General features: G+C 38.0%; 6 protein-coding genes and 1 long non-coding RNA gene across 13 annotated transcripts; 2 read left to right on the forward strand and 5 right to left on the reverse strand.

The window, feature by feature from the left end:
* Positions 1-1,547: 1,547 nt before the first annotated feature.
* LOC143877960 (peroxisomal (S)-2-hydroxyacid oxidase GLO4-like) lies at positions 1,548-9,304 on the forward strand. The gene is made up of 12 exons (XM_077380312.1): positions 1,548-1,756; positions 4,146-4,294; positions 4,382-4,506; positions 4,604-4,650; positions 4,726-4,803; positions 4,904-5,028; positions 5,134-5,191; positions 6,807-6,869; positions 7,599-7,668; positions 7,831-7,931; positions 8,477-8,581; positions 8,881-9,304. Exons 2-12 carry the CDS (start codon positions 4,152-4,154, stop codon positions 9,058-9,060), a joined length of 1,095 nt encoding a protein of 364 aa, XP_077236427.1. The 5' UTR covers positions 1,548-1,756; positions 4,146-4,151; the 3' UTR covers positions 9,061-9,304.
* A 2,035-nt stretch (positions 9,305-11,339) lies between these two features.
* LOC143877961 (uncharacterized) lies at positions 11,340-23,304 on the reverse strand. Of its 2 annotated transcripts, none has more exons than XM_077380313.1 (8): positions 23,050-23,304; positions 20,235-20,540; positions 17,412-17,505; positions 14,429-14,547; positions 14,202-14,348; positions 11,976-12,068; positions 11,789-11,878; positions 11,340-11,681 (listed from the first exon to the last, which is right to left on the reverse strand). In XM_077380313.1, the coding sequence occupies exons 2-7, from the start codon at positions 20,538-20,540 to the stop codon at positions 11,822-11,824; spliced, it is 816 nt and encodes a 271-aa protein (XP_077236428.1). In that variant the 5' UTR covers positions 23,050-23,304; the 3' UTR covers positions 11,340-11,681; positions 11,789-11,821. The 2 variants fall into 2 exon arrangements, with proteins under 2 accessions (XP_077236428.1, XP_077236429.1); XM_077380314.1 differs by lacking the exon at positions 23,050-23,304 and adding an exon at positions 22,919-22,935.
* Positions 23,305-24,732: 1,428 nt separating this feature from the next.
* LOC143877962 (nuclear receptor coactivator) lies at positions 24,733-39,655 on the reverse strand. Its single transcript, XM_077380315.1, has 12 exons — positions 39,223-39,655; positions 36,284-36,362; positions 36,140-36,204; positions 35,770-35,850; positions 30,783-30,863; positions 29,779-29,940; positions 29,613-29,702; positions 28,011-29,491; positions 27,677-27,903; positions 27,444-27,592; positions 27,306-27,344; positions 24,733-27,205 (listed from the first exon to the last, which is right to left on the reverse strand). Exons 1-12 carry the CDS (start codon positions 39,376-39,378, stop codon positions 25,754-25,756), a joined length of 4,062 nt encoding a protein of 1,353 aa, XP_077236430.1. The 5' UTR covers positions 39,379-39,655; the 3' UTR covers positions 24,733-25,753.
* Positions 39,656-42,076: 2,421 nt separating this feature from the next.
* LOC143877963 (nuclear pore complex protein) lies at positions 42,077-68,695 on the reverse strand. 2 transcript variants are annotated; one of them, XM_077380316.1, is made up of 25 exons: positions 68,312-68,695; positions 66,258-66,637; positions 64,515-64,584; positions 63,246-63,361; positions 62,531-62,562; positions 62,308-62,433; positions 60,128-60,286; positions 58,378-58,470; positions 58,121-58,288; positions 57,760-57,858; positions 55,426-55,658; positions 54,987-55,044; positions 54,636-54,724; positions 54,394-54,525; positions 53,297-53,419; positions 52,934-53,035; positions 52,656-52,847; positions 52,291-52,465; positions 51,984-52,140; positions 49,121-49,323; positions 45,632-45,773; positions 45,402-45,562; positions 44,045-44,161; positions 43,795-43,897; positions 42,077-42,310 (listed from the first exon to the last, which is right to left on the reverse strand). In XM_077380316.1, exons 1-24 carry the CDS (start codon positions 68,389-68,391, stop codon positions 43,820-43,822), a joined length of 3,285 nt encoding a protein of 1,094 aa, XP_077236431.1. In that variant the 5' UTR covers positions 68,392-68,695; the 3' UTR covers positions 42,077-42,310; positions 43,795-43,819. The 2 variants fall into 2 exon arrangements, with proteins under 2 accessions (XP_077236431.1, XP_077236432.1); XM_077380317.1 differs by having other exon boundaries at positions 52,934-53,032; positions 68,312-68,694.
* A 1,271-nt stretch (positions 68,696-69,966) lies between these two features.
* Positions 69,967-77,601, reverse strand: LOC143877964 (20 kDa chaperonin, chloroplastic-like). 2 transcript variants are annotated; one of them, XM_077380321.1, is made up of 6 exons: positions 77,469-77,601; positions 77,028-77,201; positions 73,816-73,995; positions 73,134-73,289; positions 71,840-71,917; positions 69,967-70,291 (listed from the first exon to the last, which is right to left on the reverse strand). In XM_077380321.1, exons 2-6 carry the CDS (start codon positions 77,193-77,195, stop codon positions 70,118-70,120), a joined length of 756 nt encoding a protein of 251 aa, XP_077236436.1. In that variant the 5' UTR covers positions 77,196-77,201; positions 77,469-77,601; the 3' UTR covers positions 69,967-70,117. The 2 variants fall into 2 exon arrangements, with proteins under 2 accessions (XP_077236436.1, XP_077236433.1); XM_077380318.1 differs by having other exon boundaries at positions 77,388-77,548.
* A 1,991-nt stretch (positions 77,602-79,592) lies between these two features.
* LOC143877965 (DNA N(6)-methyladenine demethylase ALKBH1C-like) lies at positions 79,593-102,235 on the forward strand. 4 transcript variants are annotated; one of them, XM_077380324.1, is made up of 5 exons: positions 79,593-79,780; positions 83,075-83,272; positions 87,095-87,418; positions 94,587-94,866; positions 101,815-102,235. In XM_077380324.1, exons 1-4 carry the CDS (start codon positions 79,685-79,687, stop codon positions 94,863-94,865), a joined length of 897 nt encoding a protein of 298 aa, XP_077236439.1. In that variant the 5' UTR covers positions 79,593-79,684; the 3' UTR covers position 94,866; positions 101,815-102,235. The 4 variants fall into 4 exon arrangements, with proteins under 4 accessions (XP_077236439.1, XP_077236438.1, XP_077236440.1 ...); XM_077380323.1 differs by having other exon boundaries at positions 101,828-102,234; XM_077380325.1 differs by lacking the exon at positions 101,815-102,235 and adding an exon at positions 101,457-101,599.
* A 2,812-nt stretch (positions 102,236-105,047) lies between these two features.
* On the reverse strand, positions 105,048-108,878 carry LOC143876843 (uncharacterized). Its single transcript, XR_013250484.1, has 2 exons — positions 108,509-108,878; positions 105,048-105,517 (listed from the first exon to the last, which is right to left on the reverse strand). It is a non-coding gene; the product is annotated as an uncharacterized LOC143876843 (long non-coding RNA).
* Between the last annotated feature and the right edge of the window lie 1,065 nt (positions 108,879-109,943).

Raw genomic sequence — 109,943 nt, forward strand, 5'->3', positions numbered from 1 at the left:
TCATGAAAGCTTTCTCGGGCCTTATTGGCTGCACATATTCAAATGGAGATGAGGTACGTGCTCTACGTATCGGTGTCCAAGCATCTCTATCAGATTTGGTTGGGAGATTATGAGTGGAACTTGGAAGGTGACTAAGCTAACTTCATACCATGGATAGTACATCGCATCCCAAGGACTTGGAGGCTAGCCCATTTTGGATGTAATATTTAAGATTTATGTAGTGGCGTGGATGTTTTATTATCTCATGTATTAGAGAGACCAACAATGTCGCAGATTCATCTGTGAAAGTTGGTGTCGAGAGGGCTATTCTCACTTTACAGCAATCTTTGCCCATTCTGTAATTCTGCTTAAATTGTTTTATAATGATTTTTTGTTTTCCTTTCAAAATAGAAGATATATAGATATAATCCTGCTTACATTCTACCCATGGGATTGGGGGGCACATTGTTGTTGATCCGGGTCATCCAATTGATGTCTCTTTGATGAACCATTTCTCATAATCCTAGATTGGATGTTCCTCAAGTTCCAATAAGATAGCCTGCTTGTGAATGGCCAAGGTAACACAAAATGATCCACGGAAAAGAGCCACAGAGATCAACTAAAAGTGCAGTGATTGGAGGGTTAAACTCTAATTATTACAATTATGTGGGCTATGGTGCATCCAAGGAAGTGGCCCATCAATCAGAATGTCCACCAGATTAATGGGCAGGCTCATCAATCGGAATGTCCAGATTAATGGGCATGCACATCAATTGGATGATCTGGATGGGATATGCACCAAGCTTTTCTTGGACAGCCTTGTTAGTTTAAGATTATGCAAACCGATTGTGAGTTAATTGGTTTTGGACTCACAATCCAGTATCATAATCATAAGGCCATGTTCGTTTTAAGATCAAAACAACTGATTGTAAGTGCCAAACTTATTATTGGACTCAAATTTAAACGTAATTTTAAGTCCCACACTGCCATGTGGATCTTAGAATCAATTGTGGCAATCCTAACTATCTCTTCTAAGGTCCCACATGGCCCCAACCAAATAGCAAAAATGGGTATATGTTATTTGAGAAAAGTGTTTCTGCGCAAGTGCGCAATGATCCCTGCGCACAAGTGGCTTAAAAAGCTACCCATTGGTTGCTTTTTCTGGACCCCGCAAAGGTGGACCCGCCATACGAACCAATATGCTATTTTATTTATTTATTTATTTATTTATTTGAGAAATGGAGCGCAAGATAAGTGCACATGCACAAGAAGACAAGCAAGAGCCTTAATTGGGTTAAATCTAACAGTCCCGGTTAAATCCTACACTGAATAAAATGACAAAAAATATGAAATTTTTTATTATTATCCATGAATTAATCCCTCGTAATTGAGAGCGACAAATGCCAGCTGGAAGCCCAACTGATACGGTGTCGGCTGAGACCCTCAACCATTTATCCAAAGCCCACTAATGGCATGAGTATGATGGCATTTGTGTGAAAATTTGACCCTTACATAAGGCTATTTTTGTCATTTCGATTTTCTTTTGTTCTTTCCACAGCTTTTCAAAGGACGGGAAAAATGAGCAACGGTCCAATTTCTATGATAGAACAGTAAGGAAGTTCATAGTTAACAATAATTTACTTTAAGTCAAAAAACAGACGCATCTGTAAGATCAATATCTCTGACCAAGGTTTTACAGTCTCCAATCCCATCTCCCTTACGTTTATTTTCCTTTTCAAAGCTCTCTCTCTCTCTCTCTCTCTCTCTCTCTCTTCTGGTGAGTTTCTGATCCTTATTCTTGTCAAGAAAAGATTCCCAATCTTGTGCTTTTATGGTTCTGTAATGTTTCAATTTTCAGTTTGATGACTTCAGGTTGCTAGATCTATATCCATGCTTACCACTGAAAGTCTAAATTTTCTCCAATTTTTTTGGTCGGTTTGGTTTGTCTTTAAGCCTTACAGCATATGCAATTTCTCATTTCCTTGTTTGGCAATTGTCTATGTTACGGATAACACCTACTTTAGAGTGTCTAGGATATTTTGCAAAACCGATTTCATTTAATAACCTTAAATCATTGCATGGGTGGCACTTCTTTCGGGAGAAAAATAGGGGCTGTAAAACTTGTTTTGGGAAATCGCCTAGACTCTCTCTCTCTCTAATTCATGTTAAAGTATAGTTGGAGCTCTAATAATTAATATTGAGGGTTTGCTAGGCAATTTTGCATAAAGCCATTTCATGGGTCCCCTTTTTAGGAGAGAACATCCACCTCATATGAATTAAATGAATAAGACAAAAACCGTTACCAGGTGGCTGTTCTCTACTGAAAAAGTGAGCCGTGAAATGACTTTCTGCAAAATTGCATAGCAAGTCCCTTAAAATTGCTGGTGACAACATATTTTTATAATATGGAAGAGAGTATTGAATATTGAGATAGTGTTGTCCATGACGCCACCCCTTAGCCCTAGTCACGTGTCACTTCTTTCATCCAACTCATTGTCCTTGACCTACCTATTTTTTTGGTGCACCGAGTTTTATCCCTCTCTGTCTACCAAGAAGAAAACCTGGCCACCTCCTATTACCATTGTTAGGAGGGTAAACCTACCTGCATCTGCCATTGGTGCATGCCTTAAATAGTAGCTATATTAAGTTGTGTTGGGTTGATTCAACTCAGTTGAGTGCGAAAAATATGTGCGACCCAGAAGCAGCCCGTCTACCTCTCGACCGGCCCGCTATTTAAATGAGTTTGGTCGGGTTCAAATAAGCTTGTTTTGACCGCTTTGTATAAGGGGTTTTAGGGTTTATTTTCGCATTCTAGTTTTAGAAGAGGGTTGAGAGCTCATAAAGGGTGAGAAGGGTGTACAAGCGTTTTAGGGTGGGCTTCGTGAGAGATACCAATTTTCTCTTGTAATCTCCAATACCTATAGTGGATATTCTTGTTGCCTGCCATGGATGAAGGCTTTACACCGAACCACATAAATCTTTGTGTCTTCGTGTGTTCGCTTGTGTTTGTCTGCTTCGTTTTGCTTTGCCATTGAAATTACAGGTTGCTATTAAGGGGGTTTTTCACAATAACTTGAGGTGCATCTCTGAAATAGTAGCTATATTAAGTTGAGGTGTATGCCTAAAAGAGTAAATCTAGATTCCATGAGGATGGATCCATTAAACTAACCTTTGAGGATATGCCCATTGAGGCCTAATCTTTTTAGGCGGTGGTCCATAGTGACCCATTCACATCTCATGATGATTGGAACACAAATTGGCAAACTCTGCTTATATTTTGTGGCATTTTATTATTATAATCGAACATATGTTGATTTACAATCCACATATGTTTATGGGGCATATTAAAGTATATGAGACAAAGAAAACCATATCAATCTTGTTAGATTGACTAGGCGCTAGATGAGGCAACTAGACTAGATGATGTAACTAGGCTAGATTAGGATCTTTCCATCTATCTCCTTGTCTCTGTCTTTATTCTTATCTCTTTCTATCTCAACACTTTGAGTGCTTTGTATATAAGGTCGCATTACGGTCCATTGTAAGACATCAAGAATTATTCAATCAATATCATTTCATTACCTTCTTCAAGATCTCTCAATTTATACTTGATACAAGCATGATGTTTGATATTCTCATTTTATATCATCACCTGGTGCAATGCTGATAATACAAAACTTCTCCAAGGCAAGTTGGTTTGTATCTTGTTCGATATCATGATGTCGGCGTCTCCTGGATACAAGACAAGATATTTATATCAGCTGATATAAACCACAGAGCACATAAATTAGACAAGAAATGTTAATTTTTTTTGGTCATCAGCTGATAAAATTTCAACTTTTGAGATGAAACCATTGTAATTTATCAACCTATGTTTTCTTTGAAAAGATTCTGATATGTAAGCCACCAAGATACTGCGATACTGCTGCTTTCTCGGATTTACCAGCCAGGATTTTCCTTTAAAATAAAATCAGAATAATTAAATAAAATCTGGTATGACAAATTTATTACTGTCTTCCAGTGGCCAATATAGCATATATAATAGCAACTTAAAATATTCGCTGCTGCAAACACATAATCTAATCCTATTCTTAGTTGTAGTAGAACTTTGGACAAATATGCATAACAACATATATATGCCAAGAGTTTAATGCTTCATTTTCCAGGTAGAGATGGCTGTAGATCCAGTTAATGTGAGCGAGTTTCAAGAATTGGCCAGGCAAAATCTTCCAAAGATGTACTATGATTTCTTCAGTGGAGGAGCAGAGGACCAGTATACCTTGAAGGATAATATCAAAGCATTTCAAAGAATCACGTACCATTTTACTCATTGATTTGATTATTTAGTTAATATCTGGAATTGGATCTACCATTTTACCCATTAGTTCATATGGATTCTCAGGTTTCAGCCAAAGATTCTTGTAGATGTGAACAATATAAATGTGTCGACAACTATACTAGGGTATAAAATTTCGGCACCCATCATGATTGCCCCAACATCACTGCATAAGTTTGCACACCCTGAAGGTTTGTACTATGTAGTAATTGAAGAGTTCCGACTTTTGAATTAGATGAATTTCACGTGTAACACTGAGTCCTAATTACAGTTTTATGTTTCTGTTAGGAGAAGTAGCAACAGCCAGAGCTGCGGCATCATGTAACACAATCATGGTACATCATGAAAGGAATTATTATGTACTTATTGCTTAATTTATGTCTAAACTGTTCGAGCCATTTTGTTTTCAGGTGCTATCCTTTAGTTCCACCTGCACCATTGAGGAGGTTGCCTCGAGTTGTGATGCTATTCGCTTCTTTCAGTTATATGTATGCGCTTCTTTCAGAAGTTTGTGCAATTAGTGTTTTTTGTTTTTCCCGTATAAATTCATAGCACGTTCAGTGGCTATCTGCGCCCCTATATGCATAGGTCTACAAAAGACGAGATGTTTCTGCTAAGTTAGTAGAAAGAGCTGAGAGGAATGGATTTAAGGCTATTGTTCTTACAGCTGACACCCCTAGAATTGGTCGAAGGGAAGCAGACATAAAGAACAAGTAAGAATCCTTTACATTTTTGTTCTTAACATCATATTGTTTTAGTCTTATAATTTTCCTATTGATTTATCAGTCAAAATTCACATTGCATGTTTCCTTGTGCAGAATGGTTGCACCTAAATTGAAGAACCTCGAAGGTCTCTTATCAGTGGATGTTGACTCTGTGAGTAGAAATTCATACTCTTCAGTATGTTTACGCTTTTAACTGTAAAAACTATGCAAGCTGAATCCCTCATGTTATTTGCTTCAATAAATGATTTCTTGTTTAATTTCTGTTGGTGCCAAAGAATGCTCCTTCTCGATTCTGATGTTAGTAGGGCTCTGGAGATGACAATGCTGAATAGTCAAGTTGTGTTTTTATTTCTGGCAAAGAATGCTCCTTCTCGATTCTGATGTTAGTAGAGCTCTGGAGATAACAATGCCGAATAGTCAAGTTGTGTTTTTATTTCTGCTACAAATACTTTATTGAACCAGAAAGGAATTTTTTATTAAAACTGAAAAAACAAACAAGTTTACCAAGGGCAGAGCTTAGCCCCACATTCTTGTCTCTTCTTCAAAGAGAATATGATTTATCCATATAAAGCAAACAATCTCGGTTTAGGGTGGCTAGCGATTTAGTTTATAGAGTAAGTAAACTGAGTGTTTCTTGTCAATCTTTGTACGTAGGGAAATCCCCATGCATGACGTTATTCATTTGTCTCTTAGTGCTTTATAGTTATCTTCTAAAAAAATTGTTTGAACACTAAGTTCTTTATTTCTTGTTTCCTTTTTTCTGTTTCAGTTACTGATTCATAGATGTTTGCACATCTTGCATCTTTTTTTGTCTTGGAATTTTAATCCAATTAATTATGCTATTTTATCTCCTGAATATAAGATTAGTAATCTTTACAATATGGTATGGAGAGCAAACAGGGAACAACTACTGCCCTACAGATTTCTATTACTTTGTGCCCTTTCTCTACCCATCATTTTTTTTAAAAGACCAACAACCCAAGTTGGTTTGATTTGAAACCCCTATAATAATGGAAAATTGATTATCTTTTTGACTTATTTGTGTTAATATATAATGTACTTTCCAATTCAAGTCATCACCTTGTCATAAGGCTCATAATGGCCTCTATTGATTGACTCAATATGATCATGCTATGACTCTGTGGTGATATCCAAACCATTAACATTTCACGTACATGAATAAGTAATTTTCAAGGATGTTCTTCTAAAAAGCCTCTGTAGTTTGTTAAACAAAATCCATATTTTCCATACGCATTTCCTGAGAGATCTTGTTTTGGTCTCTGATATCCAGTAAAAATTATTAGAATACTATCCAAGTTCTTATCAACTGATTTTCTTGCTGGTTTTTTTACCCATGCTGGTTGAGTTTTCGAGTCCGCAGATCGATCAAATCAATATCCGAAAAGGAATGGTGGTGTAGGATGTTCCCGATCAAAGGAGTTATTCGCCTGGTGCTCAGCCTGGGAGTGATAGAGATTGAATAAAGGACAGGAGTCTGCTTCGCGCCTTTATCGTCGATGGACTGATTTTCTTGCTGGTTTTTTTCCCCATGCTGGTTGAGTCTTTTGATCATCGACTATTCATCTCACATCTGTACTAAATTTTCTTTTCTTCATTGTTAAGAACTTGTCTTTGTTGACAGTCAAGGCTGAAGACTAGTAGTAATCACAATATGTGTTTTTTATACTGAACAAATATTAAATTTGAAAAGAAACTATGACTTTAAATTGTTGTTACTTGTCATTTCATTTCATTATTCTTTGCAGGAAGGGGGATCTAAACTAGAAGCTTTTGTGTCACAGACCATGGATCCTTCTCTGAGTTGGAAGGTTAATGAATAATGTTTGTTTATCCTAAATACAAATTAGGTTGAAGAGAACCATTTTTTATTTACCAATTACACACATCAAGGCCCTGTTCGTTTTGGATTTTGAGAATTGAATTTCAGTCCAATAATCAGTTTTGGACTCAAAATCAATTATCAAAATCCAAAACGAACAGGTTCTAAGAGCCTCTTTGGATGCCACCAAAATTGGTCCTTATTTGCAAATAAGATTGTTCTAATGTAACATTATTTGCAAATGGGACATTAAGGTCTCTTTGGAGAAATCACTTCTAAAACAGTTACGTTATAACCATTATTTGCAAATAGTCATTTTTAACAAAAAAGATGAATATAAGATTATATGCAAATAATTTTGAGGTATCCAGAGAGGCCCTAACTTATCTTCTAGGTTGTTCTTTCTGTTTCTTTTTTGTATAAAGTGAACTAAAACTAAAACCCAAGGAATTCTTGGATAGATTAACCTCTTCGGTCACACTTCGTTTCTTTCTTTCTCTATTACATCATAGCTTAGGTGGGGATTTTTATTTTAAACCAATGTGTTATGTTCATGTTTTATGATCCCCGACTTGTACCTTTGTCCTGAAATTTAGTATTTAAACAAGATGAGTTACCAGACTCAGTGTTTGGTTTCTCCACTGGAAAAATCTTTTTTTCTTCCTTTTTTTTTGTGTGTGGTTTTTTCTGGTTTATAACTGTATTGTAATGGTTGCAGGACATAGGATGGTTGAAATCTATAACGAACTTGCCGATTCTGATCAAGGGTGTGCTCACTGCAGAAGATGGTAAGTTGATGGTATCTGCTATTCCAAAATTCGTTGTTTTTCTTTTCACAGTAAAAATGTATAACAGTAGAAAAGGAAATCTCACTGTCTCTTTACAAATGAATTACATCTTTCTTTCATAGTCTAGTTGGCATGTCTGATAGTTGCACTCATCATTGACAGCTAAAAAGGCAGTGGAAGTAGGTTTTGATGGGATAATTGTATCCAACCACGGCGCTCGTCAGCTTGACTATACACCAGCTACAATTTCTGTTCTTGAAGAGGTGATGCTTTGCTCCAACTAGTTAAAAAGTTATTAGCTTTTCTTTACCAGGAAAAAAACAGGAAATAAATGATCATCAGATTTTAAAGTTATTTTTCTTAATTTCTAGTTCCCTTTACTTGTACTCTTGATCAAACACAAAAGTGAAGAAAAAGTATTGGCTATGCACTGACAGAAGTGAGACTCTCGGATCACAAAAATTAGCTATATAATCTTTCTGTCTCCTCTTTGCATGGGCCTCTTTGGGTACCTCTAAAAATTATTTGTATATAACCTTACGTGCAAATGGCTTTGAAGTTAAATATGATTATTTGCAAACAATGGTTACGATAGTTTTAGAACTGTAACATCAAAGAGGTCTCAGTGTCCCATTTTCCAGTAAGATTAACAAAAAATAATTTCATTTGCAACTAAGGACTGATTTTGGTGGCATCTAAAGAGGCACCGAGTTTTATATTTCCATACGTGTTATTTGAATTTCTATAACTATGTCAAATTCACAGGTAGTTCATTCTTCCATCTCTATAATCATGTTCCAATTTACAGGTGGTTCAAGCTGTGGGAGGAAAAGTACCTGTCCTCTTAGACGGAGGAGTCCGGCGGGGCACTGATGTTTTCAAAGCCTTAGCTCTTGGTGCCCAAGCTGTTTTGGTAGGCTATTTATTACTAAAATAACTGAATTAATTTTAGAATGAACTTGACTCCCTGAGAATAACGGGCTGAAATGGGAGAATCAGAATTGCCCGAAGCAACTCCGCCAAGCTTCGGAAAAACGGGCGAAAATCTGATTCTCCCACGCTATTTTGATGGGATTTGGATAATTGGGTTTGCATAACACTTTTTTTTTTTTTTGAAAGAATTATGGCAGAGAATGGTTGGCGAGCACAATCTAAGTTTTAAATTATATGATCCTCGTCATTGTGTTTTCCTACTTTTAATTTCTTATGTAGGTTGGAAGGCCTGTGATCTATGGCTTGGCAGCAAAGGGAGAATCCGGAGTGAGGAGGACTATAGAAATGCTGAAGGATGAACTTGAGCTTACCATGGCTCTTAATGGCTGCTGTTGCATTAAGGATATTACCAGGAGCCATGTCCGGACAGAGCGAGATAGATTGAAATCTTTGCTATGAAACTGTTGATGGAGACTGATAAGAATTCTACAGATTCAGTGGTGTTTACTCCATTGATTCCTCATCCAAAACACAAACTTATTATCAAAGAAATCAGACAATGGCAACAAGATATTGGATGATATGTAACGGTTCCTGTGGATCACATAATTGGAGAATCTAGTGCTATCAGTATCCCTTGTAATTACTAAAGCTATTTGTGTTGAGTTTCTGCTAAAATATGAATTGGATTGGTAAGGTGCCAGGCGAGCATAGTGTTTCAAAATGCGGCCAAAGCAAATCCCAGTTGACTCAGCACGGTATGATTAGTACTCAATTGACGTGGGTGAATACTCAGATGACGCGGCTGATTATTGAGTTGATGTGGTCATGCTCGGGATAGTCAAAGGAGTTTTGATTGAATTTTTATGGAAAAATGCTGGATAAAATGCAGCCAAGGTAAAAGGGAGTCTACTCGGGGTGAGTTGAGGATGGTGCGGCGCAGTTATGAAACTATGAAATGCTCAACCGAAGGAGCATAAAAACAACAGAAAACTTATACCCACACCTCTAATCAACAATGGGTTTTCCTTCTTTCTAAAGCTGATTGTTACCACTAGGCATGGCTACAAAGTTTGGATTCCAGAGGATTTCGGCATGGCAAATGTTTGAAAAAATTCCAGAAATGGTTGGGAAGGTTTAGGAGAAAATGCATGTGTGAAACAACCAATTACTCCAAAAGCTTAAGCCGTTGGAGATGGCGTTATTTAATCTTTTATACTTTAACACTCCCTCTCACGTGTGGCCCCTCTTTTTTGGGTTGGCCGTTACATGTGAATTTTTAATACCAAGGAGTTTTGAACCTCTTGCTCAGATACCATGTGAAACTACCTGTTATTCCAAAAGCTTATGCTGTTGGAGATGGCATTATTTAATCTTTTATACTATAACAGCATGCTTCTTTTTATTTACTATATAAACTTAAAATGTGAAATAACAAAAATAATGTAAAGGACCAGATTAGGAGATGGCATTATTTAATCTTTTATACGATCAATGGCCCTGAACTCGTGCAGCCCAAAAAGTAAAGTGGGCCCAAATAAATGGATGATCTAAAACATTGATTTCTTGGTCTCGCCGTGGCCCGTGATCATAGGAAGATCCTAACCCTTATAAGGTCCACAAATGGTCCCCGTTTTTGGGAGATGATGACTTATCCACGGTGGGACCAAAAAATGATTGGTTTAGATAATCCATTTTTGTGGGTCCGGTGCACAATTTGGGATGCACAAGCGCTGCACGCACACTCACCTTATAAGTTATAACCATGGTACTGATTTGGGCTTCATGCGGGAGATTCACCTGACCCAAACCACCTTTCCCTTAAACTTTAATGTGGACAAATAGGGGGGATGATATTAGCACTACATTGTTTAGACGATAAACACATCTCTCTTATCTGTTATAGACGGTTACAATTCCAAACAAATCTCTAACAGCCAATCAGAGAAGTGTTTAATGAAGTATGGAGTGTCAGTATCAAAACTACCTACAGGAAGCAGAGATGGGAATGAGTACACATCCCAAGAAAAGTATTCGAAACGCATCGGGCCTGTTTGGTTGTACATTGGAAGACTTTACTAGTAAAGTGTTGGGTGTCATGCTATGGTTGTAAAAAAGAGTACAAACCCCAGAAGAATACTTTCCCACTATTCTACTTATTACTTCCTTGTCCACTAACTGCCACCCTTTAACTCTACTACTAGAAACCTTTTAAAGTTTAAAGACACAAGTAGGTAAAAATAATGTTGTAAATATATGCATAATAATCTTTTACCACTCGTTCTTCATGTACACAGTAAAATGGGATTAGTTGGCATGAACAAAACAGATGTTTTATTAATAAAGCATGCTTTAAAAACGAAAGTGAATTGAAAACTAAGGAACTTGATAATCAGGGCGTACATTTACCATTAGTTACAGAACTCATCTTTTTTGTAACTTTTTGGTTTTCCTTGATACATTGGTTTAGGCAGATAGAAATCGATTACAAGATAATCCAATATGCCTTGATTAAACTTGAAGGCGAGGAAATACTTTTCCAGGTTTAACATCAACTAATTTCAGGCTTGCAAGCAAAACAACCATCTTTGTAAGTTCACAACTGATCTTCAATATTATATTTTTTATGTTTTAGAATATTTACATGCAAATAATCTAACCATTTTGACGTCTTATTCTTTCATTGGAAATGTCAAGCTAATAACCTCATACACAAATAAAGATGCAACTCAATCAAGAATTGAAATGTGTGCCACTACTCCATAGGGAAGCTTACAACTTTTGTCTGGGACTTTGCATCAAGTAACCACAAAAATAATAATTATGATTCAAAAAAAAGTTAACCACAATAATCATCTTGCTACAAGAATTAACTGCAATGATGCCATACTCTCTCATTGGATGATAAAACATAATACAGACTGGTGCCTTCAATACAAAGGGTCTTTGATGCATGCTAGTGAAGTATCACATGCATGAGTTGGACAATGAGTAGAAACAATATGGGTGTTTGAGAGTTGGGAGATGCAAATCTATACCAGAGAGCGCTTTCCGTGGCTGTGAACGATGAATGGTTTGATCTGGAAGGCACAATATGCAATTTTGGGAATGATAACTTTGGAGACAGTATGGAGACATAGTGATATCCTAATAAAAGAAAGAATTGAGAGAAAGTGAGTAATCAAACCTCAATATGTATTGCAACGTGAGTTCACTTGCTTCAAACTATAGAGTCTGATGTTTGACAATGGTGGTCCTCAATTAAATTCTCAACCCTCTGCAGCATCATTGGTAACAGAGCATGTCTTATAAGCTGGGGAAAAAACATATATAGAAAAGAAAAGAAAAAGAAAAAGAAAATGGTGTTCTTTTACCTTAACAGAACTTTCAACCTCCTTTAATTTCTGCAATACTAGTTCTCCTGCAGAATGGAAAGAATCATGCCTGAGATATCTCGAGGGGGACATCTGCATTTAGAAAAGAAAAGAGGCTTAGCATCCACGATTGTGCCATATATTTACTTCAAGCAGAAGCAAAATTTGGCGTTCTAAAAAAAACTGAAAACATGTCAATCAGTTTGTATTAATTGGCAAGCCAAGTCAAACTTGGAAATCAATCCATCCTGATTTTGGGTTAAGTTTTCGAACACTACTATGGCCGGGGGGGGATGGATTTAAAAGCTTACTTATCAACTTGGCATGCATGTTAGTCATGCTGACTACTCAAAAGGCGGAGGTGTCTGCCCTTCACCACGGTTTGCACACTTTTGTTCGTCAGTTGAATGGTAAGTTGGAGGTAGAGGGAGATTTGTCAAATACGATTTTGTGGACCCATGCTGACAATCCAAGTCTGAAGGCTGGAATATAGAATAATTTGGCTAAATATGGGGTGATGTGAACTAGAGTGGAAAGTGAGTTGGCAAAAGGAAATATAGTTTGTTTTCTGGTGCAGTTGGGGAAACCATGGTTTTAAATTTCAGCCGAAACGTTTCGTTTAGGCCGCGACCGAAAAGAAATTTAAATGAAGTCGGTTCTTTACAAGATTTTGGCTTTTTAGCCTTTTTTACAAAATTTCAAATAGATCCACCGAAATTTTTAAAAAGTCCACGGAAATGTTATAATTCCCATCGAAATTTATGAAATATTCACCGAAATAGCCAAAATTTCCATTGAAATCGCCGAAATTTTACACATTTCGGTCGAAATAAAAAAAAACGAAATCAGTCATTTTTTTACATGATTTCGGCCTGAAACCGAAACCGACACCAAAACCGAAATTTAAAACCTTGGGGGAAACCTCCTTTGTGCTTGTGTTAGTAATCCTTGGAAAGTGTTGTTGAACCTTGTAGTGTAAAGAATGGAAATGAAATTGCCAATATGAGATTATTATTGCTTGGGGAACAGACAACGACAATCAAATCGGCATTATGTAAGATGTTTGTTCACTTTCATGTTGCTAGTTTGGTGTCCTGCTAGTGTGGTGGATAGGCTTGAGAGGCACCATGGAATTTTCCTTCGGAATGATAATGAGGAATGGATGGTCTACTGTCTATCCTCAATCGTGAAGCTAAGCACTATCAAAGCTGCTCTCCATTCCTTGAACCACTACTTGCAGACACTCTCCATTTCCTGCAAGAACATTCCAGAGCTGCTCTGAAACCAAACGGATCCTCCCCACCCCCTCCCCCACTTGTCTCTATTGATTGCCAGATAAAAGATAGTCTGCCACGTCCTCACTTCTCCAAATAGAGTAAGAGGAGCAGAGGCACAGGGAATCGGGTTTCAGTGTATATGAAGAAAATGTTAATGGTAACTCATTACGTTTTACAAGCTTACCAAATTGTATCAATTGACAAAATATCAAAAAGGAGACATCCATGGCTTCTTCGCAATACATGTTCCTTTTATTTATATTATCAAAAGACTATATATCAGTTTTCTATTGGTTGAAAACATGATGAGATTCACCTCCCAACGCCTAAATGAATACATTAAACAATGGGGTTAGATCTTGGTATCTCTCTTAATTTAGGTTTCGTGGTCATTTCTTCATAGCTGATATTTTTCTTCTTATCCTGCCCGTGCATCAGTAGAGTTTTACTTCTACTTCTAGCTGTAATTACAATCGATACAAATTCCATCTTTGGAAGCACGGATTCACAACACATGACTATATAAATAGGCACTCATATGGTGAAAACAGAAAAATAACATGAGAAATTTTTGGAAGATAGGATATAAACATTTGGAAAAACAATAGAATTTGGGTAATCAGACTAAATTCTGGTAGTATATCAACATCTAATAATAGGACAGAACAATATATCTTAGGTGATCAGAATTGTTGATTATCACAATAAAAACGCATATATTGAACTTGAGATGATGCTTTAAATTAAAAAAAAAAAATACTTCGTATCAATTCCAATATCGATTCTTTAAAGAAGCAACTATGGGTATTCTAAATTTTTAGTAACGAAATGCTGATTCTACTGGTAGTCAGTGTCCAATCAGCAATAATAAACAACGCAATATTTTCTTGCTTAGGACACATCATAAGGTAAGAAAAACAATAGGAATAGTGGAGTAAAGCATTCATACTGGCTGAGGAGTCAAGCTTGTTCCAATGTTTTGACGGACCCAAGCTCCAGAAGGATAACCAGACCCGATATTGGGCTGATCCTCACTAGTGTATAGTTGTCGAGCGAAGCTCTCATTCCTCAAATTTGAAAGACGTGTTAGAACAGCCTGTATAATAGCATTATGATTACAGTTGCCCTCAAAAAAATAATATCGTAACAAAATGCAAATGTTTCAATTTGAGGCACCTTCCTAAAATCCCTAGGGTGAGCAAGTCCTTGGATTTGAACATCATCACTTGGTGGCCTTCGGATACCCGCATTTTCAATTCTGACAGAATAGATGCCAAAATGGGACTGAAAATATCCTGACAATAACAATAATGGTTTATTAACAGGTGGCCAAGGTGGTGAGACATGATCCACAATAATGTGTTCCACAAGGACAGTATAATAACACATGCTAGCTGAATATTAAAAATACATGTGAGGAACTGCTCAAAAATGTTTTCATAGACATGCTGAGAACATATAAATGCAAGATCCCCACAGCTTGCATTAGGGGCATGAAGTCTCCTTTCATCAGTCCTTTTGGTTGGCCAATTCAGTTGTGTATTCTTTGGCTTGCAGAGGTATTTGGTATTTGGTATTTGGTTGTCATAAATCATTTTCCATTCGAGGAGTACAATTGAGTTGGATTATTTTGTTGATTTTCTTGGGTTTTGTCAGCCGTGACTATTTTGGTCAGGGCTTTGCTTGTTCTACTTTACTCTTTTAATAAAGTTTTTGCGTTATTTAAATTTTAAAAAGAAACACGTAAGGCTTGGGATATTCTTTTATTTTTTGGAGGTGAAAGCCTCTTGACCAAGCCAAAAGGGGGAGAGAAAAGCCTGACTATAAGGAGTGCAATTTAAAAGGAGTGTAATTTGCAATCAAATGATTACTTTTGAAACTTCACTGAGATTCTAGAAAAAAAAAGAGGCAGAATGCATTTTTGTGGCTTTTAATGGTATAGGAAAAACAGTTGGATCACTCACTTCGTTTATTGTCATGAAGGGCCGTACAACGATTTGTCAAATATAAACTTAGGAGCTCGCATCAACAAAAATGAAGAGAAATCCAGCACTGCCAAATTATTCCAAGGTCAACTCAATGTGGTTCTTCCCTTGTTTTCATTGATACAGTGGCCTAAATTGTTCATTTATGTCTAGGATTGATCTTTAAAGATATGAAAATCATATAGAATAATATTTCAGAAGAGTAGATAAAAATATGCAACTATTTTTGCATATTGATGCATTTGTTTACAAATTGTTTACAAATATAAGGGAATTGTCAGTGTGTTTTCTGATTTATTTCAAAAAGTGATGGCGAGCACGTAAATATATCTTAAGAAGATTTACCAGAATAATTTATAAAACCAGTTGTTCTACAAGAGTTTGATATATCATTCCAAAAAAAAAAAACATGTGTTTGATATCTTCAAGTCGAATGATGCAAATAAATCTATGAATCCACCAAGAGTAGAAAACTTGCTAGAGAAGTAAAGAATAGGAATCCACCAAGAGTATAAAACTTGCTAGAGAATTAAACAATCACATAAAAAATTGATAGATCTTCAGAAACAAAAAATTGCCGCAGAGATAAAACAATAGACATGATCCAAGATCAGTGTAAGGCAAAACCAAAGCCTACAGGGATATCTCGTAATTATTCATTAACCTTTTTATAAGTACATCAAAACTACAAATGTACATGCCCCAAAGCCTTCAATCCTAACCATTGGTATATGATCAGTTTCAGCCCTTAAGTCGACATAAATAAAGCCTATTTTGCATTTAGACTATCCTAGTATAAAAATAGAAAGTATATCACATGATGCTGCCCAAGAAACATAGAACACCAACTTCAAACTATTGAAATTCTGAAACTAGACTCTCTAATTACTAAATTCAATCAAGGACTCTATCCCCTATTACAAGTAACATATCCCAGCCCAAACATAGCACACTCTGAACTTTAAAACTTTCCAAATTACAAAGATTTCAAGTTTGACCAAACAATACTAATCACATTTTCTTTCCACAAGGGCCACCAAAACGTATTTGAAATTTAGCTAAAATTAAAAAAAGAATCACTAATAATCGTCACAAGTCATAATGACTCAGTCTGTAAATTTTCGTGACGACAGTGATCTGTAAGACCCACTAATGTTAGCATATGATGTTTCAATGCCTTCCGGTCTACTTTTTGGATCTCGATCATCCCTATTCTTCACTTGAATTATTGTTGATAAATTATGGGCTTGTTCATGAACTCTTCTTGCACCATTGGACATTGCATCTAAATAGTTATATATAAGCCAAAGCTTAACATTTAAAAATTTCTCTAATTGGGACAATCTAAAAACAAATTCACCAACTGTCAGAGTGGGTGAGCTATTCAAGTCACAAAAAAAGTAACAATTTCTGCAAGAAAACAAAACCAAGGGCATAGACCATCGCTTGAAGATTGGGTCCTTTAAAAGGCAGCAGCAGCAGAACTGATTCTGAAAAGAAAAACAAATCATGGAAATATCATACGAACTGACCAATGGCATCCGACAAAAATTTAACCCTTTGAGCAGCAAAAAACATTTCATTGTCCAGCTCAAAATTGCAAGGAATTTCCTGTGGCAAACTGATTTTTAGTGTTGATGATCTGCTTTCAAAACTGTTAGTTACAGGTTTTGGAAAAAAGATGCCCCGACCTTTCAAGCAGAACAAATCCTGGACAAAGCTACAATAGCTAATGCAAAGCAATATTGCACCATGGCCTGCTGCCTCCACTGTACAGATGACATATGTAACACGAAAATAGAGCCCGTTTATCTGGTAGCTCACCATGTGGATGAGTTATGTCAGAAAAGCAATGATAATAATTGTCCACTCAGAGTATTTTTCCCCATCGAATGTGGTGTGGCTTGTTGTTTCTCTCTCAAACTTTTCCGTCAAAGAACTATTTGGGGACCATTGAGTGGATAGCCAATATCTGATCATCATATTTTTGGGCTATGCTCATGTGGTGGCCCACCAAATCAATGGACTGTAACACAATCATGTGTACAATAGAGATGACGGGAGAGAAAGCAATGTTATACTATGACTTGCACTACCCATGGCATCAGAGATCAAAAGGCATTAAGTGGCATAAACTACAAAGCTTGCAGCGCATTTCACAATTCCTATTTTACCTTGTTCAACTATAATATCTGACACTGCAGGAAGAAGAACATGCTTCTCTTTCTTCAGCACCCCGAAAGAAGGGAAAAGTACAGATCTCGTAACCTGCACTATAACAAAATCAGTCCCAGCAAGATAAACACTACCGAGAACTTACTAAGAGACCAAATGCTAATAAGGTGCTTTGAACCCAACAACTTGATATGGCACCACACAAATGATACTTTCAGGTTCTTTTAATCAATACACATTGAGTCCAAGTGTAAATAGAAATCTTGGCAACTCCAAGCACAAAATTAGTGACGGGCCAAACAAAATTTGTACCCAAATAAAAACACATCATCTTAATTAGAATATGAATCCTGTTGTCTCCAAATGCAAACAGAAATAGTACGAATCTTGATGTTTCCAAATGCAAACGGAAATAGTATAGTCCATTCTAAAAAGGTATCTAATAAGCAACCAAAACTTCTTACCTGAATAAAAAGAAAAAATTGCCAAACTTTCAGAAATTAATATTCAGTTGTATAAAAAAACAAAATGAGGGTAAGAGCATATTATTTAAGCATGAAATGTAAATAAAATTGACTTTATATAAAACGATTGGTTTTCTGATCAGCCGAACCTGGTTGGGCAAGCTGATGCAGTTTGGAACAACATTGATGGCCATTTATTGTGATGAGATGCCAAAGGTCAAGTCCTCGTCAGAGGGTTGTGATGCGGTGATGTTCAGAACAATGAAGAAAAGGGAAAAACAAAAAGGGAATTTGTTGCTGGAATTTGTGATCTATAGCGGGGGTTCATGTCGAGCAACCCGAGGCTGGAAAATGTTATCCACGGGCCATCAGTGATATCACTTGCATGTGAGTATCATAGAAGCACACGCATAGAGCTAGAAATTTGCTGCTTGAGGATAGAACTCATCCCACACAACAACACAACTCAACACACATGAATGGTCTGGGCTGGTCCTGTTGTTGCATGTTTGAAACAAATTTTACATGAATGAAATGGAAATCACACACATAAAACACATTGTGATTGCCCTTTAAAAATGGAGATCTTGGGATTAGAAGAATCCATGAATTTAATCATGCCTTATTAGGTAAGTGGTTATGGAGATTTGGGGTGGAGCAAGATCAATTTTGACTAAAAGTGATGAGTAGCAAGTATGGCCATAAGCTTGGTAATTGGGAGTCGGATGAACATTATAATTTGAGGGGGTGACTGTGTGGCGAGATATTTTGAAAATATATTATGAGCTCAGCAAGGGCATTCGGTTTAAAGTATACTCGGGTGATCGTATTGGATTTTGGCATGATGGAGAGTCGGCTTGCCATCTCTTTATCCACTGCAAATTTGCTAGAGAAGTCTGGGGGTATATTCTACGGAGATTTGGTATTTGCTGGATTTTTCCTTTCTCTATTTCTGATGTCATTTTGTGTTGGGATGTGGTGCCTTGGAAAAAAAATGTAAGATGTTGTGGAAAATTTGCCTCCTTGCTACATGGTGGGTCCTTTCGAAGGAGCGTAATGCAAGGGTTTTTGAGGGGTCGATCGCCTTGCCGGCTATACATTTTGTGTTGGAGGGTGGTGTGCTTCAATGGAGAAAGTCGATCACAGGTGGTTCAAGAGTGGGAAGCTCCACCTATTGGATGGACGAAACTTAATTTTGATGGTTCGAGCTTGGGCAATCCTGGGCCGGCGGGTATTGGTGGTCTTTATCGTGATTTTCGAGGGGATACCATTTGGGCTTATTCGGGGCCGCTGGGATTGTGTGATTCAAATGAGGCGGAAGTCAGGGCGGTCCACCAGGGTATTAAAAGAATCGCGAGAGACCTAATCGACACTACTATTGTGGAGGGGGATTCACTAAATGTGGTTAGGTGGCTCCGTGGGTCTGCGGCGCCACCTTGGAGATTTTGGTCGTTTTTTGACGAAATCTCTGATCTTGTTGAGAGCTCGTCTATTGTCTTCAACCATGTTCGAAAATCTGCAAATTGTGAGGCGGATTCTTTGGCTACAACTGGGGTTGAAAGTTTGGAGTAAGAGAGTTTTGATTTTTTGCCTCCTTGAGGTTAATGTATTTTTCTTCTCTTTATTTCCTTGTAATCCTTTGGGGGGACTTCCTCGGTCTTCCCTTTCTTTTTAATATATTTGACTTACCATTTCAAATATCCCTCAGATTTAGTCTTGTATATTTGTTCTCTTCTCATCTATGATAATAATGAACAAAGAGATTATAGAAAGAAGACGCAAAGGATTCCTCCTTTTGATGTTGATGTATCCTAAGGCCTTTCAAATTAATGTTTAATTTAATTAAAATACTAAAAATGATAAACTGATTAAGCAAGTTAACTGGTTTCTCTCAGTCTCTCGGCACACGGTTGGCTCGTCGTCTCTCACATTCCTAATCTCATGCATGTCATACTAGATTTTTTCTATCATTAATGATCGCATAAAGGTTAACTCAGGGGCTATTTGGATAAACGACAAAAAATTCTTGAAACTTATTTTCCATGGAAATGAGTTTTCCATCACTTGGGAAAATCATTTTCCAAGGAAATATTTTCCAGAATCTAAATATTTCTTTGTTTCGTGGAGAATTTCATTCCTGTTGGACCTTGGAATTTCTTTTTCCATGGAATTTTTTTCCTATATCCAAAGTCCAAGCAGCCCTTAAGAGTACATGAAGAACGGCTATCTAAAGTGAAATATGTATGGGGCTGGCATTAAAGTCTATAAGATTCTAACAAGCAACCACTAATCAAGGAGTAACTATACTAGATCATTGTAACAGAACTAGTAAGAAATTTAAGGGAGTTGATGGCTTACCTTATAAACTATAGCATCAGGTGTGACATAAAGTTTTCTGGACCGAAAATCTTTCCGCAAGATGGATCTCCGAATGGGTAAGTAAAGCAACATAAAAAACCCGATCCCCAAAGCCAAAATCAGAAGTAAAGAATATACAATCCATTGAGCTGTTTGGTACTTTACATAGTTAGCTTCCATCTCTTGGAAGGATGCTGTATATAAAATTGTTCCATCTTCGGTTTCACTATCTTTATGAGAAATGTCATCTACCAACAAGCGTCTTTCCAAGAAATCATTTTCAACATCCCCCTCTGTTGGCCCCATCTGAACCATCAAAATGATGAAAAACCAAATAAAAGATAGGCATATTAAATTTCTCCTCAATCTGTTTTCGGAAAATGCATGCTGATCGTCACAACAATGAGATCGTGCAAGACTCACTATCAGATTCTTTCGGCCAAAAACAAATTTACAAAGAACACCAATCAACATGGAATGCAACCACAAATATTTAAATGTTAATGCCATTATTAATTATAAAGTGGAAGTAAACATCTTTATCTCTATCATTACTTCAGCATTTGCATAGGGTGCTCCATCAGAATCTTAAAGCACGTGAATATATTTGTCTTATTGAGCAATTGGGTTTATTAGAAGAGGTTTATGTATCACTTTTTCAAGAGGATCAAAGACATATATGTCTTATTGAGCAGTTGGGTTTATTAAAGGAGGTTTATGCATCACTTTTTCAGGAGGATAAAAAACTGGGATTAAACTTGCTAAGGGCTTTCACGATGAGGTTCTTTTTCAAGGATCTTATGACGGAAGGAGATACTCATGCCCTTCAGAGTTTTGTTTAGAAGGTTCAGATTGCCCTTGAAGTGCAAGCATTTTGTTGGATGGCAGTATTGGAGAAGGCCACAATCATGACGTATTGAAAACAAATAAATTCTTATTGGAGAATTATGAAACTTACATAAAGAAGACGAAAAAGAATTTAGCAATCACCTTTGCTTGCAGTGCTTAATTGCAAGGACCAATTGGAACATGATGCTTGGATTGCTTGATTCGTTGTATGTGTTTCTACCTTCTTTTAATCTTCTTTTCGATGAACGGAAGTCTTTTCACCGAGAGAGAGAGAGAGAGAGAGAGAGAGGCCATATTCTTTGGACTATAATGTGTTTCGCAGCGGCTTTGATCCATTTGAAGGAGAAATCAAATGGTATTCAAGGACAAAGGATCTTCAATGGGATATCATTTCCAACATTACAACCTTGGTCGTCTCTCGGGTGATTTTGGGTGGAGGCATTTGGGGAGTTCCATAAAAAAAATGAAAGGAGATAATCTATGGAAGGAAGCCTATGGATGAGAAGACTCCAAAATGGATCCCTCTGTCCCTCCCACCACTAAATTAAATTTTGATGCCTACTGGTTGGGTAACCCAGGCCCTGCTGATATACATGAACCATTTGCAGATGGAAAAGATGAAATCGTGAAACCTTTCTCGGGCCCTATTGGCTGCACAGATTCTAATGGAGATGAGGTGCGTGCTCTACGTATTGGTGTCCAAGTATCTCTATCAGATTTGGTTGGGAGATTATGGGTGGAAGGTGACTAAGATAACTTCATATCATGGATAGATCATCGCAGCCCAAGGACTTGGAGGCTAGCCCATTTTGGATATAATATTTAATGTATGTAGTGGCTTGGATGTTTTATTATCTCATGTATTAGAGAGACCAACAATGTCGCAGATTCATCTGTGAAAGTTGGTGTCGAGAGGGCTATTCTCACTTTACAGCAATCTTTGCCCATTTTGTAATTCTGCTTACATTGTTTTATAATGATTTTTTGTTTACCTTTCAAAATAGAAAATATATAGATATAATATATCGTTGTATCTTACATACATGCATAGATTATGTGGTTCACATGCATATATTGTTGTATCTCAAGTACTATGCAGTTCAATTTAGTCATGTCATGTAAATCTAAGGATTCTGAATAACATCAAATGCATACATGATTCAAATATGTGCACAGATTATGTAAGCATGTACATGCAATACGCAATTGACACTTCATGTCCATCACAATAGCTAATAAAATGAAAACCATTTACATGTACAAACAAATATGTATAGGAATACATGTTTGTGCATGAATATATGTCTAAGATTCCTTTTCAGAGTTCAGACTTCAGACATTCATGTGAGTATCAAACAAAATGAATAATCAGACACAAACAAAATGACTTGAAGAGAAAGAGCCCGCATAAAGGCCAAACAAAATTAACTGCAAAATGCTAACTACATTTTCATGTCCTTTGATATTTTTATTTGCCATCCTGTGATTTCCCACAAATTAAGGGCCCGTTTGGATACCTCCAATTTTGTATTTGGATTTGGAATTGAGTTTTGAATACAAAATGAATAGATCCGGCAGCTCATGTAGAGGGAGACAGAGAGGGAAGGGGGTACTTCCTAGTGGAGGGGAGAGGTTGAGGAGCAAAGAGGGTTGAAGGAAACTGCCACATCTGTGGATTTTCAATTTCTTATTTCCACAGCAAATTTAGAAATCTGATTTTTTTCACTGTCAGCTGCTGAATTAGATCGGATCCAAATTACAATGCAAAAAGGGCTGCAAAAGTGAGAAATCCAAATCAAAATCTTCTCGGCATCCAAACGGGCCCAAATACGTACCTATATTCTGATCCTTCAAATTACTAGTTTTGACCTCACAATTTTACAACATTTGGGTGTAAGAAACAGAAATTGGCTTCAGATTTTGGTAATCGCACGAGAATTTAACAGAAGATGGGATAGAAAAAAACCTATATTCTGATCCTTCTCCCTGGATGTAAGATTCGAAAAATCGAATTGCCTTAAGGTTTCAATGCATGTCCGCTCGACGGTTGAAGAACTCGAGAATCAATTCAAGATCTTGAAATTTGATCTCGAAACAGAAAAACGGAGATGAATTGACACAGGGCGATGAGGTTTGAATATCAAAGAGAGGAAAACCGGGGGAAGAAAGCGAAAGGGGAAAGTAGAACGGGTTGTTGCTAACGTGCACCAGTTTTGTGCTGCGTTTAATAGTAGGTAGCAAAAGCTTTTAAGTACAAGTGGGACCGACTTCAGGTCACTTTGGTTGCCAGTAAAATTTAAAACCTAAGAAGTTTGATTGCTTATGAGTAGACCTGGCAAAAGTGACCCGTGCCCGCAGGTTGACCCGGCCCACCCGCAAATTTGCGGGCACGGGTCTAAGTTTTCGTGACCCGTGAAAAATCAACCCGCGGGTGACCCAACCCGCAAAAACTCGGGTCGGGTCGGGTCAACCCGTGGGCACCCGGTATGTTTAAATTTTTGTGAGAATGTTATCGTCACTCAAGCTGTTTGTTTTTTTATGAGGGAACTCCTCACTTTATAAAAAGTACGGTATGTCCGGCACCCTAGGATTATCCAAACCGTCCATTAGATGGGCCGTACCCTAAATAGGTTATGCTCCAAAATTATTTCCATCAGTTGATTCTAACCCTCCGATCTATAGAGGGTTACGATCAACCCTCTAACATCAAGATTGGAGGGATAGGATCATCCTATGGAAATGATTTTTGGAGCATAACCTATTTAGGCTATGGCCCATCTAATGGACGGTTTGGATCATCCTATGGTGTGGGCCATACCATACTTTTAATAAAGTGAGAGTGCCCAGTAGTGTTGTTAACATTTCAATGTGATTTTTATTTTATTATAATTTGCTATCAAGCTTCTCTTTTGGTAATTTCTCGGCAAGTGGGCATTGTGGGTGCACATATACGCTCATCAAAAATGTTGGTAGCAAATGTAAAAAGGTCAAAAAAAGTAATCATTACACCAGAAAAAAAAGTAAAATAGCGAAACTAAAGTGTTAAATGAAAAATTACGTAGAAATCGTGATAGATTGTAAAATTACCAAAAAAAATACAAATAACCTGTAGAATGTTATGACAATTACAGGAAAATTATATGCTGTCAAAACAATAGTGATTACAATCCCATATTTGCGGCATATTTGCGGGTGCCCGCGGGTCACGAGAATTTTGACCCGCAAAAATGCGGGTCATTTGATAACCCGTCCCGTATGACCCGCACCCGCATCACCCGCGGGTTGACCCGGCCCGGCCCACCCGTTTGCCAGGTCTACTTATGAGTATGACATTGACTCCTTGTCTCATCTTTTTCTTTCCTAGGGAATGATGTCCTCTCTCTTTCTCTCTCTTCCCTCTCTTTCCTCCCTTCCCATATTTGGTAATGACACCCCTAAATTGTGGCGGGAATTTTAGAAATTGTAGGAAAAAAAAAACCTAGAAAATCCCGTTGACTTCACTGTTGGGATTAAAAAGCTCCTAGGATAAAATTTTTACTGGCAATCAAACGGAGAATGATCCAAACCGTTCATCTACGAAGGCTTACTATGGATGGGCCATGCATCAAAGATTTTTGTAATGAAGGAAGGGAAAAAGCTGAAATGCAAATAGGCCAAGATCGTATGATCCTTAACTCTATTAGAAAAACAAACTACAGATTGGCAAGCCAAAGGTGATTCTCTGGGCATAGAGGTCACGTCCGATGATATGAAACTTGCCTGCATAGGGAAACCTAGTATGTATATATCCAAAGTCCTTATTTACAGAGACCACTAGCAAATGCACCATCCTCTACTTTTCAAGGATTCTACTAGCCCTCTACATAACAACCTCATATTTGCACTCCTTTTATTTTTAACTTTTCATGAAAAGTTAAACAAAGGTGGTAGAAGCACCGGAAAAGGGGTGGAAATATCATTTCTGTCTTGGAAAACATCTAGAATGTTTAATAGCAGCGCGACAAAAAACACAAGGTATAAATAAAAGAGGTCTCGCTCGGACTTTTTGTACCAGTTCACTTCGCATGAAGAATTGATCCCTTCTTTCCGAGAGATGTTTCCACCTCCATCTCTAGTCTCTACCTTGGCACAAAGCTCTACCTCTTTAGTCATTTGCTGCGCATCAGAGACCTGTTTTGAAAGTGTTTTCCTTTCATTTGTTGGTATTTATCATACAAGAAAACCCAAAAACAGTTACTCTTGGCTGATTTACAAAATAAATATATGCCAGCCCAGGTTATCAATGGGCCTTCCTTGTCATCCTTAAGCTATGGTTTTGATCTTTGTATTCACGATAAATCCGTGGACGGATTTATAGACGGATTTATAGAACATAAAAAACATACATTTCCATTCTAACGAAGCAGTGAACCTTTTGAATCCGCCTTGCGTTCTTCTGTTCATCTTTCTCAAGTGAGAACAGGCTGTTGCTAAATTCTGTTGAAACCATATAGTCCTTAAAAGAAGATTTTGAGTAGCCTTCTCAGCTTCCTTCTTCAACCAACCATACAGTTGGGGCGGAGACTCGACACCACAAGTGCTTGTATTAGCTCAGAAATTATTTCAGAAGACAAACAATCGCCACCATCATTTAAACCGCCTTGATTTTGATCCCAACCTCCTTACGCTGCCTATACTTTATTAATGGAGCTGCCTTTGTTGTGACCTTGTAACTCCATTGGGGAGCTTGAGATGCTATTAACCGACCCGAGAGTCTGTGAACTCAACTGGGGGCTCGCGGGGCCAGTCCCTACATTGTTAGCATTCATCTGTTGGAGTGCCCCTGAGCTCAGCTGTTGTGGGCTCATTGGAGTCTGTTGGCTCAATTGGGGTGAGCTAATCTGTTGTTGTTGGCTCAGTTGCTGCTGAGTTGCCATTGTTGATGGAGAACCCACCTGTGATTGTAAAACAATACCTTGCTGATGCTGTAACGGAGAACTTATTTGTTGTTGTTGCTGCTGCTGCATCTGTTGCTGTTGTTGTAATTGTAGTTGTTGCTGTTGGTTCATGTAAAAATTTGTCCTTGGTGGGCCCATGGATGCCATTGTGGTCCGCTGTTGGAACGAACTCAAGTTAGCCCTGTTCAGAGTATGGCTCAGCATCGAGAGGCCACTATTGCCAACATGCATCTGCCCATTTCCTGACATCCCGCCAATGCTAGATTGACCCGACATTCCCCCTCTGTTCTGTCCCATCCTGAGCTTTGTCATGGCAGCAGCCTGTGCATGTGATAGTGTACCCGGACGAAGTTGCTGAGTTAACAAGTTCGCGATATTGGAAGCCTGGCTCAGGTTCATGGGATTTTGATTTACATTTCCAAAGCCAGATATAGGACCCATGGGTGCCGAGATGCTGGCTCCCATTCCCCGCATGCCCCCCACGCCCACATTGCTCAGGCCACCAAGCCCAACCATGTTGTTGCCCATGTTTCCCATGCCCATGGCGGCCCCAAGACCGATCATCATTTTCCTTTGCAACTGTGGTAGTGGCTGTTGTTGCTGTTGCTGCTGCTGTTGTTGCTGTTGTTGTTGCTGCTGCTGCTGCTGCTGTTGTAAAAACTGGAGTTGTGGATGAGAAGGTTTGTTGACCATGTGATTACCCATCTGTAGGTTTGAATTCTGCGAAATTGCACCGAGGTGAGAGAGAGAATTGGTCGGAAGCAATACAGACGATCTCTGGATCTGGGAGTGCTGATGTGGTTGTTGAATCTGGGATTGTGAATTTTGCTGGTGATGCTGAAGTGATGTTTGGTCCAACTGTTGTGCTCTCGCAGGCATTGCTCCTGCTCCTTCTGGCAAATATCCTTGGGACATGGACATCTGTAGGGTCTGGGCATTTCCAGGAGAGTGTGTCAGTGTGCTAGATAAACTATTCTGGGAGGAGTTCAGGGATGTGATGCTGCTGATAGGTGGAGTCGTGTTATTAGATGGCTGGCCTGAAACATTTTCCTGGTATTGTAGATCAGTTGCCGCAGAATCCAAAGATAAACCGGGAGCAGTCGATGGACCAATAGAGGTAGGGCTCATACGTGTCAGTATGGGTTGGGTTTGATCATCAATGAGTTTATATCCATCACGATTCATCTACATAAATTAAATACATACAAGTTTCATATGTAAAAGTCAGTAAAAAATGAGATGCAGGCAGATTTCTTAAGATCAGACTTCTATTAGAAAAACTTACCAGTGAACAAAACTGAGTAGCAAGCAAATCTGCATAGTGCTGAAAAATATATTCGGGTGAGAAAAGAGTCAGCGAATAAAGATATACTAACTGCTGACTATGATTACAGAAAATGCAACGTAAAGTACAGGAACTCACAGTATTGGGCAATGTTGGGAGATAATCCCGACTGGCAAGAAAATCACTATCATCCAAATTTCCATGCTGCATTGCTACCATGCCATCTGGCCTCCCTAACAGGACTAATCTGTTTCGATACCTAGGAACAACAATAGGAACGCCATTGTCTGTAGAAAAGACAGAACAGTCAGAGAGGTACGGGGGTAGCTGTCAATTAGGAACAGAATAGTTGAGACACGAGCACAACAAACCTTGATAGATATGGTCAGTGTGAATGAAATTCAGGACTCTGCTCTTACAAATATTCATGCTCCCACCTATAAGTGACTTTGACATCGGCATTGGACTTGGTAGCTCTTTGAGGTCCTCATTATTCAAGGAATTAGAGAGACAGAGTGCGACCTTTTGAGTTGAATAGGTTACAGGTTTCATTACAGGGTAATCATCGACCTTATTCCTTTTGCACTTGAGTTGGTATCTGAAAATGCAAACCCATTAAAGCATATGATGAGAGCAGGATAAGACTGGCTGTAGAATGTAACATGCAAAAGCCCTAGCCTGATGATTCTTTGGTTGACATCATACCTTGTAGTCACCATGTCAATCTTCGAAAATCTCTCAAGAATATCTTTATCAGCCATAGGCGGTGTCCCAATTGAAGGGCTGTTTGCATTCAAGGGCACACTCGTATTACTAACACTTGCGGGAGATCCAACTGCACAAATTGCTGGGGTTTTAGAGAGGGAATTTGATCGCTTTTTGACAGCTGTCGGTCCCTGGTACTGTTGTTGCATAGAATCACTAGGACTGGAAGTTACAGAAGGAATTCCACCTGCGGCACCGGAAAGTGTTGTTGCTTTATCCCTCTGTGGCCCAATTGAAGCAGCCGTTGCAACTGCACCAAAGTGGGCGGCACCTAATGATCCACTAGAAATTTCTCCGGATTTTGATGATACAGGAGATTGTACCACAGCTCCAACAGAAACCCGGGGACTCACTGCGGATTTCCGTTTCATGAGTGTCTCGTCCTTCTTCAGATCAAGTGGGCCAAGGCCATGCCAAGGAGATTGTGGGGGGAGATGAGATCTCATAAACATCTGTTGTGGTTGTTGCTGCATGCGCAGCTGCTGCCGATCCAGTTGATTGCTTTCTGTCTCTAATATGTTTGAATCATCTTTACTCTTTTCATGCACTTGCTTGTCTATCTTCTCTATTTCCATCTTATCTTCCTTAATGCCATACCTTATCCCCTGCTGCTCCAAATAACAGGACACCCCTGCCTCCTGATTTGGAGTCCCTTCAGAAAGAGTTTGTCTGGGATCATTTACTACCTGCTGGGGATACTTTTGTCCCCCAACGTTGGCATAATGGATTCCTCTGGCTTCTGATTGCTTCTGTAACAGTGAGTTTTTCCAATTTAAATTGGTTCCATGGATGTTGTCCAGTTGAGACCTTGCTTGCTGTTGTTGAATGGCATCTATAGCTGGTGGTGTCTGCTTTGGTCTCTTAATACCCGACATTGATGTGAATTGGGCATCTTGGCTTTCCCTCTTCAGCTGGAGAGAACCACTATAACTCATAGGTGTGAATTGGGTATCTTGGCTTTCCCTCTTTACCTGAAGAGAACCACTACAACTCATAGTGTCATTGTATGAGTTAATCAAGTCACGCCCAGCAGCCGAACCACAACTAATGTCAACTGCTGGTGCATTTGCATGAGACGTAGAGCCATGGTCATGAATATTTCTTGGGTAGCTGACTACAGGTTGAAACTTATGTTGGGATATCATTGGTAATGCTGGTCTAGAAGCCTCTTGTCCGGATTTTTGGGGTCTTAAGGCTGACCCACTACTTGAGATGACATTTTGAACGGGCATATTCTCACGGACTTGCTGCACTGCTGCATCAACTGATATGGATCCTGAGTCTCCCGACTTGGGGTTTGCATTCTCAGGTAACCTGTCCATGGAGACTTTCTTCCCATGAGTTTGACCGTTAGATGTAACTGTGACCTCTGCCATTTCCTTCAATCTCTTCTTCCTCGCTCCATAGATGCCCAAATTGAGCTGTCAATAAATGTCAGTGCGAATAGTAGTTAATTTGCAAGAATATTTTCCAGAAAGAAAGTTCTCTCAGGAGTAACGAAAGTTCTCTCAGGAGTTCATTGAGCATGCATAGATTTAGTACCTTATTGGAAACACACAGTCTCTCCATCATTGGAGTAGGATCTAGACAAAGCTGTGGCTGCAGGGCTTTTAATATTCGGGACTCAACCTCCTACAACATAGAATCATAATAAATAAATTAGCTCACATTCTCGAGACAAGATAGGTAGCCTGTCCTGCATACTGACCATTAGATCACTGTAAGTCCAAGAATCATCCGAGATTAAAGGCATATCCTTGACAACATTTTCCAGTGACATTCGAAGATGCACTTTATTGACAAAAGCAAAGTCATCTACAGCAGAATTTGTAGTTCCTAGTTCAGGCATGCACTTCCTATAATCCCGCACCTGCATAAAAATTTACTCATTGAACAAGAGCACAATAAAGTAAACTTATTCAAGGAGATGATTAGGGATCAAAAAAATGTTTGGATATCTTGTGATCTAAGCAAGGCATGCTCCTATGCAGACGTATGGCATTGTCTCATGAAGTGTTTAAAAACTCAGACTTGGATGAGAACTCGACCAAGGTAAAAAGGAGTAGACATGGATGAGAATGATTTTGTGACTAGTAACGTTCAGTCATCCAAAAAGAAAAAACCAAAAAATAATGTTTGATCTTTATTATTAAACTAAAATCATAAATATTATTTTCTTGTGTCATAGCATCAACTTGAAAAAACCAATAGTTACTGATTGAATTTCATAGAAAAACTATTAAAATAATGTTTTTAACAGATAATTTCAACCTGATAGTAACTTATCAGCCTGCCAAAAAGCAAATAGATGAGGCTGACAATTGAAACATTAACATAAACTTTGTCAGAACTCATGGGTTTTGTGAAACAACCAGTTACACCAAAAGCTTAAGCTGTTGGAGAAGGCGTTATTTATTTTTTTATACTTTAACAGGTTTCAATCTTTGCAAACTTTGTCAATGAAATTGCGATTAGACATGTGCATTTTAGGCCCCCAAATTAAGGAAGGCCTGATTAAGAGGAAACAAATTATTGTTTGGAAGTCAGCTTCCCACAATATACAGGGAGTTGAGATCTCTTGCACCAGTATAGCCCATACAAAATTAAATTGGAAAGCAAGAGAAATGAAAATTAGAAGGTAAAATGTGAATGCTAGACAAAGATGCAGTTCCAATCATGGTTACTAAACTTGATTGTGTACCAATAACTCACCTCACACACAAGCGTCCCGTCAAAATACTTGCAAGGTATATCATCCAGAATATCTCCAGGCAACCGACCTGATTCAATTGCCTCCAAGTACATAGAAACAAGTTGTTGACAACAATAAGTAAGACAAATGTGAAACATAACATTAAGGAAACAAGAATCTACTGTTGGGGATTTGACATCTTATTTAAGCAAATAGTGAGAAGCAGAGAGTAAAATACACATATTTTCCTCAAAAAAAAATTTATTTTACATCAAATATAAATAAAAAAACCATTCAAAATTTATATATGAGAAAAGTGTAGCTACACATACTTGTAGCTAACTTAGCTACACCAACGGCTTAAAATACAGTGGGCCCCACATTGTTTGAGTGATGCAAACCATTCATTTGATGGGCCCTCACATAGATAGGGTGTGCCCAAAAAATCAGCTCCATAGGATCATCCCAACCCAACGATTTGTGGAGGCAAAATTGGACGTGTAAAAACCTTCACAAATCTATCAATTTTTGCCTTCACAGTTTGAAGGGTTGGGATGATCCTATGGAGCTGATTTTTTGGGCACACCCTATCAATGTGAGGGCCTATCAAATGAATGGTTTGGATCACCCAAATAATGTGGGCCCACTGTATTTTAAGCCGTCGGTGTAGCTAAGTTAGCTACACGTATGTGTAGCTTCACTTAACTCTTTATATATATATATATATATATATATATATATATATAGAGGTATATGATTGTACGCTCGACCGTATCTAAAGTTAGGTACGGTAGAGTGCCAAATCACATGGGTCCCACATTTTTGGTGGGCATCTAAACCATTCATTTGCAAGGCCCCATCATAGATAGGGTGCATACCAAAAATCAGCTCCATAGGATCATCCTAACCCATCCATTTGGGGAGGCCAAAATGGACAGACAGTGTTTGTCCACAAATCTGCCCATTTTGGCCTCCAGTTTTGGAGGGGTTAGGATGTATCAATGGTGCTGATTTTTGGTATGCACCCTATCTATGATGGGGCCTTGCAAATGAATGGTTTAGATGCCCACCAAAAATGGGGGACCCATGTGATTTGGCACTCTACCGTACCTAACTTTAGGTACGGTCGAGCGTACAATCCTTTTCCTCTCATATATATATATGGAATGGAGTTTCTTCCCAGCAAATGCAATGGTATGATGAAGTTGAAAAGCGTACAAATATCCATAACAAAATTTGTTTCTTCACATTTTTCATACCTCATATGAAATACATGTTAGAAATAATCCATCTAAGATTATGACATTACACATGCTTCACGGAATCAGGCATTGAGACCACAAAATTTCTTGGTCTAGACAAGGTAATCAGTGAGGGCGTTCAGCATTGACATTGACCATTCCACAGTCAATACATGCAATTAAAGACCTTTTTGCATCATTGGCAACTAAGTGCACAGCATATATGAGATCCTCCAAAAATAAACATGAACAAAACGAACACATGCACTGCATCCACATCGATCTGTGAAGTGTAAGCATGCCTCCACATTTCAATATTCCACCAATGCCATCACAGACTAATACATCCAGGTACATCGAATGACATTTGTATCGTCCATTCCTCCATGTTTGAATCCCCAAGTAATTCTAGGGTTTTCCTATGACTCAAGAAGAAAAAAGGAAAATTAGCCTTTCCAGGCTGCCTGTACTCAACTGATGAGTGACCTCTAACACACATTCCCCAAGTCACTGCCTATGATTAAACCGAAAAATATGTAATAAACTGAACCCCTGGGGCTTACTGTGAATACAAGTTGTTTTCAAGGTATAACAAGATCATAGATCTATAGTTTTCATGAAAAGAAGTCCACCAAAAAAGGAAATGTAAAATCTCTCTCTCTCTCTCTCTCTCTCTCTCTCTCTCTCTCTCTCTCTCTATATATATATATATATATATATATACACACACACACACACACACACACACACACACACACACACACACACACACACACACACTAGTAAAAAAAACCCCGTGCGATGCACGGGCCGACAAAGAACTGTACGGACCACATCATAGGTTGATCCAAACCGTCCATGTGATGGACCACAACAGAAATAGGTTGTGCCCGTAAAATCATTTCCATAGGCTGATCCTAGCGTTCCAATCTATAGAGGTTTCCATAATATGTTGTTCCTCTTATGATGCCCGGAATTCATCAATATTTTGAAAGGTGTCCTAAATCCGTAGTATTATGTAATATGTTCACAAGAATCCGTAGTATTATGTAACATACGCACCCAATCCGTAATTGTGCAAAGAAAAAACGCCACCATGTTGACTTTGTGGACAAAATGTATAATACAAAATTCATCAAGAAAGGTAACATAGGTATTGTGAAGGGGGTAGGATTGAAATTATGTCGCTTTAATGGGGGCCTTTGTTAAAAAGCATAAAGGAGGGGTAGGGTTGAAAATATGTGGGTTGAATGGGTGCCTTTGTTAAAAAAAGTCAAAAAAAGTGATGTGTAATTCTATTAGAATTTTGGGAGAAATTCAAATAATTCTCTCCTTTTCTCTTCTGCTATATATATATACACACACACTAGTAAAAAAACCCGTGCAATGCACGGGCCGACAAAGAACTGTACTGACCACATCATAAGTTGATCCAAACCGTCCATGTGATGGAACACAACATCAATAGGTTGTGCCCATAAATTCATTTCCATAGGATGATCCTAGCCCTCCAATCTATAGAGGTTTCCATAATTAAAAAAGCATAAAGGAGGGAGGTAGGATTGAAATTATGTGGCTTTAATGGGTACCTTTGTTAAAAAGCATAAAGGAGGAGGTAGGATTGAAAATAAGTGGGTTGAATAAGTGCCTTTGTTAAAAAAGTCAAAAAAAAAGTGACGTGTAATTCTCATAGAATTTTGGGAGAAATTCAAATAATTCTCCCCTTTTCTCTTATGCTATATATATATATATATATATATATGAGGAAAGGGTTCCTGCGCTCGAGTGCAGAAACAGGGGGGGGGGGGGTCCAAAGCATTCATTTGATGGGCCCTTTCATGGATAGGGTGTCCACCAAAAATCAGCTCCATTGGATCACCATAGGGTGTCCATTTATGGGGCCAAAATGGGTAGATTTGTGGACAAACAATATCTGTCCATTTTTTGCCCCACAAATGGACACCCTAAGATGGTCCAATGGAGCTGATTTTTTGTACACTCCCCATCCATGATGGGGTCTATCAAATGAATGCTTAGGATCACCCCACAATGTGGCCCCACCCCCCTTTCCAGCCCTCGAGCGCAGATAACCTATCTGCGCTCGAGCGCAGGAACCCTTCTCTCTCTCTCTCTCTCTCTCTCTCTCTCTCTCTCTCTCTCTCTCTCTCTCATCACATTGGGGCCTACTTTGTTAGGATGATCCAAAGCATTCATTTGAAAGGCCCTTACATAGATGGGGTGTGTACCAAAAATCAGCTCCATAGGATCATCCTAACCCATCCATTTGTGGAGGTCAAAATGGACAGACATTATTTGTCCACAAATCTGCCCATTTTTGTCCTCCACAAATGGAGGGGTTAGGATGATCCTATGGAGCTGATTTTTGGTACACACCCTATCTATGATAGGGCCTTGCAAATGAATGGTTTGGATCACCACAGAAAATGTGGGACCCATGTGATTGGGGCGCTTAAGCTCACCATAAGTTTGGTGAGCTTAAGCTCACCAACACTTTCCTCATATATATATATATATATATATATATATATAGCAGAAGAGAAAAGGAAAGAATTTTTGAAAAATCTGTGAGAATTACACATCACCTTTTTTTGCTTTTGTTAACAAAGGCACCCATTAAAGGTCCATATTTTCAATCCTACCCCCATCACAATACCTATCTTATCCTTCTTTATGATTTTTTTATAATACATTTTGTCCACAAAGTCAACATATGTGACTTTTTTCTATGCAAAATTACGAATTCGGTGCATATGTTACATAATACTACGGATTTTTGTGAACATATTACATAATACTACGGATTCAAGACACCTTAAAAAATATTGACGAATTCTGGGCACCTTAAGAGAGACAACAATTATGGAGACCTCTATAGATTGGAGGGCTAGGATCAGCCTATGGAAATGATTTTACGGGCACAACCTATTTATGTTGTGTTCCATCACATGGACTGTTTGGATTAACCGATGATATGATCCGTACAGTTCTTTGTCGGCCCATGCATCGCACGGGGTTTTTTACTAGTATACTATATAGCATAAGAGAAAATGAGAGAATTATTTGAATTTCTTCCAAAATTCTAATAGAATTACACATCACTTTTTTTTGCTTTTGTTAACAAAGGCCCCCATTGAAGCCCCATATTTTCAATCCTACCCCCTTCACAATACCTATTTTACCCTTCTTGATGAATTTTTTATTATACATTTTGTCCACAAAGTCAACATGGTAGCGTTTTTTCTTTGCAAAATTACGGATTTGGTGCATATGTTACATAATACTACGGATTTTTGTGAACATATTACATAATATTACGGATTCGGACACCTGTAAAAATATTGACGAATTCCAGGCACCTTACGAGGAACAACAATTATGGAAACCTCTATAGATTGGAGTGCTAGGATCAGCCTATGGAAATGATTTTACGAGCACAACCTATTTATGTTGTGTTCCATCACATGGACGGTTTGGATCAACCGATGATGTGGTCCAAACAGTTCTTTGTCGGGGATGCATGGGGTTCTTTACTAGTATATATATATATATATACATATAGAGAGAGAGAGAGAGAGAGAGAGAGAGAGATAGCATTCAATCATGCAACCTCAATAAGTGACTGGATGGAAAACAGAAGCCCTTGAACAACAATAACTGCAGAAAATTGTGAGACACAACATAAATGGTAACATAGCTCCAGATGCACCATTGTGTTATGTGGAAAGCATAAATACACAGTACTTACAGAAAAAAGAGTCTCTGACATCTTATCATATGGGTGCAACGACTTTGGTACATCTTGTAGCAAAGGTTGAACCTTTCCCTTCTGAAATATCATAAAACTTTTAGTTAGAAAATAACACCATCTTATACCAAAAAGTGTAGCAACAAGGTTTTCACTTTTAATATTATCATATCTTTTCTGTATTGGCAAAGCTATAGTTAGTGTAGACAAACCAAGGACCTCAAGGACTGAGCAGACAAAAACACAGGTGGTGCTTAACCACAAAATGGTCTTGCCCATGGTTTATTACAATACGAATAATTCAGACCAAAAATACAGACTTCAAGAGTGTTAAACTTTTCAAAACTTCAAAGGTTTCTTGATAACAAACCTCAGTCGGTTTTCCAATAGAAAATCCATCTGGGAAGAGGTTCAACATAAAGGACACTTCATGTTCTGCCAAGCAAAGAACATGTGAGATAGCTCAGGAAAAATGGTTAATAGGAAAGGTCACTCATTAATAAATTAACCTCACCTTGTGAAAAACATCCAACAGAGCATTTGGACGGAACCGAGAAACCATCAACATCTTCACCCACCTCAATGATGTCATCCTAGATGAAGGCCAAAGTTAAAGTCATCAGACAACAGAGGAAGAAATTTCATGCCAAGGGGGCAGTGGTAGCTATATGGCCTTTCTACTTGAAAGCTCAAGTAATTTTGAACGAAGAAGCATCCATAAAGCATGGCGCCATGGCATGCACAAGCAACAACATATCAACATACTAGCTGGATAAAGACAAAAGTTGGTCATGTAGTCTCAACCATGGTTTTAAATTTCGGCCAAAATCCGAAATTTCGGATTTTGGTGGAGACCGAAACCGAAATTTGCCGAAATTCCGGATTTTACAGAAATTTCGGAATTTCGAGAATTTCGGACGAAATTTCGAGAAAATGTATATATATATATATATATATATATATATATATATATATATATATATATATATATAGAGAGAGAGAGAGAGAGAGAGAGAGAATAGAGTTCCTAAGGTGTCACCTCATATAGCTTATATGAGGTGGCGCTTAAAAACATAAGGGGCCCACTTTGTTTGGATGATCCAAAGCATTCATTTGATAGGCCCTCACATAGATAGGGTGTGCCCAAAAAATCAACTTCATAGGATCATCCTAACCCTTCCATTTGTGGAGGTTGAAATGAATGGGTATAAACCTCCATAAATCTGCCCATTTTTAACCTCCATAAATGGAAGGGGTAGGATGATCCTATGGACCTGATTTTTTGTAGGCACCATATCCATCTAAGGGCCTTTCAAATGAGTGGTTTGGATCGCCCCAAAAATGTGGGCCCCTTATGTTTTGTGAGCGCCACCTCATATAAGCTATATGAGGTGACACCTTAGGAACTCTATTCTCATATATATATATATATATATATATATATATATATATATAGAGGAAAGTGAAGCTACACCGCCGGTGTAGCTAACTTAGCTACACCGCCGGCTTAAAATACAATGGGCCCACATTGTTTTGGTGATCCAAACCATTCATTTGATTGGCCCTCACATAGATAGGGTGTCTACCAAAAATCAGCTCCATAGGATCATCCCAACCCTTCAAACTGTGGAGGCAAAAATGGACAAATTTGTGAAGGTTTTTACACGTTCATTTTTGCCTCCACAAATCGTAGGGTTAGGATGATCCTATGAAGCTGATTTTTGGTGGACACCCTATCTATGTGAGGGCCAATCAAATGAATGGTTTGGATCACCAAAACAATGTGGGCCCATTGTATTTTAAGCCGGCAGTGTAGCTAAGTTAGCTACACCGGCGGTGTAGCTTCACTTTCCTCATATATATATATATATATATATATATATATATATATATATATATATATATATATATATATATATATATATATTTTATTTTTATTTTTATTTTTTTATTTTTTTTTAAAGAGAGATTACAAAATTTCGGAATTCCGAAATTTATTAAATTATGTTTTTTAATTATTACCAAATTTCGGATGGGGTCCGAAATTGGTACCGAAACCGAAATTTAAAACCTTGGTCTCAACTAAAGTGATCCAAAAGAATTAGGATTTAGGCAACAAAATGTGCATTGAACCCTGATGAATTCCACACGAATACAAGATTATATAATTGAGCATGATTATAAATAATCCCTCTCTAAAGAATGAACTTAGCATTTCTATAAGCTTGATGGAAAATTACTGTGGTACGATCTAGGAGATGCTTCGAATTTAATTTACATGCTATTCATGGGAAAACTCAAAAAAGTTTACTTGCATTCCCCACAATCAGGGTGTAAATGTGAGGGTGTACAGTACAGTAACCTAACATCATCCAGAAATATGTATCCGAAGCTTGAAGTGGAAAACAGGTGGAGAATCCCTCAAAATGATGATCTTTGATGAGCACAAAAATGTTTTTACACTTCTCAAACAAGGCATCAGATCAAATATGCGATCAATTTATAAACTTCACTAAACAACATATTGACCACTAACAACGACGCTGATGTATTTGATGTGATAAAGATGACCTACAATTTATGGTAATCCTGCAGTTCTGTTCCTCCATTGAGATAAATAACAAGGATTCTCAATCCGAAACAAAGATTTCCACTATTCAAGGATTCCGGGTACATCCTGAATTTCATGATGAAAAAGTGCCCAACACGTTCAGGCCGAACAGAATATGACAGTGATTCCCTTTGCCCACCCTTTGAACTTGATGAAAACTCTGGAGAAATTAAAAAACAATTTCAACCAAGAGAAGCCCCATAGTTTATTCTTTATTGCAAGCCTTCTATGGTGCTTACCAACAGCATTGAAAGGAATCAACTTACAAATTTAGTGTCATTGGGTTCATGAGTATATCAGGCAGTTAGATCTTGGTCAACAGTCAACATTTACCTCATACCCACCATGGAACTATAAAAAATTCAAAATAAATGATAATTCAACTAATCTGAGGATGTCTTTGCCCGGTTTTAATGCTTGGGACCTTATTTCTCAATGCTTCTTTTAGTTTTCCACCTAATTAGGGCGTAGCAATATTTGTCTTATGATTGATAAGAAGGTACTAAATGCAAGATATCTTAAAAAGCATGGTCTTTAGTGGGTTTAATTAATCTCAGCCCTTGACAATAAAGTAAAAGGGTGTTTGACAAATTGCATCCCTAATTTCATTACGATCTAGGCATAAAGAAATAAACAAGCGAGTTCAGTGATACTTTCAACTGAAGAGAAAAGAAAAAAGAGAAACCTTTTTCAGTTTCTACATCCTCTATTTTGTGACAAACCCTGAAAATCAAGAAAAAATACAGCATGCCTAGGAATATGTGGGCAGCATAAATCATAAAGAAACTAGAATTCTACATTTCATAATCCAAAGCCATAAAAACAAATACAACAAAAATTACCTCGTGCTTCCGCTTGGAACCGGACGATTCGTGGCCACCAAGAATTCGAGAATTCTCCTTCGAATTCTCAGTGGATCCGTCTATGGAGACGTCTAATTGGGAAGGTTTGGGACAAAACCTAGTTCCAGTCTTGGCGACCTTGAATGAAATCCCCATTTCATTGAAGATTATACTTCCCTTTGATTCACCCGCTCGTAAAGACCCTTGTTGATTTGGACGAATCGAAAGAGTAAAGAAAAAGGAGAGAACAAAATAATTTAGAAACCCTAGAACGAGGTGTTTGATATTTCAGAGAGAGAGAGAGAGAGAGAGAGAGAGAGAGATCTGAAGAAGCTCGTTTTTTCGTATGCTATTGCTATGCAGAGACGAGTTTCTATTTTCCGACAGCAGAAAATCTCCTTAAACCTCCCTCACGCTACTTGCCGACTCAGGCTTTATTATCCACGGGAGGAATGATAGATAAAGAAGCCCTGATCATCCGGGTTCACTCACGTGAGATTAGCGTGATCCAGACCCTTCATTTGGTATGTCCTACATATTTGATCACATGACCGGAAGAGCACAATTATCTAACGATTCCAACCGTCTGATCAATTGCATGTAAATAGACACTTCGGAGAAACACAGCTCTGAAGCTCATAATTAAGTTCTATGGCCCAGGCCTTGTATGGATTGCAAGAATTTTCAGGAAAAGTTTGTCTTATTCATTTAATTCGTCTGGCTAGCTGCCCTCTCATGCAACAGCCCGCCCGCCCGCGAAATGTCTTTGTGATGTTCCCTAGCAAATCCCAAGTTTGGAAAAGCAAAACTTTTTCCAAAATTGGGATTTACTAGTGTCTATAGCAAAAGGCATTTCGCAGGTGGTCTGTCACACATTAGAGGATTACTTTCAGCAGATTTTGTCTTCATCCATTGTGGGGCTGCTCTGACATGCGCAACAGACCATCTGTGAAATGCCTTTTGCTACGCAAGCTAGCAAATCCCTACAAAATTTCAAGTTTTGCCATTGTTTGGTTACATGTGAAAAAAGTGACGAGAACCACAGTTCGACTTTTAATTTATAATGATATCCCTAAACTTTAGTATTTTCCCCTAATTTATGGACACAATAGATATATCATATGAAAAAAGGGAATTGGTAGCGTTCATCTCAAAAGGCATCTTGTCAGACCAGCCAACTCGTGAATGAAGACAACAGCTTTTGTCTCCATTCAAGAGGTGGCTGGTCTGACGTGCAACAGACCACAGACCAGCCGCGAAATGCCTTTTGCAATGGACCCTCGTAAGTCCCATGAAAAAAAAAATGTTCTCAAGAAAAAAATTTCTTACAATCCAAACTTGCATAAGTGGCTGATCACGGAGATAGAAATCTTTTAGATAAGATGTTCCTTGGATTGGCTATCCAGCTTGGATAATTTTATTTTGAATAAACCTCCAGGATTGGCTACCCCGCACGTATAATGTGTTCTCCCCTTCCCTTCTCCTCTCTACCTTCCTTTCAATCCAGAAAATGCTGGCCACACAAGGGAGAGCTATCCCCATGCCAAACAACCCGTGGGGCTGTTCTTCACATCAAGAGCAACCAGCTTGGATTGGCTACCCCGCACGTATAATGTGTTCTCCCCTTCCCTTCTCCTCTCTACCTTCCTTTCAATCCAGAAAATGCTGGCCACACAAGGGAGAGCTATCCCCATGCCAAACAACCCGTGGGGCTGTTCTTCACATCAAGAGCAACCCCAATGGACAGGAGTCCCCTGAGGATTATTCAATTTAAAATGATCCAAACAAGGCAACCAATCCCAAGAACAGCTTATCCAAGGATTTCTATCCTCAATGGGGCTACTCTGTATGTGAAGAAAAAACAGCAGCCTTATCCAAGAATAAGATAAATCTCAGCTTGTTATCCCTACATTAAAATAAGATTATGGAAAAATCAACCCACATGGATCCGGTTTGTAATGACATTATGTGGGTTTGCTCGGGTCTAGGTCTAGCTTCTCATGCACTTCTTGCATAAAGCCCACACAATGCATACTAAGTGCACATTTCTAGGGTCAATTAACCAAAATAATTTGGCTACACATAATCTTATTTTAATGTCACTCGCTTATTTGGTAATGTCACCCACTTTCTTAATCACCTTTTCTTTTGTCTTTTTTGGGATTTGCTAGGGGGTTGATAGCTTTCTGTAAATTATCAGCCTTTAACAACTAATTAGAAGAGTATAGAAAGAAGAAAAAAACTTATCTGCAATTAGCACCTGAAAACTATTCCTTTTTTATATAGGTAAAGATACCGCACTCCCTTGTTTCAATAATAGCTCCCCTCTCTTCATTTTCACTATTCTAATTAGCCGCTAAAAGGTTATTAATCTTCCCAAAGACCATCAGCAGCGAATTAAAAAAGTTTTTAATAGGCCGTATGCATGCAGTGAAAATATTTTCCATGGAGAATGAATTTTTCATTGTCTGGTAAACTCATTTTCCATGGAAAATCGCAAGCCTACTAAACCCTGAATTCTTAATTAATTTACATAATTTTCTTTCCCTAGATCCGATTCACTATGTTTGGCTATCATGAATATATTTTTTTCCATGGAACATTAGTCTAGCAAGTGGTGAGAGGAGGGAGGGTGGGAGAGCGAGACTTGAGAGGGAGTGACCAGAGGGTGAGAAATGTCTCTAACACTCAAGCCTCTCCCTCCGATCCTACTACTACTACTCTACCACTTGGCAAATTAACATTCCATGGAAGAAAAAAAATTCATGGCTGACAAACATGGCCTTGACAACTTCTTTAGGAAAATACAAGCAAGGGTTAGAAATTTAAATGTGAAAAAAATTAACCCCACACATAGACAAAGCTGAGATATATAGCGATGTAAGCATACCTAAAATTATATCCCCACTCCAATACAACTAGAGTTTGAATATTAAGAGATGAAGAGATGTAAACCAAAGCAAACCTCTTTACATTTACAACGCCTACTTTACTTCCCTCAAAATACCACCATCCTTCTTTTGGATCTGAGGAACAACAGGTTAGAAGTATGGATAACTATAAGTGATGCTGTAAAGTCATAAACCTCCTGTTCAAAATACAACGAATAGTTAGATTTAAGGTTTTTTCTCTTTTTATTTCTACAATTACGGACAGTCCATGATCTATTTCATAAATAATAAGTGCAACACCGAATGACATGCCATTCTACCAGTAAAGAGGCATCCATTCTACCAAAACTAAGCATCCTTCAGCATTGCTTTCTTTATTCTTTTTACTTTCCCTCTCTCTCTCTATTTCATTTTATTAATTAAAGGCTTCTTTGGTGACCCCCATAATAGGGCCTAATTATCAAAAAAAGAAAAAGTTACTTTAAGTCATTGCTATTTACATATGGAACATTAATGCCTCTTTAGAAACCCTAGACTATTATGAGAAACCCTTGACAGAATTGCATTTCCACTCCCTTTTGTTTTAACATTTCATTATATTATAAGTCAAAGAGGAGGGGGAAGTGCTGGCAAAGGTGGTGGAAATATAAATTCCCTAATTATATCATCTAAAGAGCTATACCGGTTCTTAGATGATCGATGCCTATATTTTTTTCAAGGAAACATATAAGAAGGAAAAAGTACAAGTGGTATCCTTGTCTAATGATCCAAACCGTTTATTTCTTAGGCCTTGCTAAGTACAAGCGGGACCCACTTGGCTAATGATCCAAACCATTTATTTCTTAGGCCATGCATCAAAATCCACACCCATCGGGATATTTGTGGCACCTAATAATGAGCATTACTTCTTTGTTTCCTCACGTCCACTTAACAGCCACAAATCAAAAGGTTAGAATCATCTGATGGGAGTGGGGTTTCGATTGAGAGAATTTATATGTAGAGGGTGGCCACCATATAATTTCTCCTTCATTCATATCTCATCCATAGTAAAGTCTAACAGACAAGTCGTTTGGAACATTAAACAAGTGGGGTCCCCTTGTACCATAAAGGGCAGTGATAAATCGACTCCCAAATATCTTAAATTGACCCCCTGTGTTCCTCTGTGTTAGAGAGAGAGAGAGAGAGAGGGAGAGGGGAGAGAAAGGCACATGGGGGGTTAATTTAAGATATATGAGGGTCGATTTATCACTCCCCAATATAAAGCCATTATTTGCAAATGAGATCATTTCTTCTCTAATATAGAAGAGATAGGGTTGGTAACTGTTGGTATTATTAATACATTTACATTTAAATTTAGTTAAAATAATTTTACTGTATAGCAATTAATTTGACAAGTATGTCTCATTTCTCATTGTTAATAATATTATGCTACTTTTCCTTTTCATAACAAATTTCCCAAATTTCAATTTTTATAACCAACTTGAAAGGTTTCAACAGAACTAATTTTGGTTGGACATGGCACCTTACTGGTTCAGCCCGACACAATCAGACTCCCCATATTGACAATTTGTAGTGGCTCTTGTTTTTTCAAACACCGCCATAACGATGGAGGGAATACATCTAAATGTTAGAGCAAAACACACATGCACTAATAAAGTTCTAATGAAAAACGGTGTTTTACCTGAAATATTGCATCAACCTGACTTTCAAGAATCATCCACGGATAGCACCTCCTGAAACTCCATTTTGCATATTGAATATTCCCTCTCAAATAACAAAAATTCCTGGCAAAAGAAAGCAGTTTCTACACTGTGAGCAAACATTTGTTTGTACTTTTCTAAACAACAAATGGAAAATAATCAACACTAATAGGCACGAACGGGGTGCCAATTTGTGTGCATGTTAAAAGCCATACTTAATGGATTGAATACCTGCAATTGACGTTGACTAAACAAATGGATCAGCCCAGACTCAGGTGAAGCCACTATTTCGATCAATTCATTGTGGATATTGGATGAATCACCAGAACTCGCAAGTGAAAGAGAAACCTGCAAACATAAGAAGATTTAAGATTATAAATGGCTTTCTGTGCTGCAATCATCACGTGGGTTTAGCACTCATGCATAAGAAACCCTATGCATAAGATACTCTATAAAAGCCACCACGGTTTTATTCGTCCACCTAAACGTTTTACCAATGCCCATTGACAGGGGAAAGAAGAGTATTGTTCCCATTAAGAAACATAGTTGCGAGGATTTTCTTTAGAAGCGATGGCAAACTGAATCACAAATCCATTGTACAGTTGCATGCAGGTGTGGCGATTTGAGACCATTGATCTTGCAGGACACCACAAGACTGTAGGGGAATATTTGATCTCATGCTGAAGGGAGATCCTCTCTTCTTGATCAAGGCCTACTCAATGTTAAAATTTTTGGGGGGAAATGCCCATTCAATTGAGGGTAACGATCATCTACTTGACAATCATCTACACAGATAGGACTGGGCATTCCCATACAGTCCAGTGGTACCCGCGAAGATCAACATTGCCAATCACAAATTACACAACTGAAATATATTGTCCGATATACATATAATATAACAACATTCAATATACACACACAGACACAGATATACATAAAATATCACAAGGAAGATGGATTTTTTTTCTTTGCAATGGCACTTTAAAGTTTTCAACAAGAGTGGAGCAACGCATCTCCAACATACAATGGTCACAAGGGGAAGCAGACGCATATCCAACCACCCCCAAGATTGATTGGCCAAGGCTCAGGAATGCACAGATCGAAGTTCCTAATTGTCTGATCAATGGACTTCCGCCCATTGAATTTGGATCATTGAAAGAATTTGTTTGCTACAAACAGACATTTGCTAGCCTCCAGTTAGACACTTGGGATCATCTGACCACTGCAACTTTGGAACATGGTGCATCCATGGTATGCACAACCGGATGAGTGGTCCTGACCCGACATATTTGACTCTACATAAAAGCAGCTAAAAAGTGCCATCACCAGAGAGAAGGTCCTCTACAGTTACATATAACATGCCTAAAATATTTAATGTGAAATATTCAATAGAAGTATGTAATTAAACAGATATACTTAAAAATAACATTGTGCTGCCACCTTTGTCCACAATCATGACTGAAAGTCACCTTTTACCGGAAGATAGAATAACATCAACTTTTACTATAAGACAGAATAACATCAACTTTTACTATAAGATATGGTAAAATGTGAATGTGAAAAATTTTAGTATCAAAGGAAAACTCACTTGCATACAACGAAGAATGATTTCCGGAAGGCAGCACCTTCGACAGAGGCCACAGACAATATAATTGGTAGGGCTTGTAAGAGAACCATCATTGTCGGAATACCACGCATCCAGTCTGGATATCTCCATTGTAACTCCAGCTTGAAATCGAGGGAGCTCACCTGTTCTAAGGATTCAGTAGAGTAAAATAAAAACAAAAGAACCCATTTTTAACTAGAAATCATATTCACCTTTGAAACCAGCAGCCAAGACAGTGGCAAGAAGACCCCCATCATTCATTTCATGCAGCCCGAGCCCATCACCCTTCACTGCTAAGCAGCGAAGCACAACCTCAACACAATACTTGTCTCTTGCAGAAATAGCGACATTAACCTGCCCATTCACAGCTAAGTTAATCAATGACAGTGAGAGCGGTCTGGAAAAGTCTGTGGTCATGAAAACTAAATATAACACATCTCATATAAAGATTTTGATTGCATAAAAAGGAAGCTTTACGCTGCACAGAAAATGTACCATTTTTATAGATAATGTTTTGTTGCTGAAAACCCCAGATGAAACTACAAGGGTCTAAGAAAATTTACAGTTCTATCTTTGCATTTTAAATTTATACGAAATAAAACATGTACAGGTGGTAAACAGAACAATTATGCATGTGCTAATCTTTTAGTTTAGTTATATTGTGGTAGGCCTCTAACAATAGTATAGATAGAATACTATTGCTTTAGTTGTACTGTTGTAGGCTTCTATCAAAATCATTTTCTCCTCTCAGTAGAAAATAAATTTTTTTTGAAAGATAGGGCTATCAATAATCAGTGGAAAATAAATTAGGGCTATCAATAATCAGTACCACCCCTCTAAACCCTAAAAACATCTTTCCAACCATTTACAAATCAATTAGATCAAAATCTTGGTGATTTGGGTTACAACGAGAAACGGGAAAGCAACGAAGACAAAGAAGTGTGCGAGAAACGAATTGAGAAACGTAAAGGAAACAGATACGAAACATGAGGGAAACGGATATGACACATGAGGGAAATGCACTTGAACGTGCAGGAAACACTTCTAATGCACACAGGAAAACATAATTGTAAGTGTGGGAAACACTCCTAATGCATAGAGCAAATATAACATAAGCAAATCAAATGCAATTCAAAGCAATAGATATGATTTCCATATCATATCAATTACAAAGTATAACATAAGCAAGTTCCCGGTGAAACAAGGGAAAGATATAGGTCATGTTGAAACTTCATGAACAGGACAAGATCAGAAGCTACAAAAGAGAAGATTCGTATGTCAACATATCATGAAGTAGTAACTCTACAATGAGAAGGATTCCGGACTTTAGAAACTTACAACAACAAAACTATCAGTTTATCACTAACTGATGTCTGTTTAGTCTACTACTCAAATCCATTCCTTTTTTTAATTCGCTGCTCACTTCCCTTTTTTGGTGAACTTCTGCAGGTACTTGGAACTTTGAAAGTCATGAAACTACAGTACTCATTAGGGTTAGGATTGCCCGCTTTAAGGGTTTTTGGCATGGTGGCCCATCTAGTATAGAGCCTAGCAAATGAATGGTTTGGATCACTAAATTGGCAAGCCCCACTGATGATTTCGTCATTAATACTTTTCCCTAGTAAATACACATGGACACCATAACATTATATATAAAAAGAAAGGAAAGATATTTAGCCAGGGAGGTTTGGAGTAGGATCCCAGGCAGGTTTGGATGTGTTGGTTTTCTCTTCTTCTCTTCCTGACCTTCTAGAAGGTTGGTCATTGGTTCCTTGGAAAAAGAAAAGAAAGATCCTCTGGAATGTATCTCTCCTTGCAGCTATATGGGTGTTTAGGAAAGAAAGAAACGCTAGAGTCTTCGATGGCGTTTCAAAATCCTCCTATTTCTTATATGTGAAAGTTATTGCTTTAACTATTTCCTGGGTGAAATCACTTCCCTGATTTAAGTTTGTATCTGCTTTTGATCTTTGGAATGGGTAGAGGGAGATATGCTTTAGTGTTGAGCGCCGCCTGAGGTGGTGCAACATTCAAGTGTGGGCAATCCCAATCTAGCTGGCATTGGTGGGAGTTCTTAGGGACGCCGGGGTGAGGTCATCTGGGCCTTTTCTGGATCTATTGGGGTTTCAGAGGCTTCGAAGGCGGAGGTTCGAGCAGTTCACCAGGGCTTTAAAAGTCCGGATAGAGCCTCCCTAGTGCGTGTAATTGTGGAGGGAGACTCCCTCAATGTCATTCGTTGGCTTCAGGGCTCTATCACCCCCCCTTGGAGATTCGCGCAGTTCTTTGACAAGATCCAGGATATTATGGGAGACTCTTCGATTGTTTTCATTCATATTCGCAAGTCAGCCAATTCAGTAGCGGATAGGTTGGCAAGGGTGGGAGTTCTTAAGTCGGGTCTTGAGATGTTCGATTATCTTCACCCTTGACTTTTCCCTCTTTTCTTCTTGTTATATCGCCGGCTTAAAATACAATGGGCCCACATTGTTTTGGTGATCCAAAGAATTCATTTGATTGGCCCTCACATAGATAGGGTGTCCACCAAAAATCAGCTCCATAGGATCATCCCAACCCTACGATTTGTGGAGGCAAAAATGAACGTGTAAAAACCTTCACAAATTTGTCCATTTTTGCCTCCACAGTTGGAAGGGTTGGGATGATCCTATGGAGCTGATTTTTGGTGGACACCCTATCTATGTGAGGGCCAATCAAATGAATTCTTTGGATCACCAAAACAATGTGGGCCCATTGTATTTTAAGCCGGCGGTGTAGCTTCTCTCTCTCTCTCTCTCTCTCTCTCTCTCTCTCTCTCTCTCTCTCTCTCTCTATATATATATATATATATATATATATATATATATATATGAGAAAAGGGTTTCTACGCGCAGATAGGCTTATTTGTGCTCGAGCACAGAAACTGGGGGTGGGGTGGGGCCATTGGGGGATGATCCTAACCAATCCTTTGGAAGGCCCCATCATGGATGGGGGGCCTACCAAAAATCAGCTCCATTGGATCACCAATGGGTGTCCATTTGTGGGGCCAAAAAAGGACAGATACTGTTTGTCCACAAATCTGTCCATTTTGGGCCCCACAAATGGGACACCTAAGGTGATCCAATGGAGCTGATTTTTGGTGGACACCCTGCCCATGAAAGGGCCCATCAAATGAATGCTTTGGAGCCCACCCAAAATGTGGCCCCACCCTGTTTCTGTGCTCAAGCGCAGAAACCATTTCCTCTCTCTCTCTCTCTCTCTCTCTCTCTCTCTCTCTCTCTCTCTCTCTCTCTCTCTCTCTCTCTATATATATATATATATATATATATATATATATATAACACAAATATGCATTTTTGTGTGCGACTCTATATAGACGCACACACATGCACATATGGGCATACACATTCAATTGACATTCATAGATGTCTAACCTATCTCCCAGAAATTTGTGCCAAGTTTACATCTTTTGACTGTATTTGCAAGAAAATTGCTTGGACATTGATTTATTCCGGTTGTTCCAATAGATTATGTTCTTAATATGTACGAGGATGTTATGGTTAAGTTGCACATTAATAGCAAATTCAGCGCCACAAAAGTTATGGTCTAACCATAAATTCCTATTTGATATTAAGAACCTTGCAAATTGCTAGTGATGGTCCAATGATCAAATCATCCAATGTAGGGAAACGTAACAAAGTCAATGAGCATACCATCAACTGGCGTTTTAACACAACTTCTTCACTGACTGAGGAGTAAAGTGCACTTGTCAACGTTGTGCATGACGTAGCATCTGGACACATGCATTTTCCAGAAGGTAGACAGAGCATTGCAGTGGCATGTAATTCTAGAAATAGATTATCTGTCAATTCGTATAAATCAGTTTGATCCGCAGTTAACCATGGGGTTCCACTTCCTACAGAAAGAACAATGCCCCGTTAAAATGTCTGGGAACATCACATGCATCCCAAGATATTATAAAAGAAATAACATATTTACTATAGTAATCATTAGGTGAATGGTGCTGTTAAACTGTCAGGGAACATTAACTGCATGGTTGAATATTATAAAAGAGGGACCATATTTACTCTAGCAATCATTAGGAAATCATCACCACCACTTCCTTTTAGATGCAGAATGATGAAGTGATATCAAATAAAAAATGATACCTGAACACACATGAGCCACTTTTAATAAAGACATGAGAAGATAAATGAAAAATAGTGTAGAGAAATTAAGGGACTTTCCAGAAGTGATTTATAATGTGAATCACATAGAAGCAAACACTGGCAAGGCAGTGCTTCATGACAAACAATGGCAGAATGCAAGCCTCATTAAAAAAAAGGAGAGAAAGAGAGAGAGAGAGAGAACATGCCCAAAGGATTAGAAGGGTCACCAAAATATCCAGTCCTTCACGGAGTACCCAGGTCTTCTTTCAGTCAAGAAGATAGGTAAAGCATTTTCCTAACTGTTAAATCTCAATGTTAGGATGGAACTTGGATTTCTATAATATTGGCTATATGCATATAAGAACCAGTACCAGCACTTTCCCGACATCACACAGATGAACCCAAATCTGTGGAAGGTCGTGGAAACATCTTTCTCCTGCTATATAGGTTGCTCAATATCTGCCGAGCCAACCCGGGCAATCCGACCATCCATCGACTCCTTAGATTTAATACATTTGCATATAAACTGGAAGTATAGATGCTTCATCACAAACACTAGCAGAATTATTTCAGGTTTCCCAAGCCTCATTTTAAAAAAACAAAGAAAGAAAGAACATGCCCCAAGGATTGCAAAGGTCTCCAAAATATTCAGTCCTTCAGGGGGTACCCGGGTCTTCTTCCAGTCCAGAAGATAGGTAAAGCATTTCCCTAACTGTTAATCTCAATGTTACGATGGAACTTGGACTTCTAGAATAATTTTTACAAGAATCAGCACCTCCACCTTCGCAACATAACACCTTAGATTTGATAGATTTGCACATGAATAGGAATTATAAGTCTTTCATGACCCAAGTTAATGTATAATCAACCACAGGTACCACCAGGGGGAAAGCAATATCATGCAAAAAAATGATATACCAGTCGGAAAACGTGCGGTAGGTTGTAGATGGGTCTGTGCAGTCAAGTATCTCCCTGATGGTAAGGTTGAGGGATAAAATGTTAGACTAGCAGTTAAACGGCATACACAGACCTTTGGCATTGACTACTCGGAAAGTTTTTCCTTGTTGGTAAAGCTTAATTCAGTTCGAGCGGTTATATCTATGTCTGCTAATATGGATTAGTTGACACCTGGGTGTTAAAAATGACATCCTAAATGGTGAGTTTCAATCTGGGTTTGTTGCTTGTGGAGAGTAGGAGAAGGTTTGCAGGTTGACAAAAGTTATTTATGGCTTAAAGGGGTCTCGTCAAGCTTAGTTTGCTAAGTTTAACACAATTGTCATAACAAAAGGTTTTTGCAGGAGTCGCACAGATCAATCTGTTTATTTGGGGAGATCTACTATAATTGTCTCGGTGGTGTATGTTTATGACATTATTATTACATGCAATGGTCAAACAGGAATGTGTTTTTTGCAAAACAAGTCTTCTACTTTGCTTTATTTGCAAAATGAGTCTCCTAGATTTACAATTTGCAAATAGTCATTACATTGGAGTAAATTTTGCAAATCCAGTCATGCCATAATTTTGTGACCAAAATACCCATGGTAGATCCATACATGTCAAAAGACAAAATTACCTTATAAAAGACCCAAATAGTGGGTCCTACCAACTCAACTCAAACTGTCCATAGGGTGAGGCCCACCAAAGATTTTTTCAAAATGTACAAGTATTTCTATATTTTGCAAGATTTCGCGGTTTTAGTTATCAAAAAATGTGGTTCAAAGTTCAGTGGCAGGATTGGTGATGAAAATTACATTTTAAATTCTTTTAGTTTATGATTTCAATTAGGGAAATCTTTGTGTCTTTAGGAAAGGGTTCTAGGGTTAAGTTAGGATTACATCAGGAGTAAACTTTGTATTTTAGTATGATTATGTTCCATTTTTAGAGGGTTCGAGTTTTAGTTTGATTTCTACAACTGATGGATGTGTTTACAAACTGAGTACTAGTTGAAAACGAATCTGCTTTTGAGCCTGTCATAGGTATCATTCTGAGTGTTTCTTCTCCTATTCCTTTGTACTACAGTCCAGTGATTATTTTCTTCCATTCAGGGGTGCATTAGAACCAAACTGTGTATTAGTTATTTAAATAAAGGTAGATTAGTATCATTCATAAAAAAAGGTAGATTAGTACTTTCACCTTCTTTTGTAACCATGTTTACCCAAACTCTACATAACAATGCAGTCGATATTGCCAAACTTTTTTTCTCTATGCATAACAAATGAAAACAAATAAAGAACAATTTGCATGCAAAAGAGAATGCACCAATATAAGCTCCAATGCAAACATATGAGCTACAATGGGTGACTGAGATACGTTTCTCTCTGTGAATGTCCGTGTGACAAAGAAAGAATGTCCAGGTAACATCATATTTACATATTATCATCTTCGAAAGCAGGGTTTTAGAACTCACTTAGTAAAAGTGACAGTGATAAATCTAGTGTTTCTCTTGCGGCAGCAATAGCTTTCTCCTGTTCTTCCATAGAAAGATCAACTGGAGGAACATCTGCGTTCTCCAATTCAATTTTCAGCCATTTTCGATATGTCGCATCACAGGAGTAATACTCACACTGCTCATTTAGAACCAACAGAATTACGATCAGAATTACAGTTCCCTATAAGTAAATATTTTCACTCGTAATATTTTTGACATAAAGAATCCTTTCCAGTAAGTGGACCACAGAAAAATATAGCAATCAACAGATTGTAACAAAGCATACCCAGTCTTTGAACTCGTGCACATTCTCAGAAACACCATTCTCCTCAAAAGAAAGAAGAGTATCAGTAGGTCGTTTTAGAGGCTCGGCGAGGAAGCCAAGTAACATGTGTGCTCCAATTGGCATTTTAGGAACCCTCCACATAGATATCAGGGCAAACTCCCTAAATAGTATGTTGCTAAGAAAAAGAAAGAAAAGGATCAGCATTCTTTACTCTTAAGTGACTGAAGACAGAGGTACTCAGATAGATTATCAAAAAAACCAACCAAAAAGAATAATAACACCATGTGCTCAGATAGATTGTCAGTCGTCACAAGGACATGATATAAGATATAGAATGGGAAAAATGAAAGAGGCCAATAAAATACCTATGCAGCAATGCCCTCATTAGAAGTTTGGCAATAATAACCTCAGAATCATTGATAGTAGATGGCGGAGTGAAGCATAGCCACTGTATGACCATAGCTTTCTCAAGACTTTCCAAGCGGTGTTGTTCTGCAACATCAGACGACTTTTCATCGTATTTACCAGGTTTGATTTCTCGGGACCTTGAAAGAATCCTGTTCAAGTAAATAAAAAAGTGGACACAAATGCCTTCTGTCAAGCTTCAAAGTAAGAAAAGGTGCAATTAAAAATAGGAGCAAACCTTTCAATAATGTCTTCAAAACAGCCTTTTGAATCATCCCCAGTAGAGAAAGGTAAGTACTCCATTGCGGTAAGGAAGAGCTTATATTTAACATGCACACTGCTAACAGAAAAAATGCAGAATCAAAAAATGTACACAAAAACTAAAAGCAGAAATCCAGAAAACTGTTCGAAAAAAAAACCCAGAATCTAATAATCGCAAAAAATGATGGGGAATCAGACAACTCCATCTCAGAATAGTTGCTATGATTAAATATTAAATATCTCATGTAGCTATGTACAACTAAAAGAAAATAATACATTCATTTCACTCTGAATAAGGTAAAACATTTCAGTATTAGTAGAAATGAAATTACCAAGTCACCTGCTATTTAGCCTTAGTTCCATCATGTGTACAAAGAGATCAATGCAATGGTGGCGTGCAAGCTGAGAGGCATAAATCCCAACCAACTCCTCGTGCTGCTTGGAAAATAAAAACATGGCATACCTGCAATAAGATTTACCAATAGCAGATGGGTAAGTTACAGACATTCATACTCCACCTAAACCCAAAGAATTCCAACTTAATTGATGAAGCGCATTGGAAAAAAAAAAAGATGATAAAATATGAGCACTGGCGAATTGCAAGAACTCTCTATCAATTAAATTTGTTTATACAACATAAAACCTATGAAGGGCAAGAAGATAAAATGTCTCCAACCCAGAAGGTCACATTCAAAGGTCTAAAATTATAGAGGAACAATAAGAAGTCTCTAGGATAAGGCACTTGGAAATCAAATATACTTCTTGATAACTTGCCCAAAATTTATTGACGAGGTCAGTACACTTAAAATATTCAACAACTTTGCAAAGCCCAACATCTAACTGGAATGACGAAGCTTGCAATCTCCAACTCATAAAGGAAAATTTACTCCAAAGAATGGACGAGAAAAAAAGGAAGAGTACTGAACCCCCCGATAATTTTGCATACCAGGAAAACCCGCAACTCTTCAGCCACCTTTTTTTTTAAAAGGTAACAGATAAACTTTTATTCCAACTCTTCAGCCACCTTAAATACATCATGTGACGTGGGGAGGGGGTATTGCCAACATATCATAACAAGAAAAGAAGGAAATTCTTTTCCCATCGATGGCCACATTTTTTTTTTGCAAATACCAAGCAAATTGGGTAACTTACTCCTTGTGATTTGCAATCCCACAGTTTAGCCTTCACAGTATACAAGATCGACGTTTTATTCAATTATAAGCACTGTACATCTTAAAGGAACATTAATTATTTTCCTTATAAGTTACAAGTTACAACCAATTGCAGAAACCTCATTCTAATCAGATATCAATGACCTCATTGAAGCCTTGTCTTTTCACATCTTCTAAATTTAAGCTTTGAAATAAATTAATCAAAAAAGCAAAACAGTGGGATATCATCATGACACATTTCATGTTGAAAGCAAAAACTACTCACATTTGAAGAATCAGATCACCGACAGTCATAAGTTTCTCTTTGAAAGCATCCTTTACTTCGTCGGCAACTAAATATCTAAGAACAAGCACTAGATGTGCACCAAAGCGGATCATCTGAGGATCACCATGAGGCCTGGAAAAACAGAAAAGAAATGGAGGACTTTGGATGTAGATCAAGGAAATAACAACTTTACACATTCATACTAGATATCTTTCCACCAAAAACACATAATATGTTATTACCTGAAGACATTTTGATCACCATCAGAAGGTGATACCCATGACCATATAAGGTCTAAAAGATGTGCTATATGTCCTATCATGAGGTTCATCTGTCCAGCAATGGTGAGCAAGCGGTAAAATGGTCCAAGCAAGCAAAAAACCAATTAGCAAAAGCCCACATAAGCATGATTAGTAGAAAACAAAAAATATTAGTAGAAAAATCCCATACAGAATAAACATGTATTTTCAACAAGAAAATATTGCAGACAATAAGTAATTCATATCCTTAAAAGTATGTTTCATATCTAGCAAATGAAATACACCTGAGAGCTTAGTAAAATTCCATCCTTATATTGAACCTTAGATTATTACCTCAATTTGCCGATGCTGCTCCCTGCATCCTCGAGACACAGCCTCATGTACCATATCGCTGCACAAAACAAGAACATAAGAAAGGCATCAAACAAAAGGAGTGAAGTAAATAAGAGGGAAGAAAAGGAGGGGGGGCGCAAAAAACTTGTTCTTTAGGCCCTGTTTGGATTGCAGGAATGTGCTGGAAAAGTTTGGAAAGGAAAAATATTTCTAAAAGGTCATATTCCTTCACACGAAAAAAAAGGGATAAATTGAACCAACCCTATTTAAGTTATACGCAGAGGGATCTCCAATTGATGATAATGCCCCTCTAAATTAACTATAATCATGTCGATTCCCTCTAAATTTTGAATAGAAAAATTATTCCCAAGTAAAAGTTTTCTGTCAGAAATATTTTTCTTGCAATCCAAACAGAGCCTTAGTGTTTACATATATATACCCTGAATGAAGTTTCTGTAGAAGAGCAGGAAGGTCTCGCGGCTTCTGGTCAATGACATGGCATGGCCAACCTTCCGGACCCACAGAAGGTTGCAAACTCTGTTCACTTTGTCCAGTCCCATCTATAGCATCACCATAACTTTTTAATTGTTCCAGTCTTCCTTCGTGAAAGCGAGCCAATTCCATGTCTAACTGAACGTCAAGCCATGACTTGGCCATTGCCCAACACGCTGACTAAAAAAGAAAAGTTGGATGTGAGACTGTAGTCAGATAACAATGGAAAGGAAAAAACACTCTTACGCCACCACATACAAATACTAAAAGACACACCGAATTTGCATTCAACCAATAAATTCCATGTTAACCATTTGGTCCATTTCGAAAATAAATAAATTCCATGTTAAAAGCATCAAGTATTATATCAATAACTATCATGCAGGTCTTACTAAAATCGGCGCTTTGCATATTGGCATTTAACCACATTAAGAGAAAGTTGTACAACTGTCACAGAAATGACTTCCTACAAATGCGCAGGGAAAAGAATGGACCCATTGCCATTTTTAAGATCTGAGAGGTCCAATATTCAACTTAAATTTTAAAAGTAAGAGAACCAATGACCAGTTTAACAAGTTACGTCTTATAGACATTCATAAGCAGACCAAAGTAAACTACTGAGCAATTTAGCAAGTCAAAACCAAGCATTACATTTTACAAACATACTAGCTCTCTCTCTCTCTACCACAAAGCGCAAAGGAACGCTCAAGTAAGCCAAAGCAACCAAACATTATTAATGCCAGGAAAGTCAGCTAGTTGTACGTCAGTAATAAGAGGAGAATGAATGTAAAAGTTTAACACAATCTAATGTGTAAAGAAATTAAGAGTGAAAGATGAAAAGAAGAAGAGAAAAGAGAACCCTGAGCAATTTGTGAGTTTTGCATATTTTATTTCATAATGAGTTACAAACAGTGACATAAATTACGCTAATTACAGGATGGCCATTAGTTAAGAAACAGACCAGCATATGCTTAATGTATGTACCATGCTCAAACCATTTGTTATTTCAAACATTTCGCCTCAAACTGTATTATGCATCTGAACATGTTCAGCTGGTCATTTAGAAGGATATGGAGATCACTCATGAGATGTTAGTAAATACAAATGCTAATTGGTCTTTACTTGAAACAAAGGGTAGAGCTGTCTCACCATTTTCTATTCTTTCTCTGATAAAATGGAAATCAATTCCGTGTGTTTTGTTCATGTGTGAAGCATTGGATTTTGAGACAATTTAATTGAACTTTAATTATCATAATATAGCTTTACATGGCCCCTTAAAAGCAAACATATTTCCTAGAGTAATTGCCTTTACCAAAAGATCTTTGCATCAATAGAAGCCATGGCACTATATTCTGTTTCTAAACAAGATCTTACAATTGTGAGTTGCTTCTTACTGCTCCATAAAACTAGACAGACATTCAATACAACATAGTAACCTGCAACAAATCTCCTACCATCAGGATCTTGTCCTCAGTGGCATCTGAAAATCAAGCCAATGTTACTTCTAACTAGGACCAAATAACAGACCAAGGTCCCTATTTTCTTTTTAACTTGTAAATGTTCTTACCTTATTCATGCATTGATGTCATTTTAGCATTAAGATTAGTTTGTTTATTCAGGATATGTTGGTTTTATTACATTTAAACGTTTATTTATTTGTTATATTTGACTGGCCTAGATGTGGGGGATGTACACATCATTAACCAGGGCCCATCGCCCTTACCATCTACCTATGGCTCACCGCTTATAACCAAAGTCCTTACATTATCCGTCTCCCTCCAACCAATTATTGAATACAAGAATTATCCATTAAAGATAAATGTCATGTAGGTCATCATATAAAAAAATAAAAGAAAACATTTTGATACTTATAAATGTCATGTAGGTTACCATAGAAAAAATAAATAAGAGAAAACATGACATATCCACTAAAGATAAATGTGATGCAGGTCATCATATAACAAAAATAAAAGAAACCATTTCGAAACTTATAAACATCATGTAGGTCAATAGAGAACAAAAAAATTTTAAAAAAACATTTCTATGCTTTGAAAATTAGTCGTTATAAAAATACACTTGGCATGTTAGAAATGATGTTATTAAAACTGATTTAGTCAAAGAAGTACTGATCACAATGAACATGTAGCTGAATGCCTCTGGTTAAAATATATTGATTAGTCACCAAACACCAAACAGGTATAAATGGACAGAGAACAAAAGTAAATATGCAGTAGAAATAAAACCAAAATGGCCTTTGCATGAAAAATAGTTAAAGAAACACCTCCCAGTCCGTGCAGATCGGAAGCAAGCGCTTCAAGTTACTACAATGGGAAGCATATACAGCAGCCTCATATCTTCCACCATCTTGCTCCGCAATTTTCTTCATGGGGATTCAATAATAGAAAACCATTAGTCAACTTTGTACAATAATATTTCACTTCAAAATCAAAACAAATATATAAAATTAGAAAGTTTTATGGGTTTTCAACCAAAAACCTCCATAAAAACTTCATACTGTAGATTCTAGTGCATGGACCTTATTTTGCAGCCATTGATCCTAAATCTGACTCAGTGAATAGAGTACAGAAGTTTAACAGGGGAACAAATAAGTGAAGCACTGTTTGCCAACCTCTAATTCCTACCTCCGAAGTGCAATAAGAAGCCCATTTCCAGAGACACCATTGGCGTCCAATACCACTTTCCAGTTCAATAGCTTGTAGGGTTCTGTTCTTTCCATTCTTTTGCAGAGCTTCAATGGAAGGAAATTGGTTCAATCCTCCAAATGGGGATAGAGTTGCTGCCCTCCATGCCTTTCACAGAAAGAGGATTCTAAAATTAGCCCTATACGACAAAAGAGTGGTGCTCCCATGACCCAAAACTTAGTGGACGATTTACCTACCTGTCCAGCAGACCGGCAAAGCTCAACTGCCTCTTCAAGTCTTCCTGCTCTTAATAGAACCCAGATATCTTCGAGCAGAGATTCATCTTGTTTCTGTTGACAGTGAAAAGAGCCATTACAAGGTCAATTTAACAAGCATTCTCATAACTTTTTAACCAACTATTGTTTATAGATATATCAACGTATCCAATCAAATGAATAAGCAAATGACAACAGAAAAGCAGCATCGTGCCCCAAGAGATTCAGCGATCCATTCAAAAATATGTGACAACATGGATGGTGGCCGTTTGACAAATGATTGGCGAAGTCAAATTTCAGTAGGTTTGGTGGTCGATGGAAGGTCATAATATGCTCAAAACCATCATACCATGTGGAATGCCTGATAAGTGAACATTCTTTAGCTTGAAGCTCAATTACAGTAAAGCCAAGGTTTTAAATTTCGGTTTCGGTTTCAGTTGGCACGGAAATGGAGACATTTCAGTTTCGGTGGAAATCTTCTAAAATGACGGAAACATTTGGAAACACATGCAAAAGATAAAATTTTAAGATAAACTTTGGGAAATGCTAGAATAAGCACAAATACATACTTAGAAACCAACACATAAGCAAGAAATCCAATCCATAATGGGTTGAATTTCAAAGAATTTCAGTCAAAATTTTGGGAATTTCGACATGGAAGGAATTCATGTAGATTTTGTTTAGCTAAAAGAGATGCACCCATGGTAAAAGCCACGAATTTTAATTCCCTGAGATATCAGATAACACTATTAGTGAGCCTCCTATGTCAACATCCATATTAATAGACACATAAAATGGCCTGCATTAGTTCTTTGTCTACAGGCTTGAGCAAAATATCAATCAGTGACTTGATCGATCCAGAATAGTTACTAAAAGCGGAACTGTGAAAGGAATGAGAACAAATGTGGAAGGGGAAGTAAAAAGGTGTGAATTCAAGAAGCTCCCACAAAGGTCAGTTGGTAGAGCATTGGGTTTTTAACCTAATGGTCGCAGGTTCAGGCCCTGCTATCAAATAGAACATATACAAATCTCAACTAATTAATAAAATCAGTTTAACAAGTAATTACTGAAAATTAAAAGGAGCCAAGTACATACTATGAAAATGGTAGATGCAATGAAATCTAACAATTAATTAACAAAACTAAAACACTCCAAAGCCTGCATGAGCTTATGCAATTTAGAAACTTGGAACTGAGAAAACTGTAGCAAAAAGCCAACTTATATTTATAATATGCAAATCTAAATTAGTAGTAAATAATAACGAAAATAGAGGATGCATGCAATGAAGTTCTGAAATTAGAGGATGCATGCAATGAGGTTGTGAAATTTAAAGGATGCATGCAATGACGTTATAATTTAATTACAAGTGTTTACAGCATTAGATAAGTAGCGAGAGATAATATCAATTTTGATGTATGCAAAGATATGAAGCCGGACAGGGTTAATCAAAAAAACGAAGCAAATCAATGGAGTGCAAATGCTGTTAAGAGAGGCGGAGATAGTTGGCAAGAAAAGAGAAAAAACAGATATTCATCAGAACTGGTTTGGTGAAATTGCGATGAATATGATTTTGCGTCAGTAGTAATAAAAAAATATGGCAATTCGTAGAAATTTACAATAACATTCAAAAATGCTTGTGAGTATCATTGATTGGTGAATGATAAAATGATATAGGATGTTTCAACTGAATATAATAGAGATGTCTGGAGAGAGATAATTGTGAGAAGAGTACCCTGTCATCAGGGAGTTGTTGAGCAAATTCACGTGTCGGAGCATCAAAGTCCAAGTGTTGAATGGTGGCTGGATCAGTATTCCCTTTTTTTAGAAACCTTTGAGTGTGACGCCAAACACCAGAGCTGGGGAGATATGAGCCAACATGGCATCCTCTCACCTGCAAATATAGTTTAATCTTGAAGACTAAATCGGAGGCAAGTTTCTATAGCTTGGCTATGAGCCTATGATATATTACTAAAAGAACTCAAGCTTACTTTCAACATGTCTTAGTTTTTGAAGAAAAGATTAAGTTTGAACGGCTCAAAAAAAAGGATTAAGTTTGAAACACAAAGGATGTTGATTTGCTTATTTAAAGGTACCCACAGCTATGCCACTTTTATTAGCTCGTTTTTCGGATAAGAAGAAAACAAGTTATTCTGCCTCAGCTTTCAAATCATGATTCTTCTAGGCCATTCCCACCTCACTCTTCTTGATCTCACATATTCAATGATCCAAACCAGCTATGTACTAGCCCCACCCCCTCCCCTCCCCCCCCCCCCCCCCCAAACAAATTATATTCTATGGATGAGTCACACACCAAAGTCTCCTCTGTTTGACTACCCTGAACCTCCAATTATGTAGAGACTTATCAAATGAATGTGGACCAATGCCTTCACTTTTTTATAACTATCAATTTAAAGGGCACTGACTTTCATTTCTCTTCAATAGGGGTGGGGTACCCCTATTGATGAGTCATTCATGTGGGTACCCTATGGATGAGTCATGCATGTGGATACCTGAATGTGCTAAATAAGGGTACCTAAATGAGCTAAACATGAGAACTCAGATCGACTAAATATGGGTACCCAAATGGTTTTACTACAGGTATCCGACCCATGTTCACTTCTTGGGATATGATGGGTACCTGATGGATTTTTATATTTTGACATGGGTGGGGTTCCTAGAGCCTATTGAGCCCACCTTGTGTTTGGGCTAGGATTGGGTTTAAAATTTTAGATTTGGTCTTTAGTCAAATATATTCCAAACCTGAGCAAACCCAGCCCAGCTTTCACCTTAGATTTCTACACCACCTCTCAAACCCAAGCATAGATGTTAATATAAATCACTTCAGCTTGCAAATAATCTCTCGAACCCAATTTCAACTGATAGTGTTTGTGAGACCGAAAGATACAAAGGTGATAGTGTTTGCGAGAACCAGCAAGTTGATTTTCAAATCTGACAAATAACACTAATCATCTTGTCAGCTACCTTGTAAAGTACAAAATATTAGTCCACTTCTATATGTTTTGTTCTATTGTGAGACATAAGTTGGAGGTTATATGAATGGTTGCTTAATTCTCATAATGAAGCTTCACATGACTACTATATTCAACCCCATTTCTTCTGAGAGAAATAAGAGAGATGCATTACATTTGACCTCAGTAAACCTGCTTGCTTCTTACTCTTCCAGGCAATAAGAGTGCCTCCAATGGATCTAAAAATCATAAATCATTGTATGCTCAGTTGCTCGGAAAAAAAAAGAAGAGCATTCTATGCTCATTCCAAATCCTCCAAATGATAGCAATGAAAGGTAGCATCTAAAAGGTCCCTGCCCTTGTATTACCTTGTGTGAGTCGAAAGGTAATAAGTTTGATCGATTTTGGCAAGAAACATAAGCAACGAGACAGTAGGAACCTATGATTCGGTCGACACTTTGAATTTATTGCCGACACGCGTGTCGCGTGTCCACACGTGTCGACACTCCTTTAGACATTTTTAATGTACTGCTAGAAGTTTCAGTAACCTTATATGCATGCATGTGCAAGAGTGTGATACTATTTCTAGATTTTTAGGGGTTGCCATGTTAGATGCCTCGTATCCGTGTCCAAACTCGGCACACAAATCCACATCCACAAATCATGATTATATGTACTTTCTATTTTAGCGGTGTCCCCGTTTCTAAATTTTGGAAGTTTGCCGTGTCCGACACTCCGTGTCCGTGTCGACACACGACACTCTTGTCCGTGCCCGTGTCCACAATAGGTAGGAACTAATAAACCAAAACAAAAAAATCCCAATCTGTTACCAATGATCAAAACGGTGCTGTTAGAGAGTGATAATGATAAATAAACTTGACAGTTGACACTGACTAGAAACAGGCTCAATATTCTAATAAAAATGATGAAAGAAAAACATCACCTTCTTCTCCGAATCAAGAGCTTTTGAGGCAAGCCCTTCTAGCCACTGGACAATCCGAAGACATAATTGAGCTGTATGGTTTGTCATAACAAACTGGCAAGCCTCCAGATGTGAAGTCGCTGGGGACTATAAAAAAATACGAATTATAAATCGGAAATGGAGATGAAAATGTATTTCTACCAAAGGGAAATATAAGTCAAAAATCATGATTTAAATGCATTACCAAAATTAGGTCTTCGGGAAGCTCCTCGTTTCCTGCGAGATGGGAGATAACAGCTTCAAATAAATAGCTTAAAAGTATTGTAAATGTACACAATAAATTAAAAACGCAAAGAAAAGGACAAGCAGTAGCAATCAGCTAAGAAAAGGCCAGGGAATAGATTTTTCAAATAATAATTACACAAAGTAACTAAAGGGAACAATTAACAGCAACCTCCAGCATAAAAATTCTCCAAACCCAATCAGGTGGAAGTTCCAGAGAAAATTGATTCAGTAGAAATGCAATATGTTAACTAAACAAAGTGGATCATGATGCAATTTAAAGTTAGACTATTACACTATTAGAATTCGTCCAAGAAGTGTGAGTCATGCCCCAATCAATGAATGGCTAGCACTGAATCTCCCTCAATCCAACTTTCATTGATATCAGAATTCCTTAAGACTAATTCCAGTCCAAGCCAATTGAGTTTCCACATCAATGAGTTTTAAAAGAGATATACGAGATAGAAGGTATCATATTGCAAAGGGCAACCACAAGCGGAAAAAGAAGACAGGTCACTTGAACCAGTCCCCCAATTACAAAATCCATTAATGAATATGGAGTGAATCTTCAAACAAAAAGTCATTCATAAGATCTTCATGACATCTTGAAACAGTTGTTAGGGAAATAAAGAGCAAATTAAAGCACAAGATTTTATGAATGGATGGTGAGTGATTGCCTTTTCCAAAGAGGTACCACAGAAGTGACCAAGAAGCTGCCTCATCAAGCAAGAGCCGCGCTTTTTGCCTCATTAACTTATCCTCCACAATCCGATGCCTCCCAGTCGCCCCATACCTAAGCAGAGCACAAGAAAACTTATCAACCCAACCCTCACAATAACCAATTTCAATATGACAGCACACAATCATGGTCAAGAAGAAAATATGGCAGCAAGTATTTTAACGTTTCAAACTCACAAAACATTGGGTATAGAAACTCCACACACAAAGCACTGTAGATGCCTACGCAATTAAAACATATAAACTCCTAGGTTAAACATACATATATGTCATGTGCGACAATCAAAACATATTGTAGATGCCTAGGAAATTGTGTAACAATTAAAAAAGATATAACTGTTAGGTTAAACACACGTACGTACTTACGGGTGTGCATGCATAAGTTTAATTATATACATATGAATGCATGATTATATAAAAAAAAAAAAAAAATTTAACAACAGAATTTTATTAAAGAAAAAGGAGACTATATAACACGACCGAGATGGTCAATACAGAGAAGAAAACAAGCAAGCTAAAATACAAATCTAGATTATATAAAATAAATAAAAGGATTGGAAGCAAGAAAACAGAGTAAATAAGGACCCTAAATTCCATGATCAGGGTCACGCAATCCAAATTGTGGGTCGGTTGCAATCTGGAACGGTAAAATCAGCATTTCACACAAACCTACTTGAGAAGCATTTCGAATCTTTTACCCTTTCCATTAAGAAAAGGAAATATACTGAATTTACATTATCAACTAATAGCTTGCATGTAATTGCGGGTGTAACCGTGTAAATATGAAAGATACACATATTTTGTAGTATATAATATCCGAGCAACACAAAACAACCTCCACCAGCATATTGCATTATGAAGGAGCAAGTGGAATGAGCCTAACCCTATCATATACCGCACCATGGGAAGTAGTGTATCATGCACCCACTCTCCTACCCCGTATGAAAGTGACCCACATTTAGCATAGACTCAAAAGCAACCAAACAAATACAAAAGTAATTCAGCATTCGAGGTATACGCCACATTTGAACAGATGATTCATAAATAAAATTTACTGTGCATGACATAAAGGATCAATTATCCACGGAGAAAAATATCAAGACCAGAAAACATCCATCTACAAAAAAAACCAAAATTTTCATGACACAGCCACATTACAAGCTCATCTAATATAGAACATGATCTAATTCCACGGATGAAATACGCACCTAATTGTCTCGGAAACATTTCGACATGTGTTCTCAAATTGCAAAATCAGATCATGGAAAGGCATCAATCCTGCAATATGTAAAATGTCGATAATAAAATTCTCGACATGATTATTGATGTTCGGAATACGGAAAAAAGTAGAACAAACTATATGCAGGATGAGATGAATAGAAAATTCAGTAAATTAGAAGAGGAAAATAATTTTTCATGTCAAGAGGTACTAACAGTGCAAGGTTGAAGAAATGCATCACCTTAATATGAAGTCACCAACCACAGATGCATTTCAGGTAAAGATATAACCAATGAATTTTAGTTGTATGTTGGACATGAAAGAAAATAATATGACAATGGGAACAATATAGTTGAAAATAACTGAATTAAACTTGGGAAATTCCAGGTGGTAAAATTAATAAGCACACAAGAAGCGAAGGTTTATTTGTATTGAATCTTCACTCGAACTTAGAATAGATCCATTACAACTAAAATTAATAATCATATCACTGCCATTAACAAAATAATAATCACATCACCACTCATTGTGATTCCAAAAGTTTTATTTTCCTGCTTAGTCTTCTTGCTGAAACTAAAGTGAGTGTATCATGTGTCACAATTTTTGTCATTTTCTTGCTTGTTAAAGATTGCAAGCCAGAGACTCGAAAAGCCAGATTTCAGCTTTTGTCTTGATTTGCAGAACATGTGAAATGGTTTGATATATAGTACCTAACAGCTGACTAGATCATTATTTTGGACGAATTAACAGCATTTTCTGAAAGTTTGGGGATCGATTTTATCAAATTTTTTCCCAGGGTAGTTCAATCTCCATAATTTGGATTCTTCAATACACTTTCATGGACCTTATTTACAATCTATTCGAATACAAACCTAAAAAAATCTCTGGGGTAGTTACACTTCCTCGAATATCCACTTCTATGGAGAGCACCGATTGTTTATTAAAGCAGTGACAAGTATTACGCATTCTTTTCTTATGGACGAACTAAAACTTATTGATCCCCTGTGACAGTTTGAGTTGGAGTATTAAATGAAGACTCATTATTTAGTATAGGGGTACTTTTGTGCTTTTACGCTGCATCTCTTGTAGAATATTTATTTTTAAGCAATAAATATTTCAATCATTGGTATCTGTACAGGGTATTCACATAGTATTAAACTAATTGTGTATTTACTAATCATAATTATCTGTGTAAACCCATGATGCTTTCCTCCACCCATGACGTAATGAATCTGGAACTGGTCATTACAATAGACAAAACTAAAACTAGACTTGAGAACATCCACAATTGTGTTCACTCTCTATAATGCATCATTCCATATCTCCAATTCAAAGGACAAAATAAGTCAGGATTTTAAGTTTGTGAACCTAGAATCAATGATATGTACAACTTCTGAAATATTGGTTGCTAAAAGAACAAGCAGAGGTGCCAATTTGATAGTTTTCTACATTACCGGAATCACTAAAAGGTAAAATATTTCAAAACTTAGAATAGGATCAAGTAGGGATATGGAACCTAGGGACAGTATCTGTCTATCTGACTCAAAATAATCATAATAATTCAAAAGAAAAGAACATATTCTTATCTTATACCTACGGCAGAATGCACAACAATGCATTATTGTAAAGACTACGTTACAAAAGGAGTATTTCAAGATATGAGGTGGCATAGACAACTAAAATCTTCAACAGCAAGATATAATGAGTCGAAAGCCATTGGAAGTTTGACCACCTTGAAGGGCAGAGTCAAGGAGAGAAGCAAATAAGTTAAAGATTGTTTCTCCGCCATCTGCCAAAATCTCGTCTTCATGTTTGCAAGATTTTAGTGAAGGACTTCCCACGTGTCGAATTGATTCAAGCACACCATCCAGCTCAGAGATTTCAGGACTATCAAAGGACGCTCTTCTCTTGTGAGCAAATGGTACCTTTGCCGGCGTCCCTTCCAAACCATCAACTTCAAAACTCTCAACCTCTTGTTTGATTTCTTCAAGAAAAAGTGCAGCATTAGGCCGCCTTTGAATGCTATTATCATCATACAAGATCCTAGCATCTGTGAACTTAGAAGCCGAAGCTTCCTTGGCTGGTGAAAAGCTAGATGCAGACTGTTTTTTCCTGCACATACATGCCCTTGTCAGCAAACCTATACATGTAGAAATGAAGGAAATACCGCAAGGAAAAGAATTGCATAGAATTTTAGAAGAAATTGCAAGGACCTATGTATAGTTTTTATAAAAAAATAAATAGATAGATAAATAATTTTGTGGACATATCCACAAACTGTCAAAGAGATATTTTCCGCAGCATTCGACAACTTCTAGCTTTTGATAGCTTTGGAGGAATGCAAAAGACTTTGCCCTTACTGGAGCATAAAACGGGTAAGGATACCAGAAATGAGAACAGCCCGTTTACAAAGCCCATAAAAACTATCTTGGTTATTTATCCAGAATCGTAGTCATAATTTTGGTTTGTGTGTCAACAGATCCACCTGTTTTGCAACTGAACAAACAAATGTGTATTTTCCCATGGCAATTGCACAAGGTTGGTAATGTAACACATAAAATTGAACACTCCGCAAGGATCAATATAAAGTTCAACCCAGTGTTTAAAAACGTGGCCAAAGCAAATCCTAGTTGACTCAGAATAATGCGGTCGAGTACTAGGTTGACGCAGCTGAGTATTCGGTTGATGCGATCATAACTTGAGAGAGTCAAAAAGAGGTTTTGTTTTTTAATGGTTAGGGTCAAAAATAGTTCTAATTGACTTGTAGGGAAAATGCGGACACGAACAATAAGGCCACAGAGGTAAAAAGGAGTCGAGTCGGGGGTGTCCACGATGACGCGGGGAAGTTTTGAAACTATGGATCAAATGAACATTAAACATACTGCAGTCTTGATGCATGATTATAAAAAAAAGATTCTAATTTATCAATTCTTAGACCTAACGAACCTTCCCATCTATTACATGCCCCCTTTTTCATTGCCCTTCTTCAGCGATTGAAAAAATTGAGCATCTTCAAAGGAACTTCCTTAGTAGTGATGGCGACATTAGAAGGAAATATCATCCGGTCAAATGGCGGGAGGTGTATAAGCCAAAAGAGGAGGGAGCTATTGATACCCGTCAATTGAAATTAATGAATGAGGCTCTTCTTGTGAAATAGCTTCGGAAGTTTGGAGACGACAGAGATGGAATTTGGAAATCAGTCATTGTGTCCAAGTCTAGATCCAGCTTTGGTGGTTGGTTTTCGTTGGATGCTTATATATCTCAATGCTCCTTTGTCTGGCAAGATATTAGGAAGTATAGACCTAGTTTCCTGGCTGGCATTTGATTTAGAGTTAGAAATGGAGAGAAGATTAGATTCTGGACGGATGAGTGGTGTGGCAGAAAATTCTTTTCTGCTGTAAATTCTAAAGGGGTTGGAATTTGGATGTGGATGCTGGTGTGGCCAGTTTCGAAATTTTACAAATTTGGAAACCTCAGAGTCATTTTTCAAGATCCCAAAGTCATTAATCTCCAAGGGCTTAGGATTTCCACATTGTTTGGTTTATAAGGAGTTTTTAAGTAAAGTTTATGATAAGTGGTAATTGGGTTGGACCAATTTTCGGTACCCAAGCATGTTATGGGATTGCTCAAAACGAATTGTATATGCCACATCTAAAGAGACACAATTTCTAGCAAAGAAGTAGCATTCAGACCCGAGCAATAAAAACAAAATCAGGAGATTGCTCAAAAACAGATTTCTCTCAAGACTGAATATATAAGGGGAAACAGAGATATAAGGATCCGTACCGGTAACGACGATACTGCTCTCTGCTGCTGAGATCTTCAGGGTTGAAATAGCTCGGAGAAGCATCCATTTCTACTTCCATGTCAATGAAATAACGCTCCCAACCCTAGACCCTAAAACGACGCCTTAAACCCTAAAAACCCCATGCTGCTGGTGACGCCAAAGCCTTTGCTACTTTCAGAAAAAAGAAAGAGAAGAAATAAACCCCAAAATGCGACGATGGCTTCAACCCTATAGACCGTTGGGAGAGTTTAGCGGGGGAAAAACATGTTAAACCATAAACCCTAGCAGACAGACGCCTTTTGCTCTATAACTTATTAATAGAGTGTGTAATGTGTTTCTTCGAAACGCTCTATCATACACCCGATCAGGCTCCCCACCATGGTTTCGGCCTCCTCTCACCGAGTAAAAAGTATTACTTGTATAAAAAGGTAAGTCCTTATTTGCAAATAAAATTACTTTTTAACATTATTAGTAAAAAAAATTAGGCATTAAGGCCTTTTTGGAAGCCAACAAGTATTATTAACTACTATTTGCAGATAATCAGATTTTGCATCAAGATCATTTGCATGCAAGATTCAATGCAAATGATATTTCGAGGTGTCGAAGGGGCCCACCACCCTAATCAAGTCTATGCGGCTAGGGTTTAAAATTTTGCTTTCGGTTGGTGCGGAAATAGAAACAATTCGCCTTCAGTTACAGTATCCATAGAAATCATGTAAAATCACAGAAAAAATATGAAAACAAAAAGATAGAATTTTATAACAAAACTTCACTTCAAGAAATACTTTAATAAGCACAAATACCTACTTAGAAACCATCACCCAAGAAAAATAGGCATCCATGACGGATTAATAGTACCGAACATTTAATGACGTGCATTATTGTGCAAGTCTAATAATTAAGTAATGGCCATGAACCCCAATACCCCTTCCCACCCCCACCCCGACCCCACAATAACGGGAACACTGGGCAACTTTAACGCTTTTTGACGTCAAATCACGTTAAAAGAGAGGCGAATGTGCATTGCGGGTGGGGTGAAAATATCACCGCCCTTGAGTAAATACTATAATTCGCATACGATCTATATGAATATTAATCCACAATACACACCACATTTTGCATGCAATTCATATATATATAGTTATGTAACATCTAATACCGCTAATGCACTTACAATTTCAATTACGATATCGTTGCGGTGAGGATGAAAAAAAATTAAACTATTTCACTTCAGTGCCGAAAGAAATTTCAAACCATACTTACAATTGGGTTGTTGTACGGGTCAGCCTTCAGTTTTATTTAAAACACTCAAAAATTATTTACCTATCCATTAATTGTTATTTAATTTCTTAAAAAGCAAGAAAATTTGGGTTTCATGGAATTTTTTCACCCCCCTGTAGGAGTAATGCACCCCACTTGTAACTTTATTTGACGTAAGTTACTCACAATCATGTTAAAAAGGAGGCACATAATCCTATAGGGGGTGAAAAATCATCTCTCTAAAACAAACCATCGAATTATTCAGCAAGTCCAGCTGATGACTAACAAAACTAATCTCTTGGTTTCTTTCTTTCAAACTGCTATTAGAGATAGAGAGTTGTAAATAGTTGTCAACTAATTAGAAAGATACTACCTGCTTTTCCAGACCTTGAACTGCTTTTAATAAAGGAAACTCAATTTTTCTAAAGCCGAAACATCCATCATTCATTACATAAATGTTAAAAAACACATCCCTTGTTCCTGAGACAACTCTGCCACAACATTGAGTGAAGCTACTACATGGGCAATAGGCCAAAACTGGTGAACTAGGAGAGCACAGCCATTACATCTGAGACTCTCAAAGCTATGTAATCAGAACCGTCACTGCCCTTAAAGTCATTCCCCGCATATTTGGAGTACAAAACGGTGTTCCCTGCAGAAACACTCAGTGCCTTCCTGTTGCCCTCCTCATCCAGAGGACCAGGTCCAACAGCGATTACCTGCAAAACATGAGTACCCACAACTTAATGAAATCCTATATAACTACAACTACATCCATAGATTCTAACACAAGCCAGTGTACATATGTTTACTGCATCCATTTAAAAAAAACAAAAATATGTTTACTGCACAGCTAAAACTTCTTCTATTCACAACATTCCAACACCTATTACACAATGGAATCATGAACTTCGTCTAAGAAGAGGAGAGGACAAGACTTCTTGCTCTGTTTTATCTTTGGAATGAGTTGAGGTCCTTGAGGAGCTTGTGCTTGTTTGGATGTAGATAGTATTTTTTTTAGAAATTATTTTCCATGAAAATGAATTTTCCACCATTAGGTAAACTCATTTTCCATGACTCTTTCCACAAAAAAAAAAAAAAAAAAAAAAAAACTTGTTTTTAAGAAAAGTTGCAAGCCACAGGGCCCTCATACTACAAGACCCTCATACTTTATTTTCCAGGGAATATATTTTCCAAAGAAAATATTATTTTCCATAATTTTCTTTTCCTTAGATCCAAACATCCCCTTGAATCATCTCCTATTGGGGAGAGACAACCAGGCATAGAGGATAAGGTCTGTCAGGATGCTAAATCGCGGAAAAGTGATAAGGTGGACCCACATGTGGTGCATTAAACTATTTTCCCTTTTTACAATGTGAAATGTTCCTAAGTCCTAACTATAAAAAGAACTTCTAATTATTTGATTGGTCTATATGTTATACAACATCAAAAAGCACATGGAAAGCTATAAAGTGACCAAAATTCAATGAAAAGAATAGAATAATGATTGATTTTCCCAGATGCCAGAGCTTCCACTGGATCAACTTTGTGTCACAAAGAGATTTTAGCACATTTTCAAAGTCCTAAGAAGATATCATTTCCGGCTTGATTCTGGTAAAATCAATAATACATGTCAAACCAGAAGCCACGATATCCTTTTTAAGAACTTAGATATCTATATTCAGGATTGCTAATATCTAAAACAAGGTGAGTATATTAAGGCTAGAAGTTCCTGGAAATAACAATCCATCAATAAATTAAGTGGCTAAACAATTGCTAACACGTATAACAATGTGAGCATGTTAAAGCTATATGTTCCTGGAAAAAATAACAATCCGTCAATAAATTAACTGACTAAACTTCAAAAAGCACATAAGGAAAGGCCAGGATTACTTAGGCTTTCTTTAAATTCCATTCAGATATCTTGACATGCATTTTTTTAATGGTGTCTTGATATGCATTATTGGGCTCCAAATCCTCTATATTAGAAAATGAACAAAATAATGCTGAAAAACCAAATAACAATCCGTCAATAAATTAACTGACTAAACTTCAAAAAGCACATGAGGAAAGGCCAGGATTACTTGGGCTTTCTTTAAATTCCATTCAGATATCTTGACATGCATTTTTTTAATGGTGTCTTGATATGCATTATCGGGCTCCAAATCCTCTATATTAGAAAATGAACAAAATAATGCTGAAAAACCAAACAGCCGAATAGAGATATAGAGAACATAACATCATTTATAAGAGGAAAATGATCATACCGTCCCAATGGAAGGTTTTTCCTTTGTTGCCTCCGTTAACAACAAGCCACCAGCAGTTTTCAGTTCAGCTTCAGCAACCTGAAAAATCAAGCATACAGTCTTATTAACAAAAAAAAAGAATGAAAATAGATTATATAATAGACAACTTAGAGATACAAAGTGAAGCAATAATGAATCATGCTAGCCACTGGATCACCAGTAGTCCTCTAGTGATCTGTTCACCAATATGGGGCATCTAAAGATCCAACCCTCATCAAAGAAAATAGACCGCACCATGCCAGTAACAGGATCAGAAAAAGTGCCTCTGTAGTCAACAATTCACAATCTATTTTCCGTGCCACATACTGGACAATAGGCATGATAAAATCCAAGGGAATTCTAAAAATTTGGACTATTGAATTAATTCCTGTAATTTTATTTGTTTTATGCATATATTCCATGAAACTCAAGCTAAGCATGATAAAACACAAGGGAACTCTAAAAACTTGGACTATTGAATTAATTCCTACAAGTTTATTTGTTCTATGCAATTATTCAATAAGACTCAAGCTCCATGGCCACTGAACTATCAGCAGCTGTATAATCTCAAAACATTAAGTAGTTCTTTGAATATTACAGTTCCATTGGTATTATAGAAAAGACCACACACCCATGTCTTTCTATAAGTAATTGGTTCCCGCAATTATTTCCATCAGAATCGAGGAAAGTACCACACACCCATGTCACTCTATAAGTACCTTTGTTCCTGCAATTATTACCTTGAAAATCAAGCTTTGGACCAATGAACTAACGTTACCAGAAACATGGGTCCGATAGCGGTACGAGACCAAAATGCAGTATGCTCCTTCCCTCAAGAAGCTGTATTCTACTATAGAAGTATACTACATACTCACCAGGCTTTTTAACATTGTAAGCTTTGCTGCAATGTGTCTCGTAAGACATCTCTATCAAGTGGTATGTTAGTGGCAATTAATGCATATATCGCTTGGTATGCCAGACCAGTACGAATGGCAATTAAAAAACCCTCAATCTCCACCTTTTTTTATTAAATATCCCATCATCCCTGAATCAGAGCAATTTTGGGAATATTATCCAGTTTCAAAAAATAAGTATTTGGGGAATATTATCCAGTTTCCTAAAAAAACAAGCATTTGTTGGGGAATATCATGCAGAGGCTCCAATGTTTAGGGTTACCGAGCTGAACAACACTTGACCTTTTCTGTTTCATTTGCTGGAGTAGAGTTGTCCTAGAGATTCAAACTGAAAATATGCTTTAGAGAGGAAGGAAACAAACCTTGATCAAAACACGATCGTTCAGAGGCTTGAGATCTTTGACATCATCCGTCTCAAGAATACCCACAATGTCATCCTCCTTCAATATAAGATGGTTAGATCCATTGAACTCCACTTCTGTGCCTGCATATTTGGAGTACACGACCTGTGCACCAGTCTATGAGCAGACAAAAAGCGCAATATCAATAGGATGTACTCCAACAGAACTACATATATAATGAAACGGTGTGTAATATTATATATCCCATTCATGTTATCCAAGAAACAACGAGAAAGAACAGACAACAATTTTCAGTACATATATTAGAGATTATGTGATCCTTTACAAAAGGGTGGTGATAGGACACATTAGCATAAAACAAGTGTGCAAAACATTAGTTAGAAACTTAAAATGCATTTTGGGGAGAAAGGATCAGTTGATACTTGAGAGATTCAGATGAGTAGGAAATTCAATGATATGGGAATACATGAGATGAGACAAGCTGAGGCATAAACAGAACCAGAAAAGCTTATTTTTGAGAAAGCAGGACAAAAATAACTATCAGAGGTTCAAGCCAAATATACATGGCTGCTTAATACATTTACTTTTTACCAACGTCCAACACCGGTCCAAGCATAGAGAGTCTCCCAGTAATATATTAAACAGAATGTAGTAAGAAAATAGTTTTGATCCAAGTATTCACCTGGACGCCGATATCCACCTTGGTCTTGCCAATAGTCCTACCCTCCCCAATAGCAACAACCTCACCTCCTTGGGGTTTGGTTTGTGCAGTTGTTGGAAGCAAAATACCTCCAGTGGTTTTCTCCTCAACAGTCTTGATTTTAACAAGCACTCTATCACCCATTGGCTTTAAGGAAGTGTACTGCAAGATGTGACAATTAATCAGCACAATGTAACAATGGAATGAAAAGAGAACATAGTCTGCAGTTCTCAAATTACAGTTCCACTGGGAGCAATCACATGCATGGGGAAGAAAACACAAATGTAATGAAAGATAACCTCAAAAACTACTAATCTCATAAATAATATACTCCAATAAATTCTAACCATCAATATCTACACAAACTTAGTAAAATCATCCCGTGAAACATTCCAGGAACACCATTTTGACTCTTGAATGCCCATGGATAATTGTATGACTTGTACATGAATGCCAGCTTGCTCACAACTGGGTGTATCGACATGTTTTTGCACCATGACAAGTGAAAAAATATCTATTATCGAATACATTGTTTACTTTCGCTCTTATCTTTAACTCGTATTTTGTTAGCTCTTCTTTAACATTTGTTGTTATCCCCCTCCGCTAAACCTAAAACCCTAAACAATCTCTTCTTCCAATATTATATTCATTGTATCATGTCGGTATCTCTTTCTCGCTGCATATTGGAGACTAAGGAAAACTAGATTAGATTGATCAATGCAATGTTATTTGATTATTTTATATTTGTTTTTGGGGATTTGCTAGGGACCATCGCAAAAGGCATTTCGCGGACCGGCTGTTGCATGGGTGCTAAGCCACCTCGGATGAATTAAATGACTCAGACAAAATCTGTTGAAAAGTTAGCCTATGTGGCTGCTCTCTCATGCAACAGTTGGTGCGCAAATGCCTTCTGCAGTGGTCCCTAGCAAATCCCTTGTTTTGGACTTATGATGAATACCGTATTTATCTTGTAGCAAATTATGATTAGTAATCAATAATTTATATATATATATATAGAGAGGAAACTGTTGGTGAGCTTAAGCTCACCAAACTTATGGTGAGCTAGCTTGCCTAATCACATGGGGCCCCACTTTGTTTGGATGATCCAAACCATTCATTTGAAAGTCCCTTACATAGATGGGGGGTGTACCAAAAATCAGCTCCATAGGATCATCCTAACCCCTCCATTTGTGGAGGACAAAAATGGACAGACACAAATCTGCCCCATTTTTGTCCTCCACAAATGGAGGGGTTAGGATGATCCTATGTAGCTGATTTTTGGTACACCCCCTATCTATGATAAGGCCTTGCAAATGAATGGTTTGGATCACTCCCCAAAATGTGGGACCCATGTGATTGGGCAAGCTAGCTCACCATAAGTTTGGTGAGCTTAAGCTCACCAACAGTTTCCTCATATGTATATATATAGACAGACACGCGCGCATATGGGTGTGTCCTTGTTTCTAGATTTTTCGGAGTTTATCTGACACCTTGTATCCATGTCGACACTCGACAGTGTTGACGCACAAATTTTTGTCAACAGATCATAGCCAAATAGAAAGCTTAATTCTAAGATTTATTAGTTTGGTAAATGAATACCGTATTTATCTTGTAGCAAATTATGATTAGTAATCAATAATTTATATATATATATATATATATATATATATATATATATATATAGAGAGAGAGAGAGAGAGAGAAAGAGAGAGACAGACACTCGCGCATATGGGTGTATCCTTGCTTCTAGATTTTTCGGAGTTTATCGGACACCTTTGTATCCATGTCGACACTCGACAGTGTTGATGCGCAAATTTTTCACAACAGATCATAGCCAAATAGAAAGCTTTGCAGTAGGATGGATGGAACTCAGCTTATAGTAATAATAAGTTTAAGTTAGCACCTAGCAGAGCTCCAAGAAAAATGAATCCAAAAGATTTCGCACTGAGATCCGTGAAGAGTTGGAAAACCGGTACTTGCTCAACTAGAAGAAGTGAAGAACCCATGCAACATAGCGCAGAGAAGGAGTCGGTCAGGAACATGGGCTGCCGATCTATAAGGTATTGAGATATTGGAATTTCATTTCTCACTGGCCATTGTTTCCTGATCTCATAGGTAATCATAGTTATCGACTACAACAGTGTTACATCAATTGTCTCGAATTCAAATGCTTCACTGCTTTCTAATTTCATTTTGAAGCCATTTTCGATGCCATCGAAGCATGCCCTTCGGGCTTCTTGCTTAATGCCATTGTAATAAAGAATGCAACGAATTACAATATTGAAGTCAAAAAAATTTATCCAGTTCATCTACAGGAAAAAAATATATAAGGATTTGTAGTGAGCGAAACAATAACTATGCTCAAACAGAAATTCAGATATGGATCCAATGAGAATACGTTTTTTTATATTAAGTGGAATTACTATCACAATGTTGATATATCAACATTGATCTAAAAAAATGATGACATGTTAACAGTATTTCAAATGCTTTTAAAAGCATAATTTATTAGATTTATATTAAAAAACCCACGAGAAGAAGAATATGACAAAGAAAAAGAAGTGACATACTTTCATTGTCTGCAATCAAAATTGGGGATATGATCCCTAAGATTTTGTAACCATCACAAAGTTGCCACACTAATAGTAATTCAAAATCCTTTTTTCGAATGGTAGCAAATTTCATTTCAAAAAAGATGACCAAGTCAGTCATCCCAGAAAGTACGAGGGTAATAGTAATTCAAAATCCTTTGGAGCAATATTAATCTGTAAATGAGCATCATACCTACTGTTTTTGTTTTCTTAATTTTTTTTCAAATCATATATTTGATCCATGAACCATCCACATGCAATAAAAAAAAGGCTAATTACAGAAAAATCACACAGCAAGCTAAATTACACAAATATTAATGTTAACACATCAGTCTTCTCCAGAAATCCAAGGTTATCTATGCATACATTCACGGATTTCATTCAAAATGTGAATTAGAATATCACAGTAAATATTTCCCTTCTTAAAATTCCAGTTATTATGCAAACCAGCTGCACAGCCTACAGTATGTAAGGTTTTCGTCGATTAAAAAAAAACCCAGTAAAGTTCCCAATGAAAACCTAGTTCAGTCTCAGAGACAGAAATCCACAAATCTAAATATCAAATGATGAGAAAAACTGAAAAGAAAAAAAAAACAATAATACCTTCGGTGCAACGACGGTTGCAGCCTTTACAGAGAGCCCTCGAAAGCATCTCTGGTTGAGCCCAAAGCTGCAAGGGACCACGGAAGAAACCCTAACTGTACGGAACCCTTCGAATAAAGGCAAGTTCCTGCTCGTAAGGGAAGAACCAGTGATCTGCACAGTTGCCATGGATTCCTGCGAGAAAAAAAGTTCCAGAAAATCAAAAGGGAAATCAAGATCGAGAAATTAAACGGACGAAAAAGAAGAGTAAAATCCCTGAAGCCAATGAAAATTGGGTGAGGTTTGAAGGGAAAACCAGATTAATTTCGGAAACCGAGCGAGAAAAATAAAAAGAAAGTTGAGCAATCTATAGAAATGAACCTGAATTAGAAATCAATCGAAGAGTAAAATGAAACTGGATGGTGGAAGGAAGCGAAAAGGATAAAACCCTAAAAACCCTACCTTTTGTTGGTAGGGTTTTATCTGTGATTATAAGACGCTTCTAGAATGTTGTGGAGGGTTTCCAAAACGTTACTGATATTCGCATACATGTTTTTAATAATTATAGAAATTCATCTTGTCTTTTCTTTTTAATTGGCTTCTCGGTGTTTTTTGGCAACAGTAATAACATTTGAATGCTGTTTATACTATAAAAAGGACAAAATGGGTTTGTGCAATTATTGGTGGTGCCAATATCAGCAAGAGAAATATTGGGTCATAAAGCATTACTCTTCTATATAATATTGGGTCATCGAGCAATAAAAGCAAGAAAGCATACGCCATTTTCTACAACGATACTAGTGTTTTCAACGCCAGCAAGTAGCAACTGAGCATATCAACAACAAAGCCCAAGATAAACCAACACCCCACTTTCATAAACCAGAAGTTCCCAGTTAACAGAACCAAATCAACTTGAAGCGAATGAAGTTCCGTACGCCTACGAGTGCACAAACACGGTTTAAAGAAAAAGGACCAATTAACAATGGGGGACAAACATTAGGCAAAATTATCAACAGGACCATGCTTTTCAAAATTATCAACAGGGGACAAAAGATGTCTTGTCAGTAAAAGCTGAACGAAAATACCCTTTGGCATTTGACCTTATTTTCTCCCTCTTCCCTCTTCTTTTACTTTTCCATTATCACCTTTTTTTTTATTTTTACCCTACTAGTCATCTTCCTCTTTGTTTAGCCACCATTGTTGCTAGCAAATCTTGAAAACTTGAATGTTGAGTTCTTACCGTCTATCTCTTTGTATTTAGGTTTTTTTTTTTTTTTTTTTTTTTTAGGGTTTTGCATTATTTTTCATTCATTTGTTTCTGATTTATCTTGTTTAGGGTTTAAGCGATTTATTTTTTAGGGTGAGTTCTGGAGATAATGCATGGATGGCTTCACTCTTTTTTTTTGGAAGACGAGTGGTTGTATAAGAAAAAGTTGATGTAATACATGAATAGATGGCTACACATTTTTTGATTTACTTAGATATTTTATTTTTTTTGTAATACACAAATTGGAATGTAATACATGAAGGCATGAAGCACATTCAATGAAAACAACATCAATTTCTTTTGTTATTTCTATGAGCAGAATTAAAATACCATTAGAAGAGTTGCTATAGGCAGGGGGTTTTGTAGCAGAAGGGGTTTATCAACTCTTTGGAAGGGGTTTAGTAACTCTCAAAAGTAGGGTTACCAATTTTCGAAGGGGCTTATCAAGTGCTTGAAAATTGGCCGAGGGTACTAGAGTTTTGGAAGAGGGTTTTCAAGTATCTAAGATTGGGGTTATCTAGTATAAAAAATGTGGTTACCAATTTCCGAATGGGGTGATCAAGTCCCTAAAAATTAGCCAAGGGTACTAGAGTTTTTGAAGGGGGTTTTCAAGTATTTGGAATTGGAGTTATCTAGTATAAACAATGGGGTTATCAATTTCTGAACGGGCTTATCAAGTTTTTGAAAATTGGCCAAGGGTACTAGAGTTTTGGAAGGGGGTTTTCAAGTCTCTAGGATTAGGGTTATCAAGTATCAAAATGGGGTTACCAATTTTCGAATGGGCTTATTAAGTCCCTGGAAATTGGCCAAGGGTATTAGAGTTTTGGAAGGGAGTTTTCAAGTATTTGGGATTGGGGATCTAGTATCAAAATGGGGTTACCAATTTACGAATGGGCTTATCAAGTCCCTTAAATTGCCCAAGGATACTAGAGTTTTGGAAGGGGGTTTTCAAGTCTTTGGGGTTGGGGTTATCCAGTATCAAAATGGGGTTACTAATTTCCGAATGGGCTTATCAAGTCTCTTATGAACACATTTTTACTTCCTGTTTTTTTTTTTTCACTCGTTCATTTTCATGGTTTTTTTCTTTCTACCGTACGATTCTTCTTCCTCATCTTCCATCGAAAGGGAGAAGGATAAATGCAAAACCCTAGATATTGAGAGAGAGATGGGAATGAACTTACGTTTCAAATTTTTGAGTTTTTCCGCCTCCAATGGTGGCTAAATGATGAAGAAGATGATCGGTAAGGTAAAAAAAACAAAGTTGAAAAAAAAAAGTAAAAAAAAGAAGAGGGAAATAAGAGAGAAGAGGGAAAAGTGGATTTTCGTCCAGCTTTTAGTGACAAGAGTGCGAGGGTTACGTCTTTTCTCTCTTTTCCGCCAAAATTGCCCCCAATTTTCTTCTTTGAAGAAGATGGAGAGGGTGGGTTGGGCAAGGCTAAACAGTTATTCGAAATCAATTTGGAAAAGTTTTCACTCCATACCAGTAGCTCCGTCTGGTCATAAATCTGTACGTTTTCTTCATCGTTTATTCTTTTCACATCCTCTTCAACCATATGTATTTTTGTGTTTTTGGGAAATCTTCTATTTAGATTTAGGTCGTTGACTGACAGAAACCTTAGTTGGGCTAGACGGAGAGAATAGGTGAAGCGAGAAAAATGTTTTTTTTTAGTGAGAAAATTGAGATGGGTCACGTAGCTCCTTCGGAGATTGGATTTGGTAATCTTTTGGGTAAATGCTTATCCGAGCTTTTGTAAATATTGGGCTGTTTTTGTATAAAAAAATAATAATATGATTTTAGGATGTTAATCTGGGTAGCAATAAAGTGACAGAACTAAAAACAAGTTGGTCCACTTTTTATTTCTTCCCCTCTTTCAAAGATTTCAATTTGATGATTCTTTTGGCAATGTTATGTGCATGTGGTTGTCAGAGCTTTAGGAGATGTTGGGTTTGGTTAAAGTTGATATTAATCTGGGTATTAAGAAGTTGAGAGAAAGAAATGTGGAATTCTTCTTCTTTTTGACTAATCCTATAGAACTGCATTTTGATGGTTGTGCTTTAACACTTTAATTTATATGCGTAACTTATGGTTATTTGAGTAGTGCACATACACAGGGATGCACACACATATATAATTGCTATTTGCGTGCCCAAACTAATAAATCACATTCCTTGAGATTTTCGATATGTAAAGTCGTACTGGTTGAGATGAAGATAGTTGCTCCCGCCAGTAGTAGAGCAACTAACCGTCCCAACCACCTGTGTGTTGCTGGGGTGTTTCTGGGCTCCTACCCCTACCTATACATCTTTGCCAGCCTGAAATCCCCCAACACCCACCATCTCACCATGCAACAATGTGTTTCTGCATTTAATGTGCCATCAGAGCACTACCAAGTCCCACCTGTCATGTAGATATAAGTTGCTATAGTTTGTTGTTAGGGTCCATAGGAGAATCAATTGTTTTGGCGCCAAACAATTCTATTTCTTCCTCTATAGCTAAACACCATCTAGAATGAGACATAATACCCTGTTAAAAAACATGAATACAAGAGGACGGAATAGATAAGTCAAACTAACAATTATTGGAAAATAACCCATCCTAAGAGATATAATTCCAGATTGGATGACCGGTATAAGCAAGCCTAGGGCAATGGGAACATATTCAAGCTCAGGGTTAGAGGGTGGATCATTAGTCGAGGAAGTCATTGGAGGAGCCCATTTAGTTGGAGGCGCATTACTAGCCTTCCTTTTGCGAGTATATACTTTCTGGAGAACCGATACTGAATTTTCTGCGAACAAGCCAGATTTTTCATCATAAACAATATGCATGTCTTTTCAGAGTGAACATAAATGTTTGGAAGAACAAGACCATCTCATTGGTGTGAATGTACGTCTCCTGTAGCCAGATTTGGATAAAAAGCAGTCTCCAAGAAGTAACATCAACGCATACGAATGTTTACAAAAGGACAGACTGGAACGTTAGAGTAGACACCCCATTTTGACCGAACCTCTTTACCCTTTGTTTTGGTTAGAAACCCTATTAGACTAATGTTCTAGAGCCCCACTAGGAGACACACTATGTCTCATTAGTACCCTTTTTTAGTACAAGAAGAACCAAGATAAATTTGAACACCTGGGGCGTGTTTTTTTGTTCCAATATCTAAGTTCATGAACAAAGCATATACACAACCGAATGTTTTAGGAGGAAGAGAGGACAATAGGGTATTAGGAAACATAATAAAAAAAAGAGATTTAAAATGAAACGGCATTTCATGATGTAAAAATGGCATCCCCCTAAAAGGTATGTGGAACATTCATTTCAATCATCAAGGCATGAGCTACATCAAGAAGGTGCCTATTTTTCCTTTCACAAATACTATTTTTGCTATGGAGTGTAGGATCATGAGGATTGATGTAAAATATGATTGTCAGATAAGATGTTAGGCATACGTTCCCTACCATTATCTGATCTAAGAATGCATACATTCATACCAAATTGATTTTGACTTCAATTCAATAAATGCATCATAAAGTTCTGTACTCTCTTTCAAAAGATATAACCAAGTCATGCGAGAGTGATCATCAATAAATATAACAAAACATCGATAACCATGAGAAGTTGAAACCAGAGAGGTCTCCCAAATATCCGAACGAAATAAGGCGAATGGTGTGGGATAGTTCAAAAGTTAACTCAGAGAAGATTTATGCTGTGGTTTTACTAAATCTGAATGCTTTATCCGATTGTGGTTGGTTTGAACTATTTTAGATGGGAAGGAAAACTCATTCAGCTCCTAAGTTCTCCATAGTTTTCCGCAAGCCTCCGGGTTTGCACCAAAGTGCTATCAGAGCCCAAAGCTCCATAACCACATGCCACTTTGGCATTCATCAGAATTCCGCTTAGGTTATAGGGTGTCACTCTCTTTTGGTTAGCGTGGCGTAGGTGATCGTGGTACTTCCATTAGTGGTTCTAGGTCATAGGGTCAGTCTAGTCCAGTTGTTTGTTCTTTCTGTTGTCTATGGAGTCTTAGTTAGGGTTATTCGACTCGTCCCGTATATCCTCCACTTAAGTCCGTTCGTTTGGGCCATGGTCAATAGGGCTAATGCTCCACATCGGGGCCCAGGTCGACCCCAGCCCGGAGGAGCCTGACTGCATCACACACAAGCCACATTGGATAGGCCTCCCAACATGTTGACTGACATCAGAACAACCCTGGCTAGGATCAGTGAGCACTTAGGTTTAGCAGCAACAGGACGACCGGTACCTCCTAGTCCATCACTTCCACTCACTCCACCTGCCACATTTGAGGCCAATGGTTGAGAGTTAGATATTGACGACTCCTCAAAGGGCCAGTCGGACCCCATGACCTAATCTTTTATTCCGAAAATGCTTTTAAAGTTCCTTTTGTTTTAAAACACATGACCACTCGTCCCACATGAGGCCAAAAATTTCTCATGTTGGCCTATAATATCAATGGTCCAACTAGGCTTGACTTCTATTTTTATTTTTTTTATGGTGGATATGTGAATGAATCGAAAACAACTTGCGTAGAAACCGTGAGGAAAGACTTGATAGCTAGGAACATAACAGAGAACATGACCTTAGATAGGATAGAAGGGAAGAAAATGATCCATGTAGAAGAACCCAACTAGAACTAGGATTAGAGCCAGGTAGATTCCTTTTACCTTCTTCATGATTTTTTTTCTAAAGGATTCATTTAGCCAACCCTAACTAGTTTGGGACAAAGGCTTTGTTGAGTTGAGTTGATTTGAGTATATGTGAATGAATGCTTGTGTTTGTTCACAGGTTCTCTTTCGCGAGGATTCTCTTGGGTGTTCCCCCTTTGACATTTGCGGCGGAGTGCCGATAAAAGTAAATGCTTGTTTACTCACGAAGGATATGGAAGAAACAAAGGAACTTGAACACTATGAGAACGATGTTTGTGTCAAAGCATTGGAGCCTGGAATGTTTCTTTTAAAAAATTATATCAGTCATAGTGGCCAGGTACCAGTCCTTTCTTTACATGTTTGTCTTGCAAAACTTTATTGGATTTTTCTGCATCATCATGATTATCTGTAACATTATGGGACTGTCCATTTTTTCTTAGATCCGCATTGATGAATGTATATGGTTATGTTTTTTCTAATTACAGGAATAATCTTCCCCATCTCTATTTCCTCACAAATGAAATGTAATTTATAGACACATTCTTAATTCTCACACGAAGAACTCGATTGTGTGGCATCTTAATGGCACTCAAATTATCACAAAAAGGAGTAATTACCCGTGAAATTTTGTTTTTCACCCATATTTGCAAAATTTCTACCAAAATGTTTAAGATTTCCACCGAAATTTAAAGATTTCCATTGACATTTAATACCTTAAGGTCATTACTTTCATCAAGGAGGAAGACAACTATATTGAGGACAACATCGACGATTTAACAGTTTTTTATAATTGATATTTGTCACTTGATATTTGAGACTTGGAAAATTGATTTAATCTTGTGTCTTATTATTTGTAAGATTAATTATTATGCTTTTGTTTGGATTGGAAATAGATGTTTGGAATATGAAAAGTGCCATGAGGCTTACAATATATAAGAAAAAAGAAGTGAACTACAAAATTCTAAAACAATTTTTTTTTTTTTTTGAAATGGCAGGATAATTTCATTAAACAGGAAGAGGGCCGAGATGGACCCCAACCAAAAATACAATAGAGAAAAACCTAACAATTTTAAAACTCTAAAATTTTAAATAATTTTTTTAAAAATTTTAAAATTCTAAAAAAAATAAAAATAAAAAATCACACTTTTGGACAAAAATACCCTCTAACGACTTAAAACTTCTACCCACTTAACATTTCCGTTATATATGTGGGGTCTATATAAGACCCTCATAAGATACTGATGGGAAAAGACCGTGGTACCCCTACTATAACTTAGGAGATTTAAAAGACACCTAAAACACACTTGAAAATTAAAATATGGCCCTAAGATGGTCCCAATCAATATGGGCCCAAACATCACTGTGAACTAAAACAAAGGGAGCATGAGATGCATGCAGACTCAAAGGAAATGACAGATGAATACTCTTACCATGAGAATAAGATTCACATGTAACAGTAGAAGTTATACGAGAAATCAGTTGTATTAATTGTTCTAAATGGTCATTTTGTGGGTTAACAATGCGTCTATGCCACAAAAAACAAACGTTATGCTGAGTATCTAAGAGGAACAATAAGAGATGGGCCTTATATTAAATATAATGAAATCTCAAATAAAACACAGTAATAAAGTAGGAAATATTATAGTATATTCAACATAAAAGTCATGAGCAAATATTGACCATACAAAAGAGGGAATTGAAGCATATTGTCCAAATAGGAGATATGTTTTTCCGAGAATAATATGACAAGTTGACAACCTAAATAGGGAAGTAGAAAAGACATGTTACTTGAATCATCAAAGTGATGACTGGTGGCACCAGTGTGGATTTCCCAACAAGCGTCGGATGGACATGACAATGAGAGATCTCCAGTCTGAAGGGTGAAAGCCATTGATGGAACTGCTGATAATCCACAATAAATGTATTGTATCATGTAACAACTATATGATTATGCTGAAGATTTTACATCCTGTCGATGATAGGGCAATGCTATAATACTGAGGAGTAGACCCTGGAGCACAAGATTACCCTTAAACTTGGTCGAGGCCATTCCTTGGGTTCTAAAACCCCTATTGAGAGTAGTGTGATCCACCATGGCTTCTGTCTTGGCCATTAACATGACCACAACGCCGTTCTTTACCCCAGTGAGCGGAAGTTGAATTACTAGAAGCTAAATGGGTATGGGGGAAGATCCCATAAGTCCATTAATTCTACAGCAAAATTCTCGACTCTACGAGTGAATCCTTCTTTGTAAGGAGTGAAATTACACGTACACGTATATTGTGTTTTGGAGAATGATCTTGATCTTGAGAGCAACTTGAGAATTTCCCAACTATTGCCCTAATTCCAATAGATTCCACCTTCTTGCGTAATCCAACTCAACTAAGCCTTTGTTCCACCTTCTTGCATAATCCACTAGGAGTTATAAATTGAGGGCCATGAAACCATAGCAAGTGTGCCTCGCCCTAAAACCTAGTTTTCTTGTGCTATAAATGTGTGAAAAAAATCATGGTTTGTAAAGGAATTAAGGGGGCGACCAACCTGGGAGGTGGAAAGGATGACTTACCTTTGAAGGATCTCTACTTTTGGACAACCACAAAAGTTTTGAAGCTGAATGATTTGATCTCATACCTTGAATGCTTCTTTAGCAACAAGTAATTGTTGTGCTTAGTCAACGATTCAGCAAAGAAGTTAGTAGTCCTCCATGGGATGTTCAATTACTTGTGGGTTCAAGAAATGTTATTGAGGGAACCTCTCTCAATATTATTCCTGCTAATCTCTCACTCTGTCACTATATCTTGCCGGTTCAACATCACTTGATAGAGTCGTTGAATATCCTTAATGCCCTTTCCCTCACAAACCTTAAAAGACAATAAAGAAGATAAAGTTTATGGGGTTCTTAACCTCATTATGATTTGATTTTAATCTAGTTCAAAATATTCTCTCTTCTCATTGCTGATTTGTTTTGGTTGCACCGGAAGGCTGCATCTTCTTGTGAATAAATTCAGATCAACAATGTTGAAGCAGTAATGGTTCTTTCTAGATTTGGCATTGCTTGGGTTTTCCTAACCAATCTAATGGATCTCTTTCTCAGTTGGTCATTGGTCCCTTGGAAGAGGAAAGGAAAGATTATAAGGTGTCCCTCTTTTTTAGCCATTGTTTGGTTGTTATGGAAAGAACGGAATGCTAGAATTTTCAAAGGTGTTTCCAAGGGATCCCTCTTCCTTTATTGGAAAGTAGTAGCTTGGGCGATTTCATGGGTCAAAACCACTCCTTCCTTCAGATTTGTGTCTGCATATGCCTTTGGCATGGATGGAGGGACGTGTGCAGTAGTATGGAGGTACGAACAAAGCTTGTGCAGGAGTGGGAGCCTCCATTTCAGAGCCTCTTGAAATTGAATTTTGATGGATCCAGTTTAGGGAACCCCGGCCCTCCTGGGATTTTGTTTTCTTTTTTGGTGTGTGGGTGTGTGGTGGGTGGGTGGGTTGGGGGGTGTTCTCAGAAATGACTTAGGGGACATGGTTTGGGCCTTCGCCGGTCCTATTGGCATTGCGGATTCGAATGCAGCTGAGGTTCGTGCTGTGCACCAAGGTCTCAAGTTGATAGATAGAAACTGCTTAAATAAGGTGGTCGTTGAAGGAGAATCTTTGAATGTGATTCGATAGGTCAAAGGCCTTCATCCTCACCCGTGGAGATTTGCCCAATTTTTTTATGAGATTCAAGATTGGGTGGGGAAACTCATCTATCGCTTTCCAGCACGTGCGCCGTTCCGCTAACGGGGCCGCTGATAGGCTCGCTTGAGAAGGAGTTGGAAAGGAAGATTTAGAGCTCTATGATTTTATACCCCTTGATAATCTTTTTCTTTGCTGTTCTGTATTTAGGCATCTCGGTCTTTTTTTAATGAAATTATTTGCCATTCAGAAAAAAAAAGCAGTGAAGGTTGTTATGATCAAATGTCACCTTATGTATTACTGTTAACCCATCCTTATTTTGATCCACAGGGTCCTTATGTTGTGCATTGTAATTTTCTCAAAACCTAATTATTTTGTGAGTTGTAAATACAGACTTGGCATGGACTAGCATTTCTCAATTTTGTGGATTCTTCTAAGATATTTTGTTCTTTTAATTAAAGTATTTGCATGGATGTACTTTTTTTTAGGTTAAAATTATCGAAAGATGCCGAGAACTTGGCCTTGGTTCAGGAGGGTTCCGTCGATTTAAATTGCATCTAATGATGATGTGTCTCGGTAGAATTTGGGATCCACAGGGGTTCTACAAGGACAGATTTGACAAAACTGGTGTGGAAGTGCCTAGTATCCCAAGTGAATTCAAGCATTTAGTTAAAGGGGCAATTGAAACTTGTCACGCCTTTCTTAAGCATAAGTCTAAATTTTGTTCACCAGAAAATATACTTCCTGGAATGTCACCTGATATTTGCATTGTCAATTTCTATAAGAGAAGTGGGAAGCTAGGCTTCCATCAGGTATGCAATTTGATTGAATAATTAGTTTTTCCCATTGTTTTCCATAAGGAAATTTTTTCTATAAGTTGTAGTAGCTACAAACTTACACGAGTGCACATAATAAATTCAGATCTTGGATGTGTTTGATCAAGGTAGGTTTTTCTTGTTTTGCTATTCTGCAATTGATTGCTTGATCATGTCCTGTAAAGAGAACTGTAAACCATTAGATTAATTCTAAACTAGTATGCATTCTTCTTTGTGTATTTCTAATTTCTCCTGTAAGTTGATAATGATAAGATCTTTGACTTTTTCTTCTATGGGTTGAAAATCCAATGAATTTATTTGTATTTTAGTGACAATAGTTTCTTTAGAATTCCTATGGTTACCATAGATCCTCTAGCCTGTGTGGTATGGGATGAAAATCCAATGAATTTATTTGTATTTCAGTGACAATAGTTTCTCTAGAATTCCTATAGTTACCATAGATCCTCTAGCCTGTTGTGCTTAATTGATGCCATTATGGCTATATCTTGTGTTCGGGTCGTATGACACCTAACTTCCAATAAATTAACTTAGTAGTCAACCTAGTCTCCTATCAACTAACATTGAGCGTCACATGTATTAGTGCTTTCCGCAATGGCTCTCGAACAAAAAGCCTCCTCCTTAGGGGGTACTGGAGCTCTTCAAGCACACATGGGTACTTATAGAAAGAAATACCCCATGTAGGATACAAAGGAAATTTCAAACAAAGAAATTTCCACTTGATCCCCCAACCCAACATCTATCTGGTTGCCTTGCGGAAATGTATCTTTCCTCATCCTTTTTGTCGGATCAATGAAAGTGTTTTATTCATCTTCTTAAAAATCTTCTAAAGGACCAATTCCAGCACACCTTATTTCCCTCTCAATAATACCACTGAGCCATCATCACATGTTTGTTTATCACTAACATACACCTAATGACTAAACTACCCTAATACATGTTATTCAACACTCCCCCTCAAGCTAAAGTGTATATACTACGGAACTTCAGCTTGCTACGAAGGAGACTACAACAACCAACTAAAAATAACAAAAAGTACAATAAGCTTATACACACATCCAGCTTGGCATAACACTCCTCAAGCTGGTGTGGTGAATACATAATGAAAAACATAATAAAAAGTAGTAACGGCCACAGTGAATAGCACCGAGATTAACGGCCATCAAAAGAAACAGCTCCCCTGAAGTAGCACAAGAGAGCAATCAAATAGGGCCTCCTCCTGAATGAGAGCACATCAGACAGATCAACATATCACGAGCAATGGAGGCGCCATGGCAGGAACAATGGTCCAATGAGCAAAAAAGGGCACACCAAAGGTGCGCACAACGAATTTCGGCGAAGCAGCACAAAGGCAAAAGAAGATAACCACCGATGGGAAACCATCAGAGACGTGGTCAACGGGGAAACCATCATCTGGAGAGAAGAAGAAAGGGAAAAGAGGATAACCAACCAACGTTGGAGAAACCATCGTCTCGTAACAAGGTCGACGGCATGAACATCGTCGCCTGAAGATAAGAAGAGGATAGGAAGAGGATAACCAATCAACGATAGAAAAACCATCGTCTGGTGACAAGGTTGACTGCACGAACATTGTTGCCCGAAGATAAGAAGAAAAGGAAGGAGAAAATAACCAACCAACGATGGGGATATCATCGCCCTGAAAGAGAGAGGTCGATGGGAAAAGACCGTCGCCTGTAAGAGAGCCGACCAACGATGGGAATGGAAACCATTGTCCGGAAAAGAGAAATGCATAAAGCCGGACAAGACTAATGCGTAAAAACTATGCTAAGAGACGGAGAACATAATCACCAACAACACTCCCCCTCGGACGAGACTACATGAGCCCGAAGATGACAAGACAAGGAGGACAATATCAAGAGTATCCTCTTTTACACTAGATGGGGCTGTCCCCAGTAAACAAAAAGGGGCTAATACTTTATGTGGGTAAGTAATATATTGACCCGATTTTCTACTTGGAACAAAGTATTTATGACATCTTTTACACTAGATGGGGCTATCCCCAGTAAACTAAAGGGCAAATACTTTATGTAGGTAAAGTGATATATTCGCCTCATTGTTTTACTTGGAACAACCCCCTTTAGTGCATTTATGCCTCCTCTTTTACACTAGATGGGGCTGTCCCCAGTAAACAAAAGGGGCGAATCATTTCCCTTTATATATCACACGAGATTGATAAAGAGTAAAAAGTTTTCAAGAAAACGTGTTTCACGTTTCTCCATCAATTCTTTTCAGGCGTCTCACGTTTCCGTTTCACGCTTCCGTTTCCTGACCTGGCAACTATGGGAAGAACACTTCATGACTTTTTTAACCCGGAATTTATCTTGGAACCCAGGATGACACCTTAAAAGAACACTTCATTAATTATGTAGATCTCCGCCTCTCTTCTGCCTCGAGTTTTGCAATTTAACATCCCTTGATTCGAGGAAAATTTAGACGCTTCTTGATACAACTACATTCCCTTATTGATATGAATTGTTATGGTTAAAGCTAGTTTGAGACTAGTCTACAGGTTCTTTTGTTGGGCTATCTTAGCGACTAATATGAAGTAGGCATACTTGGCTAGTTGATTATTTCCGGATGCGTTAGTCTGACTTTTGGTATGGTTTGGACTACTTTAATTGCAAGGTTTTACCCATCAAGCTCTTGAGGTTCCTAGGAATCCCCCGTGAACCTCTGGTTTGCCCTAGCATTGATATATCGTTCCAGGGATAGGGGTTAGGAGTTTGGATCTATGTAAATTGTGGGAGTTTTACATGACTAGCTACATGTTCAATGATATAGGCACCGTCAACCCACCTGCCCTTGATGTTCTAAAGTTGACTGTTGATTGATCAAGTTTTTGTTTTCATCAAATGTAATAAAGTGGACACATCTCGGTGATAGTTTCCATGGATAGTTTCAGACTAAATTGAAAAGTCTTGATCAAATTTCTAATTGGTGATTATCCTTTTGCTTAATAGATGCTAACTTGGAAGCTGATTCATTAGCAAAAAGTGGGGTCGATAGGTAGATTTTGATTGCGAGTTACCATTTTCCAAAGGATGAGGAAGGGATGAGTTTTGTTTCCAGCTCTGTTTTGTTTTTTTATGTTTCTTACAATTTTTGTCTCTCTTTCTTTGTTGATTGTCTAGTCACTCTTTGTGTACTTTGTCCTTTCTTGTGTCGAGTTGAAGCTTGATGTTAAAGCTAAAAAGGAGAGGGGTGGGGGGATGTTATCATCTCCCTTATTGTTGTTGTTATTAGGGATGTGCTTGTGATCTTAAAATTAGGCATTTATCGTATTTAACTTGCTTTTATTGTTTTACATAGGACAAACTGAGGTTATGTGAAATCAAAAGCACAAACAAATCTAAATATTGATCTTCATTAAGAAGGGGGATTGACGGGGAAGAAAATATGTCTGGGATTTTTTCAACCGTCGACATGCTAACCAAGCCCAACATGCACTGTTATCGTCTGGTCTGAATATCACATACCAGTGTATTTGTGGTTGTAGCCTTGAATGGGTAACCCCGTCCTATTTACATCTTATGGATTGTGGATATTCAGCTCAGGAAGCTTTCTATACTCTTAGTATCTTTAAAAGTTGTTGCTGGAGATCTCTGATCTTCATTAGTCAAGGGGTGAATAGAGAGCCTTCATGGCTCCCCCCTGAGACCCTTTTCTCATTCTCTTGGGAGCCAGGAGGACCTGGGCACAATGACTAGGAAGTTAGATTTCAGAAATGGTATTGACAAAGGCAGGAGGCCTGATCCAAAACAAAGTGAAAGCGACTGGAAATGCTTGAAATGCAATTACTATAACTTTGGTTTACGAAGCATTTGCAGGAAATGTTTAGAACCAAAGATCAGCGATAAGGGTGAGAGTGCTAAACTCTGGGTCCCAAAGACGTCCATTAAGGAGAACCATTCTCTAAGAGTGGATGAAAAAATCCCTCTGCTCACCGTCCCAATAGATGTGGTTAATGATAGGAGGAAAACCCTGGAAAGCTGCTTGATAGGCAATCTGAGGAATAGATCCTTGCTGGAAGAAATTTGGTCTTGGGCGAAGAGACAATGGGCCCTCCCGTAGCTCACCAAGCCTTTTGGTATCTCCCCTTCCATGATGCTTTTTTGCTTTGAGTCCAAAGATCAGGCTACATCTATTCTGCGGCGGGGTGGTGAAGCATTGGGGGGTTATCTTCAATCCCTTCACCCGTGGTCTCCTGTTGTTAGCTCGGAGCTAGAACAGTGAGGCTAAGATTTTCTAATATTCCTCTCCATGCTTGGTCTCTCTCCACGGTGGAGGTTTTGGGTCAGCACTTTGGACATGTTTTTGAGACTCAGTTGTATGGGAGTCATGATCGCTGTCTGGAATTTGCTTCTGCCATCTATAAATCTTATGGTAGATTCTACTATCTATCCAATTGGAATTAAGATGGTGGATGAGTCATTAATGTCCTTCAAGAGCCCTTTTGGTAGGGGAGGATTCCTCATCTCTTGACCCTGATCCTGAAGCTGGTGTTGTTCCCTCGTCGGAAGGTGTCCATCCGGTAGTGGGCCCCACATCGGCCCCTGGGTGTACTTCAGTCATATCTAAGATTATAGAGCCGTTGGATAGTACTGAAGCAAATTTTGAATTATCTTTTACGTTCTGAAAGGAAAAATTGACAGTTTAACCAAAGAAGAATTCTAGACTGAAGGGAGCCCTTGCAAAAAAGAGGTAAAAGGGCTCTCCTATTGGTTACACATCACCATCATGCATTCATAAGGCTGAAAAGTCAAACATGATGGTGATGTGCAGCCAATGGAGGAGCCCTTTCACCTCTTTTTTGCAAGGGCTCCCTTCAGTTTGGACTTCCTCTTAACCAAAAAGTTTGATTCCATCATTGAAAGGGAAATCTGTAAGTTTTAGGGAAGGGGCGTGTCAGAAGACTTTTAAAGCTAAGTCTTGTACTAATCCTGGAAAAGGTTTTAGAAAGGATTTCTCTGATTGTCCCTCTTTACAGCCTTCGTCAGTAGCAAAGGCAGTAGTAATTAAAAATCGTTTTTTCAGAGACAAAAAGAATAAGAGAAGCTCAAGAGTCACGCCTGATAAATCCAGTCACTTCAAAGTATTTCGTGCCAATAGAAAACGCATTCCAAATCAAAGTAAAAAAGTAGGTCGGCAAGGGGGAGGAGCGCGTTTCGAAAAACATTTATTGGCTATGAAAGGTGGCCTCTCTTTGTTTAAATGTGACCTCTTAGGCTTCCTAAGAAAAGAAAGATCTTGTTCGAGGTGTTTAGTATCCAAGTTCAGTTCTCTCTTGAAGGACTTTGATAAACCCTTCTCCCTGAAGCCCCATATCATGTCTAACACCAGTCCTTCCTATGGGAAAAGAAAGGCTGCCTCTTTTGAGGTAGACGACCTTCAGTTCCTTAATGGCCTACAGTATGATGAAGATCTGGCAAAGGAGGAGTGCCCTACACCTAAGGAAATTGCCATGGATATCGAGAGAAGGAAGTGGAAAAAATTCAAGAGGGACGCTTTGGCCAACAAGGACTGTCTGTTTAAAGTCGCGGGGACAACTAATCCTAAGGAAGCTTTTTTTAGAATATATAAACTCTTTTTTTTTCAGGAAGCTTTAGAGAAAGAACGTAGTGCCCGTCGACAGCGTTGGGAGGAAGCTAAGGCTGCGGAGATTGAGATGTTAGAAACGTTGAAGGTGAACTTGGTCTCTGAGACCCAGGAGTCAAGGGATTCCCTTTACCGGGAGGTTAGTTTGGAGGTTCTAGCCTGGATGGGATTGGAGGAGGAAGATCAAGAGGAAGGTTCGAAGTTGGTAGAACCAATGGAGAAAATGAAAAGATAAGTAATGAAAGGAAAAAAAAAGAAAAAGGAAATAGGAAAAAGAGAATAGAAGAAATCAAAATTCTTGGTTTATTGCATGTTTTGTTTAGTTTTGGCCCCGTCCTTCGTCGAGACCTCGTGGTGATAGGTTGCTCTCCGTCATTTTGGCCTTTTGATTGGACTCTCAAGATTAAGGGGTTACACTGGATCTTATGACATCTATCTTTTAAAATAGCAAAGCTGAAATACTCGTTTAATCCAGAAATTCCATTAGCCTTGGCTTGAGAGATTCGTTCTTTCGCCTGGGCTTCTTGTCTGGATTTATTTAGTCTTGCTATATCTACTTGGAGGTCTACATTTGAATTAGAGTTTTATATATCTTAGAATGCAGGTTTGTTTTGTCCGTTGAAGTAATCTACCTATGGTCTTAGAGGCTCTTGTTAGGTGATCTAATTCTTGCAGCTTTAGCAAGATGTAGTTGCCTTTTTATGAAAGAGCATCAGGGGATTTGTATATGAGTATGCTATGGAATAGTTGAAAGGACAACTATAGCAAGATGTAGCCAACTTTTTGTGAAAGAACATCAGGGGATTTGTATAGGAGAATGCTATGGAATAGTTGAGAGGAATTTTTGTACTTCATCTTTTTGGTTATCTTTTAATTGGTCTTGGGTATGCCCATGCCAAAACATGTTAATATCTTGTATTGCAAGTTGGGACTCCTGGTCCCGAATGCTTTCTAAATATTAATGAAATTTGTCAATTAAAAAAAAAAAAAGGACAAACTGACACGGTTGCACACCTGAAGTAAAAGTGGGCAATACCATTTCAATATTATTACCAGTTATTTTTTGTTATAATATATACCATATTATATGGAAGGCATCGCAATGGCAAAAAAGGAATGTATGCATCTGCATAAATAAACATGTCTGCTAAAATAATTTTATGATGATTAGAAATCCACCAGAAAGTCTAGACATTTGGTCTTTGTAATCTTTAATTTACGAGTTGTTTTGTCAGTTCTTTCAATATCTGGATCTTGTTTTGACAGAAATTTACTGTTGTGTATCTATATCAATAAATGTACGTTTGCTTGACATAAGTTATCAAGCAAGAATTAGCTGTTATTTTCGCATGAAGTTTGATTTTGACTAACCAAGACTGTCCAAAGCTAATCTCTAGTGATACCAAAATTGTTTCATTACTTTCATTCGCCTTCACTCATGCTTTGGCAACTATTTTTTTTATAGTTTACCAAGCAAGGAGTTGTTTACATGAACTATTTAACGGTTTCTCATATATCTATCGCAATGCAGGATAAAGATGAAAGCAAAGAGAGTATTCGTAAAGGGTTGCCTGTTGTTTCCTTCTCTATTGGTGAATCGGCAGAGTTCTTATACGGATTTGATAGACATGAGAGTAAGGCAAAAAAGGTTCTAATAAAGTCAGGTGATGTTTTAATATTTGGTGGTAAGTCAAGGCTTTTATTTCATGGAGTTCCACGCATTCTCCTGGATTCTGCACCAAGGCGCTTACTTGAAGAAACAAATCTCCTTCCTGGAGGACGCCTCAATCTGACTTTCAGACAATATTAATGTTTGTTCTCATTTATTTTTGTTGTCATTTTGGCTACGTGCTCAACTGTTGCTGATTTATTGATGATTATGTTTTCATATAGTTAATTCCAGTTCAAACTCAACAACTCAACAAAGCCTTTGTCCCAAGCTAGTTGGGGTCAGTTAAATGAATCCTTTAGAAAAAAAATCATGAAGAAGGTAAAAAGAATCTACCTGGCTCTAATCCTAGTTCTAGTTGGGTTCTTCTACATTGATCATTTTCTTCCATTCTATCCTATCCAAGGTCATGTTCTCTGTTATGTTCCTAGCTATCAAGTCTTTCTTCACTGTTTCTACCCAAGTTGTTTTCGGTGTGCCCCTACCTCCTTTTACTCCATCAATTTGGCACGAGTTGCCTCTTCTCACCGGAGCATCCAAAGGCCTACGTTGGATATGTCCATACCATCTTGAGCGGTGCTCTCTCATCTTCTCCTCAATTGGAGCCACCCCCACCTTTTTACGAATGTCTTCATTTTTAATTCTATCTAGCCTTGTGTGGCCGCACATCCATTTAAAAAAAAAAAACATGTTTCCATGCAGCCAAATTTTATTTTGTTGGATTTGTGATTTGCCAGCTTAGTGCAAAAAACAACCCATCCAATTTCCTGAATCCTGTTGGATTTGTGAGGACGACTAGACACTTTATCTCTCTCTCTCTCTCTCTATATATATATATATATATATATATATATATATATATAGAGAGAGAGAGAGAGAGAGAGAGAGAGAGATCTCTATATATATATATATAGAGAGAGAGAGAGCGAGAGAGAGATCTCTCTCTCTCTCTCTCTCTATATATATATATATATATAGAGAGAGAGAGAGAGAGAGAGAGAGAACATTTCCTACACACTTGTGTAGGTAAGTTACCTACACACTACCTTAAAATACAGTGGGGGCCCACATTGTTTGGGTGATCCAAACAATTCATTTGAATGGTCCTCACATAGATAGGGTGTCCACAAAAAATCAGATCCATAGGATCATCCTAACCATTCAAACTATGGAGGCAAAAAATGGACTAATTTGTGAGGGTTTATACACGTCCATTTTACCTCCACAAATCGTAGGGTTGGGATGATCCTATGGATCTGATTTTTTGTGGACACCCTATCTATGTGGGGACCATTCAAATAAATTGTTTGGATCACCCAAACAATGTGGGCCCCCACTGTATTTTAAGGTAGTGTGTAGGTAACTTACCTACACAAGTGTGTAGGAAAATGTTCTCTCATATATATATATAGGGCTTTTGGGCCTTGTTGCGGCCAAAGTTGATGATCAGCTGAGATGGCTTCGGAAGAGCTGTGAACCACCTGCGCACATAGCAACGGTTAGAAGGCCAACCTGGAGTCTTTGACTCCGGGAAGACCCTTTGATGCTTAAGTCAGTGACTGCAACAGATAATGGAAATATAGACTACAATAATAAGCTTTTGGGATCAGAACCCCTACCTTCGAGATTTAGAAGGCTATTTATAGTAGGAGGCCAAGGAGGGGTTAGGTGTGAGATTACCTTAATGCCCCTGGACAAGTGTCACCTTGTGATCGGGCAAGGGCTTGGTCTAGAACTTTCCAAATTGGGTAAGATTACGTGGATACCCTTCGCCACTTGTCGGTCTTTGATTGGGCCGTTAATTTTACCCCCATCAGTTGCCCCCGATTCCTCAAATCGAGTTTCTAGCTGGGGAAGGAAGAGAGCGTTGACGGGCTTATCACTAGTGGCCGGTGTCGGTTCGTGCGTCTTGTTGTATTGCTTATGCTTCAGAGGGAATTCCAGTTGTAGTTTTAGTGACATTGGGACTTAGAAAATTTTCGCCTTTCTTCTCCACCATCGTCCACTGTGGAGCTCGACTTCTACTGAGCCTTGGCATTTTTTCACATTTTTTCGGTCATTGAGGCCCCATAGGGAGTTCAAATTTCATTTTTTTATGAACTGCGCCTTAGCATTTTTCACACTTTTTGAGGCATTCAAGCAGGGAGCTCGGATTCCATTTTGTATGAACAACACGTTAGCATTTTTCACACTGTTTTGGCTCCTTAATATTCAAGTTGAGTTTGGCTTGCTCTATGTAAGAGCTACGCCTAGTAATTTTTCGCGAAATTTCGGCTTCAAATGCTCAAATATGAGCTTGGTTTGCTCTTTTTATGAGTTAGTGCTTGTAATATTTGGCAAAATTTTGGGACCAAACACCCTCAATAAGGAACCATTTGAGGACAATATGAAAAAGGAAAGAAAAGAAGTTGTTAAATATTGTTTCGTTGCTACTATTCCCCATCGTCCATCGATTGACAGCTGGATTTTTCGATCGAGGACCAATTCTTTTGATTGATGATTTGGCCATTTGATGGATGATCTGGCTATTCGATCGAGCTGTGGTCAATATGACATATAAACCATGACTTACTATGTTTTAATTCCTTCAATCTCTAATAATTTCCTAGTGCTTTTTTTTTTAAAGTGACAAATTTTATTTATACCATGAAGATTACATTGGGGACCCGGGTCTCGCCTAGCATTTACATAGTATTATGGCGAGGAGCATGCTCCTAAGCCATCAAAAGAAACAAGTAAAAAGTAATCATAAATACATCAAGATAAAGTATAGATCATCCAACCTGTCAACTCCCACCACTCCTTACAAAACTACAGACCCCATGGCAACCCCAACCGAAAGCCATTTCCCAACCTCCTTCCCTATCAACCAAAAATAATTCTTCTTCTCTCCAAATCTCTTGAGGACAAGTACATGTACCAAAGGGGATATCACCCAAGCGAAAGACTGGAATCTCTCAAGCTAAGGGGAATCAGATTCAATACAACTAGTCCACTGCTTCGGAGTAGTGCCTAAGATTACCAGGCCTAAGAAATTGAAGCTTTAGTGAAGATCTTCATCATTTCATCCACTCACTTGCTTCCTCAGAAATACTCATCGAGACGAACTTAATCAAGGCAAAACAACTCCTAAAGAGGGGAGTCAAAGATTCTCTCAAACCTATCCTAAGCCTTCCATGCTAACATTCCTCCTACGGCTTCTTCCGAGAGATTTAAAAGGGCTTCTTTAAACTACCAATCAATCAACACAAAAGTCTTCCTCCCTTTAATCAGAAACTTATGACAGAAGGTTATGAAAAGCCTAAATTGAAAGAGGAACTTAATGTCTAAGCCCCCTCTCCAATTTTCTTTTTAGCCTCTTTTGCTCTCACCTTATTATCTTCCTTGTCTGTTACCGCCATTGCTAGAAACATGTTTTTAGAGGCCCCCCAAATCTTCATAATATTCAATCCCAAAAACGTCCCCCATTGTTAGCAAGTCATTGACTTCTTCCGAGAACGATCCACGGCTTCCTGACTCTTTTGAACTATTAGCAATCCGCTTATCCTTACCGCTAGAATCCCCACTAGGCCCTGGGAGCTCCCCAACTCGCTGATCTACTTCCTCTCCGAGCATTTTCGAAGGATCAGCGACCTCAATAATCGGGCAATCCTGACTATTCTCCAGGTCCCTAATTGCGGCCCTTTTTTCCTCCTCCCAAAGGCGCCGACGAGTGCGTCTTTTCTTTTCTAAAACTTTACTGAACATTGGGAGATTAAGGAGAGGCAGATGCAATTCCTTATCACTTGACGTCTCCGAGGAGTTGAGATCGATGCCGGGATTACTGGTGGAGTCTTTCCTTAGGTGTGCCCATCGCTTCTTAGCGGGCTAAGGGAAACCTCGTATGGGGTGGGTGATTCCTTTCTTGCCAGTTTTTCATTATAGCGAAGATCTTTCAGGAGTTCAAGATCTCCAACCTCGTACGAAAAGTCATGATCGATCGAGGTGTTGCCACCCTGGATAACTTCCTTTCCTGGTATAGCTGGCTCAGTGAAGATGTCAAAATTTTGCAGGAGCTTTTGAGAGTCAGCAACAAGTCTCCTCTTCCTGTGATCTTCTTTCCTAAAAATACCTTTGAGTTTCCTTGTAAAAACAGAGAAACCACCTCGGGTAGCTCGCACCCGTACTTCCGGATTAGTATTTCTACGGGGTACATTACCTTTCCCTATACGTAGGCGTTTATCCTTAGAGATTTTGATTTCCTTATTAAATCTGTTTTTTTATTTTTAGGGCCTTTTTCTCCTTTTCTGAAGTCAAAATACCCTGGATAGCTTCCTTCCCTCGCATAGCTGGCTCAGTCAAGTTGTCAAAATTTCGAAGGAGCTTTTTAGAGCCAGCAACAAGTCTCCTCTTCCTGTGATCGTCTTTCCTAAAATTACCTTTGAGTTTCCTTGTAAAAACAGAGAGACCACCTCGGGTAGCTAGCACCCGTACTTCCGGATTAGTATTTCTATGGGGTACATTACCTTTCCCTATACGTAGGCGTTTATCCTTAGAGATTTTGATTTCCTTATTAAATCTGTTTTTTATTTTTAGGGCCTTTTTCTCATTTTCTAAGTCAGAATACCCTGGATAGCTTCCTTCCCTGGCATAGCTGGCTCAGTCAAGTTGTCAAAATTTTGAAGGACCTTTTGATTGTCAGCAACAAGTCTCCTCTTCGTGTGATCTTTCCTAAAAATACCTTTGAGTTTCCTTGCAAAAACAGAGAGACCACCTCGGGTAGCTAGGACCTGTACTTCCGGATTAGTATTTCTATGGGGTACATTACCTTTCCCTATACGTAGGCATTTTTCCTTAGAGATTTTGATTTCCTTATTAAATTTGTTTTTTATTTTTAGGGCATTTTTCTCCGTTTCTTAAGTAAGAATACAGCTATCGACGATATCTTTACGAAGAGCCTTTCCTTTCTCACCACGTGCCGCATCAATTAATGATTTCTGTACCGACCTGCCTCCAGTCTGACCCAAACTTCCCAACAAAGCAGCAACTCGGGTTTCTGACATTCTAGGCGACTTGTTGGCTCCTAGGCCAGACGAGGAAGTGGATTTTTCAAAATTCAAACATGGGCTCACCAACGGCTCCCTACCGTTGTCACAACCCTCGGGATTAGCAACTGCCACCTTTTCTGGCGGGTCAGCCATCGCCGGCGATTGAATATCTAATATTTGCAAATCGGGTCCCTTAGAAACAACCAAATTATCTTTACCACTTGATTCCCCCCATTACCGACATCGCCATACTATTAGTACTATCCTTAGATATCACCTTGACTCTTATAGAATAAATGCTGGAATCTACTCTTAAATTAATAGATGAGGGGATAGATTTTCAAAGGGAAGTTATGACCAAAGCCGAGGCAAATGTCATACAGTGGTCGTGGTTACCAAAGAGCTGAGTCTGGACAGACCTAGGTGCTGTCCGAGGCTCTCCACAGTTGATGTAGACCAGGCATGAAGAGGAATATCATAGAATCTGATCTTGATGGTTCTAGCTCCCGTGTTATAAGCCGGGAACCAAAGCTGAAGGGAGGAGAGGTATCCCCACAGAGCATCACCTCCACGCCTGAGAATAGCAGTCGCCTGAGATTCCAACTCTAAGGTTTTTGCAGCTCGGACAGGCTCCGACATCTTTTAGCCCACTCCTATACATCTTCCAATAACCAAGAACCATATTTCAAACACCCGATGAGGCCATTCTTAAGACTCTTCTTTTTCTCCTCTAGTAGGCTAGTTGGGATCTCAAGGGCCAAGGGATCATCATGTATGTCAACCTGAGAGGGGCCGACTTTAGGCCTCCAAACCATGGCTAGGGCCAATTTGGTCTTAGGCTATGAGCATTTCCTACAGACATTACGCGAGGCAAAGTTTTTGTAATGGCATTTTAAGCACATCCAATCACAATCATTCAAGGGCATGCGACGATTAAACTCAGACGCTCTGCGGCCCAGGTTTCTTCTGGCCCCGAAGTCCAATCGCCTCGCTCTGGTGTCCCTATCCTCAATACTTCTCCAATGACCCTGAATGGGATCTGGGGGAGCCCACTGAGGCCTAACCAGATGGTCGCCTTGCCCGAACAAACTTAGTGTCCTCCGGCAGCAAATATTAAGGACCGCCAAAGATTCAAACACTTGCAGAGCATGATACCCTGATTCGATAAAAATTAGGAAGTATTCCACTGTATGGTCAAGGTTAGAGCCACACGAACAAATAAGGGAGTCCACCGGAAAGTCAGAAACAACGGCCATCGGAGGAAGAATCCGACGGCTTCTGAAAACATCCCTAGTAGTCGTTTTTACTTTCCTCCTCTTTCTCCTTCTCCTTTTTTTCTCACCAGATATTCTCTCACTGGAGAAGCTCCCCACCCAAGCGCAAGCATTCTTGCCACTTCATAGTGCTTTTGGATGGCCAAGATTGTTTAGTAAGTCCTCTTCAATTTGTGTTACGTTGTAAGCATCATCATTCAACTTTCCTAGCACTTCGCAAAGGAAATGGTATTTTTTGGTGATCTTGTTGATGACTCAGCTTTCAATGCACACCCTCCATGTACTGTCCTTATGAATCAACAAAGCAGGTATGACACACAAAATTGATGATTTCACGAATATACTCCTTTTCAATCAAATCTTCTACTTGCCTTCACTATTCTTCATCTTCTTTATGTAATATCTGGTAATATTGCTTGTCTTGATACAAGGCATCGAGAATGAGATCCATTTGATGCTGAGTGTTTCATGGTAGGTATACCCAATTGCAAATCATTTGGGAATACATCTGTAAACTCTTCCACGGTTGAATGGCACTTAGGTGAACGCAACATCAGTGCCTTTCAAGGATTGTTCGAACTCAAGGTGAGACAAACACACCATATTTCAGGCACTTTCTAGTCACCTTTAAATGGCACTTGTGTGAACTTTTGACTGAAAATTATTTATGGCAGAATAAAGGGAGTCAATGACGATTTCTTAATTTGGAATGGCATTATAATTTCTTTGAAAATCTTTCATTGCCAAGATATTCCATCAGTTTTCTTAGTATCTGAAATACTTTTTTAGATTGTTGTTTCAGGTGGTTCCTCCGGGCAATTCCAGTAGTTGATAAGCCCCTCTTTTTTGGGTTGCTCCTATTACTTGAGATGTCAATAGAATCGATTGAACCTGACTGACTCACTGTGTCCTACTATTTCCAGAAGTGGGGCTGTTCATATTTATTCAATACATGTTTTTAAATGGAAAAAAAATTCAAGTGGCATGATATTTATGGTCCTTTTCTTTGAAGTGCAAAGTTGCTGGATGTTGAAGGGCACTTCTAGCACTGTTTCCTTGCAAAGTTTCCAGCAACAACTATTTAGAGATGCTTGATTTCTTGCTGCCGAAGAACAATGAAACTTCTGATCTTGTTTTACACCTTTAGCAGGATATAGACAGCTCTGTGCATTGTTGCATTAGCAAATTTCATCAGATCCATTTCAGAATTGTTCTAATAAATAAAGGTTTGTGGTGTCTGTATGTAGGTCCAATTATTTTTTTTATTAAAAAAAATGTAGTTTCATGATCAAAACGATCCGTTGTCCTGGCCGGACAATTGAATGGTTTAGATCTTTGATCCTGGGGTCCTTATTGTATTTTTAAACATCTATCTACAGGCACCGCATGAAGTGTATATTGAAAAAAAAATAAAAAATCAGTTTGAGCGCACCTTGTTAAAACATCCAAATTGTTCATTTGTTGGGCCTCAATGCAAAAATATTCTCCATAGGATGACCCTAACCCTCCTATCTGTAAACTGACGGCACCATATTATCCTCAAGATCGAATAGTTGGGTTCATCCCATGATTAATTTTACAAAAATTCCTATTTACAGTGTTTCTGCTCTGCAGCGCAGCGTAGGGACCTGCGCTGTAGCGCGTTATAACGCCTCCCATTGGTCATTTGTGGGCCCGCAAAGTGGGACCCGCTGAATGAATCAATGGGCGGTGTTATAAATGCCCTATAGCGCAGAAACACCTCTCTCTCTCTCTCTCTCTCTCTATATATATATATATATATATATATATATATATATATATATATATATATATATATATATATAGAGGAAAAGGATTGTACGCTCGACCGTACCTAAAGTTAGGTACGGTAGAGTGCCAAATCACATGGGTCCTCCATTTTTGGTGGGCATCTAAACCATTCATTTGCAAGGCCCCATCATAGATAGGGTGCATACCAAAAATCAGCACCATTGAATCATCCTAACCCCTCCAAAACTTGAGGCCAAAATGGGCAGATTTGTGGACAAACACTGTCTGTCCATTTTGGCCTCCACAAATGGATGGGTTAGGATGATCCTATGGAGCTGATTTTTGGTATGCACCCTATCTATGATGGGGCCTTGCAAATGAATGGTTTAGATGCCCACCAAAAATGGGGGACCCATGTGATTTGGCACTCTACCGTACCTAACTTTAGGTACGGTCGAGCGTACAATCTTATTCCTCATATATATATATATATATATATATATATATATATATATATATAAGGAAAATGATTGTGAGCTTGAAGCTCATATAGCTTATATGAGCTTGAGGGCCCAAACACATAGGTCCCACATTTTTTGTGATGATCTAAACCATTCATTTGCAAGGCCCCATCATAGATAGGGTGTGTACCAAAAATCAGTTCCATTGGATCATCCTAACCCCTCCAAAAGCTAGGGCAAAAATGGGCAGATTCGTGGAAAATGATGTCTGTCCATTTTGCCCTACACTTTTGGATGGGTTAGGATGATCCTATGGAGCTGATTTTTTGAACACACCCTATCTACGTAAGGGCCTTTCAAATGAATGCTTTGGATCATCCTAACAATGTGGGCCCACATGTGTTTGGGCCCTCAAGCTCATATAAGCTATATGAGCTTCAAGCTCACAATCATTTTCCTCTCTCTCTCTCTCTCTCTCTCTCTCTCTCTATATATATATATATATATATATATATATATATATATATATAGAGAGAGAGAGAGAGAGAGAGAGAGAGAGAGTGTTTCTGCTATATGAGGAAAGTGTTTATGCTAACGTTAGCTTAAAACAAGGGTGGGGCCACATTGTTGGGGGATCTAAGCATTCATTTGAAAGGCCCCATCATGGTTGGGGTGTGTACCAAAAATCAGCTTCATTAGATCATCATAGGATGTCCATTTGTGGGGGTGAAAATGAACACATATTGTTTGTCGACTAATCTGCCCATTTTTTAATCCCACAAATGGACACCCTAAGATGATCCAATGGAGCTGATTTTTTGTGGACACCCTATCCTTGAAAGGGCCTTCCAAATGAATGCTTTGGATCCCCCCCAACAATGAGGCCTCACCCATGTTTTAAGCTAGCGTCAGCAGCTAAGCTAGCTACTAATGTTAGCAGAAATACCTTCCTCATATATATATATATATATATATATATATATATATATATATATATATATATATATAGAGAGAGAGAGAGAGAGAGAGAGAGAGAGAGAGAGTTAAGTGAAGCTACACATACGTGTAGCTAACTTAGCTACACCGACGGCTTAAAATACAGTGGGCCCACATTATTTGGGTGATCCAAGTCATTCATTTGATAGGACTTCACATTGATAGGGTGTGCCCAAAAAATCAGCTCCATTGGATGATCTCAACCCTTCAAACTATGGAGGCAAAAATGGACAGATTTGTGAAGGTTTTTACACGTCCATTTTTGCCTCCACAAATCGTAGGGTTGGGATGATCCTATGGAGCTGATTTTTTGGGCACACCCTATCTATGTGAGGGCCCATCAAATGAATGATTTGCATCACCCAAACAATGTGGGGCCCACTGTATTTTAAGCCGTCGGTGTAGCTAAGTTAGCTACACGTATGTGTAGCTACACTGTTCTCATATATATATATATATATATATATATATATATATATATATATATAGAGAGAGAGAGAGAGAGAGAGAGAGAGAGAGAGAGAGGAAGTGTTCCTAAGCTATAGCTTAGATAAGGGCTGATTTTTTGTACACACCCTATCCATGGAAGGGCCTTCCAAATGAATGCTTTGGATCCCCCAAAAAATGTGAGGCCACATGTATAGCTTAGGAATACTTTCCTCATATATATATATATATATATATATATATATATATATATATATATATATATACTAGTAAGAAATCCGTGCCATGCACGGGTGACCAGAAAACGTAAATGATTAATAAAATTTCTTAAAAGCTCATTGGCCAAAATTTCCTGTATGCAAGAAGATAAATGAGCAAATTACTTAATGAATATCATAATGAAACACGGAACAGTAACTTTCATCCGTCGATTTAAGTACTAAGCATCGAGCCACAAATTACAGGCATAATGCATAATGCCAATCAGAATCTACTAACCTGAATTTGGTACAACAATCAGATAGAAGAAAACCACCTAAAACCCCCACTTTAATGTTATTCGTAAAGCCCCCCCTCTAACGTTTTGGGGAATTATATGAGATATGGAACTTAGCCAAAATGAATCTTATGATTATGAGATATGGATCTCATAATCAACTGCATGAGGTGTGAAAAGTGACAGAAGCAAGGAGCCGGGAAATATTTTGAGCCCCCCTCATAATCAACCGTGTGATTGATGTAATGCCAATCATAATCAGCTGCGTGAGGTGTGGAAAAATGACGGTGGGTAGATGTGATCTTCAGTCCAATAACCAGTTTGGGAGTCACAACTGGTCCTAAAAATCAGTTTGAGAATTAGATTTTGAGTCCAAAGAATTAAATTTTTTTGAGTCCAATAATCAAAACCAAAAGCAAGAGAAATTAACATGGCGAAGTACATCAGTAAAGCACAACAGAGAAAGTTACTTAAATATGACAAATTAACATGTGAAATTAACAGAACAAATCACAATGCTTGGGTGAAAGGAAATCCTAACCAAGTGAAAAATCAAATGAATAGGATGAAGCCTGCCCAGTTGATGGCATGAAAAGGAAAGCTAAGAAAGCATAGCACATTTTAGTCAATCTTTGGTGAAATTATTTAGATCATTATCTTAAAAAAAATACTCTTTGCAATAAAACAATAAACAATGAAGAAACTGACATAGAAACAATTTAAAAGGTAGGAGTTGAACAACATCGAGTTCACTTCTTCAATCCCATCCCATTTGTTCAACAAAATGGAAAAGAAAAAGACAGTAACAAACCATTGGTGGCAGCATGATATATGGATTCCATTGATACTTTCACTCATTATATTTTACTAAATGAACAGAGGAATGAACTGTTATTGATTTTAATCTAACATTAAGGGATGGTATTAGAAGTACAAAATGCCAAGATCAGCCTATAGAACAAAGCGTGAATTCGAGGTTTAGAGACTTAATCAGAGCAACCTTTTATCCTGTCTGATGAGTAAGCTGGAATCACACTGAACGACCATAATGGTATGAGCCAGCAAAACATCAATTCAGATAAATGCCAGTAAGTATAAATACAGTGGCTCTGATATTACATATACCCATTTTAGATAATCCCAGACGAATTGCATTAAGCATGACTAATTGCATGACCACTGCTATATATTTACCTCATGACATGGTAATAGAGTAGGAGCCTTTATCAAACCATGTAAAAATCCTAGGCTTTCCATCCTAACAGAGAAGCTAAAACAGAATCGAAAGTACATAGGAAAGATTGTGGGGAAAAAATGGCCATACATACACCATTATCCACCAATAGCACATAGGAAAGATGTAGGACAAATGCATTGATATTTGAATGAAAATTCATTTATAAGAATTCTGATCTGAAGTTGGTTATGAATCTGCTCTATAGAACTGTTCGACTTTGATCTATGCTTCATCGGCTCTAGAGTAACCATGGTCTCTTCATTCTCAAATTTGCAAAAGCTTTTTTTACATCACAATTTGCATCAAAGAGATCACTCCCCTCGAGTTTCATCTTCTAAATTAAGTCCCTAAATTGAATCTTACACCAACCATTAGCTCAAACCCTCAAGTTAACTGACCTTGCTAATGCATCTCCTTCCATCTAACATATCTGTAATTTCTTCTCCTTTTTAGAGTTGCCCAAACAACAACAAATTCCCCAGTTTCTTTCCCATTCTTCAATTCATACAAAACAAATCACAAAGTACAGAATTTACAAACAATAGAAAAAGGACTAAAGGAAGGGTCGAATATATGATTCGCTCGTTCTCGGCTCTAAGAAATGACCGGGTTGATTTCATCCCTGAAACCCTTCCTGATATCAACATACTATATCAGCATACAATCAAATAAACTTCCCCATACCTTATATTTCCCACAACTCTCCACGCAGACACACCCTACATGTCCCCATTGCAATTCTCCTGATTCTCGTTAAAATAAAGTAAAAACCTAAATCTGACCTCCGAAAAAACCTACTTACCTTCCTCCCAAAGCTGCCCTTCTTCTTTCTGAAAAAGCTCTTCTCCTTCATGTCAAGTTCAGAAAAGCACAAAATTTTAAGTACATAAGATTTTTCTCTCTCCAAACTTAAAATCGAATCAAACAAAATGCTTGAAAGCTCAGGTCACCCGCACATTCACTACTAATGCACACTAATCATGTTTCTTTGATCTTCAGATTAAAGAACTATATGATTAAAGAACAATAAAATCTTTAATCTGCATATGCACCAACCAAACAATGCTAGATAAAAACTAACACCAAAATGGAAAACAATGCAATCACCCAAAAAACCGAGGCGAAAACCAACCCACAAATCTCAGATTTTTGTTAGGAAAACAACCGAAAAAATCTTAGGAAAAATTAACATGACGAAGTCCAATAATCAGTTTTGGACACACAATTGGTCATGAAAACCAAAAACAAAGAGGGTTTGAGTATATCAGCGTTAGATTTTTTTTAGTCCAATATATGAGCCTTTAATTAATTTTGAGTAGAATAATCAGTTTTGGACACACAATTGGTCCTCAAAATTGAAAACAAAGTGGGACTTAATGACGAAGTCCAATAATCAGTTTTGGACACAGCCTTTAATTAATTTTGAGTAGAATAATCAGTTTTGGTCACACAATTGGTCCTCAAAATTGAAAACGAAGAGGGTCTCAGTATATGAGAATTAGATCTTTGAGTCCAATAATCAAAACCCAAACAAACAGGGCCTTTGACTTGAGTAGAATAATCAGTGCTTTCATATGAGAATTGGTCCTCAACATTCCGATATACAAATTAAAACAGGTCACTTATTTCAGGCAGATAAATTAAGTAAACTCCATACAATAATCAAAACCCAAGGAAACAGGGCCTGTGATTTTGAGTAGAATAATCAATTAAAACATGTCACTTATTTCAGGCAGATAAATTAAGTAATGAGAATTAGATTTTTGACTCCAATAATCAAAACCCAAACAAACAGGGCCTTTGATTTTGAGTAGAATAATCAGTGCTCTCATATTCCGATATACAAATTAAAACATGTCACTTATCCCAGGCAGATAAATTAAGTAGACTCCATACAATTTCCAATACCAAAGTACTACTTTTCATCAACAACGAGAACAACAACAGCAACAAAGGACATAAATTGAGGAATGACAACAACAGATTTATCAAGGAAAAACTAAGGGGAAAGAGTAATCAGAAGGCATAGAAAAATGTTAAAGGGGACAAAGAAATCCTGAGAAAGAGGAAGGGAAAGCAGAAGGGGGAAAGTACCTTTGATTCCAGGTTCATTTCTCCTCGATCGTGCACGGGAAAGCAGAGCAGGCCTTGAGGGGAGAGAGCTGGTGTTATGTGCATAATAATTATGGTGTGGGTGTTAGTTGTGGGAATGTGTTTTTAGAGTTATGGGTGTTAGTTGTGGTGTATGTGTTAAGTAGTGGGTGTTAGTTATTTGTGATGTGTCACTCTCTCTTGCTTGTATTTATGTAGTAGTAAAAGAACAAAAAGAAGAGAAGATAATTTACAGTAAAGGAGACTTTGTTTTGGAGAGTCATGGCTCCTCTCGACTCGAATCGAGCCGCTAGGAGGTCCGGTTGCCTCGAATCAACCATTCCTCCCCTCTATTTCTCTTTTATTTTGTTTATTTCCGTTACGGCCGATTAGGCACGTAACAGAAGGGAAAGCAGGAGGGGGAAAGTACCTTTGATTCCTGGTTCATTTCTCCTCGATCGTGCACGGGAAGCAGAGCAGGCCTTGAGGGGAGAGAGCTGGTGGGGGAACATGGTTGTAAAGGCATGGAAAAATCCAGAAAATTTCGGTGGTGATGTGAAGTTTCTAGATGGCGGTTCCGGCGTGCATCTCTTGAGGCTCGAAGCAGGGAGACGCTGAGATGGGGAAAATCTGCCAAAATCTCGGAGAGAGAGATGTTCGTCTCTTTTGATTGGTTTTATCCCCAAAATGCAGCGAAAAAATCGCGATAGCCTCTTCTTATCGTGAGAACTTGGGGACCGTTCCTTCTTTTAGCTTTTTTTTATAGGATTTTCCGGGATTTTTGTGGTCGTTAAAGAATTTTTAAATTGCACCAGAAAGAGCAAAATATAGCAAAGGAGGAAGGGAGTGTGACACGTAAGCGTGAACAGTGAAACCCCCTTCCCTCATATATATATATATATATATATATATATATATATATATATATATATATATATATATATATATATATATATATGAGAAAATGGTTCCTACACATATGTGTAGAGAGTTCTCTACACACTAGCTTAAAATACAGTGGAGGCCCACATTGTTTGGGTGGCCATCCATTATATATATATATAGACTAAGCCTATAGGATTCCAAAATGTCATTCCTCTTTTCCAACCAAACAGGAAAACTTTTTCTTAGAAATAATTTCCCACCCTCAATTTGCACCTACCGATCTGGGCAACTAAATTTATTTTGTCTTCGATTGACGGTTTTCCATTAAAAGCTCCACGGGTTTTACTCTCTCCACATCTCCACGTAGTGGGTAAGTTTTTTTTAGTCGAATTCGGAAGAGAAAATCTTGCCCAATGACCCTACAAATATCCCGCTCAACTTGAAATTTCGGTTTTCCCGCCCCTAATAATACCCCGCTCAACTTGAAATCTCGCACCACTAAACGTCTAAACCCGTATTTCCCCCTAAATCAGTTTCCCACTAACATTTCTTT

This window comes from Tasmannia lanceolata, unplaced genomic scaffold, assembly GCF_043159265.1.
Source record: "Tasmannia lanceolata isolate RefF3 unplaced genomic scaffold, GAP_Taslan_0.1 ptg000005l, whole genome shotgun sequence".
Taxonomy (NCBI): domain Eukaryota; kingdom Viridiplantae; phylum Streptophyta; class Magnoliopsida; order Canellales; family Winteraceae; genus Tasmannia; species Tasmannia lanceolata.

Excerpts from the sequence above, each read along its gene's own strand:
- LOC143877964 (XM_077380321.1), bottom strand. The coding sequence starts at position 77,195 with ATGGCAACTGTGCAGATCACTGGTTCTTCCCTTACGAGCAGGAACTTG. Across the intron at positions 71,918-73,133 it reads ACGATCGTGTTTTGATCAAG|GTTGCTGAAGCTGAACTGAA; the intron begins GTTTGTTTCCTT and ends TTGATTTTTCAG. Across the intron at positions 70,292-71,839 it reads AAAAACCTTCCATTGGGACG|GTAATCGCTGTTGGACCTGG; the intron begins GTATGATCATTT and ends CATGTTTTGCAG.
- LOC143877963 (XM_077380316.1), bottom strand. The coding sequence starts at position 68,391 with ATGGAAGTAGAAATGGATGCTTCTCCGAGCTATTTCAACCCTGAAGAT. Across the intron at positions 49,324-51,983 it reads ATCACTGTCACTTTTACTAA|GAAGTGGAACCCCATGGTTA; the intron begins GTGAGTTCTAAA and ends TTCTTTCTGTAG. Across the intron at positions 45,563-45,631 it reads CTTGGCTGCTGGTTTCAAAG|GTGAGCTCCCTCGATTTCAA; the intron begins GTGAATATGATT and ends TCCTTAGAACAG.
- LOC143877965 (XM_077380324.1), top strand. The coding sequence starts at position 79,685 with ATGGAGAGGGTGGGTTGGGCAAGGCTAAACAGTTATTCGAAATCAATT. Across the intron at positions 83,273-87,094 it reads ATATCAGTCATAGTGGCCAG|GTTAAAATTATCGAAAGATG; the intron begins GTACCAGTCCTT and ends ACTTTTTTTTAG. Across the intron at positions 87,419-94,586 it reads GGAAGCTAGGCTTCCATCAG|GATAAAGATGAAAGCAAAGA; the intron begins GTATGCAATTTG and ends ATCGCAATGCAG.
- LOC143877961 (XM_077380313.1), bottom strand. The coding sequence starts at position 20,540 with ATGGGGCCAACAGAGGGGGATGTTGAAAATGATTTCTTGGAAAGACGC. Across the intron at positions 17,506-20,234 it reads CTGATGCTATAGTTTATAAG|GTTACGAGATCTGTACTTTT; the intron begins GTAAGCCATCAA and ends GTTATAGTGCAG. Across the intron at positions 12,069-14,201 it reads CAAGCTTGACTCCTCAGCCA|ATGTCCCCCTCGAGATATCT; the intron begins GTATGAATGCTT and ends TTCTAAATGCAG.
- LOC143877962 (XM_077380315.1), bottom strand. The coding sequence starts at position 39,378 with ATGGGGATTTCATTCAAGGTCGCCAAGACTGGAACTAGGTTTTGTCCC. Across the intron at positions 35,851-36,139 it reads CTATTGGAAAACCGACTGAG|AAGGGAAAGGTTCAACCTTT; the intron begins GTTTGTTATCAA and ends ATGATATTTCAG. Across the intron at positions 27,345-27,443 it reads TCCCAACATTGCCCAATACT|CACTATGCAGATTTGCTTGC; the intron begins GTGAGTTCCTGT and ends TATATTTTTCAG.
- LOC143877960 (XM_077380312.1), top strand. The coding sequence starts at position 4,152 with ATGGCTGTAGATCCAGTTAATGTGAGCGAGTTTCAAGAATTGGCCAGG. Across the intron at positions 4,804-4,903 it reads TTCGCTTCTTTCAGTTATAT|GTCTACAAAAGACGAGATGT; the intron begins GTATGCGCTTCT and ends CTATATGCATAG. Across the intron at positions 7,669-7,830 it reads TGTGCTCACTGCAGAAGATG|CTAAAAAGGCAGTGGAAGTA; the intron begins GTAAGTTGATGG and ends CATCATTGACAG.